Source organism: Lithobates pipiens, unplaced genomic scaffold (genome assembly GCF_037356315.1).
Source record: "Lithobates pipiens isolate NorthernLeopardFrog02 unplaced genomic scaffold, aLitPip1_a1.2 Scaffold_18, whole genome shotgun sequence".
Classification (NCBI taxonomy): Eukaryota; Metazoa; Chordata; class Amphibia; order Anura; family Ranidae; genus Lithobates; species Lithobates pipiens.
The window spans coordinates 20,383,139-20,527,317 of NW_027507758.1; the positions used below are offsets into that span (position 1 = coordinate 20,383,139).

The 144,179-nt window shown below is 45.1% G+C and overlaps 1 long non-coding RNA gene across 1 annotated transcript; it reads left to right on the forward strand.

The window, feature by feature from the left end:
* The first annotated feature begins 16,924 nt into the window (after positions 1-16,924).
* Positions 16,925-67,350, forward strand: LOC143990026 (uncharacterized). The gene is made up of 2 exons (XR_013277112.1): positions 16,925-17,007; positions 67,062-67,350. It is a non-coding gene; the product is annotated as an uncharacterized LOC143990026 (long non-coding RNA).
* The last annotated feature ends 76,829 nt before the right edge of the window (positions 67,351-144,179 follow it).

Sequence of the window (144,179 nt, forward strand, 5' to 3'; positions counted from 1 at the left end):
GGGGGCAGTCCCTCCCGCACCGCTGTTGGAGACCGCTGACCAACCGTGGGCTGGGATCGGGCCTACAGGAGGGGGGTCTGGGGGGCAGATGCAGTAGTTACTGGAAGGTCTGCCGGTTTTGGTGGGGCACTTCGGGGGAGGGCAGGGGCAATCCTCGGCAGAGGCGCAAGGGGTTACCAGTGGGGGGGCATCCGGGGTGGCTGGGGGGGCGCCACCCAGGGGGGAGGAGGTGGTTGCAGCCCAGGTGACTGTGCCGGCCACCACAGTGGTGGCAGGAGCAGAGAAGGGGACTCAAAGGGTCCACGGAGCCGTCTGCGAGGGCTGACATCGTGAGGATCGCAGATGCAGCGAAATGCGAGGTGTATGTACAGTGGTGTGAAAAAGTGTTTGCCCCCTTCCTCATTTCCTGTTCCTTTGCATGTTTGTCACACTTAAGTGTTTCGGAACATCAAACCAATTTAAACAATAGTCAAGGACAACACAAGTAAACACAAAATGCAATTTGTAAATGAAGGTGTTTATTATTAAAGGTGAAAAAAAAATCCAAACCATCATGGCCCTGTGTGAAAAAGTGATTGCCCCCCTTGTTAAAACATACTATAACTGTGGTTGTCCACACCTGAGTTCAATTTCTCTAGCCACACCCAGGCCTGATTATTGCCACACCTGTTCACAATCAAGGCATCACTTAAATAGGAGCTGCTTGACACAGTAAGGTCCACCAGAAGATCCTTAAAAGCTACATATCATGCCGAGACCCAAAGAAATTCAGGAACAATTGAGAAAGAGAAAGTAATTGAGATCTATCAGTCTGGAAAGGGTTATAAAGCCATTTCCAAAGCTTTGGGAATCCAGCGAACCACAGTGAGAGCCATTATCCACAAATGGCGAAGACATGGAACAGTGGTGAACCTTCCCAGGAGTGGCCGGCCGCCCAAAATTACCCCAAGAGCGCAGCGACGACTCATCCAAGAGGTCACAAAAGACCCCACAACAACGTCCAAGGAACTGCAGGCCTCACTTGCCTCAGTTAAGGTCAGCGTTCATGCCTCCACCATCAGGAAAAGACTGGGCAAAAATGGCCTGCATGGCAGAGTTCCAAGGAGAAAACCACTGCTGAGCAAAAAGAACATCAAAGCTCAATTTCTCCACAACACATCTTGATGATCCCCAAGACTTTTGGGACAACATTCTGTGGACCGATGAGACAAAAGTGGAACTCTTTGGAAGGTGTGTGTCCAAGTATATCTGGCGTAGAAGGAACACTGCATTTCATAAAAAGAACATTATACCAACAGTAAAATATGGTGGTGGTAGTGTGATGGTCTGGGGCTGTTTTGCTGCTTCAGGACCTGGAAGACTTGCCGTGATAAAAGGAACTATGAATTCTGCTGTCTACCAAGAGATCCTGAAGGAGAATGTCCGACCATCTGTTCGTGTACTCAAGCTGAAACGAACTTGGGTTCTGCAGCAGGACAATGATCCTAAACACACCAGCAAGTCCACCACCGAATGGCTGAAGCAAAACAAAATGAAGACTTTGGAGTGGCCTAGCCAAAGTCCTGACCTGAATCCTATTGAGATGTTGTGGTATGACCTTAAAAAGGCAGTTCATGCTCGAAAACCCTCTAATGTAACTGAATTAGGACAATTCTGCAAAGATGAGTGGGCCAAAATTCCTCCAGGACGCTGTAAAAGCCTCATTGCACGTTATCGCAAACGCTTGGTTGCAGTTGTTGCTGCTAAGGGTGGCCCAACCAGTTATTAGGTTTAGGGGGCAATCACTTTTTCACACAGGGCCATGATGGTTTGGATTTTTTTTCACCTTTAATAATAAACACCTTCATTTACAAATTGCATTTTGTGTTTACTTGTGTTGTCCTTGACTATTGTTTAAATTGGTTTGATGTTCCGAAACACTTAAGTGTGACAAACATGCAAAGGAACAGGAAATGAGGAAGGGGGCAAACACTTTTTCACACCACTGTATGCTTCGAGGGCCCGTTGGGAGCACACTTGAAGCAGGAGGTACGGAACAAAATTTGCAAAGGGGAATGCGTGGAGATTTTCTCCTTATTACCTCTGGAAAAGTTTAACTTAGATAGGGTCAAGCCGGACGACTCTAAAAAGGAGGACGAGGAAAAGAAGAGATACCGATTAATCCCGCTGACGTTTGCCAATTGGCTGCAAGTGTTCTCCATTATGGCTAGCGTCATAGGCGAAAAGAACCCCGAGCATTGCTCGTGTTGTTTTGTTATATGGATGCTATCGGGGAGGCGCATAGGGTTTATGAAGGCTCGGCTTGGCTGTGTTGCAACGAGCAGTTCCGCCAACGCAGGGCAGTTTCTTCGGTGGGACCATAAAGACATTAGGCTTTTTTGGGTTAAGCAGGCTTTAAAGGGGTGCCGGAAGGAACATAGGAGCAAGGATATGCGGCGGCCGGTGACGTTTTCGAATCTGTTGGCCATATGTGCTCAGCTGGAGTTGGTGTGCTCCTCAGACTATGAAGGTTTGCTGTTTTCGGCTGCGTTTTCACTGGACTTTTTTGGGGCGTTCTGCATTGGAGAACTTATTAGCCCTTCAAGGGGAGTGGTAGGTGGGATGTTGGTCCAGGATGTCCAGGTTTCTGAGGGAAAGGTGTCGTTGAAGTTGAGAAGGTCCAAAAGGATCAGAAGGGGCGAGGGGTGTTTGTGTGGTTGTACGCGTTGCCTGGCTGTGCAGTTTGTCCGGTACAGGCGGTTGTGGCTTTTCTGAGCGTTAGACCGGGTGGGGGTGGGCCTTTCCTAGGGCATGCAGATGGGTCCCATTTGTCCAAATTCCAATTTGTGGCGGTGTTACGGAAATGTTTGGGGAAGATAGGCTTGGATGGTTCCGCATACGCTTCACACTCCTTCCGCATTGGGGCGGCCACGGAGGCCGCCAGGTGCGGGTTGGATGAGGCAGCTGTGCGACAGATGGGGAGGTGGGAATCTAAGCGATTCCGCACCTATATTCGGCCTCATTTGGTTTTGGAATGATAAAAAAATAAAATGTGTTTCATACTGTGTAAAGGTTGGGGGGGTCGTTCTTGTTTGTTTTTTATGGGAATGGGGTCTGACGGGAATCACGTTGTTTTTCATTTCAGATGGAGGGCCTCCATGCCTCGTCTGGATTCTTGGGCACTTGTATGTGTGTTGGGGTGCCAGGAGAGGGGATGTGAGACCAGACGGGAGGCAGTTGGGGATCTCCAGGAGAGAGGCATACATAAGGTGGTTGGGGAGACCGGGAATGATGTGGGGCAGGGTGGTCCCGATGGAAAGGTACGCTGGGTTAGACAGACCACCAGACATGTTAGTCATCCACGCGGGTGGTAATGATTTGGGAGTGAGGACGGTCAGGGATCTGATCATGGACGTAAAGTCGGACTTGGTCTACTTGCGTTCGGCGTTCCCGAATACACTACTGCAGTGGTCTGATATGGTGGCGAGGATAGCATGGCGCATGGCCCGGTCCGTAGACAGGCTTAATAAAGCCAGGATATGGGTTAACAAGGTGGTGGGGAGGTTTTTGGCCCGGGAAGGGGGTATGGTTATTCGCCATAGGGAACTAGAGACGAACGTCGGTCTTTACTTAAGGAGGGATGGGGTTCACCTCACGGATGTGGGCATTGACCTATGGGCCCTGGGACTTCAGGAAGGGATTCAGGTGGCCCTGCGGGTGTGGAGGGGCCCTCAAGGTTGAGGTTTCATCCTTTCAGGCTGTGGCAGTGTTTATTTGTTGGTCAGTGATGGTAGCAGTAATGGATGTGGTAAAAGGGGTGGGGGGCTCATCGGTAGTATGGCCCCTCCGGTGTATTACATCAAAAGGTTGATGAATACTGGTTGGTTATACTGCGGGAAAGGGGGTTGTCTCCGAGCGGTACAGCTGGAGGCCTATGATGTTTGGTAAACGGTCCCGCAGTGTACTGGTGAGATATCCAGTGGAAAAAGGAGGTAGCTCCGTCACTGACCAATAAATTGGGTTGAAACATGTTGTTTCTCTGTTGTTGGTTATATATATTGAAGGTTATTTGGAGTTTTTACTTCAGTTTGTTTAATAAAGGCTGTTATGGCCATTATACTCCATAAGAACGGTGTGGTCTCTCATTTAAGGTAAAAGAAAGGGGGAAGGGAGTATAAAGGGGATGTAACAGGAAAGTGGGGATATCTGGGCTACACTGGTCAAGGGAAGACTGGGGAAATGTTTCCTGCAACAGACTGATGACATCATCGCTGCCTAAGCAAAGTCACTGAATTGAACATGAGGGTGGCTGTGGTCTGGTCACTGGAGGAGGGGGGACTTGGGAAATGCTTCTTCCTGCCTGCAGCAGACTAATGACATCATCTCAACCTGGGTAAAGTACAAGGGTGGCTTCATAATGATAAAAGGTTGAGCTTTTCTGATAAATGATACTATTTCTGTACATCGTGACATGTCAGAAAGGTATTCATGGAGACTTGTAAAGTCCACTTTTAGTATATAATATATAAAGTCCCTTCAGAGTTGATATTCTTTTTAAAATGAACCACTCAGGTAGATGGGATCGATCGAAACCTTCCTTATGCTGATTTCACAGCGACATCCTGCGTCCAGCTATCGTACGGCGGGCAGAATGAGGCTCCTTTCCAGTGATCACATGAACCCATCTCTCTTGGGCATTTGGCATTGAGAAAAAAAGGGTCATTCTAGTGAGAATCGTCCTTTGTCCCGGCTCCTCTTCCTGCTGCATTCATGTGCCTCTGGCAGCCCGGAGACAAGGGCCTGTGTTACCCTGCCAGACACACAATGCAAATCTTGTTGGTGCGTACGCGGATACAGACACGTAGCATCAATCTGAAACTTGAGTCCCGAGAGCCAGATTGCAGGAGAGCGCCGCAAAACGAGGGAGACTTAACCCGTTCATCGCTCGCCCATCTACACAATTCATCCAGGAGACCTCAAACGCTTTGCTTTTCATAATCAACTGACATATTAATACACCTTTTCGCCTTTCTTTCCTAATTCCCTAGAATACCTCGAGGGTGTCGGGACCTGAAAATTGTTATGTTATCTTCTGAGCAGGTGTTTGGTCTCAGATTATGAATACAAAATGAGAGAAGTCCGAGCAAGTTAAAGGGAATATGAAATTATAAAAATTTAGATCCACACCACCATCCCTGAAAGCCTGATCAATGTGGTAAACCGTATCAGTGACCTCTAATGCTAATTGAATCATTGGCAGCGTTCCATCTTCTCCTTTAGTTCATACTCCAATCGTTATCCAAAGTTTGTAGAATTCACCTCCTTAACATCTCTAAAATTTGCCCCTTTTTAACAAATGAAACCACCAAGCTCCTCATTCACTGCCTCGTTATCTCTCGCCTTGACCATTGCAACTCGCTTCTCATTGGCCTACCTCTCCATAGGCTGTTCCCTCTTCAGTCTATCATGAATGCTGCTGCCAGACTTATCCACCTTACCAATCGCTCAGTGTCTGCCAACCCTCTCCTCCAATCCCTACACTGGCTCCCAACCCCCCAGCAAATTAAATTCAAAAATACTAACCAACAACATACAAAGCCGTTCACAACTCTGCCCCCGAGCTACATCACCGATCTTGTCTCCAATTATCACCCAAATCGTCCTCTCCGCTCTTCTCAAGACCTCCTACTCTCAAGCTCTCTCGTCTCCTCCTCCCATGCTCGTCTCCAGGATTTCTCCAGAGCCTCTTCCATCCTCTGGAAATCGCTACCTGCACCGGTCCGGTTATCCCCTACTCTTGCTACCTTCAGGCGATCCCTGAAAACTCATCTTTTTAGGAAAGCCTATCCTACCACTTCCATCAGCTCATTCCCCACAGTTACAACCTTTTGTATCACTACCCCACCCTATTAGATTGTAAGCTCTTCTGAGCAGGGCCCTCTTAATCCTCTTGTATTTTATTGTATTGTAACTGTATTGTCTCTTTTTTATATTGTAAAGTGCTGTGTAAACTGTTGGCGCTATATAAATCCTGTATAATAATAATACTCCAGTCGGTATGTGAGTCCAGCAATAGACCGTAATGGGCAGCCTGGGCCCTTCTTGAAGGTGTGGTGGGCCCAGCCATAGAAGGTAAGGAAAGCCTGGGTCTAACATGGAAAAAGTGCCAGGGCCAGCCCTAGAGGGTAATGGGCTGCCTGGGCCTAACTTGCAAATGTGGTGGGCTCTGCAAAACAGAGTAAGGACACCTTGGGTCCAACTTGGAAAATGTGCCAGGGCCAGCCTTAGAGGTTATTTGGGCATCCTAGACCTAGCTTGGCATATGTGCTGAGCCCCGCCATTGAGTGTAATGGGAAGCCTGGACTTAAGGCTCCTTTCACACTGGGGTGGGAGCAGAATCGGCGGTAAAACGCACTATTTTTAACAACGCTTTACCGTCATTTTAGCGGCAGTATTCGGTCGCTAGCGGCCACGAAAGGGTTAAAACCACCACAAAGCTCTGCAGCAGCACTTTTCCATCAGTATAGCTGCGCTGCCCCATTGATTTCAATGGGCAGGAGTGGTGTACACACTGCTCCTTCACCGCTCCAAAGATGGTGCAGCGGCTGTTTCAAGTCGGTTTGCAGTCGCTATTTTTAGTAGACATGAGCAGACTGAAATATTTTGTTTCGGAATTTCGTTTTCTTCCGAAAAAAAAATGTATGGAACCGTGTGTCAGAGGGGGGCAGAGTCACCGGGTGGCCCCGCCCTCCATTATAAAAGAACTGTCAGAAGAAGAGAAGCGTCACACAACGGGAGCCTCCCATTGCGCGGAGCAGCCCGTGAACCAAGAAGAGACGCCGTGGAGGAAGATGCCGGAAGACAACACCGGATCAAGAAGAAGCAGATCGGAGGAAGAAGAAGATCGGAGGAAGAAGAAGATGGAGGAAGAAACTGAAGGATGAAGAAAAAAAGAAGGAAGGAATAAGATGAAAGAAGATTTTAATAAAGGAATTGTCAAAAACCGTCTCCTGTAATTTTTAACACTTTGTCCCTTTTTTGGTGAAATGGTAGGGGTACTCTTGTACCCCCTTACCATTTCACACGGGGGGCTGGTATCTGGGGGTCCCTTTGTTAAAGGGGGCTTCCAGATTACGATAAGCCCCCGCCCTGCAAACCCCCACAACCACCAGCCAGGGTTGTGGGGATGAGGCCCTTGTCCTCATCAACATGGGGACAAGGTGCTTTGAGGGGCTACCTCAAAGCACCCTCCCAATGTTGAGGGCATGTGGCCTGGTACGGTTCAGGAGGGGGGGCCGCTCTCTCGTACCTCTCTTTTCCTGCAGCCTGCCAGGTTGCGTGCTCGGATAAGGGTCTGGTATGGATTTTGAGGGGGACACCACGCCATTTTTTTTTTGCCGCGGGGTTCCCCTTAAAATCCATGCCAGACCTGAAGGGCCTGGTATGGATTTTGAGGGGGACCCCCACGCCGTTTTTTTTTATTATTTGGCACGGGGTTCCCCTTAAAATCTATGCCAGACCTGAAGGGCCTGGTATGTATTTTGAGGGGGACCCCCACGCCATTTTTTTTTATTATTTGGCATGGGGTTCCCCTTAAAATCTATGCCAGACCTGAAGGGCCTGGTGTGTATTTTGAGGGGGACCCCCACGCCATTTTTTTTATTATTTGGCACGGGGTTCCCCTTAAAATCTATGCCAGACCTGAAGGGCCTGGTATGGATTTTGAGGGGGACCCCCACGCCATTTTTTTTTATTATTTGGCACGGGGTTCCCCTTAAAATCTATGCCAGACCTGAAGAGCCTGGTATGTATTTTGAGGGGGACCCCCACGCCATTTTTTTTTTGCCGCGGGGTTCCCCTTAAAATCTTTGCCAGACCTGAAGGGCCTGGTATGTATTTTGAGGGGGGCCCCACGCCATTTTTTTTTTGCGTGGGGTTCCCCTTAATATCCATACCGAAGGGCCTGGTATGTTCTTGAAGGGGAACCCATGCTGTTTTTTCTTTTTTTTTTTTACATTAAAGTCGTGTTGTAAGTCGCGCTGTGATTCACACTCAAGTCGTGTCCAAGTTGCCTCCCAAGTCGTGCTGGAAGTCGTGTTGCCTCTGTGTGAATGAATGGACTGTTATGATACAAGTTCAATAAACACAGATTGTTATTGTTTCACGTCGAATCTCCTATCTGTATCGAACTGTGTCAAAACGAAAACAAAAATAAAGCATTTATGTTGGATCTTTCGTTTTTCGGACTCTGTGCTTTCGTTATCGTTTGTCAAAACGATAACGAAAATACCTGAAATTCGGACGAAAGCGAATGCACATGTCTAATTTTTAGCGCAATAGCACCTGCAAAATGACCCAATGTGAAAGGGGTAACTTGGGATATGTGTTGTTCCCAGCCATACAAAGTAAATGGCAGCCTGGGTCTAAGCCCTTGTACACACGGTCGGAGATTCCGACGGAATGTGTCCTATCGGACCGTTTTGTCGGATAATCCGACTGTGTGTGGTCTGCATTGGACTGTTTCCGTCGGAATATCCGTCGGACCCAATTTTCCAACTTGTTGGAAATATTTTCCGACAAACTGGTCCGATCGGACATACTCCGATCATGTGTAGAGAATTCCAATCGGACAAAGTGCTACGCATGCTCAGATCAAATTCCTACACCAAAGCTATTGGCTAATAGCCTGAACGTAGTCCCGTCGTAACGAAATAACGTCATCACGTTCTGATCGATCGGATTTTCCAACAACTTGGTCCGACCGTGTGTATGCAACAGTTTCGGACACAATCTGTCGGACAAAATCCAACGGATTTGGTTGGCAGAATGTCCGACCGTGTGTACAAGGGCTAACAAGGGGTATGTGTTGAGTCTAGACCTCAAAGAGTAATGACCAGCCTAGGCTTCAGCGAATGTGCTATTTACAGCCATTGAGCTTAATTTGCAGCCTGGCCCTAACGTCGGAATGTGGTGGGCCCAGCTGTAGAGTGTAATGAGCACCCTGGACCTAGCTTTGCAGATGTGTGGGGCCCAACCATTGAGCAAACAAGGCAGCCTGAACCTAACTTGGCTTATCTGCTGTTCCTAGCTATACAGAGTAATGGGTAGCCAGGATTTGTCAAGGTGTGTTCTGGGCCCAGCCCCACAGGTGGCCAGCCTAGTAGGGTTGTCACCTCACCCCTTTAAAACCAAACACATAATAAATACACGGGTTCTGTGGCTGATTAAGATGGTAAATAAATTCACTTGGTGCCTTATCTGCATTAAATTAGTCTCAGAACTTTTGTAATTCACATGTGTTTGGGTTTAAAGGGATGAGGTGGCAACCCTACAGCCTAGGCCTCAGCGTATGTGCTGTTCCCAGCCATTGAACATAATGGACAGCCAGGACCTATGCTGGACCTAACTTTGCAAATGTGTTTGACACAGCGATTTGTGTAATAGGCAGCCTGACCCTAACTTGGCGCATGTGCTGGGCCCAGCAACAGACCATAATATGCAGCCTGGACTCACCTTGGCATATGTGACATGTGCCAAGTGTAATGAGCAGCCTGGACCTAAATGCACATATGTGCTGGGCCCAGCAAAAAATTGTAATGGGCAGGTATATGTTGAGGTATGTGTTCCAACACATATGTCAAGTTAGGTCCAGCCTGCCCGTTGCACTCAATGGTTGGGTATGTAACATACTCCAAGTTGATTCTAATCTGCCCATTAAATTTAATTGCTTGGTCAGCACATTTGCCAAGTTATGTCCAGGTTGATCTATAATGCTTTATAACTGGGCCCAACACATACATCAGATTAAGTCCAATCTGCCCATTACATGTAATGGCCGAGAACACCACATTCGCTGAGGTCTAGGTTGGTAATTTTTTTGAAATAATGGGCCCAACACATGCACCCTGTTAGGTCCAGTTTGCCCATTATGGTTCACGGCCGGGCCCAGCACAAGTTAGGCCCAGGCTGCCCATTACAGTCAATAGCTGGGCCCAAAGCATGGCCAAGTTAGGTCCAGGCTGCTTATTATTTTCAATGGCTGGGCTTGGCACATACACTAAATTGCACCCAGAATGCCTATTACAATTTTTTGCATGGCCCAACAGATATGCCAATTTGGGTTCAGGCTGTTTATTTCACTTGCCATTTGTCACAAACAAAGGTCAGTCCATGCAGACCGTTATGGTCTGTTGCTTGGCTCAGCACATACACCAAGTTAAGTCTAGGTTGCACATTATACCTAATGGCTGGGTCAAAGACATTTGTAAAATTAGGTCCAAGTTGGACCCAAGACATATCTCAAACTTCGTCCAGACTGCCCATTAGACATGTGCAATTCGTTTTGGTCTGAATACAAATTCGGTCAAATCTTTGGTAATTCAGAGATTCGGATGCATCTGAATCTCTGAATAAAATGGTAACAAATTTAGTTGAAATCCACTAAAATTAATTTAGTTTTTTCGTTTTCTAACAAATTCCAACTTTTCAGAACAATTAGAATTCGGATTGGTCTAAAAATGACCAACGACTCTAATTCTGTGTGAAGAAATAGCTGGTTGTTAAGCAGCGGGCTGAGAAGCCGGCCACTCACGTCCTTAACCAAGAGTCATCATCTGTCAGCTGGCTTCCCCACTGATAGATGAATGTAAAAATAAAGAATGCAAGCAATAGAAACAGGTTAAAAAAAATGGCATAGGGTCTCTCCCCCCCCTCCCCAATCCATACAAGTCCCTTCGGATTTAGTATGGATTTTAAGGGGAACCCCCTAACATAAAAAAATAAAAAAAAGTTGTGCCCCCCCCAAAATCCATACCAGGCCCTTATCTGTACATGCAGCCTGGCAGGTCAGAAAAGGGGGATGACAGCCGAGCGCCCCCCCCACCCACCGAACCATAACAGACCACATGCTCTCAACATGGGGGGTGGGTGCTGTGGGGAAGGGGAAGCTCTGCTCCCCCACCCCTCTTCCTGACAACCCTGGGCTGTGGTAGTTGGGGTTTGTGGGTGGGGCGGCTTATCAGAATCTGGAAGCCCCCAGAAACCCCGACCCCTCCCATGTGAATGGGTATCTTGTACCCGTACCCATTCCCCCAAAAAAGTGTCAAAAAGTAAGAAAGACAGGAAGCAGTGTCAAGGGACACTATTTTTTTCTTCTTTTAAGATTACAATAAGCCCCCCACCCACAGACCCCGAAAACCACAGCCCAGGGTTGAAGAGGGCCTTGTTCCCATCAACATGGGGACAAGGTACTTTGGGGTGGGGGCTCAGTCATCAGTTTTCATGTTCACATGGTCTAGACTTAATTGACATGTAAGTACCGTATTAATCGACGTATAAAACGCGCTGACGTATAACACGCACCCCAAGTTTAGGAGGGAATTTTAAGGAAAAAAACTTTTAGGAGGAAAATTTAAGGAAAAAAAAACTTACATTTAAATGCCCATCAATGCAGCCTTATCAGTGTCATTTGCAGCCTTGTCATGCATCCTGTCCATCATTGCAGCCTTGTCATGCAGCCTGTCCATCATTGCAGCCTTGTTATGCAGCCTGTCCGTCATGCAGCCTTGTCATGCAGCCTGTCCATCATGCAGCCTTGTCATGCAGCCTGTCCATCATTGCAGCCTTGTCATGCAGCCTGTCCATCATTGCAGCCTTGTCATGCAGCCTGTCCATCATGCAGCCTTGTCATGCAGCCTGTCCGTCATGCAGCCTTGTCATGCAGCCTGTCCATCATTGCAGCCTTGTCATGCAGCCTGTCCATCATGCAGCCTTGTCATGCAGCCTTGTCATGAAGCCTGTCCATCATTGCAGCCTTGTCATGCAGCCTGTCCATTATTGCAGCCTTGTCATGCAGCCTGTCCATTATTGCAGCCTTGTAATGCAGCCTTGTGCATCATTGTCCCCTTGTCAGTGTTCATTTCAGATTTTAAAAATGGCGCAGCCGAGATGTCCTGTGTATCTCGGCGGCGCCCGGTAGTACTCGGCCACCTTTGGCCATTCTCGGCAGCTTTCTGCCGCCTTGGCCGTTCTTGTCAGCTTTCGCCCGCTCTCTGCCTTTCTCGCAGTTTTCGGCCGCCGAGAAGGGCCGAAGGTGGCCGAAAGCCGCCGAGAATGGCCGAAGGCTGGCCGAAAGCCGCCGAGAATGGCCGAAGGCGGCTGAAAGCTGCGAGAAGGCCCGAAGGCAGCTGAAAGCCGCCCAGGGCTCCAAAATCGCACAAAAATCGCAGAGGATCGCCGTATAACATGCACCCACGATTTTCCCCTGGTTTTAAGTTATACACCGATAAATACGGGTACTTAGTGGGATGAGTTCATTTCTCCCCTCTTACAGAATAAGACTCTGGATAAACAAGGGATTTGGTAGTAAATATGATATACAAAGAGCTACAATATATAGTCACCAGTAAGAAGACCTTCCTCCAGCGATTCTTTACTATGGACAATTGTCCATTACCTCAATATGTCATCTCAAAGTTGCTATGATTGTTTTTATGAATATCTGGTCAATAACATGTGATTGTTATGCTTATTTATTATGTATGTACTCATATTGCCATGTCATGTTTTTTAATGGATAAAACGTCTTGTACATTGACTCATCTTTTAGCCATACTAGATCTACCTCATTTAAAGCCCTAAACCCTCTTTTTCTCACCCACCCACTGCCCCAAAGCACCCACCCCCCCCCCTTCATGTTGAGGGCATGTGGCCTGGTATGGTTCAGGAAGGCCCCCCCCCTTTCCTGACCTGCCAGGCTGTATGCTCAGATAAGAGTCTATTATGGATTTTGGGGGGGGGACCCCACGCCGTTTAGTTTTTTTAATTTTGGCCTGGGGTTCCCCTTAAAAATCAATAACAGACCCAAAGGGCCTGGTCAAGGCTGTCTTTAAGGCAGGGCAAAAGGGGCAGCTTCCCTGAGCCCTGTCATTGTTGTGGGGCCCAAAGCAGCTGTCTCATACGTGCCAACTATCCCAGTTTAAATTCCCTTGTCCTTTGAAGTTTTAGTCCTGTGCTTTGTCCCGATATCTCAGTGTGAAGTGCTGGTACTAATGATGCCCAGCTCTGCCCTATTGTTGTGTACAGGTGACTCATCTGCAGACCTGTGTTTACATATAAATAACCGGCATTCATATGTAAATAGTGGCGGCATTCATAAGTAAATTGCTGAGGACGGCGGCATTGATATGTAAATAAAGGCGGCTTTCATATGTAGATCATGCCCCATGTAGTGAGGAGATGATGTGCTGTAACCTCTAGCAACCATTTAGTGAGCAGTAATACTGTACAGTAATCTCTAGCAACCAATTAACAGGCAGGAATCATTTTCTGTAACCTCTAGCAACTAATCAGTGAGCCGTAATGTGTGCTGTGACCTCTAGCAACCGGTCAGTAAGCAGTAATGTTATGCTGTAACGGTTGGCAACCAATCGCAATTGCTGCCTGATCTGATACAGTTAACAGAGTTTAAGTCTAGCTGCTATTTATTGTATGTCTCAGAGCAGGTGGAGAGTGAAATTGCATGGGGGGGAGGGGCCCAAGAAATTTTTTGCCCAGGGTCCAATCAATATTAAAGATGGGCCTGGTATGGACTTTTCTATTGCCGGTATTTTTTATCTTTATATTTATCTGTCAGTGGGGAAGCCCTCTGATGATGAGTCATGGTTGCTAAGGATGCGGACGGCCGGCTTCCAGGCCTGCTGCATAACAACCAGCTATTTCTTTACACAGAATTCGATTCGGTTGATAGTTTTTCCACTGATCAGAATTCTAATCGCTCTGAAAAGTTGGAATTATTTTGAAAATTAATAAAGGAAGCAAATTTTTATGAAAATTAAACTAAATTTAACAAAACCGAAACAAAATAAAACTAATTCTGAAAACAAAACTAAACGAATTCCATAACGAAACGAAATTAGTAACATAACGAATCGATCCAAAATTAAACAAAACAATTTTTTTCCATTCTGCACATGTCTACTGCCCATTACATGCTCATTGGCTGGGAACAGCACATTTGCTGAGGCCTAGGCTGTGGGGCCCAGCCATTAAGTGTGATGGAAAACCTGGACCTAACAAGGTGCAGGTGCCAGGCCCATGGGCAGCCTGAACCTAACTTGATGCATTTGTTAAGCCAATCCATTGAGTATAATGGGCACCCTGGACCTAACTTTGTGTACCTGCTGAGCCCAGCCATTGAGTGTAAGGTGCAGTCTGGACCCAACTTGGCCTATGTGCTTGGGTCAACAATAGAGCAACCTGGATCTAACTTGGCATGTGTGCTGTGCCCAGCCATAGGAAGTAACGACAGGCAGGGCTGGACTTACCATTGGGCTTTACTGGGCTCAAGTCCATGGGCCCCTGGCCAATAGGGGGCCCGCGGGCCCCTGTAGAGATACATAGCCGAGTGTACTCGGTTTTGGCTTCGCTCACAGTCACGCCAAGTCCTGCCCTATGATGGACATTACACAGGGACTGGGCGTGACTCTGAGCCGAGCCAAGTACACTCGGCTACTCTTGGCTCTGCTCGAGACTGCGAGAGGACTCGAGAGCCGCCGAGAGGAACCGAGAGCCGCCGAGATAAACAGGACTCTGGGGTAAGGCTGCAAATGACAAGGCTACACTGACAAGGCTGCAATGACACTGGACAAGGCTGCAGATGGATGGGCAAGGCTGCAGATGGACACTGATGAGGCTGCATTTATGGGCATTCCTTAAACTTCCCTCCTAAAAGTTTTTTTTCCTTAAAATTCACTCCTAAATTGGGGTGCGTGTTATACACTGATAAATACGGTAATGTATAGAAGGTAGGGCCCGAAAGTGACTCAAGCCCCGGGGCCCCCACCACCCTAAGTCCTGCCCTGACGACAGGCCTAGACCTAACTTGGTGTACTGTATTTGCTGCCCTGTGCCCAGCTATAGATAATAATAGACAGCCTGGACATAACTTGGTAAATGTGGCAGGTGGAGCCATGGAGTGTAATAAGCAGCCTGGACTGAACCTGGTGTATATGTTGGGCCAACACAAAGACCATATTGCACACCCTGGACCTAAATTGAAAAGTAGTATATAAACTGTGTTCATGTTATTTTGCATGTAATGGAGGACAGGACTGGGAACTGGGACTTTTTGTGCTTTGGGGGGCAAGGGGAAATTTATGGTTTACTTAAATTACTTATTAATTAATTAAAGTCCTAAAAACCACCAAAGACCACCATCCCATAGTTCCACCTTTCACGTTGACCCCTAAATGACTGAACCTGAGACAAAGTCGTGTGGTATCAGTGACAATGAGTTGGTGGGATTAATGGTCCCAGTGCTACTAGCTGGTTAAACTGGCGCACACGGGCTCTGGAGCTTCATGTAAACACTGGCGCTTTCACTTGTGGTCAGTGATATGTTTAGACACGCGTACACACCTAATTAAACACCCAGCAAAAATTAGCAGCTACTTCTGTGAACGGATCCCTTCAATGCGAAGAAATGTGACACTACTAAACTTCACCCGCAAAGCAAACACGTGTAGCTGGAAATAGCCACAGGATGTATTTTATAGAATTACTGGGTGCTCTGTCCTTTAAGAATTACCCTCCCCTTCCACAAAACGCAGGACTGGTGGAAAGTACTTACTTGGCTTAAGTATTGTGTGGTAAGGTCCAGAATTGGTGACCACCTCTCTAACCTTCATCAATTGTCTTCCAATAAATCAATCCATATTCTGTGCCCCCTCCTTCTCCCTGGTCATTATAATCAGGTCTGAAAGACAGTCTACGCAAATCCAAACAAGAAAAGCGTAATTGGAGAACAAATTAGACTGAGTCCATGGGTAGGGTGGTCAATTTCCCGGGAGTAACTTCGTCCAGGGGTCAAAACAGAAGTGTAAGTCAGGAGGTGGAAGGGCCATGTTTCCTACTAGCCACAGTGCACAGGGGGAAGAAATGATGACAACCAGTAAAATGAACATTTACAAGAACACCTTCACAGGCACAAAGACATACTACAAACAAATTGTGAGTACAACCTAATTTGTACAGTATTGGGAAGGAGTTCTCCTTTAAGCTCAGTATTTGTACCAATCTGCTACAATAAAGGAAATAATCAGACTTGGGGCCTGTGTTAATGGGTTTTTGCATAGCCATAGAAGCCTAAGGGAGTACCCAACCCACTTGAAGAGGTAAAAGGAGGGTGTCAATTGCACCTGTCAACTAATTCTGGTCTTAGAAGCATCTTAAACTGAGGCCCCCAACACAAGCCCAAGCCAACCAACACAAGCCCTTAAAATGGACTTGTCACAAACCTGGGCAAACTGAGAATGTGAAGAAATATTCATAATGGGAGGTTATTAAAAGCATAAAGAATGTAGGCAGGTGCCATCTATTTTCTCCATCAAAGGTGGTGCTCGAGAATCCTCTATGATTTCCTGGATCATTGGGGAAGTTATCTGATTGGATTCTGTTGCCTCATGTGACTCTGGCAGCCATATTGGGTCAGGCAGAGCTAATTTAAGGCCCTGGTTCCCAGGCTTAGCACAAAGTTTGCGTGTGGGTACAGTAGGGACAGGTCACCTGTCTGATAGGGGCAGTAATAGTGGAAGGAGAGGTTCCTGGTGAGTAGAGAAAGAGCAGGGACATGAAGTCCCTACTGGAAGCTTCCCCGTTTGGGCGCAGACTGGCCAGGATGCATTCTATCCTTCAAGACAGATGCTGTCTGAGCATCTGAGACCTGCCACCACCCTGTTCTCTACAACAGCCTGTGAGTTGTGTTGTTTTAACTTTAACAAAAATACAGTTCTGTTATTGCATCTGGTCTCCGAGTGTTTACTGCTGCCTTTACACACACATGAACTTTAATGACATCCCAGTCTTAGTCCGTAGAGTTCAATATTGAGTTGGCCCGCCCTTTGCAGCTATAACAGCTTCAACTCTTACTATGGGGCTTCCATTGTCAGCTGCCTCCTCTGCACCCACCTCAACAGAGAAGCTGCCACTGACAGATCAGCATGGGACCAGACCGGATCGGTTTCAGAAAAGGTATGTATAGCAATCTCTTCTTACCTGGGCTAGATAGGTTAGTCTTAGATTGTGGGTGCGAGTAGATTTAAAGATTTTAGTATTAGGGTGTACTTCTGCTTTAATTCAGTATGCATCAGAATCTCTAAGGAACATTTCCAGCATCTTGATGAACCCATAAATTAAAGAATTCCAAATCTTCTGAAGGAAAAATGGGGTCCAACCAGCCCAACTGCTGGGAAGTATTTTGTAATTGTAGCGGTACCCTCTTGAGAGCTGCTGAGTGTTGTGGTCCGTCCGTTACCCTGCCCAGCCAGGCACACAGTTCTCATTCACCCTCAGGCAGTAAACCAGTCTTTGAACCTTGTTTTGTATTTTTATTGAGGAGAATAAACTTGAATGGGGATTGGGATACTCATGAGATGCCCAAACTGATTGCAGAAAAATATATATGGGACCAACTATATACACCTCTGGTATATTCAACTCAAATCTTCAACTCCAGCACATCACTTGCTTGCAGAATATCTCTCCTCAACACCTCCAGCACATCACTTGCTTGCCAGACCAGCTAGCACTGATTTGTAGGCCTGGCACTGGCTCAGCCAGGCCTAGGGTGAATGCCCTTTGTTGGCAGGGACCATGGGCCCGTTTAGTGTATCAAAAAATGGTAGGTAGTCCCAGTGCTAGCTGTCCATGTGGCTACTGCTCCCAGTACCATCTCTTCAGGCCCTGCCAGCCTCCCTGGCTGCAGCTGCCTCTCTCCACTGTCCATGCCACCACAGTCCACTCCACTGGCTCTGCACCTATCCCAGACTGCAATCTCCCAGTCCCATCAGGCATGCCTCCCCAGTCCTTCCTGACTGTGTGTCACTCACCAGCCCTCTTGGCTACAACCTGTTGTTCCTCTCATGGAGAATTTGCCTGGCAGTGCTCTCCCGCTGTCCTCTCTTGCTCCCGTGCCACTTGTCCAGGACACCTCCATGTGTTGTGAGAAGGGTCCTGTCCGCACCCGGGCGAGCCCCAGGCCCAAGGTCACCCCCCCAAACTGGGGAGCTCCCTCAAAGGCCCCAACAGCCTAACACTCCATCTTCAGCTTCCTGGATTGGCAGGGGCAGGGTATTTAGGGAGGCCTGCCCCTGCCAATCCAGGTTTAGGATTGGTCAGGGCTCCCCAGAACCGCCCAAACAGACAGCTCCACCTCCCCTCTCCTCCTTCCCTTCCAGAAAACGCTAAAATATTCTGGAAAGAAGTGGGAGGTCTCGATGATGCTGCCTGTGAGTCAGCCAGCTTTGCTCTGAGTCACTGCCAACCCAGATCAAAACACACCCAGGCTGCCAGGCCTGGAAACTTAAACTCTCACAAAAACATGGACTATCCTTCTAGCACATTAGAGGCTGCTACATAAGCTTCTGGAACTCATCATGAAAAAATAAATTATGTAAAGATTAGTTTGCGCTACAATAAGTATTCCAGCTGCAAACACACCCAGTGTGTATAGTAATCAAAATATGTGTATGAATTAGTTCTGAGCTATGAACATGAATCAAATAATAGAGGGGGGCCCTGATGACGTCAATGAGACAAAACATGCAGGGCGGTGTTACACAGACAGAGGAGAGATACTGTGAGATTCTGTGTATTCTGTTATCCTTTCATTTCGTGCATTGTGTGAAACTGAAACCTGAGGGGAAGTGACTAAGAGGTAATTTCTGATGAACCTGTGGACACGTTTATCCATGTGAGTGCATGAGTGCACTATGAGATTGTTTTCTTCCTTTTGAGTGGAGCTTTACTGGTGTAATGCTGACTATCATATCCATTGAGGTATCCACCCGCAGCCATTGATCCAACATCTTTGGGTCAGCTATTATTGGGGACCATCAGTGAGGTGAGGTTACACCCTTGGGGGTCTCCTGGTGTTGGTATTACATGGACGATTTTGATATCACTTCTATAAGATCTTTTGGACTTTTTGGTTGTTTTTGTGAATTTTTATTTTTTTTGTGAAATTTTAAATCATTTTAAGTAAAAAGAGTAGTGGTGCACTGTACTGGGGTGGAATTTGCCTACCCCCACGGAAACAGTATGCTATATCCACAATTAGCAATCTTAAAACTAAAATAGGTATAAATATAGATATAAATATAGGTACAACATAAACTCAATTGCTCAAATAAAACATGTGTGTGAATCTGTGCGGCATACTACAATAGCAAGTAGTGATACTTTCAGTGTTCATAAAGTGGTAAAAAACATTAATACGCAATCTACGATAAAGAATATAAAATCTAAAATATAAAAAATATATATAAAATATAAATTAAGAGCAAAATTCCAAAGTGCAACGTGTTGCGATAAGTTAGAAATCGCATAAAGTGCAAGTGCTCTAATGAAATAAAAACAGGCAACCTTTCAAATATATGCAAATATATGATAACAAACAACACTAGTATAAAAGACAAATGTCCATTTAAAGTGCAAAGTGCTGCGATTATTCTCGAAATCGCACAGAGTACTAGTGCTTTAACGTAACAATTGTGATTAAATGTGGAAGAATTGCGATGGGGGGGGGGGGGGGGCAGTGGTGCTAGTGATGGGGAATGTATCCTTCGTGGTTCCGTATAATCTGGTGATGGGTGTCCCCTTACCTTACCGCTGTAAGGTAACAGCGTGTATAATGATCTTTGGGATCCTTGGTGGTGTTTCCCTTTAACATTCCATTGTGGTGTTCCCAGTTCCTGGCAGGTTATGTTGTCCCTTTAAGGGATTTCTTTGGGATTTTGCAGCAATAGGGTCCCTCAGCAGAATGGCATGTGTGTGGGTTCAAGAAGACATGGAGGAAGGATGCCCCATAGTGTAGCATGTTCAAACAATCAGTTTTTATTTAAAAAATGTAAATTATTTTAGGTTTATTCATATTTCATCTGGATTCACGTGCATGGTTTTGGTATTTTACTATCAAACATATTAGGATTAATTTTTTTATGCATGCATATTTGATTCAAGTTCATAGTGCAACACTAATTCATACACCTGTGGTACCCATTATCTAGGTAGGTGCTAGAGTTAGGGCTTCTATAGTGCAGGTACATTTGGGCAGGCCTAGCAAGAAGCTAGGCCTGTTTGTTTTGATCTGCGTGGGCTGGGAGTGGCTCAGTGTAGGCTGTTGACTCACAGTTGGCATCATCTTTTGGTTACCTCCCTCTGGCTTCTAGAGGGTTCTAGAAGAGAGGAGGGGAAGAAAGGTGGAGCTGTCTGGGGGTGTTCTGGGGAGCCTTGACCAATCCCTAACCTGTTTTGGCAGGGGGCTGGCCTCCTTAAATACCCAGGATCAGCCCAGCTGGGGAGGAGAGTTGGGGTGAAAGAACTGGGAGATGGAGTACTAGCTGTCAAGGCCTTGGTGGAAGCTCCTCAGTCTGGGGGGGGGGGGGGTGACCTTGGGGCCTGGAGCTCAGGAGTGGCAGGGACCCTCATACAAACCACGGGGGTGTTTTGACCAGGAGCAGGAGAGGATAGTGGAAGGTACTGCCAGGCAAAGTCTCCAGTAGGGATCCACCAGGTGTCGGTGAGTGGCGCACAGCCTGGAACGCTGGGGAGGCACACCAGAGCAGGATTGGGAGAGAGAAAGAAACAATCTGAGATGGGATGTAGAGCCAGCGAGGACTGTGGAGTCATGGGCAGTGGAGTTTGGGCAACTCCGGCCGGGAGGGCTGGCAGGGCCTGAAGAGGACTAGCTGGGAGCAAGGACCAGGACTGGGAACAGTGAGTAACACGCTTCTGAAACTCACTTTCCCCTGACTTCTACAGAAACACTTATAGATAGAACCCTGGAAGATCTGCATGAGAGATTTTCTCACTTCCCCAGACAATTATATAACTGGGCCACAACTGTCACCTCACTCCCCAGTGGACCTGTCAGCCCTGATGTCTGCCTTCTCTACTATGCTCTCAAAAGGCTTAGCTCAAACAGCAGCCCAGATTACCTCATCCGTACATGCTGACCAGCAACAGCTGGGAGCTAGGATTGAGGGAAAATAAATCAGACCAGGCAGCACGCAGGATTAACCAGAACACCGACAGGATCCAGGACCTCCAGGATCAGTTGGAGATGGCCCTATACAAAATAGATGACCTCGGGAATAGGTCAAGAAGGTATAATTTTAGAATTCGGGGGGTCCCAGAAACAGTTAAAGATGTTCCCACAGCAGTCAGGACAATGCTTAAGGACCTGTTGCTGGACATCCCAGAACACAGGATGGAACTGGACAGAGCACACAGGCCCTGCAACTGCCACGCAAAGACAGTCTGCTCAGAGACATAATTGTAAAGCCCCATTTTTACGTAGCAAAAGAGGGAGTTATAAAAAAGCCTCCAGGGCCGCAGAAAGGATCTTACTGCAGGGTCAACCAGTCCAGATCTTTGCTGATCTCTCACCGTATACAGTCCAGAAATGGCGCGCCCTGAAACCTCTGCTCTGGGCTCTTATGCAAAGAGATATCACGTACAGATGGACCTTCCCCCTGCGCCTGAATTTCTCTTATCAGAATAAACCCTATGGCCGCGTACACACGGGCGGACTGTTGGCTCAACTTTGTCCGCTGAACAGTGTTTCAGCGGACAGTCCGCTCGTGTGTGGGGCTTCAGCGGACAGTTTCAGCGGACAGTTTGACGAACAAAGTTTTTCGGAAATTCCGAAAAACTGTCCGCTGAAACTTGGTTTGAGCGAACAGTCCGCCCGTGTGTAGGCTACTTTCGAAATGAGCAAACTGTTCCCGCTCGGAGGGAAGTCTGCTCATTTCGAGCGCGTGTGCAGGTAGGCGGGGCCCGCGACGGAGACGTCGCGGGCTCCGCCGCCTGGAATGGACTTAAAGGGGAACCCCAACGCCGAAAAAAATCGGCGTGGGGGTCCCCCCAAAGTCCACAACAGACCCTTGTCCGAGCACGCTACCCGGCCGGCCAGGAAAGGGGGGCGAGCGAGCGCGCCCCCCCTCCTGAGCCGTACCAGGCCGCGTGCCCTCAACATGGGGGGTGTCTTGGGGAAGGGGGGCCGCGCGGCCCCCCCACCCCAAAGCACCTTGTCCCCATGTTGATGAGGACAAGGGCCTCTTCCCGACAACCCTGGCCGTTGGTTGTCGGGGTCTGCGGGCGGGGGGCTTATCGGAATCCGGGAGCCCCCTTTAATAAGGGGGCCCCCAGATACCGGCCCCCCACCCTATGTGAATGAGTATGGGGTACAAGCGGCCACTTATATAGTGACAATGGGGCGGTGTCACATGGTATATGTCACATGGGTTGGTCACATGGGTTGATGTCACATGGGGACTATGACATCGTAAGGGGGCGGGGTCACCATGTGACCAACCCATGTGACATATACCATGTGACACCGCCCCATTGTCACTATATAAGTGGCCGCTCAGCGCGGCTCTGGCATTCCGGCCGGAGAGAGCGACGTGTCAACATCTCCTGGAGAAGAACAAGAAGAAGAACAAGAACGGAAGGCGGCGGCGACAGCGGCGACAGAAGACCGGGCCACCGTCTGCAAAAGAGCTATAAGAAGGCGCGGTGGCCCGGCAGAAGAACCGAAGAGGGGGACAAGACCCCCGAAGTCGGGAGAAGAGGCCGGCGGCGGGGAGGAAGAAAGCCGGACTCCTCCGCTAGCAAAAGAGCTACAAGAAGATAGCGGAGGAGTCCGGCGAGAAGACCCCCGAAGACGGAAGACCCCCGGAGCTGTGCAATAAAGTATTTTATCTCGTGTGTTGTGTTTTTTTTTGGGTACTTTTATTTTACAGGTGAATGGGTAGGGGTACATTGTACCCCATACTCATTCACATAGGGTGGGGGGCCGGTATCTGGGGGCCCCCTTATTAAAGGGGGCTCCCGGATTCCGATAAGCCCCCCGCCCGCAGACCCCGACAACCAACGGCCAGGGTTGTCGGGAAGAGGCCCTTGTCCTCATCAACATGGGGACAAGGTGCTTTGGGGTGGGGGGGCCGCGCGGCCCCCCCTTCCCCAAGGCACCCCCCATGTTGAGGGCACGCGGCCTGGTACGGCTCAGGAGGGGGGGCGCGCTCGCTCGCCCCCCTTTCCTGGCCATCCGGGTAGCGTGCTCGGACAAGGGTCTGTTGTGGACTTTGGGGGGACCCCCACGCCGATTTTTTTCGGCGTTGGGGTTCCCCTTTAAGTCCATTCCAGGCGGCGGAGCCCGCGACGTTTCCGTCGCGGGCCCCGCCTACCTGCACACGCGCTCGAAATGAGCGGACTGTTGCCTCGTGTGTGGGCGAGTCCGCTCATTTCAAAAGTTGTGCGGACTTAGTACGACGAACAAAGTTTGCCGTATTTGTCCGCTCAAAAAGTGCCGTGTGTGGGCGTGTTCGTTCATTCAAAAGTTTGAGCGGACTGTTTGACGAACTTAGTTTCGGCAGACAGTCCCCGCGTGTGTACGCCGCCTATGGCTTCTCTATGTTTGGGGAAAGGGAACACCTGCTCCCTCACTTGGGGATCATCACACAACCTGCTGCCACCGGAGGCCCCCCATCCACGAAACGCCCCTCAACACCCAGTCCACTGCTCCCAGCCTGGAAAAAACTACAGCCAAAAAGGTTGAAAGAATCTGGCCCACAAAGATGAGAGTCCTCATCCTGTTAATGTCCTTATAGCCTGCTGACACCCCCAGATCGTATCCATGCATTCACTACCGGGACACCCCAGGTCCACAACACCCCCCTCTCTAAGGGAATTTTAACTTAACTTTGTGGCTTTTTCTTCCATAGCTCTATCTTCCCTGCGGACAAGATGGACAGGTCTATGTTGCCTACCTCCCCACCACACCTCTCCTCCCCTTATGGACTGGTTAAACGTAATTATCCCCTCTGAAGTCCTTATATTCTTTTAAAGGTTCATTGTACATTACTTCATCACTCCTGGATACCCTGTCCACTGGAGGCTCGGGTCCAGCCATAGATTGGGAGGGAGTTGGAGGGAGGAGGGAATAGAACTCATAACTCCATTTCATGGGGGTAGGGTACAATAAATTTTGTGAAAAACAGTGTAGCGCTTATTCGTTTTTACCACATTACAATGTGACCAATGTAATCAGTGCATACATTAGACTGTGCAAACAAATAAATACATTTAAACACTCTTTGCTATATATGATAATTAAAGCTAGAATGTCCAAACAAATATATGAAAAAATATATCAAAAATAGGAAAACAACGTGAAAACAAGTGAAAAGTTCTCCAAATTTTCCAAATTTTCTGTGTATGATACGATGAAGTGAAAACAGTCCTACACCTTCTCCAAGGAATGATCGCACAATCACCGCGTGAACCCTCCACCACATAAAATGGGGGCTTACCAGATTTAATGGATCCTACTCAAAATTATATTTGGAGGATCATATATGCTTGTAGATATACATAGGCTTTTTCGGTGTTGTCCTTTTCTGGAAGACTTTCAAGTGTGGCTATTTCCTCTACAGTATGTCTCCATCCACATAAATCATCATAGGTAATGGGATAGATATAAAAGAAGAAAGCAGGGACCACAATAGTGTAACTCCGTTTTTCGTTTCAAGTAATTTAATAAAAAATTATCAAACTCACGTGTACAAAGAACATAAGCGCTTTTTCAATAAAATCTCAGGCTGCAGTGAAGTCCCGACGCGTTTCGTCTTAAGCAGACATCATCTGGGGTACAACTTCAAGGCAGCCCTCCAGTTTATATAGCCAGACCCCCAATCAGGCCTAGATTTCGTCCATCAGTGTCACCACACATCACTTCCGGTATCCAATATGGCCGCCGGCGTGCGTTCCACGCCTCTTTTTAATAATGTGAAGGGTCTAGTCAGATAACTGGTACATCCCATACTCTTATATGTATTGGACGAATCACTTCCGTGTATCTCAACGACGAAAGCGAACGTCCTAACGTGCGCCATCAACGTCCAAATAGAACGCAGGCGTAAACACTGAAATGTTCAGCCGATCTTTTGACCTCAGCGGAAGTAAAATAAACATGACCCCCGCGTATCTCACGAACGGAAGTGGGCAGCCTGGAACGCACCATCTTAATCCAATGGAGTGCGGACGTATGTCAACATCCCGGCGCCATAACGTCACTTCCGTGTCCCCGTACTCAAAAAATAAATAGACGTGTAAAAAAACGCCATCTCTAGGGTGAAATGCAGATCGGTACAAGGTAGAACAAATCTCCTATATATATTAAATGAGGAAAATATAGAGTATATACTCTGAGCTGAGGGATATATCTAATAGAAAAAATTGATAAAAAATATATAAATAAAAAACATTAAATATTCGGACGCTGCATCCAATAGGAACACAGTGCCTATAATCGCATATTAGCTTTTCTAGCCATATTTCACAGGAATAGTAAATTAAGAAGGCAAATTTCGAAAATGTTTTTTCCAGTAATTTTACCCAAAGGAGTTAATCTACCTAGAGATATTAACTGAAAAATGAATAGGAAAATAAATATGACCGAATCTAATCGGATGGGCGATTATTACATCGTGACACCCTATATAGATAATGACCTACGCAACATCAATCCAAAAAGATTTTTAATCTAATTTAAAAATTGAAATTTTTTTTAAAAAAATATAAAACTTATAAAAATCAAATGTAGTCATAAGTTTTGAGATATATATAAAGAGACTTAACCAAAAAAATATATATATACTCAAGAATGGCGCTCTATTGATATTATGGCCCAATCGAAAAGAGACCGAAAGTCATATGTGTTGACATATTAGGTGGACCAAACCCAAATCGCCTTTAACCATCTACTAATACTCACAAAATACGTTTCCCCACATATTCCTACCATGTATAACCAAAAGAGAGGAAAAGAGGAGAATAAAATAAAATAAAGATATAGATGTAAGAGATAGACAGACCTCAACCATCATCAATAAATACATCCATATCACACACCACGCCCAAGCCAAACGGGGAGTGGGACCCAACGCCATGTGTCAACCGTCGTTGATGAATGCATTGATGTCCCACTCCACGTTTAGACCAAACGGGATGTAGGGGCGTATCCAGATTAGAGACCTATTGGATATACACCATCAAATCCTACTTCCCGTTTGGTCTAAACGTGGAGTGGGACATCAATGCATTCATCAACGACGGTTGACACATGGCGTTGGGTCCCACTCCCCGTTTGGCTTGGGCGTGGTGTGTGATATGGATGTATTTATTGATGATGGTTCGGTCTCTTTTCGATTGGGCCATAATATCAATAGAGCGCCATTCTTGAGTATATATATATTTTTTTGGTTAAGTCTCTTTATATATATCTCAAAACTTATGACTACATTTGATTTTTATAAGTTTTATATTTTTTTAAATTTTTTTTCAATTTTTAAATTAGATTAAAAATCTTTTTGGATTGATGTTGCGTAGGTCATTATCTATATAGGGTGTCACGATGTAATAATCTCCCATCCGATTAGATTCGGTCATATTTATTTTCCTATTCATTTTTCAGTTAATATCTCTAGGTAGATTATAATAACTCCTTTGGGTAAAATTACTGGAAAAAACATTTTCGAAATTTGCCTTCTTAATTTACTATTCCTGTGAAATATGGCTAGAAAAGCTAATATGCGATTATAGGCACTGTGTTCCTATTGGATGCAGCGTCCGAATATTTAATGTTTTTTATTTATATATTTTTTATCAATTTTTTCTATTAGATATATCCCTCAGCTCAGAGTATATACTCTATATTTTCCTCATTTAATATATATAGACATTAAGATTATGACCAAAGTCCTGGCTAACAGAATGTCTGAATTTATAGTAAAGTATATACATAAAGATCAGGCAGGCTTTATACCGGGGAGACAGGGCCGGACCAGGTCAGAAGAGCCATAAATGTGATATCACTACTGAACTCCAATTGGGATGGAGGGACCCCACAAGGTTTTCTGGCATCTATTGACCTACAGAAGGTCTTTGACACGGTGTCCTGGCCTTATCTCTTTAATATACTGAGAAGGTGGGGTTTTGGCCCCAACTTTTTGGGCCTCATACACTCTCTATATTCCTCCCCGAGCACACAAATTCGCCTCATGGGATACTACTCAGACGGGTTCAATATACATAAAGGCATTAGACAGGGCTGTCCTCTGTAACCACTCATATTCACGATCACCATTGAATCGCTAGATATAGCCATTAGATCCAACCCGAACATTAAAGGAGTTCTATGCGGCCCCCAGAAACATAAGTGTGCGCTGTTTGCGGACGACATGCTTCTCTTCGTCACGTCCCCCCTAATTTCTACCCCCAATTTATTACAAACGCTCAAGGACTTTGGTTACCTCTCGAGTCTCACAGTTAATCTATCCAAATCGATGGCTCTTAATATTTTTGTCCCGGACCACCGGATGGATCAACTTAAGACATTTCCCCTTTCCTTGGGCTAAGGACTCTATACCATACCTGGGAATCACACTCCCTGGTAGGGTGGAAAGACTCTTTGCTGCAAACTAGCCCCAGATGTTCAAAAAATTAGAGGGGGACCTCGGGGTCTGGTCTAAGTGTGGTCTATCCTGGCTGGGTAGGGTCAATGCGGTCAAGATGACACTGATGCCGCGTATATTATATCTCTTCCACTAACTCCCCATCCCCATACCAAAAACGAAACTGAACAAATTCCAATCACACATCATATGCTTTATCTGGGGGAAGCAAGAACACTGATTCTTAAAGGAAGTCCTTTTTCAGCTCAAAACGCAGGGGAGGACTGGGACTCCCAAATTTATGGTGGTACTATCAGGCGGCTCAACTAATCCAAATTTCTTCAGTATATTCAAAGGGGCCCAAGCTGAACTGGCTCTCTATGGAGAGACAGGCAGTCCCGCTCCACACGATTGATTACTTGATGTCGTGTCCCCGGAAACAGAGACCCCCTACACTGGCCCCGACCCTCTCACATTCGCTGGCGCTTTGCGACACAGTCCATTAGCAGAAATTGATGGTTTCCTCCATTAGACCATTATCCCATATTTTCCAGAATTTATACCAGGGTTGAACATAACAGCTTTCAAGTGGTAGTTGAATAAAGGCATGTTCAGAATAGGACACTTCTCAGCGTCGGGCCCACTCACGCCGACTGACTGTCCCAACAAACTTGAAATGCCAAATGCTGAGAAATTTCCATTTAGTCAAATTAGGACCTTTTTAAACACCCTATGGACAGACAAACTCATCCTCCCAAAAGCAACAGCTTACGAACAGTTGTGTGGTACCTTCATGGATCAGAGGGGTGGTATTTCGCTTATATACGCCTTATTGGCGAGTAAACATAGCTTGCCTCCCTATGCTCAAGCTTGGAAATTGGACCTGGACCCGTCATGGGATCCAGATAAATGGCACTGCTACTTACAAGGGTGTCCTCAATACAAGCCTAATATAGGCAAACGTTAAAATTTTCACTAGATGCTATTATGTTCCCTCCAGACTTGCTAGAATATGCCCAGACGCCTCCCCCCCCCCCCCTCTTCTTTCAGGATTGTAAGCAGGTGGGTACTATGCACCATACATGGTGGACCTGCCAGAGGCTTCTGGAATAGGTTCTTCCATCTGGTACGGAAAGTCACAGGAATTGGAATCCCACAAAACCCCACTATTGCATTACTGAACCACAGAATAGGCAGTGCCCCCAAACACACCAATAATTTAATTCTCTTTATGCTCTTGGGAGCAAAATTTACCGTAGCAAGGGCGTGGAAAACGAACAAGGTCTCGTTAATGGCCGCGAAGCGCAAAATTTCTTGGATTTTGACCCAAGAACAAATCACTGCAAAACTGTTAGCCCCTGTACACACGGTCGGAGATTTCGACAACCAAATCCGTCGGATTTTGTCCGTCAGATTTTGTCCGTCGGATCTTGTCCGAAACTGTTCCATACACACGGTCGGACTAAGTTGTCGAAAAATCCGATCTTTCAGAACGTGATGACGTAATTTCATTACGATGGGACTACATTCAGGCTAGTAGCCAATAGCTTTGATGTAGGAATTTGATCTGAGCATGCGTGGCACTTTGTCCGATCAAAATTCTCTACACATGATCGGAGTATGTCCGATCGGCCCAGTTGGTCGGAAAATATTTCCAACAAGTTGGAAAATTGGGTCCGATGGATATTCCGACGGAATCAGTCCGATGCATACCACACACAGTCGGATTATCCGATAACACGGTCCGATAGGACACATTCCGACGGATTCTCTGACCGTGTGTACAAGGCTTTAGACAGGGTGACCAGGTTTGAAGCAACTTGGGAGCCCTGAGCACGTTACATCAAGGTTCCCTTGTATTCGGGTCATTTGATTCCCCTCGAAGACTGACCCGGATAACTGGCTCCCTCCCCTGCTCTTCTCTCGTCATACCACAGATGTGCTCCCTCTTTCTTTTTTCTTCCTTTACTATTCTTCTCTTTTCTTACCATCTATCATGGCTTCAATGTAGCCTTACAGGGCCTATCCTGTGTTCCACAGCTTACCTACCCCCTGAACGGCTGAGTTTATTTAAGTTAAGATCACTTACGGTGTTCCTCCCTTTTTTTTTAGTTGCCTTTGCGTTCAACATGATCAAAATCATCTATTACTAACAACAACATTTGGAAAACTGTCGCAAGGCAGTTCCCACATTTACCTGACAAATGGAAATGGTTGGGAGAGGAGGGGGGGGGGGGGTGGAGGGTGGGACCGGAAATCTGGGATAGGCGGGGGGGGGGGGGGCACGTGCAGGCCACAGCGTGATCCCTTTGGGGTGGCTGGTATATGTCCCCTTGAGCCAAGCGGAACAAAAACCAATAATGATCCTCCGCCTGCCCAACCTTATAGCACTGTGACATGCAGAGAGTCTACTGTTGCCCTGAATGTCAGACTAGCGGTTTATATTAAGCCTTCAGGGGGCCGGGTACCACCGATGTATGTTATACATTCATTGTTACACATTTTTGTATTGGCCAAACCCTACCGAAGGGCTGTGTTGGCTCTCGAATGGGGATAATTGTTATAACACTGCTTTGCATTATTGAGAAAACTTTTCAATAAAAAAAAGAAAAATATTGAACGAGAAAGGTAATGCCAGGCCGGGCAGTGTGACATGTGGGACCATTACACTTAGCAGCCCCTATGGGGGGGGGGGTATCACTACACACGTATTACGGAAAAAAAATAAAAGATGACTGAGCCCATACCACCTTATTTTATAGACGTTGGCTGGTGATTTTTCTGTCCAGTGGAAGTTTGTCTTTAAGAACAGTGTGAAGTTGTGAACGGGCTGAGGATTCAGAACAAACCTCTTCAGATTTTTTGGAAGCCTTGTGCAATGTTTGCACTGCGTAAATAGGAACGGGAGACTAAAATAATCCCATTTCCTGCACAGAGGGGTATTTGCTGCAAACATACAGGAGATATTTCTGAGCAGAGCGAAAAAACAATTTGTCGTTGGAATTCACAGAAATAGACGAGGGTTTAATTAAAGAAACACAGGAAAAAGCGCATCGCCGCTGGACGCAGACGACGGCGCAGCTTGTAATCATGTCACATTCGCGCCTATGGATGTGTGACGTCCGAGATGGCGCTTCTAAATCGCAGGCCGGCGAAGTGCGAGATGAATTCCAGTGGGTAAAAATATGTGACTATAAACAGCCGCGGTCTACAGTGTTTACTGACTTTTACCACCACCACTGAAACCCAGAATTACATGTGGTTTGGCAGACGAGCGGGCACGGCGTGTAAAGGTCGGCCACTCGTTCCTATACGGGTCCCTGTATGGGTCGCGGCTTCCTCGTACGGCTATAGAAACTGCAGACAGAACTCTCCATGCAAACAAGAATCCGGTCAATGCCAAGATGACCAAATATTCTGTAATGTCGCCGCGCGCTTTCCAAAATGATGTCAGGAGAACGATCGAGCAGCTTTTATCGTTAGGGATGAGAGAAAGGCACCATGCGAGAAGGAATTCGCTGCAAATGGCTGTACCCAGGCTCACAGATAACAAGTGCTCTACAATCCCCCGACTTGCTCTATTTACAGTGCCTTGCAAAAGTATTCACCCCCCTTGGCTTTTTATACCTATTTTGTTACATTACAGCCTTTAGTTCAATGTTGTTTTAATCTGAATTACATGTGATGGATCAGAGCACAATAGTCTAAGTTGGTGAAGTAAAATTAGAAAAATATATACATAAAACAATTTTTCAGAAATAAAAACGTATAATTGGCATGTGCGTATGTATTCACCCCTTTTGTTATGAAGCCCATAAAAAGCTCTGGTGCAACCAATTACCTTCAGAAGTCACATAATTAGTGAAATGATGTCCACCTGTGTGCAATCTAAGTGTCACATGATCTGTCATTACATAGACACACCTTTCTGAAAGGCCCCAGAGGCTGCAACACCTAAGCAAGAGGCACCACTAACCAAACACTGCCATGAAGGCCAAGGAACTCTCCAAACAAGTAAGGGACAATGTTGTTGAGAAGTACAAGTCAGGGTTGGGTTATAAAAAAAACATCCAAATCTTTGATGACCCCTAGGAGCCCCATCAAATCTATCTATAACCAAATGGAAAGAACATGGCACAACAGCAAACCTGCCAAGAGACGGGCGCACACCAAAACTCACGGACTGGGCAAGGACGGCATTAATCAGAAAGGCGGCACAGAGACCTAAGGTAACCCTGGAGGAGCTGCAGAGTTCCACATCAGAGACTGGAGTATCTGTACATAGGACCACAATAAGCCGTACGCTCCATAGAGTTGGGCTTTATGGCAGAGTGGCCAGAAGAAAGCCATTACGTTCAGCAGAAAACATGCATGGCATGTTTTGAGTTTGCGAAAAGGCATGTGGGAGAATCCCAAAATGTATGGAGGAAGGTGATTTGGTCTGACGATACTAAAATGTAACTTTCTGGCCATCAAAGAAAACGCCATGTCTGGTGCAAACCCAACGAATCACATCACTCAAAGAACACCATCCCCACTGTGAAACATGGTGGTGGCAGCATCATGCTGTGGGGATGTTTTTCAGCAGTCAGGACTGGGAAACTGGTCAGAGTTGAGGGAAAGATGCATGGTGCTAAATACAAAGATAGTCTTGAACAAAACCTGTAGCACTGTCATTTGAGGCTAGGACGGAGGTCCACCTTCCAGCAAGACAATGAACCCAAACACACTGCTAAAGCAACACTTGAGTGGTTTAAGGGGAAACATGCAAATGTGTTGGAATGGCCTAGTCAAAGCCCAGACCTCAATCCAATAGAAAATCTGTGGTCAGACTTAAAGATTGCTGTTCAAAAGCGCAAACCATTCAACTTGAAGGAGCTGGAGCAGTTTTGCAAGGAGGAGGAATGGGCAAAAATCCCAGTGGTGAGATGTGGCAAGACTCAGAGACTTATCCAAAGTGACTTGGAGCTGTGATAGCCGCAAAAGGTGGCTCTACAAAGTATTGACTTTAGGGGGGTGAATAGTTATGCACATTGAATTTTTCTGTTATTTTGTCCTATTTGTTGTTCGCTTCACAATAAGAAAACAAAAAAAAATCTTCAAAGTTGTGGGCGTGTTCTGTAAATTAAATGTTGCAAATCCTCAAACAACCCATGTGAATTCCAGGTTGTGAGGCTACAAAACACGAAAAATGCCAAATGGGGGGGGGGGGGGGGGGGGGGTGGTGAATACTTTTGCAAGGCACTGTATATACATTGGTTGTTTTAATTGGAGCCTCACCATAACGCCCAGCATCCCAAGTCCCAGAAGAGGGCTATGTACCGTGTTAGGCAGGCAGAGCCACTTCATAATCACATCTATTCACTCTTTTAGATTAATCACTTAAGTTCCGGATAGATTTGCGCCCTTAACGAACAGGCCATTTTTTGCGATTTGGCACTATGTCGCTTTTACCCGACAATTGTGCGGTCGTGCTATGTTGTACCTAAACAAAATGTATGTCTTTTTTTCCCCACAAATAGAGCTTTCTTTTGGTGGTATTTGATCACCTCTGTGGTTTTTATTTTTTGCGCTATAAACAAAAAAAGAGCGACAATTTTGAAAAAAAAATTTTTTTTTTACTTTTTGCTATAATAAATGTCTAAAAATAAATGTAAAAAACTAATTTTTTCCTCAGTTTAGGCCAATATGTATTCTTCTACATATTTTTGGTAAATAAGCGTAATAAACGTATATTGATTGGTTTGCGCAAAAGTTATAGCGTCTACAAAACAGGGGATAGATTTATGACATTTTTATTATTTATTTATTACTAGAAATGGCGGCGATCTGCGATTTTTAGCGGGACTGCAACATTGCGGCGGACAGAGCGGACGCTTTGGACACTTTTTTGGGACCAGTGACATTTATACAGCGATCAGAGCTAAAAAATAGCCACTGATTACTGTATAAATGTCACTGTCAGGGAAGGGGTTAACAGTAGGGGTTTATCAAGGGGTTAAATGTTTCCTGGGAGGTGTTTCTAACTGTGGGGGGGGGGACTGACTGGAGGAGGAGAGAGATCGCTGTTCCTAATCACTTGGAACAGCAAATATCTCTCCTCTCCCTGACAGAATGGGGATCTGTCTGTTTACATTGACAGATCCCCGTTCTGGCTAATCTGAGGAGCGATTGCAGGTCGCCGGCAGACATCGTGGTCGCCGGCTATGCGCATCGGCTTCGCGCCCCCTAACGCTCTTAAAGCAGAGTTCCACCGACTCTTACATTTTTTTTTAAGTCAGCAGCTACAAATACTGCAGCTGCTGACTTTTAAAATTAGGACACTTACCTGTCCAGGGCGCCCGCGATGTCGGCACCTGAAGCCGATCTGTCCCTCGGCTCTCAGGTGGAGGCCCCGTCATCTTCGGTAAGGGAATCAAGAAGTGAAGCATTGCGGCGTCATAGTCTGGTTCCCTACTGCGCATGCGTGAGTCGCACTGCGTGATCCCTGCTGTCTTCTGGGACCTTCCATCCTCCCCCCCCCAGAAGACAGCAGGGGAGATGGAGGAGGCGCCGGATATGGTATAGATATCTGTGGATACTGCGGCGATCTTTCCCCAGAAGTGGAAGCAATTACCTGTATTATACAGGTATCTGCTCCCCCTTCCCCCCTAAAAGGTGCCAAATGTGACACCGGAGGGGGGGAGGGTTCCGAAAAGCGGACTTGGTGGGAACTCCGCTTTAAAGCAGCCAGCGTGCACCTACGGCGATTCGCGCAGCCGTGTCAACCTCCCGCTGTATAATGGCCGTGGCTGGTTGGCAAGCTGTTAAAGAGGAGTTACAGTCTGTAAAAAAAATCTATATATAGATTTTTTTTTTAAGTCAGCAGCTACAAATCTTACAGCTGCTGAATTTTAACCACTTGCCGACCGGCTCCCGCAGATATACTGCGGCAGAAATGTACGTACAGGCAGAATGACGTACCCGTTGCCCTTTAAGAGCCGGGAGCTTCGTGAGTGCGATCGTGGCTCCCGTGGGGCTCCCACGGTCTCGATGTCCGCGGGGATACCCACGATCGTCTCAGGGAGAGGGACATTACATTACATTAGCATTTCCCCGTTCTGCCTAGTGATTGGCAGAACTGACATTGATCACCGATCCCTGTGATCGGGAGCGGTGATCAGTGTCATGTCACGCACAGCCCCTCCCCCCACAGTTAGAATAACTCCCTAGGACACACTTAAGCCCTACAGCGCCACCTAGTGGTTAACCCTTTTGCTGCCAGTCACATTTACACAGTAATCAATGCATTTTTAATTGCACTGATTGCTATACGAATTTGAATGGTCCCAAAATCACGCCAAAAGTGTCCGATGTGGCCACCATAATGTCGCAGTCACGATAAAAATTGCTGATCGCCGCCATTACTAATAAAAAATAAATCTATTACTACAAATGGCATAAAACTATCCCCTATTTTGTAAACGCTATAACTTTTGCGCAAATTAATCATAAATAAACGCTTATTGTGATTTTCTTTTACTAAAAATATGTAGAATACTTATCGGCCTTAACTGAGGAAAAAAAAGTTTTTTTATATATATTTTTTTGGGGATATTTATTATAGCAAAAAGTAAAAAATAATGCGTTTTTTTCAAAATTGTCACTATTTTTTGTTTATAGCACAAAAAAATAAAACCGCAGAGGTGATCAAATACCACCAAAAGAAAGCTCTATTTGTGGGAAAGAAAGGACATCAATTTTATTTGGGAGCCACGTTGCACGACCGCGCAATTGTCAGTTAAAGCAACGCAGTGCCGAATCGCAAAAAGTTCTCTAGTCTTTGGCCAGCCAAATGGTCCGGGGCTTAAGTGGTTAATAAATGGACACTTACCTGTCCAAGGATCCAGCTCTGCCTTCACCTGGGCTACTTCTTCACCTCTCGGAGGTTAAATTTTTGTGTGAACCTCCACTTTAAGGTGGAAAATCTTCTGGTCTGTAAGTGGTTAAAGTAGCACAGTGCTGAATAGCAAAAATTGGTCTGGTCATGAAGGGGGTAAAACTTTCCGGTGCTGAAGTGGTTAAGTAGATGCAATGCAGCCTGCAGGGAGCACAAGAGCAGTTCATCCTCTTAGTAGGGCCTATTGCTCCCCAGTTCACTTGGATGGGCCACATTTTGTCACTACCAGATAGGGTTGCCACCTCATCCCTTTAAACCCGAACGCATATGAATTACAGAGGTTTGGAGGCTAATTTTATGCAGATAAGGCACAGAGCGAGTTTAATTACCACCTTAATCAGCCACAGAACCCGTGTAATTTATGTAGCACCGGCTCCTGAAGAGCACGCGCTATGTGTTTTTCTCTATTTAAAGTTTCTAGAACCGCAGTTTGGTTTTGGGTTTAATTATACCAAATTATGGTTTCAGTACCAGTCTAGCTGGATTGCACTGTGTTCTGCTTGGCTATGGGTGGCGCTGTGATCCCTGGCAAGTGTGAGAACGTGGTTCAGCTGGGCGCATTGAGTGTCAATTCTTTCTCGGAACCAGCCCAGTGGGAGTGTCATCTTGCTGTGCATTCTGGGAGAGGGTACTTAAGTGATTCGGGGGTTCCGGTCCAGAAGTGCTTTCTGTCTGTTGGGTCCTGGTCCTCCTGACCAGCCCCCATGGCTCTCATGGCCTGGGGTGCGGATCCATCCAATTCCAGTCTCAGGGCTGGCTAGCCCGAGGCAAAGTAACTGGAGGGAGGATTCGGATGTGGTCCGGTGCCGTCTCATCTGTGGAGAGGCCCAGCAACTGGAGAAGCAACCAGGGGAGGACTCTTTGGGAGAAGGCCATGCGGAAGACTGGCTTCTCGGAAAGAGCCTGGAGCTTAGTTGAAAGACCCCAAGCGAATCTACACTCATACGGTATCGCTGAACCGGCTGCAAGATACTGGTACCGTATGAGGGCTCCCTAAATTTGTCTACACCCTTCAGTTTATTCAAGTGTTCTACAACAAGTCTGTGGCAGAGACTTTACTTTGTCTGAGTATATAGTATCTATCTATCTATCTATCTATCTATCTATCTATCTATCTATCTATCTATCTATCTATCATCTATCTATCGTCCACATATGTATTATCTATCTATATATATATTATCTATATATCTAATATTCCTGGAACCGCAGTTTGGTTTTGGGTTCAATTACACTAAATTTTGGTCTCAGTACCAGTCTGGCTGGATTGCATTGTGTTCTGCTTGACCATAGGTGGCGCTGTCATCTCTGCCAAGTGCCAGAACGCAGTCCAGTTGGGTGCATTGAGTGCCAGTTCTCTCTTGGAACCAGCCCAGTGGGAGTGTCACTCTTGCTGTGCATTCTGGAAGGGGGTACTTAAGGTGCTGACATCACGTGTTTCGGGGTTCTGGTCCAGAAGTGCTTTCTGGCTGTTTGGTCCTGGTCCTCCTGACCAGCCCCCAGGGCTCTCATGGCCTGGGGTGTGGATCCACCCCACTCCAATTCTCGGGGCTGGCTGGCCCGAGGGCGAAGTAACTGAAGGAAGGATTCGGAGGTGGTCCGGTGCCGTCTCTGTTTGTGGAGAGGCCCAGCAACTGTAGAAGCATCCAGGGGAGGACTCTTCGGGAGAAGGCCACACAAAGGTTGGCTTCTCAGAAGAAGCCTGGAGGCTTAGTTGAAAGACCCCAAGCGAATCTGGTCTCGTATGGTATCGCCGTACCGGCTGCAAGATCCTGGTGCCGTACGAGGGTTCTCTAAGTTTTCTACATCTTTCAGTTATTCAAGTGTTCTACAACATGTCTGTGGCAGAGGCTTTGCTTTATTTGAGCACTCTATCGGCCGCTAGGCCAAGTGAGAGAAGGTCTATCTGATAGTAGCGAGAATCCAGTTGTAAATGGCTATTCTCTGGATTTCTATAGTGAGAGACTTCCTATTTGACTAAGTTCCATGACTAGTGTAGTCTGAATGTTCCCCTTATATTATACCTTACCCATACCTTCCCCTATTAGAAACGAGACCACACCATAGGTTGGAGTAAACTGGCCACAACAGTCTTTATTAAACATAACTCAAAATTCACTCCAATAACTTGCAAATATAAAAATATATATAAATATATATAAATATATAAATATAAATAGCTTTATTAACATTAAACCACATTAAATAACATTAACTGCCCATTCTGGTGATCTCTGACGGTGACCCCACTTAAGCCAATACCAAATCACTGCGGTACACCTGACCAACTTCCCAAAGGCCTCCACCTGTGACCGGTCGGAGACAACTTCCGCCAGTGAACATAACCGTATTCCCTCCAACGTTCAGGAATACCCAGAGGGGCCGATCGTTAGATGAGCCCCCCACACCCTCAGATCCCTTCTGAGTACCTGTCTACCGTCAGAAACCACCAGAAAACACACCGCCAACACAGGAAAACCTTCAGCTGCCGTGACAAACGACGAAACCTGAAAAAGAAGAAAAAAACAGCAACAAACGACACAACAAACAAACACATAACATTAGGGCGGGAGGGTGGGAAAAACTGCCTCCTCTGTGTCACGCTGGGATCCGAATGATCCTCTAAGCCACACCCCTCCCTTTTATATGACCCCTCCCCTACACTAAACTTTCTTCCTGCAAACCTTTCCTATCAGCTCCACCCACAAAGCTTAACCCTCTGTGTCCCTCATCCACACTGTCATGTCCAGCACTCCTTATCATTGCATTCCTAATCCGTGCTTCTCTAGAGTACCTGAACTTTGTACCAAAAACCCTCTTAGCCCTTGTACACACGGTCGGAGAATCCGTCGGAATGTGTCCTATCGGACCGTGTTGTCAGATAATCCGACTGTGTGTGGTCTGCACTGGACTGTTTCAGTCAGAATATCCGTCGGACCAAATTTTCCAACTTGCTGGAAATATTTTCCGACAAACTGGTCCGATAGGACATACTCCAATCATGTGTAGAGAATTCCGATCGGACAAAGTGCCACGCATGCTCAGATCAAATTCCTACATCAAAGCTATTGGCTACTAGCCTGAATGTAGTCCCATCGTAACGAAATAACGTCATCACGTTCTGAAAGATCTGATTTTTCGACAACTTTGTCCGACCGTGTGTATGCAAAAATCGTGTGGACAAAATCCGACGGATTTGGTTGTCGGAATCTCCGACCGTGTGTACAAGGGCTAATCCTCATTGAGAGACTGTGTTTTGTCCACTCTTCCTTGCAAAATAAAAATCCTTGAATTGGATTCAGTGTCTACAATCTTTTGGGCCACCAACCTCGGGAAACCCCTAGACCAGTGATGGCGAACCTTGGCACCCCAGATGTTTTGGAACTACATTTCCCATGATGCTCAACTGCACTATAGAGTGCATGAGCATCATGGGAAATGTAGTTCCAAAACATCTGGGGTGCAAAGGTTCACCATCACTGCCCTAGACATACACAAGGTCAAGAAGGTAACGGTAAGCCCAATAAAATCAGCCGCTCCTTCGGGGGTCAGTGTTACATTTATATGTGTTCGGGTTTAAATGGATGAGGTGGTGACCCTACTACCAGAACATGTGATGGCTGAACATGATGGTATAGGTCTCTCAACCAACGGAGTGACTGATCATGTCAGTTTGGGCAGTGCTGGCCCTTTAAGGACATCAAATATTGGATTTTTGTCTCAATACATTTTTTTTTTTTTTTGGTAATGCAATCTGCTGGGATTTTTCTTTCCATCATCCTGTGGTTTGCAGAGTCCTGCGGTCATCCCACTGACCTGTCCATAGTCTGGATCATTCTGAGCAAAATTAAGGCCTCTAATAATAAACAGAATGGGTTCTGGAGCCGCAGCGTGGGCGTACATCACCCCGAGTGTCCCAGCTGCTTGGGGTTTTGTTCAGATTATTTTTTGCTTCAATAAATATCTGTGGCTTCATCCTGCGAACAGCTTGTGTTGTGTTTATTTGGTGGCAGCTGCAGGGTGGAGTCCGGAGCTGGACGGATTTTACCTATGTAATATTTCCTAAGTGCCTCCGGTCCACACATGTGCATGGAGCAGAGAGGAGTGCTGTGACTTTTAGTTCTTCAAGAGGGAGCCAAAAGGGAACCTCAAACTGATAAACCTGTAGTGTTTGTAGCACTGACCCCCGAAGGAGCTACTGATGTTTGATTGGGCCTGCACTCTGCTATTACACCCCCATTAACTTGGCTCAATCCCCTTGACACAGCTGTGGTGCAGTGTTGGTGTGAAGCTAACAACAGAGGATGACCCCACAATGTAGCACTACAAAAATAGTGTACCTTTACCTGAGTATCTGTTGCTCCACCTGTAGGAAAAGGAACAACACTGCACACCAATTGTAATTAACCAGAACGTGTGTTTACTGAAATTGGTATAAAACAGCAATTACAACATGTACATTGTCACACAAACGTAATGCAACAATGCAGTAGATGTTCACCACAATTTTAACAGGGATTATTGGGTAACAATGCCTTAGCTCCGGGGCACCTTCCCACTTCCAGCACGCTGTATTAAACACAGTTACGCAAAACCATCAACACTATACAATACAATTGCTAGGGAGCTCCCCCTGCTTTATAATGCAGTCCCTTATTATAGCAATTGAATGAAAGGCCTTGCAATAAAAGATGTAGTCTTTGGTCTTCTGTCTTCTGCTAGCTATTGTGTTGAAGTAATTGTAATCCACGGGGTTTAATAAACAAGAATAGTGTAGAATGAATATTGAAACTGTTCTTGTGATGTAGCACACTTATAACTACCCCCAGTGTAGTTGTCTCCAAATCACACAGTGTCAGTTCTTAGTGGGATATAGGCTTGAGGCCTGCTTTAACTCAGTCTAATAGTGTGAAACCTCCTCCGTGGGACTACAGGTCCCAGCAACAATGCGGTGTGAGTCTAAGTGTGTAAAAGTGCGTTAAGAGTTATGGGCGGCAGCCCTCTCACCCAACCAGGCCTTAAAGAATAGGAAACCTCCACTATGATTGTCTCAGTCTACTTGCTGTGGCCACGCCGTCACGCTGTTCTGTTTTGCAAGGTCACCAGGAGCTCTCAGTTACCTCCGTCAGTGCTGTGGGACACACACACCCACAGCTCCCTGCAGGCAGGCCATGCGTCCAGAAGAGAAAGAAAATGGCCGCGTGTGTACTTTTACATCCTACCCACCATGCATTTCAGTGCTGAGTGTTCATGGGTAGGTCACTTGGCATTGTGCGTAGGTAGGTCATTGTATAATGTAAACAAACAATCACTTCCTGTAACATTCCTCCATGTTCTTGAAAGGGAAAATAAATGAAGTCCATTTCACGTTTAGGCCACTAGATGGTGCCAAATACCAATTTATAACACTGCCATAGCTTAACATTGCATAACGTTAACAGGCAAAAATACCAGTGCTACATATGATAGACCTCCCCAGAGTTCCCTGCACCCTTAAAATTATTTCTGGCCAGCAGGATTCCCCCCAAAACCAAAACCAGAATCTGAACTGTGAGGAGTCCCTTGGTTGTGCTCCTTCTTGTATTAGGCCATCAGCAGTGTTGGTCATCTTACTTTAAAAAAGTAATTAATTAAGTTACAAATTACTTCTCCCAAAAAGTAATTGCGTTAGTAACTCGGTTACTACATTGGAAAAGTAATTATTTACTCAGCAAAGTAACTGACTTTTTTTAAAATATTCTATAGACGGGACTAGCGAAGGAAGTGAATGTCGCCGCATCCATCGGCGAGATTGGCACCTCGTGAACCCCGTAGCCTGGTATGGATTTAAAGGGGAACCCCTACGCCAAAAAAACAGTGTGGGGGTCCCCCCAAAGTCCATAGCAGACCCTTATCCGAGCATGCAGCCTGGCCAGTCAGGAAAGGGGGTGGGTTCAAGCGAGCACCCCCCTCCTGAACCGTACCAGGCTATGTGCCCTCAACATGGGGGGGGTGTTTTGGGGAAGGGGGGCCCTGCGGCCCCCCCACCCCAAAGCACCTTGTCCCCATGTTGATGAGGACAAGGGCCTCTTCCCGACAACCCTGGCCATTGGTTGTCGGAGTCTGCGGGCGGGAGGCTTATCAGAATCCAGGAGCCCCCTTTAATAAGGGGCCCCCAGATTCCGGCCCCCTACCCTATGTGAATGAGTATGGGGTACGATGTACCCCTACCCATTCTCCTGGGGAAAAAAATGTTAACAAAAAAAACACAACACAGGTTTTTAAAGTACTTTATTAGACAGCTCCGGGGGTCTTCTTCCAACTTCTGGGGTCTTCTCGCCGGGCTCCTCTGCTATCTTCTGCTCTTTTACCGCTAGCTCTTTTACTAGCAGAGGAGCCCGGCTTTGTCCTTCGTTGCCGCCGTCGTCCGGTGGTCTTCTTCCGACTTCGAGGGGTCTCGTCCCGCTCTTCAATTCTTCTCCCGGGCCTCCGCTATCTTCTTACATCTCTTTTACTAGCATTGGCCCGGTCTTGACGCTTGTCGCCGGCGCCGCCTTCTTCTTCTTTTCGTCTACTTCTTCTTCCTTCCGATGTTGACATGACGCTCTCTCCAGCCGTAATGGCAGGGACACGTTGTGCGACGACTTATATAGGCATAAGGGCGGGGTCACCGGGTGATGTCACATGGTGACCCCGTCCCTTATGATGTCACAGTCCAAGGGGATGCTGGGCTTACCGTTACCTTCATGACCTCGTCTCCCTCTAGGGTTCCCCGTGGTAGATGGCCCAAAGAAATGTAGAAACTGACACTGAATCTTCTTTTGGGTTATTTATTTGAAGTAGAAACAGAATCTCTCAGTTTAGGGTAGAGGGTTAGGAGGAAGTTCAGGTACTATGGGACTGCCAAAAATGGAAAATCTTTTATAGAAGAAATCCAGAGAATAACCGTTTCACAGCTGGATTTTCACAACCCCCCCATAGACCTCCTCTCACTAGGCCTAGCAGCCGGTAGGGTGTTAAGTAAAGTAAAGTCTCTGCCACAGACTTGAGCGTAACTGAGGGACATAGACAAATTTATAGAGCTATATAGGGGGCTGGTCAGGAGGACCAGAACCAAACAGAGAGAAGAATCTTCTGGAACGGAACCCCGTAGCATGTCAGTACCCTCCCAGAATGCACAGCAGGAGAACACTCCCACTGGGCTGGTTCTGAGAAAAACGTGGTACTCAATACACCCAGCTAAACTGCGTTCTCACACTTGCCGGCTGTGACAGCGACACCTGCGGCCAAGGAGAACCTAGTGCAACCCAGCTGGACTGGTACTGAATTCATAATTTAGTAAAATTAGCCCTAAAACCCAACTGTGGTTTCAGGAATATTAACTTTCAAAAACATATAGTACATGCTTGTCAGGAGCCAGCGCTACATGTACAGTATATATATATATATATATATATATATATATATATATATATATATATATATTTCCTGGACCTCCCCATGTCAGCCTACTATGGGTCAGCTCCGCCCCCTCTGATCCCTCCAGGACCACCTTTTTCTTAGCCCATGTCTGCCCACACCAGTGTTCTTTTTTCGTCCTCTCTCCGGACGCCTTTTAAAGTTTATTTTTATTTATTTCTTTTATTTCTTTTTATTTTCTTTTTATTGTTTTTTTTCCTCCATCCACCATCCATCCTGTTCGGGTTCAGCCTCTCCCAGATCAGAAGATCCCCCCATTTTAGGCTGTAAATCTCCTGAGGAGTGTGGGTTCCCTTGGTGCTGGGATTGTATGGTACAGTATAAATGACTGTGTATTACTGGCAAAGGTCACTGGCAGTATAAATGCCTGTATATACCTTCATTAGGCAGGTGCTGGCCCTCTCTCCAGCTGATCAATCTGCTACTCTGCTCTGGTAAGCCTGATTTCCAGGACTCTCATTACTTATTGATGTGTTACTTGTCTGTCAGAGTGCTTTTATTATCCTGTGCCTTTATAGATCTGGGGAGTTTTGCCTGCCTGCCTAGCTGCCTTAGCACTGAAGATTCGGATGGAGAAGTTTATTTTATTTATTTATTTTTATTTATTTTTTAAAGAGAGCAAATCCTCTGTTTTACAGAGAGAAGGGCCCAGTGTGAGCTAAACGCCCGCAAAGAGGTTCCTAATCAGCATTCCAGAGTCGCATGCAGCTGGATAGACGCCTGTTGTCACAGCCTTCCAGATCTCCCCCGCCCTTATTTATAAAAAGGAATGATCAGAACTCATACCATCACTCAAAGAGTTAAGTGCCAACGATACATACCCCTTATTATGTCTCTCCTCCACTTACAGGAGGCCACTGCCGTAACCCAAAATCAACGTACAATATAAAATTACCTTTCAAACGGGGTCAAGAGTTAACCCCACCAAAAGGAAAAGGCAGCTACTATGGCTATAGGGGACAAATATAAGAGGATATCAGTTAATTGAAATTTTTATTAATCATCAAAAAAAGCCACAACGATATAAAAATCACATAGCCCTATGGCTAGAGTACATCCGACCCCTGCTGGGCATCAGATAGTGACACACCAAAAATCTAAAGAATACATTCCTGGTGCATCCTACAACCAATAACCAAGATACATTCAGACAACAAACTCACATAAAACACAGACAAAACGGACAAGGCGCCACTCATACCAATCACGCACTGAGTTCCTTGTGGGAGTAACCCCCCTTATTACAAAAAAGTTTTTCTTAAAAAGTAATAAAATAATTCATATTATAACAAAGAACTCAGTGCATGTATGGTCCCCAAGGATTGCAGGTATGTAAAAAAAGGGATCAAACTTATTTACAAGGTTGCCATATAATTTCGTATGAACTGGGAGGTCATTCTCCCAGCCTTTCTGGTGGATACAGCTGATGACGAGTGGAGTAGGTTAGACCTGATCTCTGCGGTTTCAACCTACCTGAAATGGACTAAAAGCAGATCAGCTGTAGTTTTTCCCAATGGGGCCTAAAAGGGTATGCAGGCAACATCCAGAGTTGTGTCTTCCTGATTTGTCAAAGACCATGCATATTGTATACAAAACTCTGTGCCTTCCTCCTCCTTCAGAGATCAAAGCACATTTGACGAGGGGTATGGCAGCATCCTGGGCAGCATACGCAAAGGTCGCCCCTGAGGTAGTTTGCAGAGCAGCAAGCTGGAATGCACCCAACACCTTTTATTAGGCATTACAGGGTTAATTTGGCTTGTCCTTTGGCTCTATGGTTATTACGGCTGCTGTTGCCCATTAAAAATGTGAGTGGCATTGCATTGAGGGTTTGGCTTATTTTTTGTCTTCCTTCCCTTTTTAATATTGCTTGGTACATCCCATAGTAGGCTGACATGGGGAGGTCCAGGAATAAGGAAAATTGTTATCCATACTTACCGTAATTTTCCTTTCCTGGATCCTCCCCATGTCAGCCGGAGGATTCCCACCCAGTTTATCCGTCGCGAGGTGGGTATTTTTTGAACACTGGTGTGGGCAGACAGCCACCCTTTATGGGCTAAGAAAAAGGTGGTCCTGGAGGGGTCAGAGGGGGGGGGGGGGGGAGCTGACCCATAGTAGGCTAACATGGGGAGGATCCAGGAAAGGAAAATTACGGTAAGTATGGATAACAATGTAAAAGCAATGGTCTTAGATCTCTTCACCTCCTGCCTAAACTTGCTTCTTCCTGTACAGACTTGATTCCTCCTGCACAAACTTGTAGTTGCTAATTGAAGTATGACACATCCTCTTCTATTGGGTAGTATGAACTCACTCTGAATAAGCCCTTCTACTGGCTCTGGTGACTCGCTGCTACTAGGCCTGAGGCCTGGAGAACCTCTCCCCAGAGCCCTAGTAGGTTAAAAGTCTATCTTCTAGGAAATAGACTACTGCTCCCAGCCAACCCCAACTTGCAAACCATGTACCCTCTGACCACACTGATTTGACACAGATCCCCACAGTCTCTTCTCTGATCCAGGACTCCTCACCATCCACCGTGTGCATGATAAAGACTCTGCTAATGACTGTGTAGAAGCAGAGTTCCCTCACAGATTCCCTAGCACCTCCTGCCATCCATTGTGGTAACACTCAATGACCTTTCGGCCCTGAGTCCTTGCTGGGGAACTTGTCTGGACCATGTGTTCCGACAGCTTCTCTTGCCCCTCTGCTCCAGGAGTTCCCTGCCACCGACCGTGTGGTGACAGAGACATTGCCAATGACCGTGTAGAGGCAATATTCCTTCACAGCCCTTCTCAGGCTTCTTCCTGTGATCGGTACACCCCCCCCCCCCCCAGATGGGGGTGTCCTGCTGCGGCTGTCTAGCACTCCATTCCTCACTTCACCCAGCTGACTACTCCTCCCCAGTGACATGTGACCCCCAGCTCTTATAGGAGGCCCGCCCCCTGCCAACACCACATAGGGATTGGTCAGGGCTCCCACATGTGCTGCCTGCCACTCCAGCTCTAGGCCCAGCCTCTCCTCCAGAACATTCTTCCTGGAAGCAGGGGAGGCGCCTCAGACCTAGAACACAGGTGATCACACCCACTGCTACTCTGACCACTCCCAGCCCCCCCCCAGATCAAAACAGACAGGCCTATCTTGCTGCATAAGCCTGCCTAAATTTGCCTGTGCTGAACAAACCCTAGTAATATAACCCAAGGCTGGTAGAGGTAGAGGGTGCTACACATAGTATAGAATGTATAAGGTGGGTTGTTAATGAAAAAAAAAAAAATGGTTTAAAAAATTTCGTAGAAAAGATATAATATACTTTAAATATATTAGAACAAAGCAGAATATTAGATATAATAAAAACAATATGCAAAAAAATATCCATATAAAACTGGAACTGCTACGGCTCTGATATGCTATTCATCCAATGCTAGAATTGTAATAAAGCAGATATCACAGCATAAAACGAAACAATATGCATAAAACTAATAAAACCATTTTAACACAGATCTGTTTAGTAATTCATGTCAGTGATTAAGTTTCTAATGTATGCTTTCATATAATTTATAAAATCGCATAACTGAGATGGTTTCACCCTGATATTTCATCTTTTTATATATAAAGATTAAATGAATATTTAATATAAATGGACCATTTGGCTCAAGTATGTTTTTACAATATTCATGTTTCCAACACTGTTGAAGCATAAAAGCATTCCCATTGTTATATGGACACCATATGTTATTGGAGGTAGGCCATAGCAGCTTTTTATTATGGACATTTTTTTTTATATAACCTATAATAATTTTTTTATTATGGACAATATTGATTTTTATTATATTTATTTTATTATACCTGATAATCCACTTTGTTTTATTACATTTCTATGACTGGATGTATGCCATAGCAGTTCTAGTTTTTTTATAGGAACGATGTTATTTTTTTGTATAATGTTTTTATTATACCTGGTAATCTGCTTTGTTTTAAAGTAGAACTATAGACATTTTTTTTTCATTTATAATAGGGTAAGGGAGGGTTATAACCCCTGTCAAATTTTTATTTTTTTATTTTGCTATCTGTGCCCCATTTGGGAGATTTCCCTTCACTTCCTGTCCCATAGCTAAAACTGTTAGCCCTTGTACACACGGTCGGAGATTCCGGCAACCAAATGCGTCAGAGTTATTTCGTAGGTCCGGAAGTGATGTTGCATACACACGGTCGGACTAAGTTGTTGGAAAATCCGATTGTACATAACGTGATGACGTTATTTTGTTACAATGGGATTACGTTCAGGCTAGTAGCCAATAGCTTTGGTCTAGGAATTTGATCTGAGCATGCGTGGCACTTTGTCCGTCGGAGTAGGCTACGCATGATCGGAGTATGTCCAATCGGAGCATTTTGTCGGAAAATATTTCCGGCAAGTTGGAAAAGTTGGTCCGTCGGATATTCAGACGGAAACAGTCCGCTGCAGACCCCACACAGTCGGAATATCCGACAAAACGCTCCGATAGGAAACATTCCGACGGAATCTCCGACCGTGTGTACAAGGGCTAAGTGGGAGGAAATCCCTGCAGATTAGGGGGAATCCCATAGGGCTCCCCAGGTCACCAGAACTAGTGTCTCCATTGGAAGATTTTCCCTCAATTAATTTTCTGGGGACAATCCAAAATGTGGAATTTTCTTTTGCTTTCAATGATAATGGTAAACATGACAAATAGAGAGGGAGAATCTACCTAACGGGGGACACAGACAGCAATAAAACCTGACAGGGGTTCTAATCCCTTGCCACTCTATCCAAAACAAAAATAAATATGTTGTCTTTGGTTATATTTTAATACATTTCTTTTCAATATTTTTTATGGCGTTTCCAACAAAATACAAGAAAGAATAAGTGCAAATGTAGAATTGGCCTGCAAGGCCTAGAATAACATTTGATCAAAAACAAAGTGTAAAAATGTGAACTTTAGGCTGCATTCGTGATTTATCTTTCTAGCACACAACACATTTAGGTTTTCCAGAGGATCTAAAAAACAATCCTAGACTTTCTCTATGTATTTACAAGGCGTTTGTGGGATGAAATGGGTATGATCAAGGTCCAACCACCCCAGCAAGGTACATCCATGCCACCCCAATAGGCTCACACTATGGACTAGGAGAACCTACCAGGAGTAGCTTGTAACCGACGTTGCACCACCTCCTTCATTCCTCATCCAGAATCCAGGGGCCGGTGCACTGGGGCCAGGATAATTACAAACAGATGACCGAGGAAAGAAGAAGCTACAACACAAATCCCCATCCAACAGGAACCATTGAATGTACAGTGGTGTGAAAAAGTGTTTGCCCCCTTCCTCATTTCCTGTTCCTTTGCCTGTTTGTCACACTTAAGTGTTTCGGAACATCAAACCAATTTAAACAATAGTCAAGGACAACACAAGTAAACACAAAATGCAATTTGTAAATGAAGGTGTTTATTATTTTTTTTTTTTTTTACTATTAATCTTTATTAAATTTTCACATTATACAGACCACATTTTAAAATTACATTGCCAGGATTCAAATACATCTTCCTTCCATTCCGGAGTCTGAGTTTTAAAGTTCTAGGAAGGGACGGGGGATATGAAAATACATCCATACATCACATATAATTAACAGACAAGAAAAAAAAACAATATCTAGACCATACCATAACCCCCCTTATCCTTCCTCAACTATTTTTGCACTTCCTACTTTTTTCCTACTAATATAACCCCTCCCCTCCCTCCCACCCTTTCTATCAACACCACCCCCCCCTCCCCTCCCCTCCTATATATATATTTGTGCTTTTATTCTACGGTGTATCATAAATGTATTATGATGATTCCCATACCTTTTAATGTACACTACCCTACTCCTTCCCATTACCCGTCCCCCCTCCCCCTCCCTTCTTCCCTTTCCTGTCATGGTTTAAACTGGGGTATGCATCTCTTCTATCCACTCTCGCCAGTTCCTATTAAACTCTTTTAGGTTATTTCGTTTTGCATATACTGCTCTCTCCTTACATAGATATTCATTTACCGCACTTATCCAATCCTCTACTGTGGGGGCTAGCTTTGATTGCCATCTCCTAGCTATCATCCTTCTGGCTTGAAATAAACATCTTAGGATTACTGTTGTTACTCCTTTTCTCTCTACTTCCTCCTTTCTATAACCTAAGATACACACTATGGGATTTAATTCTATTGCCGTCCCAAAGGCCCTACTTATTATCTTTACCACTCCTTCCCAGTATCTAAATAATTTGGGACATTTCCAGAGCATGTGCATTAAATTCCCTGACCCCCCACACCTGGGGCAACAGTCATCTGTTCTCTTACCAAATTTGAATAATTTCTGGGGAGTATAGTATGCTCTATTAATTAGCATCAAGTGGGAAATCCTCTGAGGAGGAGAGACCGAGACCTTTGGGCATGCCGCTAGGATATTTTTCCATTGTACTCGAGTTATATTACCTAAGTCTTGCTCCCATTTCTCCTTCTCGACCCTCCCTTTCCTCTCACTGTTAATCTGTTCACCCAACTGGGCATAGAATTTAGATATTAATCCTTTTGTTGGTCCTGCTTGTGCTACTGGGTATAACAAGGGCAGTTCTTCCCATGTTAATAACAAGTTTCCAAACTGGGTCTTTAAAGCATGTCTCACTTGTATATAGGCATAAAATGAGTTTTGTGATATCTTAAATTCTTTTTGCAGCTGATCGAAAGATTTAATACCCCTGCCGCCATATAAATGGCTAATCCTTACAATGCCACATTTTTCCCATTCTACAATTTTTCCAACCCGCCATATTTCCTGTAGCTTCTTATTGTTCCAGAGAGGCGTATACTTTGTTATTTCACTATATCCCATTTTTTTTTTAACTATATCCCATAGTTTTAACATCATTTTTACTGTAGGGCATCTACACTGGAATGAGTCCGCTTCCAAGGTCTCAATCAGCGTGCTATGTGGGGAGCCTGTTAATACTAATCTCCCATTTGGGGTTCCTCCGTTCATCTCATCAATCCCCCCTAGCTGTTGTAATTGGGACGCCCAAAAATAGCACTCCGGATAAGGGACCGCGAATCCTCCTTCCTCTCCCGGTAGCTGGAGCATCCGCAATCTCAATCTGGCCTGCCCTCCCCTCCATATTAACTCCCTAAACAACATCTCGATTTTATTAAACCAACTTTTGTTAATCCATATTGGGGCATTATGTAATATATACAAAAGTTGGGGCATCCATATCATTTTTATCAGATTGCATCTGCCAGCCACCGAGAGAGGCATTCGTTTCCATATAGCAATTTTTTGTTTAAACTTAGTCAATAATGGGACTAAGTTATGACTTATATATTGCTTAGGATCCCTTGATAAGGTAACTCCCAAATATTTCAACTTATCCACTATTGGCATTTGGGGGGTTCCCAGGGCCGTTTGCTGACCGATTGGGTCCAAAGGAAGACATTCCGATTTTTCCCAATTTATCTCCAGCCCTGTGAAGCCTCCAAACCTTTGCACCAGTCCCACTGCCCTTGGTAATGAGTACCTCACATCCCCCAAAAACAATAGGATATCGTCTGCATAAAGTGAGATTTTTTCCTCTCCAGTTTTTCTTACGAAACCGACTATCTCCCGGTTTGCTCTAATTGCACATGCCAAGGGCTCTATGGCCAATGCAAAGAGCAGGGGTAATAATGGGCACCCCTGCCTCGTCCCTCTCCCCAGCTCTATTTTCCCGGATAACTCATTATTAATTTTTAGTCTTGCACTAGGTTTGTCATATAGCATCCTAATCCATCCTATGAAGGAAGGACCCAGGCCAAATTTCTCCAAAACTTTCCATATATATCCCCATTCTATGCTATCAAATGCTTTCCTTACATCCAATGCCACTACTGCACCCGGAGTATCGTTATCCATTGGGACCTGCAAATTCAAAAAGGCTCTTCTAATATTTATACTCGTTGATCTGTTGGCTATAAACCCTGTTTGGTCCATATGGACTAATCTTGCTATAACTCGATTAAGCCTAATCGCTAATACCTTGGCCAGTATCTTTGTATCGGTACACAGGAGAGAAATTGGCCTATACGCTGCAACATCTAAGGCGTCCTTCCCTTCTTTGTACAACAGGGTTATAACCGCCTCCATCATTGATGGAGGCAGTTTACCCTCCCCATCTGCTCCTCTTAACATCTCCAGGAGTTCAGGAATCAGTATCTCGCCAAAATTTTTATAGACTTCAATCGGTAGTCCATCCGGACCAGGCGATTTCTGGTTTGGCATACTCGCAACTGCTTCCTGAAGTTCTTTCAAAGTTATTGGGGCTTCCAGTTCCTCTCTTTCTTCTTGTTTCAAACATGGTACCTCTAATTGACCTAAAAATGTTTCCATTTGCTCATCCATCCCCACTTTCTGTGCAGTATATAGGTTTTTATAATATCCTTCAAATGCTTGGCATATACTCCCAGTTTCTGTTGTGACCTTTCCCTCAACTATCCTAATCGCCGAAATTGAGGAAGGACCCGAGTTATTCTTCACCAGTTGTGCCAACATTTTTCCCACGCTTTCCCCTTCAACAAAGGAGGCTTGGCGTTGGAACATATGTTGAATCTCTGCTTTCTTCAGAGTTAATAGCCTAAGTTCTTCTTGTTTATCTAGCCAGATTTTTTCTTTGCCCTGAGTGGGATCGCTAATAAAATCTCTTTCAGCCTCTATCACTTCTCTCCCTATTTGTACCTCCTGTTCCCTAGACTTTCTATTTATTTTTGCTATTGATTGGATCAAAAGACCCCTCAGGAAAGCTTTCAGAGTGTCCCACAGGATCCCTGATGTTACTGTACCCCGATTAGTTTTTAGAAATTCTTTTAATTCCCACTGAATTCTCTCAGGGCGTTCTTCTGTCTCTTTTTTAATCAGTTCTAACCATAGCGGGTTCACTTTCCACAACCTCTGTACCTTACGTTCTCTCATTTTTAATACTGCTGTCACTGGGGAATGATCTGAAATCCCCCTGGGCTGATATTCAATCTTTTCCACCATTTGTAAGGCCAGGTCATTCCCCAGTATCATATCAATCCTGGATAACGTAGTATGCGTGGCCGAGTAACAACTATACTGCCGGGCTCCCGGGTTCCCAGTTCTCCATAAATCCCGTAGCCCTACTTCTTCCAGATACTGTCCCAACCTCCCCTGCCAAGCTGGTTCCGCCAGTGTTTTTTCTGGGAATCTATCGACTTTAATATCCAATACCGTGTTGAAATCCCCTACTATTATTGTAGGAACACCATCTATCCCTACTAAAAATTCCTGTAATTTAAAAAGCACTTCCATTTTAAATGGTGGAGGGATGTAGATATTTGCCAGCATACATTCTCTATTTTCAATTAGGCAATGTAAGAAAATGTATCTGCCCTTTTCATCCAGGCTGACCCGTTTACATACAAAATTCACCCCCGTTTTTACCAAGACACTCACCCCTCTACTATATGTCGAATAAACAGAATGATATTGAAATTGATATTTTCTACTCTGCAACCGGTATATTGTATCTCTATTTAAATGGGTCTCCTGCAGGCAAAGCAGCTCTACTCCACATCCCTCCAACAAGGATAGCACAGCTTTTTGTTTCAGCTGCGTCCCCAGTCCCCTCACATTCCAGGAGCCTATCTTAATTTTACCGTCCTGCATAGCCATAAACAAATAAAGAGGAGAGAGGAAAAAAAAGAAAAACCTAAGGCAGGAAAGAGAGAGAGCGAGATAACCAGTCTACTGAGGACACTATTGAGAACCATTTTTCTCCCAGTACCCACCAACTCCCCCCTAACTTCTTTTATTACCTTATACCACGCTCCCCAAATATTACTCCCTTGTGTAATAACAAATCTATTAGGCATCACCATTAACTCATATAGTATGTGTCTTTGGATATAAATTATACTATATAATTGTTTATTACCATTTTCCCCCTTGTGACCCATATATTTTCCTTGTTTTTTACCACCCCAAGTTTTACCACCCCCCAGTTTGTGTGCTTTTGTGATTTGAGTTATTTCCTGTACTCCATTTATTAGTGCATACATGTTTTTTTTCCCCTTCAGCCTCCCCCCTATTTTCCCTACTACACCCATTCCCTCTCCCCCCTTTCTACCTCCCTCCCCCCCTTCCCCCACCTTCCTAGGTGTTACCCTAGGGGCTATTAGTGACCTTATACCACTCTCTTCACAACCTATTTGCCACCCACACCTAGTACACTCGCCGTGTGTTACCTCCCTCCCGGCCCCCCTCCCATACAGACACAAACAACACAAACAAACAAACAACAAAAAAAAAAAAAAAAAAAAAAAAAAAAAGACCCACACATACTTCATCCCCCCTTCTCTTTCTATCTTCCTATCCCACTCAGTACTAGAAACCCCAACGACTACAACTTTTCTTTATTTTCTTCTATCCATTTTTCCACTTCCATTGGGGAACAGAAAACCTGAGTATGCCCTAGTGCATTAATCCGTAGCTTTGCAGGATAAAGAAGAGCATACGGCACCCTGAGCTTCTGTAACCTGCGTTTCACCTGGAGGAACTCTACCCTTTTTCTCTGAAGTTCTGGGGAAAAATCAGAATATAATGAAATTCTAACACCCTTATACAGTACATTCCCCATTTCCCTTGCCTTCCGTAATAACACCACTTTATCTTTATAATTAAGTAATTTCATTAATAATGGCCTGGGACGGCCCCCCTCCAATGGTGCTCTAAAGGGTACCCTATGCGCCCTCTCTATTGAGAACGCTGTTGAAAAAGCATCCCTCCCAAACAGTTCAACCAGAAGATGCTCCATAAATTCAGCAGGGTTTACACCCTCACTTTTTTCCGGAAGCCCCACTACTCGCACATTGTCCCTCCGGAGCCTATTTTCCATTTCGTCCATTCTTGTTCTATATCCGCTGAACTGCTCCTTCAGGTTTTCTACTTCTTTAATTAGGAAGGTTGTATCATCTTCTAATCTACTAGTCCTTATCTCAAGTTCTGTCGTCCTTTCCACCACTTTCTGTAGGTCCTGCCTTACCACCAGTAAATCCTCCTTCACTCCCTTCATTTGGTTACAGAGTTCTTTCAGTGAGATGTTGCATGCATTTACGGCCAATAGCACGTCCTTTATAGTTGGCTCTTTTTCTAACGGGGGAGAGTCGCCTGCTGTCGTTTCTATATACTGTTCCCCTGCGTCCGCATTTTTATTTACTGAGGATTTTGCCACTGCTCCAACCTGTGTGTTAATATTAATGTTTGACTGTCCCATACTTTTCCTTTCGGTCATTACACCTTGCTGCCCCTTTGACTGTCCTTTTTTTGGAGGGGTCTGAGATGACTGTACCGGGTTATGAGCATACTGTTCTAACTTAGCTGCTGTGGCGGACTGTTGCGAGCTTTTTTCCCCCCTTTCTTTTGCAGAGCGCAGATGTTGCATCTTACTTTCCCTTTCTCACCTCTTACTTCAGAACAGTCAGAACAGAACAGTCCTGGTTATAGCGTGTTTTAAGAGGATTTTGACCCGACCGCACACCACACAATAATCACTGAATGCAGTAGTAGCCGTGTTCCAATGTTCATTTCAAGTATCACAGACACTTCCTATCACTTCCTATCACATTAACTCAGGTACCGTTTAGCCTGTTAATAATTAGCACAAACACCATCCCTCAGTTGAAAAATTAATGATGCACTGAGCTAGCCTTATAGTCAATCCACAGGCCACAGATTCAGATATTCCTGGAAACTGCTTACAAAAATGTTCGGGTTTTTTTTTTTTCTTTTCCAGGAGGTATTCCTTTACGTATATTACCCAGGCTAATAGATTAGTCTAGCAGACACATACACAAGGCGAAGGGATCCGGGCATCCAGACATCCAGAGGAGACAAACTGACAGGAGAATGTAAATGTTTCTTACCCCCTTCGGTGCCCTCCTGATTAAGTATTACCAGTCCACAGGCATCACAGGCATCATTGTGTCCCAGCTTTCTCCACCAGATCACCACCTACAATGTCCCTCAGACTGCCGGTTTCTTCCTCCCCTCAATCCCGCCGCTTACCTCCTTCCTCCTGTTGCGGCTTGCCGGGGAGCGGGGGAACCTTCGGTGGTTTGATGTAAGCGGTGTCTTCTCGGTAGATGGTTCGGCGTTGGTCGGAGGTACTCGTGAGCTCGTACTTCACTTCGGCCGTCGGGACACGGAACCCGGAAGTCAGCGGGGATCCCCGAGAGCTTGGCACGATAAGGTAGTGTCACGCCGTCGCTCCTCCTCCCGTCCAGTGTCCAGCTATGCTGCTCAACTCCAGCCCTCCTTGCACTGCACCCGGCCGTAACTTTAAGCGCTCCACGCTTTCGCCATGGGGGCTTGGGAGGGAGATACACACGGCGTCTTCCTCACACACTCACTCACTCCGCTCCACCCATCCGGCCACGCCCCCAAGGTGTTTATTATTAAAGGTGAAAAAAAATCCAAACCATCATGGCCCTGTGTGAAAAAGTGATTGCACCCTAAACCTAATAACTGGTTGGGCCACCCTTAGCAGCAACAACTGCAACAAAGCGTTTGCGATAACGTGCAATGAGGCTTTTACAGCGTCCTGGAGGAATTTTGGCCCACTCATCTTTGCAGAATTGTCCTAATTCAGTTACATTAGAGGGTTTTTGAGCATGAACGGCCTTTTTAAGGTCATACCACAACATCTCAATAGGATTCAGGTCAGGACTTTGGCTAGGCCACTCCAAAGTCTTCATTTTGTTTTTCTTCAGCCATTCGGTGGTGGACTTGCTGGTGTGTTTAGGATCATTGTCCTGCTGCAGAACCCAAGTTCGTTTCAGCTTGAGTACACGAACAGATGGTCGGACATTCTCCTTCAGGATCTCTTGGTAGACAGCAGAATTCATAGTTCCTTTTATCACGGCAAGTCTTCCAGGTCCTGAAGCAGCAAAACAGCCCCAGACCATCACACTACCACCACCATATTTTACTGTTGGTATAATGTTCTTTTTATGAAATGCAGTGTTCCTTCTACGCCAGATATACTTGGACACACACCTTCCAAAGAGTTCCACTTTTGTCTCATCGGTCCACAGAATGTTGTCCCAAAAGTCTTGGGGATCATCAAGATGTGTTGTGGAGAATTTGAGACGAGCTTTGATGTTCTTTTTGCTCAGCAGTGGTTTTCTCCTTGGAACTCTGCCATGCAGGCCATTTTTGCCCAGTCTTTTCCTGATGGTGGAGGCATGAACGCTGACCTTAACTGAGGCAAGTGAGGCCTGCAGTTCCTTGGACGTTGTTGTGGGGTCTTTTGTGACCTCTTGGATGAGTCGTCGCTGCGCTCTTGGGGTAATTTTGGGCGGCCGGCCACTCCTGGGAAGGTTCACCACTGTTCCATGTCTTCGCCATTTGTGGATAATGGCTCTCACTGTGGTTCGCTGGATTCCCAAAGCTTTGGAAATGGCTTTATAACCCTTTCCAGACTGATAGATCTCAATTACTTTCTTTGTCAATTGTTCCTGAATTTCTTTGGGTCTCGGCATGATGTGTAGCTTTTAAGGATCTTCTGGTGGACCTTACTGTGTCAAGCAGCTCCTATTTAAGTGATGCCTTGATTGTGAACAGGTGTGGCAATAATCAGGCCTGGGTGTGGCTAGAGAAATTGAACTCAGGTGTGGACAACCACAGTTATAGTATGTTTTAACAAGGGGGGCAATCACTTTTTCACACAGGGCCATGATGGTTTGGATTTTTTTTCACCTTTAATAATAAACACCTTCATTTACAAATTGCATTTTGTGTTTACTTGTGTTGTCCTTGACTATTGTTTAAATTGGTTTGATGTTCCGAAACACTTAAGTGTGACAAACATGCAAAGGAACAGGAAATGAGGAAGGGGGCAAACACTTTTTCGCACCACTGTATGTCCAAAGAAAATTCAATTCGAATCCAATATGTCACCAACTGGTCGCTATATAGCCCTGAGGGATAAGTATAAAAAAAAACAAAAAAAAAAACAAAATGAGAATGTTATGAGAAGAAGAAAAGAGAGGAAAGAGACAATGGAAAGACCTCCAAAGAGGAAAGTGGAGAGGGCATTACTTCCTGGAGAATCCATCTAGGGGGATGTACGACCCGGGAATAGAGAAACCTTATTATACAGTGCCCAAGGTTCCCAAACTTCTTCAAACCGCTGAACTTTATCTAGAAGCCTAGCTACAATTTGTCTCTAGCACATGATCCAGGAGATTTCAGCTTTGTTGCTAGAATTGAGAACGTGGTTTTAGCTTCCAGAAACATAAAAAAAAAGATCAGGATCTGCGTATGTTTTGGGGTTTTGTTTACCCTGGGGCTCAAGAGGGCCAATGAGGGGTCTACAGGCACTGACATGCCCATTACTTTCCGTAATATTTGAAAGAACTTATTCCAATAACTTCTAATATGGGGGCATGTCCACCAAATATGGTACATAGAACCCACATTATTTCACCCTCCTTAGCACAGGGGGGAACCATCCGGGTAGATCCTGGCCAATCTGACAGGTACCATCTAGTGAAGATTTTGATACTTGCTTCAATTAGAGAGATATTCATGATACCTTTATAGGAACGTCAGAATGATTGGAACCACTTTTCGGGATCTAGATGGATTTCCAAATCAGACTCCCAGGCTCGGGCGTACGAGGGAATATCCACGTTGTCTGCCAGAGAGGAATATATGATGGAGATGCCTCCCCTCTGATGCATAATGTTGGAGCATCATTGTTCATAGATTGTAGGTTTTGGGGGTTCAGGTTTGTCTGACTAACTTGCGTGTAAGAAATGTGTAATGTGGCAGAGCCTAAATTTCTCAGTGTTCGGCATTTCCAGTTTACTAATACAGTATCTCAAAGAGATAGCACCAACTGAGGTAAAAAAAAGTGGCCTATTCTGAATAGTCCCTTATTCAGCCACCAACGAATTGCAAGGATATTCCTATGGGGGGGGGGGGGGGGGGGTAAAAGTCAGGTTGTGAAATATATGGGAATGGGGCCTTATATTAGATATCATGAAGCCTGTTTATGAAGTGCATCACATAGCACTAGAGAGTGGGAAAGAGTAGGTGACAAAACAGTGAGTCTCTTTTTAGGGGGCCTCAACAAGAGATAATTAATCGTGTGGCAGGGGACTGCCTGTCTTTCTATAGAGACCCAATCAGGTTTGGGGCCCCTGGAATATACTATAGAGAATTGGGCCAGTGGCGCTGGCTGGTAATGCCACCACAAGTTGGGGAGTCCCATACCACCCTGATTTTTCAGGCAAAATAAAACTTCTTTAGCACACCGATGACCCTCCCCTCCCCCCAGACAAAGTTGATGATTTCATATTGAACTTTGGAGAGAGGTAATTTCTTGATAGGTATGGGGAGGGAGCGAAATAGGTATAATAAACATGGTAGTAATGTCATCTTAATAACATTAATCCTACCCAACCAGGATAAACCACATTTTAAGTCCTCTTCTAATTTTCAAAACAAGGGAGGGTAATTGGCTGTGTACAGTTTGCCTATACTGTTAGAAAATTTGATTCCTAAATATGGAATTATATCAGTTGCCAAGGAAAATGGAAAAAGTTGTTTTAGCTTATCCACTAATCTAGGGGGAACTGATACTTTTAAAGCAACTGATTTGGACACATTGACTTTAAGGCATGAGATGGAACCAAAATCTTGAAGTAGCTGAAATATATTGGGGGTTGATATCAGTGGTGAGGTCATGAAAAGCAGCATGTCGCCTTGCGAACAGCGCACATTTATTCTCCTTAGGACCACAAAATACTCCTTTAATGTCGGGGTGAGATCTAATGGCTATAGCTAGGGTTTCAATATCGATTGCAAATATTATGGGGGATAGGGAGCAACCTTGCCTAGTCCCTTTTTTTTTATGTGAAAAGCGTAGTGGGCCATCAAGCGAATTTGAGCACTAGGATTAGTGTACAGAGAATGAATAATTCTTAAGAATTTAGGACCAAAACCCCACCTTTCTAGCATTTCCAAAAGGTATGACCAGGAAACGGAGTCTAAAGCCGCGTACACACGGGGCGGACTGTCTGGCCAACTAAGTCCGTCAGACAATCCGACAGACAGTCCGTCCTACTTTCGAATGAACGGACTTGACCACACACGATGAACAGACAGTCCGCTGAAAGCTTGCGCGATGACGTGTACAGCACGTACGACGGGACTAGAAATACGACGTCCAATACACTGCAATGCAACCTTTCGCCGTGTAAATCCTTTCTGAGCATGCGCCATACTTAGTCCGTCGAACTAGCCTACTCACGAGCGGACTGTCCGCTGAAACCAAAGTTGGACGGACTGTATTACGGAAATTACGAAAGACTTAGTCCGCCAGACTGTCCGCTGAAAAAGTCCGCTGAAGCCCACACACGAGCGGACTGTCCGCTGAAATGTGTTTCAGCGGACTAAGTTGGACAGACAGTCCGCCCGTGTGTACGCGGCCTAAGGCTTTCTGTAGAATTGATAACAGAAAGCCTTCTTGCGGGGCCCCTCCATCCCAATGGGATTGCAGTAGAGAAATTACATAAATGGCTCTCCTAATTTGGTCTGGACCCTGTCTCCCAAGGATAAAACCCAACTGGTCTTTGAGGATATATCCTGGAATAAAGCTTGATAGTCCCATTGCAAGAATTTTCGTCACAATCTTGAGATCATTGTTAATAAGGGAAATTGGACGATAGTTACTGACATCACTCACATCTTTCCCCGGTTTGAGGATGATCGAGACAAAGACTGAGTTTAAATCATTCCCCAGGGGAGCGTCATCCTGGAGGAAATTAAAGAACCGCGCCGGGTCCAAGAAAATAGAGGGAAAACCACATATGCATAGACGTGGACGAAACAGCAAATTACTAAAATCTATGTATCTACATACATTTTAGTAATCTGCTGTTTTGTCCACGTCTATGTGATTTTCCCTCTATTTTCTTGGACCCGGCATTTTATTGCCCGCCCCAGTGTTTCCCTGGTATCGGCCCAGTTAACAACTACTCCCCTTTGTTTTCTTTGCAGGGGTCTCTCAGGGGAGGTTTATACAGGATTTCTTTTGCCTTGGGCAACAATAAGAGACTAAGCAACCCGAATTACAAACGACACGTTACTGATTTACTATTTCCCCTTTTCACCTTGGGAAGCCTTGGATACTGGCAAGACACGCAGTCCATCCAATATTGTTCGTTGCTTTTAATTCAAATTGTGAGATACATTCAATTGTTACTATACTTGGTCATGTAAGTACAAATTGAAATTTATCTTTTTTGACCCTCTGTGTTCCATCATTTGCGTGTTTTAATACTTTGTTATCTGCTCTTTAATAGAATTATATCCTATGTCATACTTATACCCCTGAAGAAGGAGACTATTTTCAGCTCCGAAACGCGTAGGGTGATCGCTTGTATAGTTGATTTTGTATAGTAATGCGTTTTGCTACTGTTACAAACTCTTAAGATATGTATCAATTCTATATTTTTATCTGATTTTATACTTATTCAATAAAGAAAGTTAATTGTTTTCGATTTGTAATTTTTGATTGTACGTGCAAGTAAAGTCCACCACTAGGGGTCTTTTTGATGTAGTTTCATTATCGGATGTGGCACAACTACCATACACAGTCTTGCCGAATTACATTGTTCTTTAGAAATTTCTTATACATACCAAAAAACCATCAAACCCTGGGGAGGAGGCTGGTTTCAGTGACTTAAGTGGAAGTAAGCCCTCCTAGAATTTTCAGCCAAGGAAGTTGCCATCTTGGCCTCTGCTTAATCTTCAACTGCCACGATGCTGCACATGTGTACAGTTATGACACCAACCATTGGCTGATTTGACCGTTTGGTTGAGAGCGCACAACCAATGTAACAGTTGGCATTTCCAGCATGCCAGGAATGTCACTGGTTTTAAAACTATTAAATCGATGGGTTTACTTCCACTTTAATGACCTCCAGGACCTCCTCTGATGAGAAGGGTTTGTCAAGAAATTCTTTCTGCTTATGTGATAATTTTGGGAGGGGGATGTCTCGGAGGAAAGTCTCCAATTTACTAGGATTGGGGGACGGGCAGTCATTATATAACCTTGAGTAGAACTCTTGGAAAGTTTCCATGATCCGAATGAGTCAGATCACCTGTTGCGGTGCGGATTTTGGGGAAGGAAAGGGTATATGGTTTGGGACTAAGTTTTGCTGCTACCGGTAATTTAGAGCCAATCTTATCTTTTTGTGAGTAGAATTTTGCGCCTGTCCATCTTTATTGTTTTTTTTCCTCTGCTGTGGTCAGGGCTAGATTAAGTTGTACTCGAGCCGCATCTAGCCGGGACAGACTGAAAGGAGTAGGGTTGCTTTTGTGGCGTTTGCTTACCAAGAGGAATTCCTCTGTCAGCTTCTGAATTTCAGCACCGCGCTCGCGTTTCAACTGTGAGGAAATCTGGATGATTTTCCCTCTCATCACTGCCTCATGAGCTGCCCACAGTGTCCCTGGTGAAACGGTATTATTGTCATTCTCTGTGAAATACTCTCTCAGGGCTTTTTCTAAAATTGTACAATGAACAGAGTTGCTCAGGAGGGCCTCATTAAGATGCCATTTAAATGGACCCTTTACCCCTAAGGGGCGTCAGAGAATTATTTGAGAGTGATCTGATAGGGAGGTGTCTCGTATTTTGGAGGTGGTCGCCAATGGAATAGCTGCAGATTGTAGAAAGATGTGGTCTCTCCTGGTGGTATGGGTGCAATGTGGAACAGAGAAATGTTTATAATCTTTAACATGTGGATTCATTTCCCTCCATATATCTACCAAGCCAACTGAGTTCTTCAGCATCGCTATTTTTAAGCTCTGTCTGGGGGGCGTTTGAATTTTGGGGTCGCCCTATTTGACTTGTCTAAGGAGGGGTCGAATGGTAAGTTTGAATCTCTTCCTAGGATTACAGGGCCTTTAAAATAAGGCTTCAAAGTGCGTGTCATGGATTCAAAAAACCTTCCTTGACCCTTATTAGGTGTATAGAATGATAAAATGTGTAGGTCACCTCAATCTATCGTGCCAACAACCAGAAAATAATGACCTTTGGGATCTCTAAGAACCTCTGAGGGGAATAAATTAAAGGGGAGGGCCACCCTGAAAAACAAAAAAATGTTAAAAATTACAAAAAATCTAAAAAAAAAAAAAATGAAAAAACATTTTTTTTTTTACTTACCAGAAATGCCTGTTGCTAGGCACTTTCTCCTAATCTTCCTCTTCCTCCTCCGCGGAGATCTTCTGTCTTCTGTATTCGTCGCGGCGTCTTCTGGGTAATGAGTCGCGCTGTGTTCTGGGAACTGTGTGTTCCAGAACACAGCGCGTCCCATTCAGAAAGCGCTGCGGGACTCGCGCATGCGCAGTAGCTGCGGGACTCGCGCATGCGCAGTAGGAAACGGGCAGTGAAGCCATAAGGCTCCGCTGCCTGTTTCCCTTACAAGGGATGGCGGCGCCGGGACCCGAGAGCCGAGGGACGGGTCGGCCTCGGGCGGCCGACATCGCGGGCGCCCTGGACAGGTGAGTGTGTTTATTAAGTCAGCAGCTGCAGTGTTTGCAGCTGCTGACTTTTTTTTTTTTATTTTTTTTTTTTTTTATAACTGGCCCTCCACTTTAAGTTGTTTGGAGAAACAGATTGCTTCTCATTTTGTTTTATTCTCCGCAATTGCTAGGAAGAATTGTGGGTAGCGCTTAAGGATGAATGAGGGACTATATGAAACAGGGAAGTGCGTCTCTTATAAGAGAATTACATCTGTCTTTAAGGTGTGTAGCGCCCTAGGGTTTAGTCAGGGTGCTCCTCGCTAAGTTCCTTGTCAGGAGTAGCTACTGTAGTTAATTGCTAGGGATCCTTTGATTTCTCCTTAAATTTGGCCTGGTTGTACTTTTCTCTTCTACCACTAGGTAGCCGGGCACTTGGAGGTATTAGATTGAGAAGGACAACTCAAGGTCAGGTTATGGGTATATGGGGTATTTTTTTGAATCCCTTGGCCTGCTGGGAGAGCCTATATATTTGGGGGAGGTCAGGTGATTCAGGTTCTTGTGTGCCACCCATACTGCCATCTGGGTGGACGTGTGTCGTAAGCCCCAGGCTGCAAGGTCGTAGGTTGGGTCTATCCTGGTGGCATCAGGCTGCCAGGCTGTGTGAGGGTCTTTCCAGAGGTAGGAGGGCAGCGCAGGGTAGGGACTGCGGCATGCGGTCCGGCCGGGGGTGACAGTTCTGCCAGCCGGAGAGCCTGTCCTGGTCGGAGGTGGAGGGGAAGCTGTTGCCACAAAAGGGACCAATCGCCTTTACCAGGAACCACAGTGAGTAACTGAAGCAAGTACCGAAGCGGTATTCTTACCGAACGGCATGGTGGAGAATCGGGAAACCTCAGGCGGTGATCAAGTCAGGGACCCAACCAGTGGAGGTGATGCTTGAAGAGCAGTCTTGTGTGCCAAGCTAGGGACCAAGCCGGTCAGCAGGGGTGAAGCTTGAAGGTATCCGAAGTGTCAAGCAAAGGACCCAACTGGGAAGCGTGGGTGACGCTTGAGGCAGATACCACCGCAAAAGTTTTGAGGAGCTTCAGGGATTCAGAGTAGCAAATCCAGGGCTCGAGTGCTGCGGGAACGCATGGGAACGGCGTTCCCGTACTATTTCCACAGCGGGAACGCCGTTCCCATTAGCTGTCTGAGGGCTGAGGCTATGCAGCGCGTAGTCCGCGCCTCTCCTCAGCCGCCGAGTGACTGGTTGCTAGGCAGGAGCCGCTCCGCATCTAGCAACCGGTCACATGACTTCGGCCGTGCACGTGGGCACGCACTGGCATGAGTCAGTGTGACACACGCTGCGCGCCTGCTTGGTTCCGGAGTTCCGGACTGTCCCCCCCGCTCCCCTCTACCCAGTGCCTCCTGGGGCCACAGCCGCTGCACGTTTCCAGTTTACTTCTCCGGCTCCCCCGAGAACAGAAGGGAAGAGAATACCAGGAGGTCAGTCACTGGTGTGTAAGTTGCATTCTGCAATACCCTGCCAATACTCATCAATACTCTGCAATACCCTGCCAATGCTCATCAATACTCTGCAATACCCTATCAGTATCAATACTCTGCAATACCCTGCCAATACTCTGCAATACCCTATCAATACTCTGCAATACCCTATCAATACTCTGCAATACCCTATCAGTATCAATACTCTGCAATACCCTGCCAATACTCTGCAATACCCTGCCAATACTCTGCAATACCCTATCAATACTCTGCAATACCCTATCAATACTCTGCAATACCCCGCCAATACTCTGCAATACATACCCTGCCAATACTCTGCAATACCCTGCCAATACTCTGCAATACCCTGCCAATACTCTGCAGTACCCTATCAATACACTGCAATACTCTGCCAATACTCTGCAATACCCTGCCAATACTCTGCAATACCCTGCCAATACATACCCTGCCAATACTCTGCAATACCCTGCCAATACTCTGCAATACCCTGCCAATACTCTGCAATACCCTGCCAATACATACCCTGCCAATACTCTGCAATACCCTGCCAATACTCTTCAATACTCTGCCAATACTCTTCAATACTCTGCCAATACTCTGCAATACCCTGCCAATACTCTGCAATACCCTGCCAATACTCTGCAATACCCCATCAATACTCTGCAATACCCTGCCAATACTCTGCAATACCCTATCAATACTCTGCAATACCCTGCCAATACTCTGCAATACCCTATCAATACTCTGCAATACCCTGCCAATACTCTGCAATACCCTGCCAATACTCTGCAATACCCTGTCAATACTCTGCAATACCCTGCCAATACTCTGCACTACCCTATCAATACTCTGCAATACCCCGCCAATGCTCTGCAATACATACCCTGCCAATACTCTGCAATACCCTGCCAATACTCTGCAATACCCTATCAATACTCTGCAATACCCTGCCAATACTCTGCAATACATACCCTATCAATACTCTGCAATACCCTGCCAATACTCTGCAATAAATACCCTATCAATACTCTGCAATACCCTGCCAATACTCTGCAATACATACCCTGCCAATACTCTGCAATACCCTGCCAATACTCTGCAATACCCTATCAATACTCTGCAATACCCTGCCAATACATACCCTGCCAATACTCTGCAATACCCTGCCAATACTCTTCAATACCCTGCCAATACTCTTCAATACTCTGCCAATACTCTGCAATACCCTGCCAATACTCTGCAATACCCTGCCAATACTCTGCAATACCCTGCCAATACTCTGCAATACCCTATCAATACTCTGCAATACCCTGCCAATACTCTGCAATACCCTGCCAATACTCTGCAATACCCTATCAATACTCTGCAATACCCTGCCAATACTCTGCAATACATACCCTATCAATACTCTGCAATACCCTGCCAATACTCTGCAATACATACCCTATCAATACTCTGCAATACCCTTTCAATACTCTGCAATACCCTGCCAATACTCTGCAATACATACCCTGCCAATACTCTGCAATACCCTGCCAATACTCTGCAATACCCTATCAATACTCTGCAATATCCTGCCAATACATACCCTGCCAATACTCTGCAATACCCTGCCAATAGTCTGCAATACCCTGCCAATACTCTGCAATACCCTATCAATACTCTACAATACATACCCTATCAATACTCTGCAATACCCTGCCAATACATACCCTGCCAATACTCTGCAATACCCTATCAATACTCTGCAATACCCTGCCAATACATACCCTGCCAATACTCTGCAATACCCTGCCAATACTCTGCAATACCCTGCCAATAGTCTGCAATACCCTGCCAATACTCTGCAATACCCTATCAATACTCTACAATACATACCCTATCAATACTCTGCAATACCCTGCCAATACTCTGCAATACATACCCTGCCAATACTCTGCAATACCCTATCAATACTCTGCAATACCCTGCCAATACATACCCTGCCAATACTCTACAATACTCTGCCAATACTCTACAATACATACCCTGTCAATACTCTGCAATAACCTATCAATACACTGCAATACTGTGCCAATACTCTGCAATACCCTGCCAATACTCTGCAATACCCTATCAATACTCTGCAATACCCTGCCAATACATACCCTGCCAATACTCTGCAATACCCTGCCAATACTCTGCAATACTCTGCAATACCCTGCCAATACTCTGCAATACTCTGCCAATACTCTTCAATACATACCCTGCCAACACTCTGCAATACCCTATCAATACTCTGCAAAACCCTGCCAATACTCTTCAATACTCTGCCAATACTTATTCCTGTTTGTGGGATATTTTCTAATGGGCTGTGTAACAGAATGTGGAACAGGGTGTATTTGTGGTAGAAATTCCCTGCGAGGGAAAGATCATCACCCATTGTGTTGAATGTTTTGTTTGCCGTGTTATTTTGTTTTTGTAAACTGGCACTTTACAATAAATGTTGTACTGTATTTTCTGTGAAGTATATATGCATATGAGCGTACCTTTTTGTTTATTTTTTTTTATTTTTTGGTGGGGGAATGGATCTTGGGTGGGAGTTCCCACACTTTTTTTCCCAGGACTTGACCCCTGAGCAAATCAGAAGGTCCAGTGAGAGACCAGGAGCTCAAGAGGGCTGAAGAACTACAAGGAGAAGTTGTAGTACAGATGAGAGAACTGTTACTTTGAGTTAGGAACTGTTTAAGCACTGTTACCATAGGAGACAGCAATCCTGCATGTGCAGAAGTGGCACCTTGCTGGGGCCTTTCCCTGTATGGCTGTCCTTCTGCTTAAGTCTCGGAGTCTGCCAATTGAAATTGCAACTGCTTAAGGGTGTCCTGGCCCTAACCCTCTTTTCCTCTTAGCCCAGTCTCTGCAAATGTGATAGGAGTAGGGCCTCAACGGCCACCCCCACGCTGCCCCTGACCACCAGCGAGTGACCCCATGAAGAAAAAAATAACATGGGGTCACGTGCCATAGGCAAGCGATGAGAAAGAAGCCATGAGGGCCCAACAAAAAAAAATGTTAGGTATGTATCTGTCAGGGCTGGGTTCAGCTGTCGGCTAATTGCCAGCTCCCATCTCTCTCCACAGTTACCCAGCTGTTGATGATCCTGCTCGTCAGTCCTGCCTACTTAAGCCGTCCAGTCCAGAGGAGTTCTGCCTTCACCTTGGTCACATCACAAGAAACTATCTCCTGCGTTCCTGTTTAAAGACTGGCTTTGCTGACATCCCTTCAGGCTACAGATCCTGCTTGCTGTTCCACTACTTTGATCCCTGACTCCTGGCTTGGCTGATGATCCATTCTGGTTACTGAACTTTGGCTATGTGTTGACTAGGTTTGTTCTTTTTATGTTTATTAAACAAGTGTGAATAAAATGTACTTCTGTCTCAGTCTGATTTCATGGTTTCTGAAAACATCCCAGAGTCTGAAGTACCTCATTCCCTAGAAGAAGACCCCAGGCAACACCATTATGACACATTTTAGTTCTTATAAGGCTATATAGTCAAGTGAAAATTTGCTGAATGGTAGAGAGAGGTCCAGTTCTTGTCGATTAACTAGGGGAATTACAAGTTAAAGGCACAGTTAATCAATGAGAAATGGTGGACCCATGTAAATTCCTATTCCCAGGAGGTGTCCCCATTGGAATTTGGGAGACCAATTGAAAGATAACAAAAGGACTAACTGATGTAAGGCAAGAAAAGGGCACGTATCCCTAAAGTCCAGATCCATAGAGAGCTGAGGAGGCTAACAGTGTCCTCAATCCAGGTGTCTGCATCACGGAGGATGAGAGTACCTTGACTTCTTTGATTGTTGTTCCTGATAGACAGGGGGCTAGGTGGGATGAACACATGGGAACAGGTAAGCAGACAAACTATTGCATAACCATGACAATCACCTCTTCTTCTACAGCGTAAAAATGGGGTTTGACTATAATGTCGCGAGTTAGGTCATCCATGCGTATTGGTTGCAGGGCTCTGTGTGCCAAAAAAAATTGTCTTTTATTTAAGGATAGCAATCACCTGATGCCTTTTATTAACACATAGTTTTTTTGGATCCTTTTTAAATCATAATGATAACAGAAATCACCCAAATGGCCCTGATCAAAAGTTGACATACCCTGGAATGTTTGGCCTTGGTACAGACAAAGAAGGTGGCACACACAGGCTAAAATGGCAATTAAAGGTTAATTTCCCACATTTGTGGCTTTTTATCATCGGACTTTTTACGTTGAAAATTCTGACGGACCTAGAAATAGAACATGTTCTAAATATTTCTGATGGAACCAATTCCTATTGGGAAAACCGCTCGTCTGTATGCTGTTCCGACGTACCAAAAACGACGCATGCTCTGAAGCAAGTACGAGACGGTAGCTTTTGGCTACTGGCTATTGAACTTCCTTTTTCTAGTCCCATCGTACATGTTGTACGTCACTGTGTTCTTGAAGGTCGGACTTTGGTGTGATTGTGTGTACGCAAGACGGTTTAAGCGGAATTCCGTCTGAACTCCGTGGGAAGAACCTTCAGTGTTTATCCCGATGGGAAAACCGGTCGTGTGTACAGGGCATAAGACTTACACCCGGCATACAGGACAAGAGAAGTGGTACTGTGTAGCAGGCCCGGACTGGGACAAAAAATAGGCCCGGGCATTTTACATTGAGCAGCCAACTTTTCCAGAAGGACTGGGTGGGGGGGGGGGGGGGGGTTGGTCGTCAGTAGACATTCGTGGGGTGGCTGGTATCGTTCCTCCACCTGTAATGTGCAGGAACACTGTGATATAAAGGGGACTGCACTGTAAAGGGGCATTGCAATGATTACTGTGCAGTCCCCTTTTATATTACGATGTCCCAATACTATTGTGGCTATACAATGCTTGTACTTTCTGTCTCCTATTGTGCCCACACTGCCCAGTGACACTGACCTTTCTCTCTGGTGGTGCTGGACAGCATGACACTCTCTCTCTGGTGGTGCTGGAGAGCATGGCTCTCTCTGGTGGTGTGGGTACAGCGTGGCTCTCTCTCTGGTGGTGTGGGTACAGCATGGCTCTCTCTGGTGGTGTGGGTACAGCATGGCTCTCTCTGGTGGTGTGGGTACAGCGTGGCTCTCACTGGTTGTGCCGGTACAGCGTGGCTCTTACTGGTGGTGCCGGTAAAGCTTGGCTCTTACTGGTGGTGCCGGTACAGTGTGGCTCTCACTGGTGGTGCCGGTACAGCGTGGCTGTCTCTGGTGGTGCCGGTACAGCGTGGCTCTCTCTGGTGGTGCGGATACAGTGTGGGTCTTTCTGGTGGTGCAGGTATAGCGTGGCTCTCTCTCTGGTGGTGCAGGTACAGCGTGGCTCTCTCTGGTGGTGTGGGTAGAGCGTGGCTCTCTTTCTGGTGGTGCGGGTACAGTGTGGCTCTCTCTGGTGGTGCAGGTACAGCATGGCTCTCTTTCTGGTGCTGCAGGTACAGTGTGGCTCTTACTGGTGGTGCCGGTAAAGCGTGGCTCTTACTGGTGGTGCCGGTACAGCGTGGCTCTCACTGGTGGTGCCGGTACAGCGTGGCTCTCTCTGGTGGTGCCGGTACAGCGTGGCTCTCTCTGGTGGTGCCGGTACAGCGTGGCTCTCTCTGGTGGTGCGGATACAGCGTGGCTCTCTCTGGTGGTGCGGATACAGCGTGTCTCTCTCTCTGGTGGTGCAGGTACAGCGTGGCTCTCTCTGATGGTGCAGGTACAGTGTGGGTCTTTCTGGTGGTGCAGGTATAGCGTGGCTCTCTCTCTGGTGGTGCAGGTACAGCGTGGCTCTCTCTCTGGTGGTGCGGGTAGAGTGCGGCTCTCTCTCTGGTGGTGCGGGTACAGTGTGCCTCTCTCTGGTGGTGCAGGTACAGCATGGCTCTCTTTCTGGTGCTGCAGGTACAGTGTGGCTCTCTCTCTGGTAATGCGGATACAGCGTGGCCCTCTCTCTGGTGGTGCGGGTACAGTGTGGCTCTCTCTGGTGGTGCGGGTACAGCGTGGCTGTCTCTGGTGGTGCGGGTACAGCGTGACTCTCTATGGTGGTGCGGGTACAGTGTGGCTCTCTATGGTGGTGCGGGTACAGTGTGGCTCTCTATGGTGGTGCGGGTACAGTGTGGCTCTCTCTGGTGGTGCGGGTACAGTGTGGCTCTCTCTGGTGGTGCGGGTACAGCATGGCTCTCTCTCTCTGGAAGTGTGGGTACAGCATGGTGGTGGCGCTCTCTCTCTGGTGGTGTGGATACAGCATGGCTCTCTCTCTGGCTTCCCCCGGCACAGTCCTCTCCTGTTCCTTTAGTAGTCCACTCAGCTTCTTCCTGGGTTCCAGGCTCTCTTTCCCCCAGCAGAGTGCATGCTGGGGGCTGAAGTCTGCTGCCTGTGGATAACAATGAGGCTTACCTCCTTCAGTACTGCATGTCCCATGATGCATGGCTAACCTCTTCTGATTGGCCCTCCACTGTGGCCAATGGGTACAGAAACAAATCAGCAACGAGCAGCCAAATGAGATTAGAGCTGTGCTCTGTTGACAGGAGAAGGGGGGGGCGAGCAGGGGGGATACGCTGACATCACACAGCTCGCCTCCCCCTTGTCACATATAGACACACGGAGAGGCAGAGCGGCCGCTCTGCATCTCCGTCCTTTCTCCTCTCCTGGCATCCTGGTTGCCAGGTGCCCGTCGGCTGCCCGGCGCATGCGTGAAGCGGCGGCCTGGGTTGCCATGGATGGGCTTAGTAGGCGGAGAATGCCTCCTCCTCCCACCACCTGCGGCCGGTCCTGCATGTCCCTGCATGCAGCGCAGAACATTAGCGGCCGGCCCTGCCTTTCGGAACCCACGTCGGCGGCCAGCCCTGCATGTCACAGACAGACAGGCGGCCCGGAGACCCACGGCCCACCGGGCAAACGCCGGTCTGCCCTATGGCCAGTCCGGGCCTGCTGTGTAGAGTCCATACATACAGAATAAGAATGGATACTGAGAATACTGAGAATTACACCCAGCATACAGGACAAGAGAAGTGCTACTAAGCATCATTCATACATCCATCCAGTGGTGGACCGTCCATACAGGGTGCAGGGGCACCGCCCCTCTAATCCATACGCCATGCCCCTAATCTACATGCAGGGCATTGGGCGCGTGGCTTTCAATGGTTTTTTTTTAGCACATGATTAGAGCCTGAGGCTTCAAAAAAGGGTGAGCTTGGGGTGCAGAGCACTGGTTTGCCACCCCTCCCCCCAAAAAAATTGAGCACCAGCCGCCACTGCATCCATCCATCCATCATAAAAACATGCGAGAATTACACCCAGCATACATAACAAGAAAAATAATAATGTGAATCCATCAGATTCAGAATATTGTATTACTCCCAGAGGGAAGTGTTCCCATCCAACCATATTTCTATATGTCCATCCATTCATTCATCAATCCATCCACTTGTTTGCCCGTCCATCCATCCATGCATAACACATCCAACCATCTGTCTAGAAGGATAGTGATCATATAAAGACATTAATTATCACATATTTGGCTCCATTTGAAATCATAATGATAATATGTCACCCAAATGTCCCTGATGGAAAGTTTCCATACCCTGGAATGTTTGGCCTTGGTACAGACACAGAAGGTGGCCCACACAGGTTAAAATTGCAATTAAAGGTTAATTTCCCACATCTAACTTTTTATGTTGCAATTAATGTCTGTGTATAAATATTCAATGCGTTTGTTAGCTCTCACGTGGATGCAATGAGCAGGATAAATACTGAGCCATGGAGAGCAGAAAAGAACAGTCAAAAGATATAAAAGGATATTCACACCAGTACTGTTCAATCATTTATTAAGAAGTGAAAATTTGTGGATCTGTTGATACCAAGCCACGGTCAGGTAGACCAATAAGGATTGCAGCCACAACTGCCAGAAGAAGGCGAAATACAGGTCTCTCTGGAAACAGATGGCCTGGTTGTTTCGAAGAACACAATACGACAATACTTGAACAAACACGATTTGCATGGTCAAGTTGCTAGAAATAAGCCATTACTGCGCCAATGTCACAAAAAAAGCTAGGTTACAATATGCCCGACAACACCTTGGCACGCCTCACAGATTCTGGCACACTGTCATCTGGAGTGACAAGACCAAAATTGAACTTTATGGTCACAATCGTAAGTGCTATGGTTGGACAGGGGACAACCCGCGGAGCCAGTTACTAAGTTCACTGGAGAAAGTGCAAACATATTCCAAGACGTCAATGAGAGGGGTCAACACCAAGACCTATAGCAGGGATATGCCATTAGCGGACCTCCAGCTGTTGCAGAACTACAACTCCCATGAGGCATAGCAAGACTCTGACAGCCACAAGCATGACACCCAGACGAAGAGGCATGATGGGACTTGTAGTTTTGCAACAGCTGGAGGTCGGCTAATTGCATATCCCTGACCTATAGCGTCAAGAATACCATCCCCACTTTGAAGCATCGTGGTGACTCACTGATGTTTTTCAGGGGGATAGCTCTAAAGGCATGGGGAATCTTGTGAAAATTTATGGCAACATGATTGCGGCGTGTTACCAAAAATACTGGCAGACAATTTGCATTCTTCTGCATGTAAGCTGTGCATGGGACACTCTTGGACATTCTAGCATGACAACGACCCTAAGGACAAGGTCAAGTTGATCCTCCATTGGTTACAGCAGAAAAAGGTGAAGGTTCTGGAGTGGCCATCACAGTCCCCTGACTTTAATATCGTTGAACCACTCTGGGGAGATCTCAAATTCATGAAAGACGACCAAAGACTTTACATGACCTGGAAGGATTCTGCCAAGACGAATGGGCAGCTATACCAGCTGCAAGAATTCGGGGCCTCATAGGCAACTATTACAATAAACGACAAGCTGTCATTGATGCCAAAGGGGGCAATACATGGTATTAAGAACTAAGGGAATGCAGACTTTTGAACAGGGGGGATTTCATTGGTTCACTTGCTGCCATGTTTTTGTTTTATGATCGCACCATTCTGTTATCACCTAGTTACAGAATATGATTCCCATTAGAAATAAAAGAAATGTATTTTGCTGCTCACTCATGTTTTCTTTAAAAATGGTCCATACTGTATATTATTAATTCTCCAAGGGGAGGCAAACTTTTGAGCACAACTGTAATAATAAAATTCTCTGACTTGTTTTCTTGGGTCATAGAGGACAGACGGACATTGCGGTGAGTCATCTTGTAGTAAGTGTGGTGGTTGATGATGTCACACATTGCTGGTGATGGAGAAGGTTTTCCTGTGAAAGTCATTGACGTCTTGGAATATGTTTGCACTTTCTCCAGTGAACTCAATAACTGGCTCCGCGGGTCTGGGTCATGGTGATGTCACCAAACTTCCTGACTAGTGTGTCAACATGATGGAGGAGCGCATGTGTTATCATCGGCTGAATCACAATTTTATGATTACAGATGGACTCATTGTTATTGTGAGTGGGGCAATACCTTCCAACCCAATGTCTAAGAGGGTAAAAATAAACTTTCTCCCAAGTTTGTTATTGAATCATCTTTCCTGAACTGACCATTCTATTCCCTGGAAGATGATTTCTCCTCCAGATGTAGAACAGGAGGAAGAATGAGGTTTGAAGCATCTATGGAAATAACGAATTGCAGATTCTGAGCTCCAGAAGTGACATATGATAGAGATAGGATGCAAAATTCAGGCAGGTTGGTAGCCATTCCCCCCCCCCCCCATAGATTTTTCTCGGCCCAGGAGAGACGCGTGTAATTTAGATTGGAGGGGGCACTGAATTCTAATGCCCTCCAATTATTCTGGCGTTGGGCACAGATTGGACATAGTAGAGTGGTAGGCGCCCTTATTAGCGCCCATTGTGTTTTGTAGTGGGGTTTGGACTTGGCAAGATGCTAAGAGCTTGATTAAGATGCAGGCTTACTTATCAATCCTTGGCAAAGTCCTTGGGGTGTGTAAAGAGCTCCCATGGATTGAGAATGTGTAGGTGTAGGGCTAAAGCCACCCTTGGGTGCATAGACATCCTAGAGAGTGAAGTCATTAGCATGGCAAGGTTGGGCTCAGTCATGGCTATTTATTTATTACAGGTACTTATATATCGTAGCCTTTAACCACTTCAATACCGGACACTTTCATCCCCTTCCTGCCCAGGCCAATTTTTAGCTTTTAGCGCTGTCACATTTGAATGTAATTGCTCGGTCATGCAACACTGTACCCAGAAGCGTAGCTTGAAGCTTGTGGGCCCTGATGCAAAAGTTGACCTACAGTGGTGTGAAAAAGTGTTTGCCCCCTTCCTCATTTCCTGTTCCTTTGCATGTTTGTCACACTTAAGTGTTTCGGAACATCAAACCAATTTAAACAATAGTCAAGGACAACTAGACATGTGCAGAGTAAAATATTTCGTTTCGGAATTTCGTTTTCGTCTGAAAACTTAATTTATTTAGTTACTCCCGAAATTCGTTTTTATTTATTTCGTTTTTCGTTCAAAAATTGCATTCGTCCGAAAATCCACATGAATTACGGTCGAATCTGTCTTGGAAGGCTTATGGTGTCTGTCGAATGTATAAAGAAGATTCGACGGAGCTAACTATATAGCATACTTTAGAACCCTATTAAAGTCTATGGGACTCCAACGTTCAAAATCTAAAGTGCTAATTTTAAAGGCTAATTTGCAAGTTACTGTCCTAAAAAGTGTTTGGGGACCCGGGTCCTGCCCCAGGGGACATGTATCAATGCAAAAAAAAGTTTTAAAAACGGCCGTTTTTTCGGGAGCAGTGATTTTAATAATGATTAAAGTGAAACAATAAAAGTGTAATATTCCTTTAAATTTCGTAGGGGGGGGTGTCTATAGTATGCCTGTGAAGGGGCGCATGTTTCCCGTGCTTAGAATTGTCCCTGCACAAAGTGTCATTTATGCAGGAAAAAAAGTCCTTTAAAATCACTCGCAGCTATAATGAATTGTCGGCTCCCGTAATACAGAGAACACTCATTGAAAGTCATTGATAAAAAAATAAATAAATAAATAAATAAAAAAAAAAAAGCGTGGGGGTCCCCCAAATTCAATTACCAGGCCCTTCAGGTCTGGTATGGATATTAAGGAGAACCCTGCCTCAAATTTAAGAAAAAATTTGACGTGGGGTTCCCCCTAAATATCCATAACCAGACCCTTCAGGTCTGGTATGGATATTAAGGGGAACCCCGCGTCAAATTAAAAAAAAAATTGACGTGGGGTTCCCCCTAAAAATCCATACCAGACCCTTTATCCGAGCACGCAACCTGGCAGGCCGCAGGAAAAGAGGGGGGGACGAGAGAGCGGCCCCCCCTCCCTCCTGAACCGTACCAGGCCACATGCCCTCAACATTGTCCGTGACCCCTCAAAGCACCTTGTCCCCATGTTGATGAGGACAAGGGCCTCATCCCCACAACCCTGGCCGGTGGTTGTGGAGGTCTGCGGGCGGGGGGCTTATCAGAATCTGGAAGCCCCCTTTAACAAGGGGACCCCCAGATCCCGGCCCCCCCCCTGTTTGAAATGGTAAGGGGGTACAAAAGTACCCCTACCATTTCACAAAGAAAGTGTAAAAAATGTTTAAATAAAACAAACACACTTTTTAAAAATTCCTTTATTAAAAATAAAAAAAAGATTCCAGCGGCGGTAATCCACTCTTGCTATCCAGCGACGGACGGTCAGCTCTCCATCGATGTCTAATGTCATCCAGCGCAGCGCAGCATCCTTCTTCTGTCTCCTCCACGGAGACACTGGAGGCATTCCGGCGCTGACGTTTCTTATATACGGAGGGCGGGGCCACCCGTCACCTGACCCCGCCCCCCTCTGACGCAAGGGGAAACCCGGGGTTCCCTGTGACGTATGGGTGACCCCGCCCCCCTCTGATGTAACGGAAACCTGCCTGTGTTACATCAGAGGGGTGCGGGTCACCCCTACGTCACAGGGAACCCCGGGTTTCCCCTTGCGTCAGAGGGGGGCGGGGTCAGGTGACGGGTGGCCCCGCCCACCCTATATAAGAAACGTCAAGCCGCCGGAATGTCTGTAGTGTCTCCTCCACGGAGACAGAAGAAGGATGCTGCGCTGCGCTGGATGACATTAGACATCGATGGAGAGCTGACCGTCCGTCGCTGGATAGCAAGAGTGGATTACCGCCGCTGGAATCTTTTTTTTATTTTTAATAAAGGAATTTTTCAAAAGTGTGTTTGTTTTATTTAACCATTTTTTACACTTTCTTTGTGAAATGGTAGGGGTACTTTTGTACCCCCTTACCATTTCAAACAGGGGGGGGGCCGGGATCTGGGGGTCCCCTTGTTAAAGGGGGCTTCCAGATTCTGATAAGCCCCCCGCCCGCAGACCTCCACAACCACCGGCCAGGGTTGTGGGGATGAGGCCCTTGTCCTCATCAACATGGGGACAAGGTGCTTTGAGGGGTCACAGACCCCCAAAGCATCCTCCCAATGTTGAGGGCATGTGGCCTGGTACGGTTCAGGAGGGAGGGGGGGCCGCTCTCTCGTCCCCCCCTCTTTTCCTGCGGCCTGCCAGGTTGCGTGCTCGGATAAAGGGTCTGGTATGGATTTTTAGGGGGAACCCCATGTCAAATTTTTTTTAAAATTTGATGCGGGGTTCCCCTTAATATCCATACCAGACCTGAAGGGTCTGGTTATGGATATTTAGGGGGAACCCCACGTCAAATTTTTTCTTAAATTTGAGGCAGGGTTCCCCTTAATATCCATACCAGACCTGAAGGGCCTGGAAATTGAATTTGGGGGACCCCCACGCTTTTTTATTTATTTATTTATTTATTTTTTTATCAATGACTTTCAATGAGTGTTCTCTGTATTACGGGAGCCGACAATTCATTATAGCTGCGAGTGATTTTAAAGGACTTTTTTTCCTGCATAAATGACACTTTGTGCAGGGACAATTCTAAGCACGGGAAACATGCACCCCTTCACAGGCATACTATAGACAACCCCCCCCTACGAAATTTAAAGGAATATTACACTTTTATTGTTTCACTTTAATCATTATTAAAATCACTGCTCCCGAAAAAACGGCCGTTTTTAAAACTTTTTTTTGCATTGATACATGTCCCCTGGGGCAGGACCCGGGTCCCCAAACACTTTTTAGGACAGTAACTTGCAGAATCTTTTCTCTCTGTCAAATCTTTTTTCTCTGTCGAATATTTTCTCTATATAATCTTGGACTAATAGAGAGGTAAGGTTAAGCACATTCGACCACAGGTTCTATAGACAGATTGTTATCGTCAGAGTCATGTCGAATCTCCTATTCTATATCGAACTGTTGTAACAATGAAAACGAAAATAAAGCATTTATTTATGTCGGATCTTTCGTTTTTCGGATTTTGTGCTTTCGTTATCGTTTGTCAAAACGAAAACGAAAATAGCTGAAATTCGGACGAAAATGCATTCGGACGAAAACGAATGCACATGTCTAAGGACAACACAAGTAAACACAAAATGCAATTTGTAAATGAAGGTGTTTATTATTAAAGGTGAAAAAAAATCCAAACCATCATGGCCCTGTGTGAAAAAGTGATTGCCCCCTTGTTAAAACATACTATAACTGTGGTTGTTCACACCTGAGTTCAATTTCTCTAGCCACACCCAGGCCTGATTATTGCCACACCTGTTCACAATCAAGGCATCACTTAAATAGGAGCTGCTTGACACAGTAAGGTCCACCAGAAGATCCTTAAAAGCTACACATCATGCCGAGACCCAAAGAAATTCAGGAACAATTGAGAAAGAAAGTAATTGAGATCTATCAGTCTGGAAAGGGTTATAAAGCCATTTCCAAAGCTTTGGGCATCCAGCGAACCACAGTGAGAGCCATTATCCACAAATGGCGAAGACATGGAACAGTGGTGAACCTTCCCAGGAGTGGCCGGCCGCCCAAAATTACCCCAAGAGCGCAGCGACGACTCATCCAAGAGGTCACAAAAGACCCCACAACAACGTCCAAGGAACTGCAGGCCTCACTTGCCTCAGTTAAGGTCAGCGTTCATGCCTCCACCATCAGGAAAAGACTGGGCAAAAATGGCCTGCATGGCAGAGTTCCAAGGAGAAAACCACTGCTGAGCAAAAAGAACATCAAAGCTCGTCTCAATTTCTCCACAACACATCTTGATGATCCCCAAGACTTTTGGGACAACATTCTGTGGACCGATGAGACAAAAGTGGAACTCTTTGGAAGGTGTGTGTCCAAGTATATCTGGCGTAGAAGGAACACTGCATTTCATAAAAAGAACATTATACCAACAGTAAAATATGGTGGTGGTAGTGTGATGGTCTGGGGCTGTTTTGCTGCTTCAGGACCTGGAAGACTTGCCGTGATAAAAGGAACTATGAATTCTGCTGTCTACCAAGAGATCCTGAAGGAGAATGTCCGACCATCTGTTCGTGTACTCAAGCTGAAACGAACTTGGGTTCTGCAGCAGGACAATGATCCTAAACACACCAGCAAGTCCACCACCGAATGGCTGAAGAAAAACAAAAAGAAGACTTTGGAGTGGCCTAACCAAAGTCCTGACCTGAATCCTATTGAGATGTTGTGGTATGACCTTAAAAAGGCCGTTCATGCTCAAAAACCCTCTAATGTAACTGAATTAGGACAATTCTGCAAAGATGAGTGGGCCAAAATTCCTCCAGGACGCTGTAAAAGCCTCATTGCACGTTATCGCAAATGCTTGGTTGCAGTTGTTGCTGCTAAGGGTGGCCCAACCAGTTATTAGGTTTAGGGGGCAATCACTTTTTCACACAGGGCCATGATGGTTTGGATTTTTTTTCACCTTTAATAATAAACACCTTCATTTACAAATTGCATTTTGTGTTTACTTGTGTTGTCCTTGACTATTGTTTAAATTGGTTTGATGTTCCGAAACACTTAAGTGTGACAAACATGCAAAGGAACAGGAAATGAGGAAGGGGGCAAACACTTTTTCACACCACTGTAGGCCCCCCCCTCACTTCCACCGTGCGTGCAGATACACCTACCACATACCAAGATACAGTGGCTTAAGAGGTTTGAGTTCCCAGAGTTACTCCTTACATCAGAGGACAGGAATCACCGCTGGAGAATTAGAGGACATAGACTCCCTGACAGGTCACTTGGCAGAGCTCCTTCCCCATCCCAACACTGTATACATTCCCCCCCCCACACACACTACACAGAGCTGAAATCACATTCCTTTACACACAGTCTATCAGCCTTCACAGGGTGTATCTGGCTTTTATGTTGCCCTTCTGACCTGTGAAATTCTCTGGTCGGAACCGCAGTATGGTTGCAGTAGGCAGATACACCCTGTGCAGATCATGGCTGACTGGCTGTGTTGTAAAGGAATGTGATTTCAGCCCTGCGGAGGAGGAGCAGTATAGAAAGCTGTAATAGAAAAGGAGCTCAGTGGCCAGGCATAGCATCCAGGGTGGAGGGTGATCAGGGGGCTTTGGGGAGGGGTGTTGGTTGCAACTTATATCTAGGGGGGCAAAAGCCATGTGACACAAAATCTGGATCCTGCAGCCCCTCAGGGGCCCGTCAGAAGGTGTTAAGGGATTTGGTTTAGCAATTTCTGAAGGTTTCTCTTTCAGTGTTGGCAAGTGTTGGGGGAAGGTCACTTCCCGGAGAAGGCCACTTCCCGGAGGTGCGTGTCTTTTACCCAGTTGTCAGGGAAGTGGGATAAGTAGACATCCCCTCACCAGTGACATTGGTCGCATCGTAGCTACAGGACGGCACTCTCCTCCTCTTAACTCGCTGAGCTCGGTTACCATTCCATGTTGCCAGACACTTCCACATCCTGGGCTGTTCTCACCCCGTTCTCCTCTCCATTGAGCAAATGGCTCACAGGTTCTTCCCAGCCAATGAGAACAGAGGGGTTTGGACTATGGAAGGCAAAGTGGAAACCCATACCTCCCAACTTTTAGAGATGGGAATGAGGGACACCTATCAGCAAAAGTATGCAGGCATAGGACACACCCCTTGCCACGCCCCCTTTAAGGAGAATTGTACAAAAAATAAAAGATTGTTTTTTTTTAACCACTACTCTTCCTTTATATTGGCTTTTTGAATTTACAAATGCGGCAATTTAAAAATCAGATGAAAGGTTTAGCACAGGAAAACACTTTCCAGTACTAAACAAATTTTTTATACATCTATATAGATCAGACCAAAATGAAGGACAAATGAGGAGGAATGAGGGACAGAGGGACATTGTTCCAAATCAGGGACAGTCCCTCGAAATCAGGGACAATTGAGAGCTATGGAAGCCCTGTACTAGAGCATGGCTGTGGGGCCCTAGGGAAGATCAGAGCTGGACTTTGTTGAGGATATGATAATATGACAGGGAGGCTGCAGGGGCCCCCTGGAGCTAGGGGGTGGGATTTGCAATTGTGACCCCTGCAACCCCTTATGCTATGCCCATGACTGTACCCATATGATATTTTTTATCATTTTTTTTTTCACACAAATAGAGCTTTCTTTTAGTAGTATTTCATCACTACTGGGGTTGTTTATTTTTTGCTAAATAAACAAAAAAAAGACAGAAAATTTTGATATTTTTTTCTAGGTCTGTTATATACCGTATTTATCGGCGAATAACACGCACTTTTTTGCCCTTAAAAGCAGGGGAAAATCATGGGTGCGTGTTATACGCCGATCCCCCGAAATTCTGAGCCTCTGGGCGGCTTTCAGCCACCTTCGGCTCTTCAAGACGACTTTCGGCCACCTTCGGCTCTTCTCGGTAGCTTTTGGCCGCCTTCGGCCGTTCTCGGAAGCTTTCGGCCTCCTTCGGCTCTTCTCGGCAGCTTTCCGCCGCCTTCGGCCATTCTCAGAAGCTTTCGGCCGCCTTCGGCTCTTCTCGGCGGCCGAAAGCTGCCGAGAATGGCCCGAAGGCGGCCGAAAGCTGCCGAGAAGAGCCGAAGGCGGCCGGAGGCCCTCCGAGAACTACCGCACGCCGCTGAGATACACATCCGGCTCTGTATCTCAGCGGCGGCATTTTTAAAAAATAAAATAGACACGGCTGCAATGGGGGACAAGACTGCACTGGTGGACAAGGCTGCATAAGGCTGCAATGGTGGACAAGGCTGTAAAGTTTCATTACCTTGTTACGCAGGACTTTTGGCTGTTCTTTTCTACCTCCTCATGGCTCAGTGTCTAGCCTGCTTAGGGCATCCATGTGAGAGCTAACGAACTCATTGACTATTTATACACAGACATTAATTGCAACATGAAAAGTCAGATGTGGGAAATTACCCTTTAATTGCCATTTTAACCTGTGTGTTCCACCTTCTGTGTCTGTACCAAGGCCAAACATTCCAGGGTATGGAAACTTCCCATCAGGGATACTTGGGTGACTTCTGTTATCATTATGATTTCAAATAAAGCCAAACAAATATGTGATAATAAATGTCTTTATATGATCACAAGTCCCATCATGCTCTGCCTCTGGGTGTCATGCTTGTGGCTGTCAGAGTCTTGCTATGCCTCATGGGACTTGTAGTTCTGAAACAGCTGGAGGTCCGCTAATTGCATATCCCTGTTCTAGACAGATGGTTGGATGTGTCATGCATGGATGGATGGATGGGCGAACAAGTGGATGGACCAATGGATGGATGGACATACATAAATATGGTTGGATGGGAACACTTCCCTCTGGGAGTAATACAATATTCTGAATCTGATGGATGTACCCTATTATTTTTCTTGTTATGTATGCTGGGTGTAATTCTCGCATGTTTTTTATGATGGATGGATGTAGTGGCGGCTGGTGCTCAATTTTTTTGGGGGGAGGGGTGGCAAACCAGTGCTCTGCGCCCCAAGCTCACCCTTTTTTGAAGCCCATCAAAGCCTCAGGCTCTAATCATGTGCTAAAAAAAAACACGCGCCCGGTGCCCTGCATGTAGATTAGGGGCATGGCGCATGGATTAGGGGGGTGGACCCTGTATTGACGGACCACCACTGGATTGATGTATGAACGATGCTTAGTAGCACTTCTCTTGTCCTATATGCTGGGTGTAATTCTCAGTATTCTCAGTATCTGTTCTTATTCTGTATATATGGACTCTGCACAGTACCACTTCTCTTGTCCTGTATGTCGGGTGTAATTCTCAGTATCTGTTCTTATTCTGTATGTATGGACTCTGCACAGTACCACTTCTCTTGTCCTGTATGTCGGGTGTAATTCTCGGTATCTGTTCTTATTCTGTATGTATGGACTCTGCACAGTACCACTTCTCTTGTCCTGTATGTCGGGTGTAATTCTCAGTATCTGTTCTTGTTCTGTATGTATGGACTCTGCACAGTATCACTTCTCTTGTCCTGTATGTCGGGTGTAATTCTCAGTATCTGTTCTTGTTCTGTATGTATGGACTCTGCACAGTACCACTTCTCTTGTCCTGTATGTCGGGTGTAATTCTCAGTATCTGTTCTTGTTCTGTATGTATGGACTCTGCACAGTACCACTTCTCTTGTCCTGTATGTCGGGTGTAATTCTCAGTATCTGTTCTTATTCTGTATATATGGACTCTGCACAGTACCACTTCTCTTGTCCTGTATGTCGGGTGTAATTCTCGGTATCTGTTCTTATTCTGTATGTATGGACTCTGCACAGTACCACTTCTCTTGTCCTGTATGTCGGGTGTAATTCTCAGTATCTGTTCTTGTTCTGTATGTATGGACTCTGCACAGTATCACTTCTCTTGTCCTGTATGTCGGGTGTAATTCTCAGTATCTGTTCTTGTTCTGTATGTATGGACTCTGCACAGTACCACTTCTCTTGTCCTGTATGCTTAGTGAAATTCTTATGCCCTGTACACACGACAGGTTTTGCCATCGGAATAAACTCTGAAGGATTTTCTACTGGAGTTCCGACGGAATTCCACTGAAACCGTCTTGCGTACACACAATCACACCAAAGTCCGACCGTCAAGAACGCGGTGACGTACAACACGTAAAAAAAGAAAAAGGAAGTTCAATAGCCAGTAGCCAATAGCTTCCGTCTCGTACTTGCTTTAGAGCATGCGTTGTTTTTGGTCCGTCGGGACAGCATACAGTCGAGCGGTTTTCCCGATAGGAATTGGTTCCATCGGAAAAATTTAGAACATGTTCTATTTCTAGGTCCGTCAGAATTTTTGATGTAAAAAGTCAGATGAGGCATATATGATGAAAAGCCCCCTCTGACTTTTTCTGTCGGACATTCCGCTTGTATGTACGTGGCATCGGAATCTGTTCTTATTCTGTATGTACGGACTCTGCACAGTACCACTTCTCTTGTCCTGTATGCCGGGTGTAATTCTCAGTATCTGTTCTTATTCTGTATGTATGGATTCTGCACAGTACCACTTCTCTTGTCCTGTATGTCGGGTGTAATTCTCGGTATCTGTTCTTATTCTGTATGTATGGACTCTGCACAGTACCACTTCTCTTGTCCTGTATGTCGGGTGTAATTCTCGGTATCTGTTCTTATTCTGTATGTATGGACTCTGCACAGTACCACTTCTCTTGTCCTGTATGTCGGGTGTAATTCTCGGTATCTGTTCTTATTCTGTATGTATGGACTCTGCACAGTACCACTTCTCTTGTCCTGTATGCCGGGTGTAATTCTCAGTATCTGTTCTTATTCTGTATGTATGGACTCTGCACAGTACCACTTCTCTTGTCCTGTATGTCGGGTGTAATTCTCGGTATCTGTTCTTATTCTGTATGTATGGACTCTGCACAGTACCACTTCTCTTGTCCTGTATGTCGGGTGTAATTCTCGGTATCTGTTCTTATTCTGTATGTATGGACTCTGCACAGTACCACTTCTCTTGTCCTGTATGTTGGGTGTAATTCTCGGTATCTGTTCTTATTCTGTATGTATGGACTCTGCACAGTAGCACTTCTCTTGTCCTGTATGTCGGGTGTAATTCTCGGTATCTGTTCTTGTTCTGTATGTATGGACTCTGCACAGTACCACTTCTCTTGTCCTGTATGCCGGGTGTAATTCTCAGTATCTGTTCTTATTCTGTATGTATGGGCTCTGCACAGTACCACTTCTCTTGTGTGTGTGAGCGTGCCCCCCTTGGATAGGTGGCACTACCTGTTGAGTTCAATGGGAGTGCACTGCGACCACGAGCCAAACACTAGGCTGCAGATTAAAAAAACAAAAAAAACAAAATGGACATTCAGTAGGCAGAAGGATCACCTGTTGATTGCCTGCCAACTGCTGCTACACCACCTTCTGAAACTGAAATTTTGCCCAGAGTTTCACTTTAACACTTAATGAATATGTTGCTTTACAAACATCTCAGCATACTGGGACAGTGACCATTCCATGGGGGGGCCCCTCGCTCAGGGCCCCTGGCTGTAGGTCTCTACATTCACACAGCAGATGCAGACCCCCCAGAAAACTCTGTAGCAATGCTGCCATTTACACGACTTTTCCATATGATTATTTTCCATGAGGAATAGATGAGACGGTGAGAGAGACCCGCAGTCACTTCCAGTACGGGAACCTCGGGCCGGCTGACTCAATCCCTATCATAAATGTCTATAAATCTGCCTGCCCTCCACTTTATACAAAGAAAATGTTATTTCCAGAATATTTCATCAACTGCCTGAAAATCTTATTCCTCCTCATACTGGGAGACGACAGCTCATAGACTGGGAATACTGGGGGGAGGTGGTGTCATTGAGTACACAGTGTTAGGGTCTTACATTCCTCCTTTACACATGTGTGCGCGTCTCATGTATGCGTTCGCTTCTGCGTGCAAACACGGAGGGATAGGGGGCGCTCAAATATTTTTTGGGATTTTTTTTGTTTATTTATTTTAAACTGTCCCTTTAATTTTTTTTATCACATTTATCCCTATTACAAAGAATATAATCATCCCTTCTTGAAATAACGATGACAGGTCCTCTTTATGGAGAGATCTGGGTCAAAAAAAAAATCTCAAATTTCTCCTTTACCTTTAGAAGAAAAGATCCCCAAAAATCTTTTTTTTTTTTTTTTTTTTAATCAAATCCTTTTTATTATTTTATATGAAAACAACATTAACACAATACAGACAAAACCACAAAAATAGAGATCACATCAAACCAAAACCCCCCAGAGAAAAAAATAATAATATACAAGCCCCAGACCACCACCCTTCAACAAACCCCCCCCCCCCCAAAAAAAAATCTTTTGCTTTAAAAAACAAAATTGTTTATCTCCACCCTAGACTGGAAGTGACGTCATGGCACCGCTCCAGTCCTCCAAGGCTATAGAGGCGATTATAGACGATCTGGTCTCTGTTCGCCTCTGTGACCAGCCGGCCGCACCGTCGGATCGTTTCTCAGATGCGCCGGTAAAAAAAGGTAAGCCAGAGATACACAGGCAAGCGGCTGGAGGGAGGTGGGGGGGGGGGACATCCCCTCTCGCTACTTCTGAAAGCGATCCCGTGGCTATTAAGCCGCTCTGACTGCTTCCGTGAGAAAGCCAGCCGCCAGCTAAAAGAAAGAAAACAAGGTTATGCCAAATAGCTTCACCCATAACCTCGGTAAACCACTTGCAAACCGCTATGTATATAAAGTGGGGAAAATAAATATTTGATCCCCTGCAGATTTTGTAAGTTTGCCCCCTTACAATGAAATGAGGGGTTTATAATTTGTATCATAGGTGTATTTTAACCACTTAATCCGAACAGTGATGACTTGATGCTGTGCGGTGACACGTTCGCTGTAGTGACAAGGCATTATAATTTTGGATGGGTCCTTTATTACCCCTACCCCTGCCTATAAGAAACTGATGGGATCACCTGCCTACCTTTATGGCCATTTCTATTATGAAACTTTTTTGAAGCTTAACCCTTGTTTTTTGAGGCTATATTATTATATACTTCTACGCTGAGAGTCCTGTGCAACTGCCCAGGCTGCGTGGCACTTATTGTGCATTATTAGCCTCCTACTATCATGAAAATTGCTGCTCCTGAGGAAGCGCGATTCATGCGCAACATGTCGAGTCTCTGAATTGAAATTTCTGATATACCCGGATGTAGACTCGGACACACAACTCATCTGATACCCATATCAGGCAGTGCTCTAGGGACCGCTCCTGACTTATGATTATGAATATGGTTACTATGTGATGTCAATGTCTATATGTACAGGGTATACTATTGTACAGGGTATACTATGTACAGGGTATACTATGTACAGGGTATACTATGTACAAGGTATACTATTGTACAAGGTATACTATTGTACAGGGTATACTATTGTACAGGGTATACTATGTACAAGGTATACTATTGTACAGGGTATACTATTGTACAGGGTATACTATTGTACAGGGTATACTATGTACAGGGTATACTATTGTACAGGGTATACTATGTACAGGGTATACTATGTACAGGGTATACTATTGTACAGGGTATACTATGTACAGGGTATACTATTGTACAGGGTATACTATGTACAAGGTATACTATTGTACAAGGTATACTATTGTACAGGGTATACTATGTACAAGGTATACTATTGTACAGGGTATACTATTGTACAGGGTATACTATGTACAGGGTATACTATGTACAGGGTATACTATTAAACTAACTGTATCTTATATGTTATTATAATAACTTTTCTTTTTTATACCTATTTTTAATAAAATATGAAAAACATATTTTTAGGTCTTTTTATTTGGGTGCCTATAAAGTCCATCTCTTCCATGTCATTTTTCAATTAAGTCAATTTCGGGACGATGGCACCCCACTACTGGTACTTTCATAGTGTCACCCTATGTTAAAGTACCCTTTTAAGAATTAAACTATATTTATGACCCTAAGAACACCTTCCCTACAGTCAAACACAGAGGTGGAAACAAGATGCTTTGGGGCTCTCTCTGCTAAAGGTACAGGCCGACTTTGCTGCATTGAGGGTCCAATGGACGGGGCCACGTATTGTAAAATCTTGGTTGAGAACCTCCTTCCCTCAGCCAGAACATTGAAGATTAGTCATGAATGGGTCTTCCAGCATGACAATGACCCAAAACATACTGCCAAATAGAGCTGCACAATTAATCATCAAGAATCGTTATTGCGATCTTGACTAAAGTGTTTCACAATTCTTTCTATGCAGAGAATGCTCTCTGCTCTTCTGAAGCCACAGACCTCAAAAGAAAGGAAGAAAAAAACCAGGCAGTCTGCCAAGAATCAAAATATTCTTTATCAGTTGAACTTAAAGTGGAGGGCCACCCTGAAAAAAGAAAATACATAAAAAATTTGAAATAAATCATTAAAAAAAAAATGAAAAAAACATTTTTTTTACTTGTTTACTTTGTTTACTTTGCCTGTTGCTAGGCACATCATCCTAATCTGCCTCTTCCTCCCCTGCAGAGATCTTCTTTCTTCTCTCCTCCGTGTAGCGTCTTCTGGGTAATGGGTCGCGAACTGTGTGTCCCAGAACACAGCGCGTCCCATTCACAAAGCTCTGCACGACTCGCGCATGCGCATTAGGAAACGGGCAGTGAAGCCGCAAGGCCCCACTACCTGTTTCCCTTACCCAAAATGGTGGCGCCGGGACCCGAGACCGAGGGACAGGCCAGCCTCGGGTGGCCGACATCGCAGGCGCCCTGGAGAGGTAAGTCTACTTATTAAAAGTCAGCAGCTACAGTGTTTGCAGCTGCTGACTTTTTTAAAAAAAAATCAAAACCGGCCCTCCTCTTTAAGTATAAACATTGTAACAATTAGTCAATGAAATAGACTTCTGTGTGTAAATGAGGAAAGTTTAATCACTTAAACATTAAACCTTTTTCTGACATTTGTTGGTTTCAAGTTAAAATCATTTTTTGCTAGAAAAATTTTCTTTTTTAGATTTTTTTTTTATTTATTTTTTTAGTAGATACCCTAGAGAATAAAATGGTGGCTGTTGCAATATTTTATGTCACACTGTATTTGCGCAGCGCTTCTTTCAAATGCAATTATTTTTTTTTTTTTTTTTAAATGACTTAAAAAAAAAAATAACGAGTAAAGTTAGCCCATTTTTTTTGTACAATGTGAAAGACTTTACGTCGCGAGAATCGTGATCTTTTTATTCTAAGCAAAAAAAACGTGATTCTCATTTTGGCCAGAATCGTGCGGCTCTAGTGCCAAGGCGACAAAGGAGTAGCTCAAGAAGAAGCACACTAAGGTCATGGAGTGGCCTAGCCAGTCTCCAGACCTTAATCCTACAGAAAATTTATGGAGGAGGGAGCTAAAACTTTGAGTTGCCAAACAACAGCCAAAAAACCTTAAAGCGGTAGTAAACCCGCAATTTTTTTTTTTTTTTTAAACCTGCAAAGCAAAAGGCATAATGAGCTAGTATGCACCGCATACTAGCTCATTATGAAATACTTACCTTAGAACGAGGCTCCGACATCTGGCCCGATCCACGCCGAGGGAGCTGACATGCTCCCTCGGCGTTTCTTCCAGGTATCGCGGCTCCGGCGCTGTGAGTGGCCGGAGCCGCGATATCGTCACTCCCGCGCATGCGCGCGGGAGATTTCAGTCCGGCCGGACGGCCACTGCCGGATTTTCAGGCCGAGAATCCCCTTGTGCGCATGCGCCGCTGCAGTCAGCGGCGCATACCGAGGGGAATATCTCCTAAACCGTACAGGTTTAGGAGATATTTTTTTTACCTACAGATAAGCCTTATTATAGCCTTTCCTGTAGGTAAAAGTTAAAAATTCGAGTATACAACCACTTTAAGGATTTAGAGAAGATCTGTAAAGAAGAGCGGACCAAAACCCCTCCTGAGATGTGTGCAAACCTGGTCACCAACTACAAGAAACGTCTTTCCTCTGAGCTCGCCAACAAGGGTTTCTCCACCAACTACTAATGCCGCGTACACACGAGCGAATTGTCCGGCGTACTTAGTCCGCCGAAACGCATTTCAGCGGACAATTCGATCGTGTGTGGACTTCAGCGGACTTTTCCAGCGTAAAGTCCGGCGGACTTAGAAAGTAGTTTTGCACTCCAATCTTTCCGCCGGACTTGGGTTTCAGCGGACAATACGTTTGTGAGTATGCTAGTCCGGCGGACTAAGAATGACGTATGCTCAGAAACAAGTATGAAAAAGGAAGCTTTTGGCTACTGGCTATTGAACTTCCTTTTTCTAGTCCCGTCGTACGCGCTGTACGTCATCGCGCTAGCGAACGCTGGACTTTCTGTGTGTCTGTGTGTGGCCAAGTCCATTCGGTAGAAAGTCCGCCGGACTATCCGCCGGATTGTTTGCTGGACTAAGTACGCCGGACAATTCGCTCCTGTGTACGTGGCATAAGTCATGTTCGGCTTGGGGATCAAATACTTATTTTACTCACTGAACTACAACTCAATTTAAAACATTTGTATCGTGTTTTTTTCTGGATTTTTGGTCGATATTCTGTCTCTATCATCCAAAATACCCCTATGATAAAAATGATAGATCCTTCATTTCTTTGTAAGTGGGCAAACCTACAAAATCTGCAGGGGATCAAATAATTGTTTTTCCCAGTGTATATGTGGAATAGTGACACTGTACTGCTCTAGGGAGGCGGACATTCACTTCACATTCACCTGATAGGAAAGTGAAAGAACGAAGGGCGGTGCAGAGTATTTCAGGAGAGGACGAATTAGAGGAATACAGATACATGTAATGGAGATGTTTCATTTCTCTGCTTTCTCTATCTGAGGTTTTGAGGTTCCTCTCATACACATTCCTCCAGTGAGTATTAAATCCTCTGCAAGCCTCTCCCCCCCCCCCCTCTACGCAATAATACCCCCCCATCTCAAGTCGCATGGCCTCTACTTCCATTAGACGGGTCACACCTCCTAATCCCTCAGAGCCTTGGTGAGTTCTTGTGTGGCCTCTCGCCGGATATGCTGCCAGCTGCCTGACTCCATTGTTGACGGTTCTAAGGCTCCCTCATAAATATTGGCTCTTACACCTCCTGTACGTTCACGTATGACCCTCTCCACACTCAGAACGCAGAATAATTTCCTCTTAACGACCCCCCTCGCTCTCACACGAGTCGTCATCAGCCTCTTGGACGCTGCGGTCACTCACACATCTGCATTCGTTTATGGGCCGGGGGGGGGGGAGGGGGGTGAGCAGAACAGACAGCGATTCTCCTCGCCGCAGAGACGATCGCGGCACGTATGCACGCGGCACCTGCGCTCCAGAGCACGCTTCTCGCAGCATGCGAGCGCCTAATACTCCGATGAATAAACAGCCACGAACAGTTCAGCTCGCTTTCCTTTCTAATGTAAATTATATTCCATAGAAATCAAGATTCCCCCCCCCCCCCCATATCCGCAGCGCTCGCCGCGAGGGGTCGGGGCTCGGGGTCGTCAGGTGGAAGATGTTACAGACTCCGCAGACCAGGTGTACATTGGAATACGCTGAATAGCCCCCATTTATCCTTCAGAAACGGGCCAGTTCTAGAATTTTGTAAAAATATGTAACTATCGCTTTCTGCCCGGAGACTATATAGTTGTGCTCAAAAGTTTGCATACCCTGGCAGAAATTGTGAAATTTTGCCATTAATATTGAAAAAAAATGACTGATCATGCCAAAAAAAAACTGTCTTTTATTTAAAGTGGAGGGCCACCCTGAAAAAAAAAACACATTAAAAATTAGAAAAAAATCTTAAAAAAAAAATGAAAAAAATGTTTTTTTTTTTACTTACCAGAAATGCCTGCTGCTAGGCACATCATCATAATCTGCCTCTTCCTCCTCTGCGGAGATCTTCCTTCTTCTCTCCTCGTCGCGTTGTCTTCTGGGTAATGGGTCGCGCTGTGTTCTGGGAACTGTGTGTCCCAGAACACAGCGCGTCCCATTCACAAAGCGCTGCGCGACTCGCGCATGCGCAGTAGGAAACGGGCGGTGAAGCCGCAAGGCTCCACTGCCTGTTTCCCTTAGAAAGAATGGCGGCGCCGGGACCCGAGAGCCGAGGGATGGGTCGGCCTCGGGCAGCCGACATCGCGGGCGCCCTGGACAGGTAAGTCGGCTTTTTAAGTCAGCAGCTGCAGTGTTTGCAGCTACTGACTTTAAATTTTTTTTTTTAACCGGCCCTCCTCTTTAACCACTTCAGCCGCAGAAGGATTTACCGCCTTCCTGACCAGAGCGTTTTTTGCGATTCGGCACTGCATCGCTTTAACTGACAATCGCGCGGTCGTGTGACGTGCCACCCAAACAAAATTGACGTCCTTTTTTTTTCCCCCACAAATAGAGCTTTCTTTTGGTGGTATTTGACCACCTCCGCGGTTTTTATTTTTTGTGCTATAAACAAAAAAAGAGCAACAATTTTGAAAAAAAAAACGCATTTTGTTTACTTTTTGCTATAATAAATATCCCCCAAAAATATATAAAAAAACGTTTTTTTTCCTCAGTTTAGGCCGATACGTATTCTTCTACATATTTTTGGTAAAAATAAAAAATAAATCGCAATAAGCGTTTATTGATTGGTTTGCGCAAAAGTCATAGCATCTACAAAATAGGGGATAGTTTTATGGCATTTTTATTAATCTTTTTTTTTTATTGGTAATGGCCAGCGATCAGCGTTTTTTATCGTGACTGCGACATTATGGCGGACACATCGGAACACTTTTGGCGATAATTTTGGGACCATTCACATTTATACAGCGATCAGTTGCGATTAAAAATGCACTGATTACTGTGTAAATGTGACTGGCAGTGAAGGGGTTAACACTAGTTGGCGCTGTAGGGGTTAAGTGTGTCCTAAGGAGTGATTCTAACTGTAGGGGGGAGGGGCTACGCGTGACACATCACTGATCTCTGATTCTATCACTAGGACAGAACGGGGAGATGCTGGTTTACATCAGCATTTCCCCGTTCTTCCTCTCAGTGAGATGACTGCGGGTATCGATTCATGTGATTGCTATCCTTAAATAAAAGACAGTTTTTTGGCATGATCAGTCATATTTTCAATATTAATGCCAAAGTTTCTGCCAGGGTATGCAAACTTTTAAGCACGACTGTATATACATTCAGTGTATGACCTTAGTTTCAAGCGGTTATACCAGGATCGTGGCTGAAACTGGTATTGTTTTTTTTTCCATCTGGCGATTGACTTTCTAGTAAAAGTGATCAACAGGCTTTATAACCATCTGATCTTTTTTTACAGCTCTCGGAAGGGGGCCCGCTGCCGCTGTTCTACCGGGGTACTCAGGAGCGCTGTAAGCGGTTGGGTTGGCTACACATAAAGGAGATGGAGGAACAGTCGTTCCCGATCTCCTCTGTGACTAAGGAAACCAGAAGCGATGAGGATTTAATCACTTCCGGTTTCAGTGCTGTGCTGCCATAGCTGGTACAGCCAAGGAAGCATTTGATCAAACACAGGAGTCTAATAGGCCCCCGATGTCTCAATAAAGAGTACATGTCACCTGCCCAAAGCTATCACAAGGGGCTTTTCCACCCCTTGTAATAGCAAAAAATTTAAATGTAAAAAAAAAAGCTTTGGACAAGCAAAAGTTACTCTTTATTGAAACATCAGGGGTTTATTAGACCCCTGATGTCCTCCCTGCCCTTCAAAGCGTCTGATCAGAAATCAGGGGCCGAATGGATCCCTGATGTCTCCATAAAGAGTATCTGTCACCTGTCCAAAGCTATCAGAAGGGGCTTATTCACCCCCTTGTGATAGCAATGAAGTTAAATGAATAAAAGTGTAAAAAAATATATATAAAATAAATAAAAAAAATTAAAAAAAAAATTGAAAAACACCCTCTTTCCCCCATACTCGCATGCAAACGCACACGTAGGTCAGGCATGGATATGTACACAGTGATTGCACCAAATATGTAAGGTATCACCATGAACATCAAAGTGAGAACAAAAATTATAGAACCATAATTCATGAGTAACTGATAACCTGTAAAGACATTTAAAGCATCACCTATGAACGATTTTAGGTATTGGCATGCAAAATTTTATATCTTGACATGTTTGATATCTATTTACTCGAGGTGACATCATCATCTTTTATATTGTAACAAGCAATTAGGTATTATATTGAGTCTGTGGGCACTAAAATTCATTTTGTTCTTAAAAATGTACATTTGATGAATGGCTTCGCAAATATCACGCCACATAAAAAAAAATTGCAATAGTCATTATTTTATTCTCCAGGGCCTCCACTTTTAGAAAATATATAATGTTTGGAAAATGCAGATTTTAACGTGTATATGAAAATTTTGTTAAATAGCCCTGGTAGACAAGAGGTTAACCACTTGCTTACTGGGCATTTGAACCCCCCTCAGTCCCAGACCAATTTTCAGCTTTCAGCGCTGATGCACTTTGAGTGACAATTACGCGGTCATACAACACTGTACCCAAATGAAATTTTTATCATTTTTTTCCCACAAATAGAGATTTCTTTTGGTGGTATTTAATTACAGCTGGGGGTTTTATTTTTTGCTAAACAAACCAAAAAAGATGCAAAAAAAAAAATCATGTTTAATAGTTTGTTATAAAATTTTGCAAACAGGTCATTTTTCTCCTTCATTGAAGTGCGCTGATGAGGCGGCACTGATGGGCTGCACTGGTGGGCACTGATAGGCTGCACTGGTGGGCACTGATAGGCTGCATTGGTGGGCACTGATAGGCTGCACTGGTGGGCACTGATAGGCATAGTTAAGGTGGCACTAATAGGCACAGATAAGGCGGCACCGATGAGCACAGATAAGGCGGCACTGATGGGCAAAGACGGGCACAGATAAGATGGCACGGATGGGTGGCACAGATGGGTGGCACGGATGGGTGGCACTAAGGGGCACTGATAGGTACCACTGATAGATGGGACTGATAGGTAGCACTGATAGGTGGCTCTGATAGGTGGCACTGCTGGGCACTGATGGGCGGCACTGCTGGGCACTGCTGGGCACTGATGGGCGGCACTGCTGGGCACGGATATGTGGCACTGGGGTGCAGCACCTTTGTTGAGGCAGACTGTGGGCACTGCTGGGTGGCACTGTGGGCACTGCTGGGTGGCACTGCTGGGTGGCACTGTGGGCACTGCTGGGTGGCACTGTGGGCACTGCTGGGTGGCACTCTGGGCACTGCTGGGTGGCACTGACAGGGGGGACACATTTTTTATTCAGGCATGCAAAGCAGGGGGCAGGTGGGCACTGGCAGGGGGCAGGTGGGCACTGGCAGGGCTGGCCGTGATCGGGACTGATGTCCCGATCACGGCCGCCGGTGATCGGCTTTTTTTTTTCTCCTCGCGCTGTCAGCGCGAGGAGGAATAATAGCCGATTACCGGCTCCGTTATATCACATGATCAGCTTGCACGGATCGGTGATCAGGCGAGTCTCGTAGACTCGCCAATCACAGAGCGCACCGCGAGTCATGATGACATGTATCAATAGACGTAGTCCCAGAAAAGGAGATCCAAGCTGTAGCCGTCATTCGGCTATAGCGCGGATCTCAAGTGGTTAAATATAGCTACTATAAGCACCTAAAGTCTATGCTTATATTAGTTTTCTGTTTTCTCATGCACAGCAGAACTTAATTATGGGCAGAAATAATATATCGCATTATGACCACTTAATGGTGCCCGAGGAGCATACATCTTTGTAACAAGAGATACAATAGTAAAAATTTCAGAGAACGCTAGTGGGAATTAGAAAATAAATATAACCATTGTGTATATTTATTTGCTAGTTCCTTCTAGCGATCTCTACAATTTGTACATCTTTTGTTACAAAGACGTGTGTATTATTTTGGGCAGAAATAATACACCTATCCCCTGGACCCTCATGATTACTGTGACCACCTTCCTGCTCTATCCTAAACTCCCTAATTTATATCTTCAACCTCTCCCTCTCCTCCGGCACCTTTCCTTCCATGCTCAAACATGCACTGGTTACCCCCATACTCATAAAACCCTCACTAGCCCAGGCATGTACTGGCCATAGGGACTATAGGGAGTTTCCCGGTGGGCCGATGGCTCAGTGGGCCAGTTTCAGTGACAGCCAGTGGCATCGCTGGGGGGGACTTTTGGGGCTATAGCCCGAATCTGGGGCCCATAGCCCCAAGTCAGTCCAGGAGTCCCCAACCACAGGGTCCCGGCCCACTACCTGCCCTCTTTCTGGTGACCCTGATGTAAGGAGGGGCTCTCTGTGGTCCTGGATGTAAGGGGGGGCTCTTTGGGGACCCGGATGTAAGGGGGGGGCTCTGTGGGGAACCGGATGTAAGGGGTTGGCTCTCTAGGGACCCTGATGTAAGGCGGATGATCTCTGGGGACTCTGATGTAAGAGGGGCTCTCTGGGGACCCTGATGTAAGGGGAAGGCTATATGGGGACCCTGATGTAAGTGGGGGCTTTTTTGCGCAATTGCGTACAGTTTATATACTGTTTTTTGCGTGTTTGCAAAATTAAAGTGGGTCAGTCTGGATGAAGTCCAGGGCCAAATTTTTGTCCCAGTCCAGCCCTGCACTAGCCCCCAACTGTTTGAATAACTTAAGACCCATCTCCCTGCTCCCATTTGCCTCCAAGCTCATCGAACGCCTTCTCCATGACCGAATGAGTCGCTACCTCACGGACAACAACCTTCTCGACCCCCTTCTCGATCGGAAATTTGGCCAGCAAAAGACCGATGTGAGCTTCTGTGTGTACGCTCCATCGGACTTTTGCTGGCCGAATTCCCACCAGCAAAAGATTGAGAGCAGGTTCTCAATTTTACGGTCGGAATTCCGATGCGCAAAATTCCTACGCATGCTCAGAAACAATTTGACGCATGCTTGGAAGCATTGAACTTAATTTTCTAGACTCGTCGTAGTGTTGTATGTCACCGCGTTCTTGGCGGTCGAAAGTTCAGCGAACTGTGTGTGATCGTGTGTATGCAAGCCAAGCTTGAATGGAATTCCGTCAGAAAAACCATCCAAGAGCCGTCGGAAAAATCTTGGATGGTTTTTACAATGGAAAATCCGCTCGTGTGTATGCGGCATTATGCCCTGTACATGCCATGGGATTTTTTCTGACGGATGTTGGCTCAAACTTGTCTTGCATACACACGTTCGCACAAAGTTGGTCGGAAATCGCGAACGTCAAGAACGCGGTGACGTACAACACATACAACGCGCCGAGAAAAATGAAGTTCAATAGCCAGTGTGGCTTGTCTGCTTGATTCTGAGCATTGCGTGGAACTTTGTACGTCGGAATTGTGCACACACAATCGGAATTTCCGACAACGGATTTTGTTGCCGGAAAATTTGAGAACCAGATCTTAAATTTTGTGTGACAGAAATTCCTATGGAAAATGTGTGGTGGAGCCTACACACGGTCAGAATTTCTGACAACAATGTCCTATCCCACATTTTCCATCAGAAAGTCCTATCGTGTGTAAGGGGCATTAGACCTCTCTGCTGCCTTCGACACAGCTGACCCCCTGCTCCTCTTCAGCAAACTCCACTCCCTTGGCCTCCGTGATTCTGCTTTATCCTGGTTCTCCTCCTACCTATCTCAGCACACTTTCGGTGTCACTTACAACTCCATCTCCTCCGCTCCCCTTCCTCTTTCTGTTGGGGTACCCCAAGGTTCCGTCCTTGGGGCCCCTCCTATTCTCACTCTATACCTCTTCCCTGGGCCAGCTGATGGGCCAACCTCCCATGGCTTCCAAACCCATCTCTACGCCAACGACACCCAGATCTATCTCTCCACTCCTCAACTCGCCCCCTCCATCTCCTCATGGATCTCAAACTTACTGAATGACATATCGGTATGGATGTCCCACCACTTTTTCAAACTCAATCTTTCTAAGCCCCTGTACACACGGTCGGAGATTTCCACAACCAAATCTGTCAGATTTTGCCCGTCGGATCTTGTCCGAAACTGTTGCATACACACGGTCGGACAAAGTTGGCGAAAAATCCGATCTTTCAGAACGTGATGACGTAATTTCATTACGATGGGACTACATTCAGGCTAGTAGCCAATAGCTTTGATGTAGGAATTTGATCTGAGCATGCGTGGCACTTGGTCCAATCAAAATTCTCTACACATGATCGGAGTATGTCCGATTGGCCCAGTTGGTCGGGAAATATTTCCAACATGTTGGAAAATTGGGTCCGACGGAATCAGTCCGATGCATACCACACACACAGTCGGATTATCCGACGACACGGTCCGATAGGACACATTCCGACGGATTCTCCGACCGTGTGTACAAGGGCTAAGACTGGGCTTGTTATATTTTCTCCTTCCCAGTTGTCCCCCCACCCATGACTTTAACATTAAGATCAGCACAACCATTGGTCCCTCCACACATGCCAGGGTCCTGGGTGTAATCCTTGACTCTGACCCCTCCTTCAGACCCCATATCCAATCACTGGCTAAATCCTGCCGCCTTCACCTCCGCAACATCTCCAGAATTCCACCCTTCCTGACTAATGACACCACAAAGCAACTTATTCACTCCTTGATCATTTCCCGCCTTGAATACGGCAACTCTCTCCTTAATGGCCGACCATTAAGCAGGCTCCTCCCCCCTTCAGTCTATTATGAATGCTGCTGCTAGACTAATACACCTCACTAATCGTTCCATGACTGCCGCCCCTCTCTGCCAATCCCTTCACTGGCTTCCCCTCCCCCACAGTATAAAATTCAAAATGCTAACCACAACATACAAGTCCATCCACAACCTCGCCCCCATCTACATCACCAACCTCATCTGCAGATATCGCCCAAATCATCCCCTCCACTCCTCCCGGGACCTCCTGCTTTCTAGCTCCCTTGTTACCTCCTTTCATGCTCACCTGCAAGACTTCTCCAGAGCCTCTCCCATCCTCTGGAACTCCCTGCCCTGGTATATACGATCGGTCCCTGACCTGTCCACATTTAGGAGATCCCTGAAAACTCATTTATTCAAGGAAGCCGATCCCACACCCACCTAACAACTGTCCCTGAGCCACCCCCCCATCAAATCATTCCCCACATCTATTATCTTTTGCACCCCTACCCCCTCCCTTTAGAATGTAAGCTCTACGAGCCGGGCCTTCCTGTCCCTTCTATATTGAACTGTACTGTAATTGTGCTGTCCTCCCTCTACATTGTAAAGCTCTGCTTAAACTGTTGGCGCTATATAAATCGTGTATTATAATAATAATAATATACCGCACTAGGGCCACTAGATGGCACCAAGGAGCATAGGTCTTTGTAATAAGAGATACAATGTAACAATTCTAGAGAACACTAGTGGGAATAGGTAAATAAATGTAACCATTGTTTACATTTATTTATTAATTCTGTCTAGTGTTCTATAGAATTGTTACATTTTGTCTCTTGTTACAAAGATGATATTATTATGTATGGGCAGAAATAACAAACTGCATTATGGCAAATAGATGGTGCAGAGGAGCATACAGCTTTGTAACAAGAGATACAATAGTAACAATTTCAGAGAATGCTAGTGGGAATTAGAAAATGAATGTATCTATTGTGTATATTTATTTGCTAATTCCCTCTAGCGTTCTCTATAATTTCTACATTGTATCTTTTTTTACAAAGACGTGTGTATTATTATGGGCAGAAATAATATACTGCATTAGGGCCACTAGATGGCACCAAGGAGCAGTGCCAGGACAAGGTTATCAGCTGTGATGATGTGCGAGCTTCAGGGATCTGCTCGGGGGCACACAACCCCCACCTCCTCACAGATCTCTCCTTACTGCTCCCAGCACTGGGCTTACAAGAGCAGTGATGCTGCTGTCACTAATCCTGTTAGCCTTGTAACAGAAGGAACTCAGCACAGGGTAGACGCCCTGGGCAGATGCCCCTCCTGCTCACCCTAAATCCCAGCCCTGCCAAGGAGCAAATATCTTTGTGACAAGAGATACAATGTAACAATTGTAGAGAACGCTAGAGGGAATAGGCACATAAATGTAACCATTGTTTACATTTATTTGTTAATCCTCTCTAGTGTTCTCTAGAATTGTTACATTGTATCTCTTGTTACAAAGACGTGTGTATTTCTTCTAAGCTCCTCGGCTCCATCTAGTGCCTGAGTTCTGCTGTGCATAGGATGCTGCTGATCTTCTGCAGCCTCTTTGCAGCCACTGTCTACGTGCACTCTGGCCATGGCTGCATGGCATTTTTCGAGGTGGGTTTCTTGATGGTGACAACAATGGGCCATGCTTGTGTAGTGCGTGCTGACATAGCTATCAGAAAGCCTCCGTGGGAAGCCCATGTGACAGGGTGACAATGCAAAATTAGGGAACAGAGTGATCCAATCACTTGAAGTAAATGAACAAGGACCTTCATGGCAGGATCACCAGGGATTATTTAAATGAAAGCTGCAGATTTTTTAAACAAGATGAACTCATTAAAGCTTACAGGGCCCTGAAAAAGTATTCATACCCCTTGAAATTTTCCACATTTTCTCATGTTACAACCAAAAATATAAATGTATTTTATTGGGATTTTATGTGATAGACCAACACAAAGTGGCACATAATTGTGAAGTGGAAGGAAAATGATAAATGGTTTTCAACATTGTTTACAAATAAATATCTGAAAAGTGTGGGGGGTACATTTGTATTCAGCCCCCTTTACTCTGATACCCCCAACTAAAATCTAGTGGAACCAATTGCCTTCAGAAGTCACCTAATTAGTAAATAGATCCCACCTGTGTGTAATTTAATTTGAGAATAAACAAAGCTGTTCTGTGAAGCCCTCATAGGTTTGTTAGTTTAGTGAACAAACAGCATCATGAAGGCCACGGAACGCACCAGACAGGTCAGGGATAAAGTTGTGGAGAAGTATAAAGCAGGGTTAGGCTATAAAGAAAAATCTCCCAAGCTTTGAACATCTCACGGAGCTCTGTTCAATCCATCATTGGAAAATGGAAAGAGTATGGGCCCAACTGCAAACCTACCAAGACATGGCCGTTCACCTAAACTGACCAGCCGGGCAAGGAGAGCATTCATCAGAGAAGAGCCAAGAGGCCCATGGTAACTCTGGAGGAGCTGCAGAGATCCACAGCTCAGGTGGGAGAATCTGTCCACAGGACAACTATTAGTCGTCTCTCCACAAATCTGCCCTTTATGGAAGAGTGACAAGAAGAAAGACATTGGTGGAAGAAAGTCATAAGAAGTCCTGTTTGTAGTTTGTGAGAAGCCATGTGGGGGACACAGCAAACATGTGGAAGAAGGTGATCTGGTCCGATGAGACCAAAAACGAAAATTTTGGCCTAAATGACATGGTTATTCTTTTTCTGCTCATGCTCACAGAGGCTCACTCTTATTTTTGTCATTCTTTTTTTCTTTTTTGATCTCTGATCTGCTCTTTCCGCCTCACGCATTATTTCCCTTTACATTCATTTGTTCAACTTGGTGTTGGGCTCTAGCAACTTCCCACAATATAGAGTATTTACAGTATACCTAATATATATTTTTGGATATGAAGTCCACTCACACCACTATCTGGATCTTTGTCCTTGGCTTTCGTAGGGATGATGTTTATGCCCCCGGTCCCTCTTCTGCGGGTCCCTTCCACAGCTCCCGGCACACACAATTTAGGCCAGCCTCTGACTCCTTGTCCCCCATTTTCCAGACTTATTACGATGTAAGTACTCATAGGGATGAGTAAAGTTGGCCATACACCTATAGATTATCTGCAGATTTTCTATGGTTAGATGGAAAAAGTACAACAGATTTCTCCATGTTCGCTAAACTGTGTGGATGGAGGAATCTCCCACTTTTTCCATCTAAATCTGCAGATAATCTATAGGTATATGGCCAATTTAACTCTCTCCCTTTCTTTTTGTACATAGCCTCCCCATTGAGGAGTACAACATTGGATCATACTGGTCTACTCATGTTTTGTTTTTTTATAGATTTACATGCACCTGCCCCTGAAGAGTGGTATTATCCATGAAACGCGTCGGGTTAAGTTGGATGCACTTATTCTCATTCAGACGCCCCTACTCAATATATTATCTTGAGTTCTCCATCTACCATGTAATTTTTTTTTAAGTGTTTTTACTACATCCAGGATTCTTTCCATACCACGCAGTGGTTGGCTGGTTGCTACTAGTGTCTGTTTCTATATATGATCTTTGGTGTGGTGTGTGGTTGACAATTTTGTTCAGTGTTTATTTTGTCAGTAAATTTCGATTACATTTTAGTCTTGGTCTTTTGATCAAAATGGCATTTTAGTTTTAGTCCCATTTTAGTCTTTTGCAATTGTTTTAGTCATATTTAGTCGACTAAATTATTTAAAATGGTTGTAAACCCTTACAAACCACTTTGACCTACAGGTAAGCCTAGATTAAGGCTTACCTGTAGGTCCAAGAAATATCTATACGGTTTAGGAGATATTTACCTGAAGACAGCCACTGCCAGCAGAGAGACTTCCCCACCAACAGAATACAATGATCAACGTAGCCGGTTACTGGTCAGGCGAAAAAAAAAAACCACAGCCTGATTGAACAGAAGTTGTTTGAGAGAGAGAGGATATATATAAATGATCAGGACATAAACAATTAAGATATGAATGATCAGGATATAAATGTTCAGGAAATAAATGATCAGGATATAAATGATTAAGATACGAATGATCAGGATATAAATGATCAGGATATAAATTATTAAGATGTGAATGATTAGGAAATAAATGATTAGGAAATAAATGATCAGGATATAAATGTTCAGGATATAAATGTTCAGGAAATAAAAGATCAGGATATAAATTATCACAATGTAAATGATCAGGAAATAAAGGATCAGGATATAGATGATCAGGAAGCAACTGATCAATATATAAAGGATCGGGAAATAAATGATCAAGATATACATAATCAGGAAACAAATGATCAATATATAACTGATCAGGATATAAATGGTCACAAATTAAATGATCAGGAAATAAATGATCAGGATACAAATGATCAGGCGATAAATGATCAGGACATAAATGATCAGAATATAGATGATCAAGAAGTAAATGATCAAGATATAAATGATCAGGAAATAGAAGGTCAAGATAAACATAATCAGGAAACAAATTATCAATATATAAATGATCAGGATATAAATGATGAAGATAAAAACGATCAGGCGATAAATGATCAGAATATAGATGATCAGGAAATACAAGATCAAGATAAACATGATCAGGAAACACATTATTAATGTATAAATGATCAGAGTATAAATAATCAGGACATAAATGATCAGAATATAGTTGATCAGGAAGTAAATGATCAGGAAACAATTAATCAATATATAAATGATCAGGAAATAAATGATCAAGATATACATAATCAGGAAACAAATGATCAAAATACAAATGATTAGGTGATAAATGATCAGGATTAGAGATGGCCTTACGGTTCGCCCGGTGGTCGGTTCGCAGCGAATTTTGCTCCTTCGCGATTCGCCAAACCGGCGGACTTCTGGCGCTGTTCGCGGCAGCCATATTTGTTTACATTGTGAAGAACTTTGACCCATGACACATCCCATCATGGGGTACAGGACAGCCAATTGAGACATTTCAGCACATGGACAATTGGACATTCCCCCTAACTTATAAATAGACCTGATCTGGCGGCCATTTTACATTCTATCTTTTGTCAGTGTAGGGAGAGGTTGCTGTGTGGAGCAGGGACAGACTGTAGTGACACAAATCGCTAGCTATTAGGTCCACAAAAGTCCTTTTAAGGACTGGTATAGGTGTACAGTGTAGGGTTCTGGTGCACTGCTGCTGATTGCTGTGCTGCTGATTGCTGAGTGAGTGCACTGCTGACCGATTCTGCAGCAGTCTTTTGTTAGTGTAGGGACAAGACGCTGTTTGGAGCAGGGACAGTCAGTTTAATCACTAGCTATTACTATTAGGTCCACAAAGGTCCTTTTAAGGACTGGTATAGGTGTACAGTATATAGGGTTGTACACGTATAATATACTTTCTTTCAAATATACTAAGTATATTATGGTGCACTGCTGACTGCTTTACTGCTGATTGCTGCCCGATTCTGCAGCTGTCTTTTATCAGTGTAGGGACTGAGGGACAGTTTGGTGTTCTGAGTAGGGACAGTCTGCAAATCACTAGCTACTAGGTCCACAAAGGTCCTTTTATAGGTGTACAGTATATAGGGTTGTACACGTATAATATACTTTCTTTTAAATATACTAAGTATATTATGGTGCACTGCTGACTTCTGTGCTGCTTATTGCTGCCCGATTCTGCAGCTGTCTTTTATCAGTGTAGGGACTGAGGGACAGTTTGGTGCTCTGAGCAGGGACAGTCTGCAAATCACTAGCTACTAGCTAGCTACTATTAGGTCCACAAAGGTCCTTTTAAGGACTGGTATAGGTGTACTATTTGGTGTGCAATATATAGTGGTGTAATACCCATATAAAATACTAGCACATATAGAAAGCATAGTATAGTGCATTTCCACTGTGCAGCATTGTGACTGCTGAGTGGTTCTGCAGCGACACTACAGAGAGTGACAAACGCAATTAAAAAAAAGTATTATAACTGGTTTGATAGACCAGTGACCCCCAAAAACGACAGATTGAAGCAGGGTGTTATATACCGTCTTCCACATACATACTGCACTTCTCTAGAGACTTTTGTCACAGGGTCATTTAAAAAATGACAGGCAGAGGAAGAGGCAGGCCCTTCCAAAGGGATGGTAGGGGTAGGGCAGGAGCAACAGGCTTGAGCCAAAGTGGCAAATTGCAGAAGATCCGTGCGATTATGTCAAAAGATGCACCAGACTTGGTTGAGTGGCTCACTCAGCCTTACTCTTCTGCACCCTCCTCACCCTCTCGATCTTCACCCTCTTCTTCACTCTCTGCTGTGTGAACCCCCAAAGACACTACCACCAACACCACCACCACCATATACCCTCCGCTTGAGTCACAGGAATTATCTTCTGATCCATTACAAGACATTGCCGATGCGCAGACATTCTTGGCATTGGATCAGGAAGAGGAGGTAGCAACAACCGCCACTCAGCAGTCTGATGACAGTACCCAGATCAGCCCAAGGAGGAGGTTGGTCCCTGCTGTTGCTGCCTACTCTAAGATCTCTAATTATAGCGGTGGGGAAGGTGACGTCGATGATGACGTGTCTAGTGATGTCACGTGGGTGCCCACAAGAGAGGAAGAGGAGGGGCATTCAGAGGGAGATATGGACCAGCAGATAGGGAGGAGAAGCAGCAGAACTTAGTTTGCACAGGAGGGACAAAGCAGACTGCAAATGTATCAGGAGCGAGGCATCAACCATGTACGGTCACATCTGGCGCTCCCAGGACGCCGGCACATGGCTCCGCAGTGTGGGCTTTTTTTAACGTGTCCGCTGCTGACAATAGTGTTGCCATCTGCAGCCTTTGCAGTCAACGCATTAGTCGCGGTAAGCCCAAACCTCGCCTAGGGATGACGGCCTTAAGAAGGCACATAAGCAGCCATCACCGAGCCGAGTGGGAGCAACGGAACCCACAAAGCCACATTCCAGGCTCTCACCGTCCAGCCTCGTCTTCTACTTCTCCTTCTCCTCTCTCCTCACAATTGTCCTCCACTCCACCTTCCATCATGCCGTCCTCACGTTTTTCTGCAAAAAGGCAGGCTTCCGTGGGCCAAATGTTTGAGTGTAAAAAAATGATGATGCCGGATAACCCTCTTGCCCAACGGTTGACGGCTGGCTTGTCAGAACTGATAGCCCGCCAACTACTGCCATATAAACTGGTGGACTCGGAGGCCTTTCAAAAATTTGTGGCCATTGGAACACCACAATGGAAGGTCCCAGGAAGGAAGTATTTCTCACAGAAGGGCATCCCAGAGCTATATGGCCATGTTCAGCGGCAAGTGAATGTATCTCTGGCACAAAGTGTTGGTGCCAAGATACATCTGACCACAGACACGTGGTCTAGCAAACACGGGCAGGGAAGGTATATAACTTTTACTGCCCACTGGGTGAACCTTCTGACGGCCGTCAAGCATGTAACCCGTGGCACCCGTGAAGATTTGGTTTTACCACCACGGATTGCATGCAGGCCTGACTCTTCTTCTCCTCCTCCTACTCCATCCTCCTCCCTCTCCTCCTCGGCTGACTCCTCCTTTTCCGCTGCTAGCGTATCTTCCACTGCGCCGCCCAAGCTCCCTAGAACCTATTCGGCATGCCAGGTGAGACGTTGCCATGCTGTGCTGCGTCTGTTGTGATTGGAAGCCAAGAGCCACACTGGCCCTGCACTCCTTTCAGCTTTGCGTTCACAGGCAGATCAGTGCCTAACACCGCTCAATTTGACAGTTGGTAAAGTGGTGTGTGACAATGGTGCCAATCTGCTTAGCGCATTGAAACAGGGCAAAATTACGCACATGCCATGCATGGCACACGTCTTAAACTTGGTCGTGCAGCAATTCATTGTCAAATACCCTGGGGTCCAGGACATCTTGCGGCAGGCAAGGAAAATCTCGGCCCATTTCAGAAGATTTTACATGGCCATGGCTCGCCTTGCTGACATTCATCGGCGACACAATCTGCCGGTCATGCGTTTTATTTGCGATTGCCCGACGTGATGGAACTCAACCTTCTATATACTTGATAGGCTGCTCCAGCAGAAACATGCAGTTAACAACTACCTGTACGAACTCTGCGGCAGAACAGGTTCTGGGGAGCTTGGTTTTTTTTCACTGCTCCAGTGGCTGCTCATGCGCAATGCATGCAGACTTCTGAGGCCATTTGATGAGATCACCAAACTGGTCAGTCGCAGCCATGGTGCCATCAGTGACATTGTACCTTATGCCTTTTTTATGGAGCGTGCATTGCGTTGTGTCATTGATCAAGCCGTGGAGGAGCAGGAGCAGGAAGATGAGGAAGTCGCAATGCTGGATGAATTCTCAGGGGGGCTACTCTATCTGAGACAAGTCAACAACAGGAGTCTGAAGAGGAATCAGAGGAGGATGGTGCCGGGGCGGATGAGGAGGAGCAAGAAGAGCATGCTTTAAACCTTTCTGCGATCCCTGTTGTTGTGTGTGGATGGGGAGAAAGAGGAGGACGACATTATCCTGGATGATGAGCAGGAGCCAGGCCACCACACCGCTTCCAGTTTAGTGCAAATGGGGGCCTTCATGCTCCAGTGTTTTAACAGGGACCCCCGTATAAAAAGCATAAGGGTCAAGGACCAGTACTGGGTGGCAACGTACTTAGACCCCCGGTACAAACACAAAATGGCAGAAATGTTACCACCATCACAGAGGGCTGTCAGAATGCAGCACTTCCAGGCCTTGCTTCGACAACTGCTGCATTCTGCTTTTGCGTGCGCTGGCAGAGGAGCAATTCCCACTCCCAGAGAAGGAGTTGCGGGTACCAATCCTACAGCGCCTGCAAGAAGAGGGCGGTTTGAAGATGTGTTGGTGACTTCTAATATGAGGTCATTCTTTCAGCCGACCCATCGACAGGTCTCATCCGGATCCAGCATCAGGGAACGCCTAGACCGACAGGTGTCCGACTACATCGGGTTAACGGCTGATGTGGATGCTCTGAGGAGTAATGAACCCCTGGACTACTGGGTGGGCAGGCTTGACCTCTGGCCAGAGCTTGCCCAATTTGCAATGGAACTGTTGGCTTGCCCCTCGTCCAGTGTCCTGTCTGAAAGGATGTTCAGCGCAGCAGGGGGATCGTGACCGATAAGCGCACTCGCCTAGCTCACGACAGTGTTGACTACCTCACATTTATAAAAAATGAATGAGGCATGGATCTCGGAGGAATTCAACACATGTGACCAGTAGACCATGTATATGCATAACTCTATAAACAATGTATTTAATCGAGCACACAGATCTTTTTTCTACCTTTGGCTCACTTCCTTGTACAAAAAAAGCACACCGTACTATATGCGGATAAACCTCCTGTTTGAAGAGGTTGAGAGGTGTCATATTTTTGGGTCCCGCAGCGAGTTGCTGGTATCAGTGCTGCTGCCAGTGCTCTCTATCTTGGTGCTGGTGTCAGTGCTCTCTCTATCTCGGTGCTGGTGTCAGTGTTCTCTATCTCGGTGCTGGTGTCAGTGCTCTCTCTCTATCTCGGTGCTGGTGTCAGTGCCCTCTATCTCGTTGCTGGTGTCAGTGCTCTCTCTCTATCTCGGTGCTGGTGTCAGTGCTCTCTATCATGGTGCTGGTGTGGTGCCAGTGCCCTCTATCTCGGTGCTGGTGTGGTCTCAGTGCCCTCTATCACTGTGCTGGTGTCGGTGCTCTCTAGCACGGTGCTGGTGTGGTGTCAGTGCTCTCTATCTCGGTGCTGGTGTGGTCTCAGTGCTCTCTATCTCAGTGCTGGTGTGGCCTCAGTGCTCTCTATATCAGTGCTGGTGGTGTGGTCTCAGTGCCCTCTATCTCGGTGCTTGTGTGGTTTCAGTGTTCTCTATCACGGTGCTGGTGTGGTGTCAGTGCCCTCTACCTTGGAGCTGGTGTGGTGGCAGTGCTCTCTATCACGGTGCTGGTGTCAGTGCTCTCTATCACGGTGCTGGTGTCAGTGCTCTCTATCACGGTGCTGGTGTGGTCTCAGTGCCCTCTATCTCAGTCCTGGTGTGGTGACAGTGCTCTGTATCTCGGTGCTGGTGTGGTCTCAGTGCTCTCTATCATGGTGCTGGTGTCAGTGCTCTCTATCACGGTGCTAGGGTGGTCTCAGTGCTCTCTATCTCGGTGCTGGTGTGGTCTCAGTGCTCTCTATCACGGGGCTGGTGTCAGTGCTCTCTATCACGGTGGTGGTGTGGTGTCAGTGCCCTCTATCTCGGTGCTGGTGTGGTCTCAGTGCTCTCTATCACAGTGCTGGTGTGGTGTCAGTGCTCTCTATCTCGGTGCTGGTGTGGTCTCAGTGCTCTCTATCTTGGTGCTGGTGGTGTGGCCTCAGTGCCCTCTATCTCGGTGCTGGTGTGGTGTCAGTGCTCTCTATCTCGGTGCTGGTGTGGTCTCAGTGCTCTCTATCATGGTGCTGGTGTCAGTGCTCTCTATGACGGTGCTGGTGTGGTCTCAGTGCCCTCTATCTCGGTCCTGGTGTGGTGTCAGTGCTCTCTATCTCAGTGCTGGTGTGGTGTAAGTGCTCTCTATCTCGGTGCGGGTGGGGTGTCAGTGCTCTCTATCACGGTGCTGGTGTCAGTGCTCTCTCTCTATCTCTGTGCTGGTGTCAGTGGCAGTGCTCTCTCTCTATATCTCAGTGCTGGTGTGGTGTCAGTGGTCTATATCTCAGTGCTGGTGTGGTGTCAGTGCTCTCTATCTCGGTGCTGGTGTCAGTGCTCTCTATCTCGGTGCTGGTGTCAGTGCTCCCTATCACGGTGCTGGTGTCAGTGCTCTCTATCTCGGTGCTGGTGTCAGTGCTCAGTCTCTATCGCGGTGCTGGTGTCAGTGTTCTATCTCAGTGCTGGTGTCAGTGAGGGAGATAGCAGTGGAGAACCCAATCAGCAGGCAGTGCCAGGACCATGGCTGAGGATCAGCACTGGACTGGCACCTCCGGACCACCGCAGTGGAGCCCTGCATAGGTGGGGGTAAGGGCCGGGCAGAGGGAGGGGCTCAAGCACAGGTTGGCACACTGGGACACTGGCAGATCATCTGCTGCACCCCCTTCATAGCCTGGCCTGACCTTGCCTCTACTCCATGTGTTCCTGAATTGTCAACATTTCACAGATAAAAAAAGAATGCTTGTCGTTGTCGAACCCAGATTCACTTAATACTTTTGTTATGTCAGTGTCCATGTTGTGGCTGAAAATATGACCTGGAGGTTTTTAAGGTTCGCCTGCCATTAAAGTCAATGGGGTCCACCGCGAACTTTGCGCTTAGCGAACTTTTGGCCGCGTTCGCGATTCGCGTTCGCGAAACGTCCCGCCGGAAGTTCGTCCATCACTATTCAGGATATATATGATCAGGATCTAAATGATCAGGAATTAAATGATCAGAACATAAATGATCAGAACATAAATGATCAGGACATAAATGATCAGGATATAAATGATCAGGGCATAAATGATCAGGAATTAAATGATCAGGAATTAAATGATCAGGAATTAAATGATCAGGACATAAATGATCAGGACATAAATGATCAGGACATAAATGATCAGAAATTAAATAATCAGGATATAAATGATCAGGACATAAATGATCAGGAATTAAATGATCAGGACATAAATGATCAGGAATTAAATGATCAGGAATTAAATGATCAGGACATAAATAATCAGGAATTAAATGATCAGGACATAAATGATCAGGAATTAAATGATCAGGAATTAAATGATCAGAACATAAATGATCAGGACATAAATGATCAGGAATTAAATGATCAGGGAATAAACAGAAATCTGATAGTGAAAGTGATGATGTTTATAGTTAGTAGGTGATTTGTGCATATTACAGTATAAATACGGACGGTCACCAGGGAGGGCACACATGACGGCTCTCTGCTGCGGATTAGTTTGTCTATCAGCGGATGTCATAGGGGACAGGTGACAGGTGTGACCAGAGACACAACATCAGCCGTCACCCTCTGCCGTCAGCTGAGCCACATGTCCTGCCAGACCCAGAATATACATCAGCTGCTACACACAACGCACGTCTGTACCACCCGCAGGACAATGAGTCTCCACCCAGAGACAGGTCCTCTTCACTCCTGACACCTGACTACTGATCACTCTCTATACAAAGTTTGGGGTCACCTTGAGTGTAGCGATCCCTCCCAGGCCCCAGAACACACAGACCGAGCTAGGAAGGATGCAGGGAAGGGCAGATAGATGATAAAACAGACTGCAAGCCAGAAAATATTTCGTTTATACGTGGAGTCACAGAACGATGTGTAATCATCCATTAATTGGACCTGTTAGTAACTTTATAATAAATTCCAGTATTGTTCTTTTCAGACTTTTACCATTAAGCACTGTGACCAGTGACTTTGCCTAGGCTGAAATAATGTCATCAGTCTGCTGCAGGCAGGAGGAAGCATTTCCTCAGTCTCCTCTCCCTCGGTGATCAGGCTGCAACATTGTAACTTTCTATCCAGTCACCAGTCAGGGTGAGAGGCTGCGGCAGGGGCTGATCTGTGTCAGACATTTATGACATGGCCCCCTTTATGTCAGGTGGAGCCAGTATTTAAAATGGGCCATGTGCTGCTAGATGAGGCTCCTGATCTTGCTTCACTGTTACTGGCTGCCCAATGCTGACGTCATCGAGGGCTGCGCCTACCAGCTCCTGATTGTCAGCGGTTAGCCCAGTTGCGGCCCGTCTATAGATTGAGGCACGGGCGCCACCCCCTCCCCCCCACCCATGTGTCTGGCCCCCTGATCTACATATCAGGGCGCCGTACTTTGGATTCCAATGGGGGAAGGGTGGGGGGGGGGGTTTGAAGCACTTGATTAGAGCCAGAGGCTCTAATATGCTTCAAAATAGGGTGGCCTCGGGGGGCGTCTGAAGCCCACCCAGTCGTGTGACACTAGCGAATGAATAATCTCTACTTGCACACTAAATTTCCTCCCTGCCAATCAGAAAGCGGATCTGAAGCCCGTTTCCCAACTGGCCAAAAAGTCAGGCAATCCTATTGGACGCCAAGCGCCAGGAGGAGCAGAGGGGAGACACACGGCGGAAGCTGCTGCAGGAGAGGACACCAGGAGCCTCTTTCCCTGAGCCCTCCATGCTTAAGGAGACCGGACCAGGGGGACCGTGCTGGAAGATGGCCGCACTCTGAATCAGCTCCGCTCCTCGGCTGCCCAGCGTACTCCCTAAGGACCCGACCGCGGCTCTCACCGCCTACGTCTAGCTCTCACCACACCCCCAGGCCTCACCACATGTCGCGGCATCGAGACACCTGCCCACCTTGGGCTGGAGGACACCGGAGCCCGCCACCATGATTGGGTAAGGACAACAGCTAGCGGGGTTAGTGCCGCGCCACCGGCCGCCCAAGGTGGGGTTGTGCTAGTGCCGTTCCTGCGTCAGCTGGGGGGGGGAGTAAAAAAATAACTTAAAGTTAATATTGCTTCTATTGATGTTAATATAATTATTGTAAATACATTTTATTATCATTTTCAGGATTACTATTAGTAACAGTAATAGTCAAATAGTATGATTAGTAGTAGTAGTATAATTATTAGTAGAAACTGTTTTATTATTATATTTAGTATTATTCATAATAACAATAATAGTAAACAATAATGTATGATTATTATTATTGATAGTGATATAGAAATAATAATTGTAAATACATTTTATTATTATTTTTAGCATTAATATTGGTAGTAGTAATGGTAGAATGGGGGTAGATTTACTAAAACTGATGCATGCAGAAACTGGTGCAGCTGTGCATAGTAGCCAATCAGCTTCTAACTTCAGCTTGTTCAATTAAGCTTTGGCAATAAAACCTGGATACTGATTGGTTTCTATGCAGAAGTGAGCCTGATTTTGCACGCTCCAGCTTTAGTAAATAAACCCCATAGTATGATTATTATTAAAAGTAGTAGTGATATCATTATTAGTAGAATTATTATTATTATTATTATTATCAGAATAACAACAATAGTAATAATAAATCATGTCAAATTATTTTTATATTATTGATATAATAATAGTAAATACATTTTCTTATTATTTTCAGCATTAATATTAGCAGTAGTAATAGTAGAATATTATTGTTATTATTATTATTAGTAGTAGTAGTATTATCATTAGTAACACTGTTAGTAGAATTATTATCATCATCATCATTATTAATATTATGCATTTTAATATGAATATTAAAAAATGTATTTAAAATTGTTGCTATTAATATTTATATAATAATAACAATATGAAAATAATAAAATGTATTTACAATTATAATTATAAATGTTAGTAGTAATAACAGTAAAAATAGTAGCAGTAGTATCATACTAGTAGACTTATTATCATTATTATATTAATATTGATATTAATATAATAATAATATTGTGAATTCCTTTTTCTTATTATTTTCTGAATTAATATTAGCAGTAGTTACATAGTTAGTAAGGTTGAATAAAGACACCAGTCCATCCAGTTCAACCTGAGTGAGTGTGGGTGAGTGTCTACAATTATCCCTATACATTGTGTCTCATTAAGATGCTCCTCTATTATATTATTATTTATTTAAGGTACCCATATAGCTCTGTGAATTTACGCAGTGCTCCACACATACATCGCACACTCACATTGGTCCCTACCCTCAAGAAGCCCACAATCTAAGGTCCCCAACTCACATTCATATACTATGGCCAATTTTGGACAGAAGCCAATTAGCCTACCTCAGTGATGGCGAACCTTGGCACTCCAGATGTTTTGGAACTTCATTTCCCATGATGCTCAACTACACTGCAGAGTGCATGAGTATCATGGGAAATGTAGTTCAAAAACATCTGGAGTGCCAAGGTTCGCCGTCACTGGCCCACCTGCATGTCTTTGGAGTGTGGGAGGAAACCGGAGTACCCGGAGGAAACCCACGCAGGCACAGGGAGAACATGAAAACTCCAGGCAGGTATGGTGTAGGTGTAATGGTTGGGACTTGAACCATCGAGTAGTAGTAGTAGTAGTAGTAGTATCACTGTTAGTAGAATTGTTATTATTATCATTATTATTATAATATAATAATATGAAAATAATAACAAAATGTATTTACAATTATAATTATTAATAGTTGTAGTAATAGTAAAGTAGTAGCAGTAGTAGTATCATTAGTAGTATCATATTAGTAGAATTATTATCATTATTATATTAATATTAATATAATAATAATTGTAAATACATTTTCCTATTATTTTAAGCATTAATATTAGCAGTAGTAATAGTAGAATATTTTTGTTATTATTAGTAGTAGTAGTAGCAGTATCACTGTTAGTAGAATTATTATTATTATTATGCTTATTAATAACAATATTAATAATATTAATAATAAAAATGTATTTAAACTAATTATTGCTATTATTATTTAAATAATAATAATAAATAATAATAATATAATATGAAAATAATAATAAAATGTTTTTACAAATATAATTATTAATATTAGTAGTAGTAATAGTAAAATAGTAGTAGTAGTATCATATTAGTAGAATCATTATCATTATTATATTATTATTGATATTAATAATAATTGTAAGTACATTTTATTATTATTTTATGCATTAATATTAGCAGTAGTAATAGTAGAATATTTTTGTTATTATTAGTAGTAGTAGTAGCAGTATCACTGTTAGTAGAATTATTATTATTATTATGCTTATTAATAACAATATTAATAATATTAATAATAAAAATTTATTTAAACTCATTATTGCTATTATTATTTAAATAATAATAATAAATAATAATAATATAATATGAAAATAATAATAAAATGTTTTTACAAATATAATTATTAATATTAGTAGTAGTAATAGTAAAATAGTAGTAGTAGTATCATATTAGTAGAATCATTATCATTATTATATTATTATTGATATTAATAATAATTGTAAGTACATTTTATTATTTTCAGCAATAATATTTAGCAGTAATGATAGAATAGTTTTATTTTTATTATTTTAAGTAGTAGTAGTACCAATGCAAGTAGAATTATTATTAATTCATATTATATCCCATCATGCGGAGGGTGTGTATTACAGTCTTGCAGCATTTGTTTGCCATCAGAACTTGGCAGGGGCGAGGAGAAGACTTTGGCCTTTCGGAGAAGTGATGAGTAACTTTCTAATTTGAGCGGTGAATAGTCTCCACAATGTGCGGATGATGCCATGTATGAACAGAGGACGCGGCGGGCTTGCCCTCATCACACCGCGGCCTATTGACAAAGGTCACGGCTGGACTTTTCACAATTGGGCCGCCCTTCTAGAAATGGAATTTCCATCTATTTATAAAGGTGCTCCGAGATCTTCTCCACTTGTTTTCGCCGTCTGTCATTGTAAAACAATATTCCACAAATCTCCACTCCACAGACGATGTCCATTCATTATAAAGCAGCCTGCCTTCTTCTTCGATAAAAATGCGTCAGCTTTTTTTTTACCGAAACATGGCATGGGGCATGATTTTTATTGGTCGGGAGCTGGAGAGGGAGCAGGTGTAAAACTCCCCCTTCATCGGGGTTTGACAGCTGACAAATGTTTGGAGATAATACTGCACAGGTAATTGCAAAAAAAAAAAAACTAAGATTAAGCCCTTCATGCCTAAAGGGGTAAAACAAATATTAATGCCTAAGCACAATTTTGCAATTTTGATGTGTTAGTAAAAGCGTACATATCATCATAATTACTTTTGCACATCCAGGTGCATTATACCGTGTTTTTTTCAGGACAAATTGGGCTTTCATTTGGTGGTGGATTTTTATTTTATTTTTTTTTCATCTTTAATCACAGCAGTTAAATCATCGATCACAAATTATACCAAAATAATACTGAATTATAAAATTATAAAATGTTAAAACTAAAATTATGAAACTAAATTTAGTATTATTTGATATAATTTGTGGTTGATGGTTTAACCGCTGTGAATATGAACGAAATTTTATGCAAACACATGAGGTGTTCTTTTTTTTCTTTCTTCTGGTCACTGAGTGCAGGTGCTTAATAGGTATTCAAATAGTAATGGATATCTCCCGATTTATTTATTTTTTATTATTATTTATTATTTTTTATTGTTATTATTATTATTTATTATTATCAAAAAAAAACTGGTCTAAACCACGAAAAAAAAAAAAAACGTTTTTTTTATTTAGCTGTATATTTCTTGTTGCTACCATAACCTTCCACCAAAGAACTCAAAATAAATTCTCCTGCTCCTGACGATCACAGCAATATCGCATATGTCTATGTTAGTTGTTGTTTGTACCCGTAGTAAAGCCCAAGAAACACTAGTGTGCATTTTGCTTTTTTTTTTTTTTGTCCTACCTGAAACACACTAATACTATTTTTTTTTTTTTAATCCTGCCCAACATATACTGAACCCTTACCTTTGCCCCTGAACTTAACCTTTGACCCTGACCTTGACCAAAAACACCAACCCTGGCATTGACCTCAATCAAACTTTGATCTAGCTATTTTTTATTTTATTTTTTATTATTATTTATTTAAACACAGTTGTTGTTTTTTTCTCTCTTTGCAAGGAGAGAGAGAGAGAGAGAGAGAGAGAGAGAGAGAGAGAGAGAGAGAGAGAGAGAGAGAGAGAGAGAGAGAGAGAGAGAGAGAGAGAGAGAGAGAGAGATACAATGTATCTTTCCTCTCCTTTCATAAAGAGAGGGAAACACAGGGTCGGGCTTCACAGTTACTGATCACTATAATAGCCAATCAGAGGCTATAACAGCGATCAAGTGACCCGGAACTGGGCGTTCCGGGTCCCGATTGTTAGTATGGGACCCGGTGGCTCTCGGTGAGATCGGTGGCACGCTCCCAGCACAAACACAGATACGCATTATTATTGCGGCCCCAGGGCAAAAAGCCCAGTGCAGTGAGGCCACATTTATGTGCTATGTTGGTGTTAAGGAAACAGTTTGGCTGCTAGACATGTGCAATTCATTTAGTTCCAATTTTTTTTTATAACGAATTTAGACAAATTGGGTTAATTCGGAAATATCAGAATTTTGGAATTTCCAAATTTTTCTGAATATTCAGAAGTTCGAAAATTAGAAAATTCGAAATGTAAAAATCCGAAAAAAAAAAATAAGAATGAAAATCCGAAAATTCAAAAGAATGAAAATACGAAAATAAGAATGAGAATCCAAAGATTCAAAAACCTGAAAATTCAAAAATCTGAAATAATAACTAACTAATATTAACTTACTAATAATTTAATAGCTAGTAATAGTTATTAGAATTTCCTTTCAAATTCTGGATGTTCGTGATTGTAACGAATACGAATTTATCCGAAGTTACAAATTATCCGTAAAAACAAATGGCATATCTAATCGAATGGAACGTACCAAATTATTAATAATAAATAACAATAATAATAATAAAAACATATTATTATTTATTATTATTTCATTCCATTCCATTTGTTTAGATGCGGCATTCATTATTTTGGATAATTTGTAACTTCAGATAAATTTGTACTCATTACGTTCACTAACAGCCAAATTTGAAAGGAAATTCCAATACCTATAATTTAATAGTCAGTTATTATTAGTTAGTTATTATTTAGAATTTTTGGATTTTCGTTCTTTTGAATTTTCGGATTTTCCTTTCCTATTTTCGGATTTCTGAACTTTCGTATTTTAGAATTTTCGTATTTTAGAATTTTCGCATTTTTGAATTTTCAGATTTTTGAATTTACAGATTTCTGAATTTCCAAATTCCAAATTTTCAAATTTCTGAAAAAAACAAAAAAGCGTATGATTTTTTGGCAACGCACATGTCTATTGGCTGCCAGGATTCAGGACTGATGAAGTGGGAGTTTTGAGCTTCTGAAACGCGTTGGTGAGATCTTGCTTTGGATTGATCTCCTATTATGAGTGAATAATACTTTAACTGGACTTTTTCTAAACTTGTGGTGCTCTCATCCTTTCTCATATTCCGCAGACATTACGGGTCCGTTCACACAGGGGCAACACGACTTTCAACACGACTTTTGGAGGCAACTTGGACACGACCTGAACACGACTTACAACACGACTTTAAGTCGCCCCAGGCCAGGCGACTTTTGCCGCGGCCAATCAGAGAATGAGCTCTCAAGAGGGAACTCCACGCCAAATTATGAAAAAAATTTGGCATGGGTTCCCCCTCCGAGAGCATACCAGGCCCTTAGGTCTGGTATGGATTCCAAGGGGAACTCCCTACGCCGAAAAAACGGCGTGGGGGTCCCCCCCAGATTCATACCAGACCCTTATCCGAGCACGCTACCCGGCCGGCCAGGAAAGGGGGTGGGGACGAGCGTGCGCCCCCCCCTACTGAGCCGTACCAGGCCGCGTGCCCTCAACATGGGGGGGTGCCTTGGGGAAGGGGGGGCGCGCGGCCCCCCCACCCCAAAGCACCTTGTCCCCATGTTGATGAGGACAAGGGCCTCTTCCCGACAACCCTGGCCGTTGGTTGTCGGGGTCTGCGGGCGAGGGGCTTATCGGAATCCGGGAGCCCCCTTCGACTTCGGGGGTCTTGTCCCCCTCTTCGGTTCTTCTGCCGGGCCACCGCGCCTTCTTATAGCTCTTTTACAGGCGGTGGCCGGGTCTTCTGTCGCCGCCGTCGCCGCCGCCTTCCGTTCTTCTTCTTCTTCTTCTTCTCCAGGAGATGTTGCCTCGACGCTCTCTCCGGCCGGAATGCCAGGGACGCGCTCCGCTGCCACTTATATAGGGACAATGGGGCGGTGTCACATGGCTTTATGTCACATGGGTTGGTCACATGGGTTGATGTCACATGGGGACTATGACATCGTAAGGGGGCGGGGTCACCATGTGACCAACCCATGTGACATAAAGCCATGTGACACCGCCCCATTGTCCCTATATAAGTGGCAGCGGAGCGCGTCCCTGGCATTCCGGCCGGAGAGAGCGTCGAGGCAACATCTCCTGGAGAAGAAGAAGAAGAAGAAGAACGGATGGCGGCGGCGACGGCGACAGCGGCGACAGAAGACCGGGCCACCGCCTGTAAAAGAGCTATAAGAAGGCGCGGTGGCCCGGCAGAAGAACCGAAGAGGGGGACAAGACCCCCGAAGTCGGGAGAAGAGGCCGGCGGCGAGGAAGAAAGCCGGACTCCTCCGCTAGCAAAAGAGCTACAAGAAGATAGCGGAGGAGTCCGGCGAGAAGACCCCCGAAGACGGAAGACCCCCGGAGCTGTGCAATAAAATATTTTAACCCTGTGTTGTGTTTTTTTTTGGTACTTTTATTTTACAGGTGAATGGGTAGGGGTACATTGTACCCCATACTCATTCACATAGGGTGGGGGGCCGGTATCCGGGGGCCCCCTTATTAAAGGGGGCTCCCGGATTCCGATAAGCCCCCCGCCCGCAGACCCCGACAACCAACGGCCAGGGTTGTCGGGAAGAGGCCCTTGTCCTCATCAACATGGGGACAAGGTGCTTTGGGGTGGGGGGGCCGCGCGGCCCCCCCTTCCCCAAGGCACACCCCCCATGTTGAGGGCACGCGGCCTGGTACGGCTCAGGAGGGGGGGGGGCGCATGCTCGTCCCCACCCCCTTTCCTGGCCGGCCGGGTAGCGTGCTCGGATAAGGGTCTGGTATGAATCTGGGGGGGACCCCCACGCCGTTTTTTCGGCGTAGGGAGTTCCCCTTGGAATTCATACCAGACCTAAGGGCCTGGTATGCTCTCGGAGGGGGAACCCACGCCAATTTTTTTTCATAAATTTGGCGTGGAGTGCCCTCTTGAGAGCTGATAATTCTGTCAGAGTCGCCTCCGTATAAACGGAGATCCGACTTGGAGGTGACCTCCATTGAAATCAATGGGTACCGGTTGCCTACAAGTCGGATTCAAGTAGTACAGGAACCTTTTCTGAAGTCGGAGCGACTTCAGTAGTGTGCATTAAGACGGCTCTCATTCACTTACATTGCTTTTTAAATGTTGTCCGACCTGAGGCGACTAGGGGCGACCTGAAGTCGGATCGGAGTTGCCCCTGTGTGAACGGACCCTACCTGTTTATGGCAGAGTGACTGGCAGGGATAAGGAGAACAGGCATCCAGCGGCATGGGGTCACCACGTCTGTGTAGCTGCACTTAGGAAACCGAAAGCAGATTGTGTATAATAAAGTAAGTTTATTATATACTGCAATAAAACCCATCCAAACACCAACTAACACAATACACAGCAAACGTGAAGATATAAGTGAACACTAAACCAAGCGATAAAATACCTATCTGGCAACCCAACTAAGGCTGGCCATACATTATATTTTTTTTGTACAATTTTTGTTTAGATTTACCAAAACCATATAACATTTGAGCAAGCCTAAACACGTTCCTTTTAAATGCAATCAGACAGACCCTTGCACTACTTAGTTAAAGGTAAATCTAAAGTAAATTGAATAAGAACATTGTATAATGTGTGGCCAGTCTAAGCCCTTGTACACACGGTCGGACATTCTGACAACCAAATCCGTTGGATTTTGTCAGACGGATTTTGTCCGAAACTGTTGCATACACACGGTCGGACAAAGTTGTCGGACAATCCGATCCTTCAGAACGTGATGCCGTTATTTCGTTACGGCGGGACTACGTTCAGGCTAGTAGCCAATAGCTTTGGTCTAGGAATTTGATCTGAGCATGCGTGGCACTTTGTCCGATTGGAATTCTCTACACACGATCGGACAAAGCCGTGCCCTGCTCTAAAACTTTGTTGGTCGGATATTCCGATGGAGCCCACACATGGTCGGATTATCCGACAACACGGTCCGATCGGACATTTTCCGTCGGAATGTCCGACCGTGTGTACAAGGGCTAAGAGACAGAAAACGAACTATAAATCAATGTATACAACAAAAGGGCGGCACGGATCAACAGGATAAAACTGGAGTTGCAAGGAATAGTCAGGAAGGGGAACCAGGACTGGGATCAGAAAACAGGCAGCAGACTACTGGATACAGGTAGAGGGCAGGAGCAGGAGCAGGCAGGAATAAGGCTCAGGATAACTAAGCAAGCGGTATCTGGCTAGCAGGCAAAACATTGAAACAAGAAGTGATAGTAGAGAAGATACTAAATACCCTCCCAGCAGCCAGCATCAGGTGGAGTCTAATTGCTGGGAGACACCTGCTGGTGGACACTGGAACTACAGCCTTTCATTCTGGGAAATACAGTGCCACCAGCAGGTGATCCAGGTCCTTCGAGTAACTTTACCTCCTGATAGCCCCCCAGAAAACTAACACAATACACAGCAAATGTGAAGATATAAGTAAACAATAAACTAAGAGACAAAGTACCTACCTAGAAACCTAACTAAGGCTGGCCATACGTTATATATTTTTTTGTACAATTTTTCTTTAGATTTACGAAGACTATATAACATTTGAGCAAGCCTAAACACTTTCAATATAAATACAATCGGCCAGACCCTTGCACTACTTAGTCGAATGTGAATCTAAAGGAAATTGAATAAGAAAAAATGTATAATGTATGGCCAGTCTAAGAGACGGAAAACTAACTATAAATCAATATATAAAATAAAAGGGGAGCACGGATCAACAGGGTAAAACTGGCGGTGCGAGGAATAGTCAGGAAGGGGAACCAGGACTGGAATCAGAAAACAGGCAGCAGGCTACTGGATACAGGTACAGGGCAGGAGCAGGAGCAGGCAGGAATAAGGCGCAGGATAACTAAGCAAGCGGTATCTGGCTAGAAGGCAAAACATTGAAACCCTCCCAGCAGCCAGCAGCAGGTGGAGTCTACTTGCTGGGAGACACCCGCTGGTGGACACTGGAACTACAACCTTTCATTCTGGGAACCACAGTGCCACCAGCAGGTGATTCAGGTCCTTAGAGTGACTTTACCTCCTGATAGTCCCCCAGAAATGTATAATCCTCCATCCACACTCCCTAACCACCTTCCCCACTGTAATGCAACAAGACTTCTGGGTGTAGGGGAACAACCAATCACCTGGCCCAAAACATTGTTACTTCAGGTTGGCAGTAACACAACCAACCCAGGTAAGTTACCAAACCACCCAACCCTTGCTCCCCTGCAGAGGGGAGCAAGTAGCAGTGAGTATACCATGCTGGGGGGGGGGGCGTTTGAAGGAACTGTAACTTTTCTATAAAACACAGAACAATGCTCGCTAATCCTGCCAGAAATCCAGTGCCCTTGTGACTTATTGTGTACTAAACTGAAATCTCAAACAATGTATTCACCCTTCCCTCTGTGATGGATGAGAACTATAAATTAGTTCTTGGTTATCTGCTGCTATTCCTAATTAAAAGGTATAAATGTGCATGCACATTAGAAGTAAACACTCTCTGAGATATGTTCAGCTCAGGCTACTTCTAAATACTGATTTATTCATGGGCGGTGTTAATATTTTATACAGAAATATACGTCATTACTATGTCAGTCTAATTGGTACATCTTATTGGTTACAATACAAAAAAATGAAGAAACTTGATGCTTGAAGCTTGGTTGAAGCTGGTTCTGTTATCTCGAATGCATTCTTCTGCACGCGTGGGATGTAGGGTGTAGACGCCATCTTGGCTCCGCAGAACAGGGTCAATCTGTATACTTCATAATAAGTAAGGAGCATAGGAACATGTATACACATAAGCAAATAGACATTTTCTGATTATCATTATGTACATTGGATTCCTCAACACCTCTTTTCTTCTTCAGACTACAGAACACCACCTCCATTAGGGAGATGAGGAGCCCTGGAAGTGCTCTGTCCTATAGTCCTGGCCTCCAAATGTCCGATACAAATCAGCCCCTCGTCTAGTATATCATCACAGCGCTCAAACAACCACCTCTCCCCAGCTGCCACTTAAATAATTGAATATATCTCTCAATATATTCAATTAAATAATTGAATATATCTCTCAATATATATATCAGCCCCTGCTTCTGTCTCTCACCTTGTGAGTTACGTGGTACAGTCTGATCATTGGGGGAGAGGAGACTGAAGAAAGGCTTCCTCCTGCCTGCAGCAGACTGATTACATCATCTCAGCCTAAAGCCCTTTCAGATATACTGACAGGTCCTCTTTAATGCTTTCGTCATCAGCTACAGCAATTGGAGGGAGGTGGTTGAAGGTGATCTAATCTGAACTGGTGTCTATCCATAGGCGTGTGCAGGGGGTGTGCCGGGTGTGCCTGAGCACACCCTAATCACCAAAGCCCCCCAACAGGGCTCCTAAAAAAAAAATTTTTAAATAACAAATAAATAAAAGATCATCCACCGCTCTACTAACACCATCCATGTTTTAATACATTTGGGGTGCACACCCTAATAATGCAATATACTGCACACACCTATGTGTCGATCTAATAGAACGTGACCACTGTAAAGGACATCTACGTGGTCATATCGGTATTGTCAGGGGCTTCCGGAGGATAAAGCTGCTGAACTGCAATGGCTGCCACCCCCATATCCTCTCCCATAATCCTCTGTAGCCATCTAACAACCCTGCAAGAGGAGAGAACCTCAACCGTTTCTTGGTTCATCTCAGGATCATTCAGCGATGGAGCAGAGAGGAGGATGATGGGACAATGGTGCCCTCTAGTGACAGGTGAGCTGCCAGTCTGCCCCGCTGGTTACCTGTCTGCATCCAGAATACAGCAGATAAAGGCGGCTATCAGCGATGTACAACACGGTTTATTACAGAGTAAGATAGGAGCCATCACTGCACAGAGGTGAGCGGAGTTCTTCCTCTGATCTTTCACTCTCATTTCCAAAGAGTAAACAAAGAAGAAAATTGCAAAAAAAAAACGATGTGATAATAAAACGATTCCCGGGAGCGATGACCTGGCCCTGAAGAGATCGATTTCTTTCTTTATTCCATTTATTAACAATATACAGAATTTGACCTACTAAAAGGTTTTTTAAAACGAATTGTTGAGCATGCTACACAAAAACATCATATATACAACCTCTGTGTTATATATATATATATATATATATATATATATATATATATATATGAAATATCCACAAAATGTGTGTAGTACACCCCATTCCTCTGTCCTGCTGCAGACCCTCCACCAAAACCTGGCTTCAGGTCCCAAATGTTAAAATGACAGCCAGTAGTGGCTGTGTAACTACAGTAGATGTAGAAGTTACTGGTGTAAAACAACAGGACCATCTATAACAATGAGATAGGGAGGTACAAAGTAACATTGTTTATAAACATTGCTCAGACAGGAGATATGAAGATACAAAGTAACATTGTTTATAAACATTGCTTAGACAGGAGATAGGGAGATAAACATTGATCAGATGTGAGATAGAGAGATACAATGTAATGTTGTTTATAAACATTGATCAGACAGGAGATAAGGAGATACAAAGTAACATGGTTTATAAACATTGCAGTGTGCGGTGTATGGTCTGAGCACTGACAGGCTGACCTCCCGCCCCTTCAACCTCGGCAGCAATGCTGGCAGCACTCATAAGTCTATTTCCCAAAGACAACCTCTGGATATGACGCTGAGCATGTGCACTCAACTTCTTTGGTCCGTCATGGCGAGGCCTGTTCTGAGTGGAGCTGGGTGCTGTTAAACCGCTGTATGGTCTCAGTTTTGCTGCAGCTCAGTTTCAGGGTCTTGGAAAACTTCTCATAGCCTTCTTTTTTTTTTTTTTTCGGATCCTCAGAGAGTTCTTTGCCATGAGGTGCCATGTTGAACTTCCAGTGACCAGTATGAGAGAGTGAGAGCGATAACACCAAATTTAACACACCTGCTTCCCATTCACACCTGAGACCTTGTAACGCTAACGAGTCACATGACACCGGGGAGGGAAAATGACTAATTGGGCCCAATTTGGACATTTTTACTTAGGGGTGTACTCACTTTTGTTGCCAGCGGTTTAGACATTAATGGCTGTGTGTTGAGTGATTTTGAGGGGACGGCAAATGTACACTGTTATACAAGCTGTACACTCACTACTTTACATTGTAGACAAGTGTCATTTCTTCAGTGTTGTCACATGAAAAGATAGAAGAAAATATTTACAAAAAATGTGAGAGGTGTACTCACTTTTGTGAAATACTATATATATATATATATATATATATATATATATATATATATATATATATACACATATATATATATACATACATACATACATACATATACAGTGGTGTGAAAAAGTGTTTGCCCCCTTCCTCATTTCCTGTTCCTTTGCATGTTTGTCACACTTAAGTGTTTCGGAACATCAAACCAATTTAAACAATAGTCAAGGACAACACAAGTAAACACAAAATGCAATTTGTAAATGAAGGTGTTTATTATTAAAGGTGAAAAAAAATCCAAACCATCATGGCCCTGTGTGAAAAAGTGATTGCCCCCCTTGTTAAAACATACTATAACTGTGGTTGTCCACACCTGAGTTCAATTTCTCTAGCCACACCCAGGCCTGATTATTGCCACACCTGTTCACAATCAAGGCATCACTTAAATAGGAGCTGCTTGACACAGTAAGGTCCACCAGAAGATCCTTAAAAGCTACACATCATGCCGAGACCCAAAGAAATTCAGGAACAATTGAGAAAGAAAGTAATTGAGATCTATCAGTCTGGAAAGGGTTATAAAGCCATTTCCAAAGCTTTGGGAATCCAGCGAACCACAGTGAGAGCCATTATCCACAAATGGCGAAGACATGGAACAGTGGTGAACCTTCCCAGGAGTGGCCGGCCGCCCAAAATTACCCCAAGAGCTCAGCGACGACTCATCCAAGAGGTCACAAAAGACCCCACAACAACGTCCAAGGAACTGCAGGCCTCACTTGCCTCAGTTAAGGTCAGCGTTCATGCCTCCACCATCAGGAAAAGACTGGGCAAAAATGGCCTGCATGGCAGAGTTCCAAGGAGAAAACCACTGCTGAGCAAAAAGAACATCAAAGCTCGTCTCAATTTCTCCACAACACATCTTGATTAGGGATGAGCCGAACACCCCCCGGTTCGGTTCGCACCAGAACTTGCGAACGACCCCCGCGTTCGGTACGAACGTTAGAACCCCATTGAAGTCTATGGGACTCGAACGTTCGAATTGGAAAGTGCTAATTTTAACGGCTAATATGCAAGATAGTGTCCTAAAAAGGGTTTGGCGACCTGCCTCCTGCCTCAGGGGACATGGGTCACTGCAAAAAAAAGTTTTAAAAACTACCGTTTTGGTGGGAGTACTGATTTTAATGACGATTAAAGTGAAAAAAAAAAAGTGAAATATTCCTTTAAATATGGTGCCTGGGGGGTGTCTGTAGTATGCCTGTGAAGTACCACGTGTTTCCCGTGTTTAGAACAGTCCCTGCACAAAATGACATTAAACGGAAATAACACCATTTAAAACTGCTTGCGGTTTTAATGTTATATCTGGTTCCTGCAATATGGTTGAAAATCATTCAGAAAAATGGCATGGGTAGCCCTCCCTGCCCATTACCAGCCTATTTGGGTCTTGTACGCATATTAAGGGGAACCCTGTACCCATATTAAAAAAAGGAAATGCGTGTGGCCCCCAGGCCCTATATACTCAGAACAGCAGTATACAGGCGGTGCAAACAAGACTGGGACTGTGTAGGTTTGTTGTGTTAAGTTGAATCTGTTTGTAATTTTCAACTGGTACATTTTTAAAGTGTAGCTCCAGTCAAAAAAAATATTTTTAAGCTTTTTGGAAAACATAGGGAAGGGTTATCACCCCTGTATAATTTGTTTTGTCGTCCATCTTTTTTCATCTCACTTGCTGTTGTCTCCTTCCGTTTGCAAGTAGGAGATGTTTGTAAGTTGGATGTTTGAAAGTAGGGGCCTGCCCTATATGCTCTGCAGAAATGGCGGAACAAGGTGTTGGTTTTGCAACAACATTGTAAGCCCTCAAAGTGACTCTTGGTGGGCGCTGGAGCGCCCTGCTGTGAACGATTATATCAAGAATTGTAATTACATGCCATTGTTGAACAGTGGTAGAAAAATTGACCTTTGGTGGTTGTGGTGCTGGTGCCACAACACTATAAGTCCTCACAGTTACTCTGGGTGGGCACAGGAAGGGGCCCTCCTGTGAAATATTATATCAAGAATTGTAATTACATGTCCCTGTTAAACAGGGGCAGAAAAATTGGGCCTTAGGCACTGGTGCCATCACACTGCAACCTCTGCCATACACTCTAGTTTTTTTGCAGGAATTAGCCCTGCTGCAAAGCATTGCATCAAAAATTTTACTTAAACGCCCCTGTTAAACAGGGGCAGAAAAATTGGGCCTTAGGCACTGGTGCCATCACACTGCAACCTCTGCCATACACTCTAGTTTTTTTGCAGGAATTAGCCCTGCTGCAAAGCATTGCATCAAAAATTGTACTTAAACGCCCCTGTTAAACAGGGGCAGAAAAATTGGGCCTTAGGCACTGGTGCCATCACACTGCAACCTCTGCCATACACTCTAGTTTTTTTGCAGGAATTAGCCCTGCTGCAAAGCATTGCATCAAAAATTGTACTTAAACGCCCCTGTTAAACAGGGGCAGAAAAATTGGGCCTTAGGCACTGGTGCCATCACACTGCAACCTCTGCCATACACTCTAGTTTTTTTGCAGGAATTAGCCCTGCTGCAAAGCATTGCATCAAAAATTGTACTTAAACGCCCCTGTTAAACAGGGGCAGAAAAATTGGGCCTTAGGCACTGGTGCCATCACACTGCAACCTCTGCCATACACTATAGTTTTATTGCAGGAATTAGCCCTGCTGCAAAGCATTGCATCAAAAATTGTACTTAAACGCCCCTGTTAAACAGGGGCAGAAAAATTGGGCCTTAGGCACTGGTGCCATCACACTGCAACCTCTGCCATACACTCTAGTTTTTTTGCAGGAATTAGCCCTGCTGCAAAGCATTGCATCAAAAATTTTACTTAAACGCCCCTGTTAAACAGGGGCAGAAAAATTGGGCCTTAGGCACTGGTGCCATCACACTGCAACCTCTGCCATACACTCTAGTTTTTTTGCAGGAATTAGCCCTGCTGCAAAGCATTGCATCAAAAATTGTACTTAAACGCCCCTGTTAAACAGGGGCAGAAAAATTGGGCCTTAGGCACTGGTGCCATCACACTGCAACCTCTGCCATACACTCTAGTTTTTTTGCAGGAATTAGCCCTGCTGCAAAGCATTGCATCAAAAATTTTACTTAAACGCCCCTGTTAAACAGGGGCAGAAAAATTGGGCCTTAGGCACTGGTGCCATCACACTGCAACCTCTGCCATACACTCTAGTTTTTTTGCAGGAATTAGCCCTGCTGCAAAGCATTGCATCAAAAATTGTACTTAAACGCCCCTGTTAAACAGGGGCAGAAAAATTGGGCTGCTGGCATCACCCAGAACCAAAAATGTTCTTCCAACATATCAGCGGAGGAGGAAGAGGATAGACAATCAACATAACAGGACAGTCACTCAGCATCAGCATAGGCAGTCTTGAAGGGATGTGGTATTTCAAAAAAAATTATTCGGTTACATCAGCTTCAGGTGCTTGGTAGCTGTGGGTGATCCAAGACTGATTCATCTTGATGAAGGTCAGTCGATCAACTGATTCGGTGGACAGGCGCACCCTGTGATCGGTAACAAAGCCACCAGCAGCACTGAAGGTGCGTTCCGAAAGAACGCTGGATGCAGGACAGGCCAGTAGCTCAATTGCATACTGTGCAAGCTCTGGCCAGTGATCCATCCTCAAGACCCAGTAAGCCAGAGGATTTTCAGTGGGAAAGGTGTCCAAGTCTGACCTTGCCCCTAGGTATTCCTGCACCATGTAAATTAGACGCTGGCGATGGGTGCTGGAACCAATCATACCTTGGGGCTGCGGACTAAAAAATTGTCTGAAAGCATCAGTCAGACGGCCACCTTCTCCACCGCTCCTTCTGACTGATGCCTCAGCAACACGTTGTCCAGGACCAGGAGTTTGTGACCTCCCAGTCTCTGGGAACGCGTTGCACAGAGCTTTCTGCAAGGCCTCCCGGAGATGTCTCATCCTCTGCTCCCTCTGCGATGGCAAGATAAGGTCGGCAACCTTACCCTTGTACCGTGGATCAAGGAGAGTGGCCAGCCAGTAATGGTCCCTCTCCTTGATCCGAAGAATACGAGGATCCTTCCGCAGGCTTTGCAGGATCAGGGAGGCCATGCAGCGTAGGTTAGCTGAGGCATTCGGTCCGGAGTCCTCTGGGTCACTAAGGACAACATGATCCGCAGCTACCTCCTCCCAGCCACGTACAAGTCCACGTGTTTCTTGGGACTGTAAATCATCCCTATAAGACTGCTGCTGCTGTTGCTGAGTGCCAGCCTCCACCTCCATGCTGACACAATCATCCTCCTCCTCCTCTTCCTCCTCCTCACCCTCTTCCTGTGTGATGGGTGGCACAGCAGGAACACTGTCTGGATAAAGGGGGCCTTGAGAGGCAAGGAAGTCCTCCTCTTCCTGCCTCTGTTCTGCCTCAAGTGCCCTGTCCATTATTCCACGCAGCGTATGCTCCAAGAGGTGGACAAGAGGTATAGTGTCACTGATGCATGCACTGTCAATGCTCACCATCCTTGTGGCCTCCTCAAACGGTGACAGGACAGTGCATGCATCCCTGATCATGCCCCACTGGCGTGGTGAGAAAAAACCAAGCTCTCCTGACCCTGTCCTGGTGCCGTAGTCGCACAGGTACTCATTGATGGCCCTCTGCTGCGTGTGCAGCCGCTGCAGCATGGCCAATGTTGAGTTCCATCTGGTGGGCATGTCACATATAAGGCGGTTCTTGGGCAGGTTCAACTCCTTTTGGAGCTCAGCCAGCCGAGCACAGGCATTAAATGATCGGCGGAAATGCACACAGACTCTCCTGGCCTGTTTCAGGACATCCTGTAAGCCGGGGTACCTGCCCAAGAACCGCTGCACCACCAGATTAAGGACATGAGCTACACAGGGCACATGGGTCAGTTGTCCCTGTCGGAGGGCGGAGAGGAGGTTGGTGCCATTGTCGCAAACCACCATTCCTGGCTTAAGCTGGCGTGGCGTCAACCACCTCTCGGCCTGCCCCTGCAGAGCTGACAAAACATCCGCCCCAGTGTGGCTCCTGTCCTCCAAACAAACCAGCGCAAGCACGGCATGGCATCGTTTTGCCTGCGTACTTGCGTAGCCCCTGCAACGCCTACGGAGCACCGCTGGTTCTGAGGACAGAGCACTGGAAGAGGCCATGCAGGAAGAAGAAGAGGAGGGGGTGGAGGAGAGAGGTGTGTCACAACCAATAGTAGCATTTTGGAGGCGTGGTGGCGGAACAACCTCCAATACTACTGCACCTTGTCCTGCATCCTTCCCAGCAGCCAGAAGAGTGACCCAATGGGCCGTGAAAGACAGGTAACGTCCCTGTCCATGCCTGCTGGACCATGAGTCAGCGGTAATATGCACCTTACCGCTGACCGCCCTGTCCAGCGAGGCAAGGACATTGCCTTCCACATGCCGGTAGAGAGCCGGAATTGCCTTCCGTGAGAAAAAGTGGCGTTTGGGGACCTGCCACTGAGGAACCGCACATTGTACAAACTCACGGAAGGGGGCCGAGTCTACCAACTGAAAAGGCAGCAGTTGAAGTGCTAGCAATTTAGCCAAGCTAGCATTCAACCGCTGGGCATGTGGATGGCTGGGAGTAAATTTCTTCCGCCGGTCCAGCAGCTGGGGCAGGGACATTTGTCTGCTATAATTGGACGTGGATGTACCACTAGCAGAGTTCCCGGAAGCACTTGGCTGTGACACACCTAATTCTACACCTTCATTCCTCTCAGAGCAGGTTTCAGAGAGGACTGAAGGTCTAGTGGGGTTGGAGATGCCAGCTGATGAGGAGCAAGGAGAGGTCCGCTTTGTTCTTTGGTGTGGGTCTTTGAGGTATGCTTGCCAACGAGCTGCATGGCAGGTCAACATATGTCTGGTCAAGCATGTGGTGCCCAAGCGGCTGATGTTTTGGCCACGTGAGATACGCTTGAGACATATGTTGCAAATAGCAGCGGTGCGATCTGATGCACTCGTCTCAAAAAAGGCCCACACCAAAGAACTTTTAGAATAACGCGCAGAGGAAGCGCTCTGCGCAGAGGAAGCACTCTGCGCAGGCGGAGCTCTGCGGTGTGATTCAGTCGGTGTGCTGCCCCTAAGCTGGCCCCCGGAGGGCATCCTGCCTCGTTGGACATGTGCTTCCTCCTCCTCCTCCTCCTCCTCCTCCTCCTCCCTCCTTCCAGGCACCCACGTGGAGTCAGTGCCCTCATCATCCCCTCCCTCTTCATCGCTGTAGCAAACCTGGCAGTATGCTGCAGCTTGTGGAACATGACTGCCAGATTGCTGTCCTTCTTGAGCATCCCCTCTCTCTGTGCTCACGCTACTGCCTTCCTCTAGCTGAGTGTCATCATCAGAGCCCACCAAACACTGGGCATCCTCCTGGAGCATGTACCCAACACTGTGCTCAAAGAGTTCAGGAGACTCCTCAGGAGGACGTGGTGGGTCTAGGGAAGGAGTCACTGATGATGACATTGAGAGGAGGGACGACGATGTGTTGGCAGCTGCTTTTCTACTACCCTGAGACTGGGTGAGAGAGGATGAGGAGGATGAAGAGGGCTTGGTCATCCACTCTACCAAGTCGTTGGCATGTTGCGGTTCAACATGTCCAGCTGCAGAAAAGAAGGACAAGCATGTCCCATGGCCACGTGCTGATGACAATGCACCGCTTCCCCGACCAGCACTGTTGTCTCTAGACACAGAGCCTGCTTGCCCTCTTTTATCGGCTCGCGCCTGTCTGCCTCTCCTTGCTGGCCTTCCAGACATGGTAATGGCCTGAAGGGAGTTGGGTAAAACAGTAGTTGGGTAGTTTATATTGTGCTGGAGGCACACAACACCCACTAACTCCTGCAGATGCCTTTTTTATAGAACAGCAGAGTTAAAGGGGTATATACAGATGTATACTGTGCTGTGCTGGAGGCACACACAACTTCCAATAACTCCAGCAAATGACAATCGGGCTCAAATAGAGAACAGCTTTGTAGGTGTATATAGTGGTATGTACTGGGTACAGAGCACGCAGACAGCACGCACTAACACTACTGACTGCAAGCTCTATTATTAAAGCTAGATCACTAGCTATATAGGTGAGGTGAATATAGTGGTGTATACTGCGGTCAGGGCACAGACAGTAACCACTACACAAGAGCAAAATAGTAAATCAGCCAAAAACGATTGGTGTGTAACTGTGTTGAAGGTACACAGAACACCCACTGCTTCAGATGCTAACAAACACTACACGAGGCCGCCTGAAAGGCAGCTTTATATAGTGTGGGGCGTGCACTACACAGTCTGAGCTATGATTGGCCACAGGCAACCATTGCTCTCCTCGCTACTGGCGCTGCGATTGGCCAAGCATGCGGGGTCACAGTGCATGCTTGGCCAATCGTGAGACAGCAATGCATTGCGCCATCGCAGTGCATTGTGGGCCACACGAATTTTGCCGCGAACGGCCCAAACGTTCGGAATTCGGCGAACGCACGAACGACCGATGTTCGAGTCGAACATGCGTTCGACTCGAACACGAAGCTCATCCCTAATCTTGATGATCCCCAAGACTTTTGGGACAACATTCTGTGGACCGATGAGACAAAAGTGGAACTCTTTGGAAGGTGTGTGTCCAAGTATATCTGGCGTAGAAGGAACACTGCATTTCATAAAAAGAACATTATACCAACAGTAAAATATGGTGGTGGTAGTGTGATGGTCTGGGGCTGTTTTGCTGCTTCAGGACCTGGAAGACTTGCCGTGATAAAAGGAACTATGAATTCTGCTGTCTACCAAGAGATCCTGAAGGAGAATGTCCGACCATCTGTTCGTGTACTCAAGCTGAAACGAACTTGGGTTCTGCAGCAGGACAATGATCCTAAACACACCAGCAAGTCCACCACCGAATGGCTGAAGAAAAACAAAATGAAGACTTTGGAGTGGCCTAGCCAAAGTCCTGACCTGAATCCTATTGAGATGTTGTGGTATGACCTTAAAAAGGCCGTTCATGCTCGAAAACCCTCTAATGTAACTGAATTAGGACAATTCTGCAAAGATGAGTGGGCCAAAATTCCTCCAGGACGCTGTAAAAGCCTCATTGCACGTTATCGCAAACGCTTGGTTGCAGTTGTTGCTGCTAAGGGTAGCCCAACCAGTTATTAGGTTTAGGGGGCAATCACTTTTTCACACAGGGCCATGATGGTTTGGATTTTTTTTCACCTTTAATAATAAACACCTTCATTTACAAATTGCATTTTGTGTTTACTTGTGTTGTCCTTGACTATTGTTTAAATTGGTTTGATGTTCCGAAACACTTAAGTGTGACAAACATGCAAAGGAACAGGAAATGAGGAGGGGGGCAAACACTTTTTCACACCACTGTATATATATATATATATATATATACACACACAAGTAAACTATTTCAGCTCTCAGATAAGCTCATTGTTAACAGAGTTCAATAGCAAAACCTGGACTGGTTAGAGATGTGTCTCCTCCCTTAACTCAATCTGAAGTTTCAATCAGATGAACCCAACCTCAAGGTGGGCAGGTAGTGCTGTGCTGCTGGCCCCCTTAGATATTGAATACTGACTTGGCCATTCACTGATACTGTATATATATATATATATATATATATATATATATATATAGTAATAAGCATAATAAACATAAATAAAACAACAGTTTAAAATAAAACTGACCCAGGTCCATTATAGCCTCCCTTTAGTTTTCCTCTAAGATGATAATAAAATCACCGACCTCTTAGTGATGGGAACTATGCGGCAGGAATGTCTCTGCGTATTCTGGATGCGAGAATAGACTGTGCTATAAAGGGGCTCCAGATGGACGGAGCTAAATAAAGGAACAGTGGCAAGTAACAGGGCTATCTTCTGCCTCTACGTAGTCGGCGGATTGGTGGATCGCTCTCGCAGGACACAAGTGTGAAAGTTGGCAGGGGGCCCTGTAAATGTTACAGACAGAGCCTGACTTGGAGGTGCTGTGCCCTTTCCTAGGTGCTTGGCACTCCTATGATTAATCAGCAGGATGGCAATCTGATCCCGCGACTTCAGATTGCCCTCACCCTACAGAAGGCTCCACACATGTCCTTGAAGATTCTTCGCTGGCTGGACCCAATGACCACACCAAGATGGCCGAAATGCATTTATGGGTGGGCTGACTCCTGATCATTAAGGATCTCCTAATCCAAATACATTGCACAGATTACTTATAACATACATATCACTATACATATATACTGTATATATATATATATATATATATATATATATATATATATATATATATATATATATATATATATATATACCTCTAACAAATCCTGTAGTGCTGTACAGAGAACACTGAGACGGTCACATAAAATCTCTACACCAGAGGAGCTTACACTCTAATGCCACTCCCCCCCCCCCCAGTAACACACTATTATATACATCTATTTAGCTCTGGAATATTATGTAGTGCTGTACAAAGAACACAGAGCGAGTCTCATCAGCCTCCGAACCAGAAGAGCTTACACTCTAAAGTTCTGCCGCTATTATAATTCATAATAATACATTTATATAGCTCTGAGATATATAACAGTGCTGTACAGAGAACACTGAGACAGTCACATTGTTCCCTGAACCAAAGGAGCTTACAGTCCCACAACAATTACACATTGTTATTATATAGTTATATATAGCTCTTACAGATTCCATAGTGCTGTACAGAGAACATGGAGCCAGTCCCATCAGCCTCTGAACCAGAGGAGCTTACACTCTAATGTTCCACCATTAGTATTATACATTTATATAGCTCTGACATAATCCACAGTGCTGTACAGAGAACACTGAACGAGTCCCATCAGTCTCTGTACCAGAGGAGCTTACACTCGAATGTTCCTCCACTATTATTTTACATCTATATAGCTCTGACATATTCTGTGGCGCTGTACAGAGAACACTGAACGAATCCCATCAGTCTCTGTACCAGAGGAGCTTACACTCTAATAAGCCACCACACTTACATACTATTATTATTATTATACATTTATATATGTCTGATATTTTCCATAGTGCTGTACAGAGAACAAGGAACCAGTCCTGCCAGCTTCTGAACCAGAGGAGCTTACACTCTAATGTTCCACCACTAATATTATATATTTATATAGCTCTGACATAATCCACAGTGCTGTACAGGGAAGACTGAACGAGTCCCATCAGTCTCTGTACCAGAGGAGCTTACACTCTAATGTTCCACCACTGTTATACATTTATATAGCTCTGACACTGTACAACATTGCAGTGCTGTACAGAGAACACTGATGCAGTCATATCAGTCTCTGTACCAGAGGAGCTTACACTCTAAAGTCCCCCCACATTCACACACTGACATGCTCTGTAGTGCTGTACAAAGAATACAGAGTGCCATCAGCCTCTGAACTAGAGGAGCTTACACTCTAATGTTCGTACACTAATATTATTATACATTTATATAGCTCTGACATATTCCACAGTGCTGTACAGAGATCACTGAGCCAGTCACATCAGTCTCTGTACCAGAGGAGCTTACACTCTAATTCCACCCACCTCCACTGTTGTTATACATTTATATAATTCTGATATATACCACAGTGCTGTACAGAGAACACTGAGCCATTTACTGTACATCAATCTGTACCAGAGGAGCTTACACTTTAATACCCCCCTTTCTCGACTGTTGTTATAAATATATAGCTCTGACATATTCCATGGTGTTGTACAGAGAACACAGAGACAGTCATATCAGTGACTGCACCAGAGGAGCTTACACTCTAATGTCTAATTGTGTTTTGCATAATTTAGTAGTTTACTGATAATAAAATTATGTTTATTTGCATATAATTCTATTTATGTTATTCTATTTATACATTCTCTTTTTTGTTACTTGCTGATGTAAGCTTGTTTGTTTTTGTTATATATATATATATATATATATATATATATATATATATATATATATATATATATATATATATATGTGTTTGTGTATGTATATATTTTTTATTATTATTTATTTCCTTTTGTTTATATGTAATATATTATTTTAACCACTTCCCGCCCGCGCTATACCCGAAAGACGGCTACAGCGCGGACGCTAACTGTCGGGAGGGCGTCCCTGGACGTCCTCCTATTTACTTCCCCTCTGCGTGCGAGCGCGCATCGGGGAAGTTCTGTGCTGGCCGTGTCCCCCCAATCACAGCGGCCGTTTACAGCGCGATCGGCGTGTCCAATGAGAGATGATCTCATATGTAAACATATGAGATCATCTCTCAGCACCGCTCTCCCTCCTCACACAGACAGCGTGTGAGAAGGGAGAGATGAACGGCTGCAGTGGCCGTAAGTAAAAAAAAAAAAAAGTGCCATCCTCCCCCAGTGCCATCCTCCCCCAGTGCCATCCGCCCCAGTGCCATCCTTGCCCAGTGCCATCCTCCCCAGTGCCATCCTCCCCCAGTGCCACCTGCCCCCAGTGCCACCTGTTAGTGCTATCTGTCCCCAGTGCCATTTGTCCCCAGTGCCATTTGTCCCCACTGCCATCTGTCATCAGTGCCACGTATAAGTGCCATCTGTCATCAGTGTCACGTGTCATCAGTGCCACATAGTGCCATCTGTCATCAGTGCCACATATTAGTGCCATCTGTCATCAGTGCCATTTGTCATCAGTGCCACCTGTCAGTGTCACGTGCCATCTGTTGTCAGTGTCATGTGTCATCAATGCCACTTATCAGTGCCATCTGTCATCAGTGTCACGTGTCATCGGTGCCACGTATTAGTGCCATCTGTCATCGGTGCCACGTATTGGTGCCACGTATTAGTGCCATCTGTCATCAGTGCCACATATTAGTGCCACGTGTCATCAGTGCCACGTATAAGTGCCATCTGTCATCGGTGCCACATATTAGTGCCATCTTTCATCAGTGCCACGTGTCATCAGTGCCACGTATCAGCGCCATCTATCATCAGTGCCACGTCAGTGTCACGTGTCATTGTCCTGGTGCTCCAGGGCATTCAAAAGTGTAATAAGTAGTCAACAAGTTAGATGTGTAATTTATGCTCCTAGAACACGTGACGGCGCTCCCTGCATGTTGGGCCTCTCTATGTGGCCAGGCTGTGAAAAACATGTGGTATTGTAATACTCAGGAAAAGTAGCAGAATTTTTTGGGGGGTGTCATTTGTGGTATACACATGCCATGTGAGAGAAATAACCTATCACAATGACAATTTTGCGGAAAAAAAAAATCTTAATTTTGCAAAGAATTGTGGGAAAAAATGTCAACATCAAAAAGCTCACTATGCCTCTTACTAAATACCTTGGAATGTCTACTTTCCTGACTTGTTCGGGTCACAAGAAGCGAGATAGGCCACCAGTACATCAGATGTGATCAATTTTGTATGATTCGCACCACAGCTTGTAGACTCTCTAACTTTCACAAAGACCAAATAATATCCACTAATTTGGGTTATTTTTACCAAACATATGTAGCAGTATAAATTGTGGCCAAAATGTATGAAGAAAAATTTATAATTTGCATAATTTTGTCACAGAAACAAAGAAATATGCGTCTTTTTTCATTTATAGCGCAGTGTTGCACAGAGAACACTAAGCCAGTCACATCAGTCCCTGTACCAGAGGAGCTTACACTCTAATGCCTCCCCCCCCCCTCCAATGTTGTTATACACTTATATAGCTCTGACATATTCCATAGCGCTGTACAGAGAACAATAAGCCATAGGAGCTTACACTCTAATGTCCACTATTATTAAACATTTCTATAGCTCCGACATATTCTGTGGTTCTGTACAGAGAACACTGAGTCCTATCAGCCTCTGAACCACAGGAGCTTACACTCTAATGTTCCTCCACTATTGTCATACATTTATTTAGTTCTGACATAAACTGCAGTGCTGTACAGAGAACACTGAGCCAATCACATCAGTCTCTGCACCAGAGGAGCTTCTCCACCAGGTTGTGCTGTTCTGCAGGGTGCTGTTGGCTCACTCCCCTGTGATCTCAGCTGAGAGAAGCAGCAAGCCTGGGGCCTCTCATGCAGGCTTTTCCCAGGCAAGCATGGACCATATTGGGGAAGATGAAGGTGGAGGCTCTCCAGAGGCACTGATGCCTACTCCAAGTGCTCAAGCTGCAATTGATCCTGGGCCTGTTGCTATTCAAGAGGAGTCCTTACCAGTTTTCCAGGATAAAGTGGTGAACGGACTTTGCTGCATTGCTAAGGAGGAACAGAAACTTTCTGTCATGAAAGAATATCTCCGGAAAACGAAATCCCTGCATAGTAAGTCAAAAAACAGTAAGAGGGAAGTCTCCAAGCTGAAGTCTCTGAAAAAGCAAGAGCTGTTGGTCACCTCTCTGAAGGAGAGCAGCAATGTGTTCAGAGAAAAGGGTGAGAATAAGGAGAGATGCCAACAGATGAAGGAGAGTGCCTGTGCCAGTAGCAGCCAGAGGGTGGATGCCACAGCAATAGGGACAGTATGGATGGGGGATAAGGAAGTGGCTTCACATGGTGGCCCCAGTACTACTCCTGTCTCAAGATCTGTTGTACCTGAGTCAGTATCTGCCCCCTCCCTCCCCAGCGGCCTGGGTAATTTCAGGAGCAGGTTGAGAAAAATGGTGGATTGCTGCAGGCCATTACAGAGATGAGAGTAGCACTGACTCATCAGATGAAGATCATGGGAATGCAGGAAAAGATGGCATGTATCCAGACAGAGAAGTTTCTGCTGGCTGTGAGGAGTCCCGCATGGACACCCTCAGTGCAGAGCAGAAAGGTCGCATGAACATTGAAACAGCTGGTGTTTTTTCTGAACAGAAGACTTTACCTGATGATGGGACTGCTGGGAACTGTGGTATTTCTGGGGCTATGGTGAAGGTGACTGTTGTGCTGGAGGGGAGGAGGGAGTCATTTGTAATTTATCAAACCAGATTTCAGAGGTTCCTATGCAGCCAGTTAATGTGTCATCTGTCCCGGGGTTATGCTAAGGCTGTGTCGGGACAAAGTCATGCTGCTGGTGGTGGAAGGGAGCCATTTGTGCGACTTTCACCTTTGCCACCTTCCATTAAATGCAGGAATGTGGTACAGCTCAGGTGGGAAGGAAGAGTTATTCCACATATCAGCTATGGGATTTAAGGCGGAGGATATTTATGCTCTTATCAGTCCGGCTGGTTCCTGTGAATATGATTTATCATTTGTGTGTCCAGAATCGCTGGATGTGTTTTGGGAGCGGTATGAGCATTTATATGGGGGCCAGCTGGACTGGAAGGGTCTTGTCCCTAAGGTTGTCTCAAGAGAGCCCTTGATAAAAAAAAATTGACTATTCTGACAAGGAATGAGTCTATACCCCCCAAAGGATTTATGGGTCTGGTTGACATTATGTCCCCTAAAAAAAGATTGTGGGTGATAGAGGAATCTGGACGGGTGGGTGGTCAGTGTCAATGAGGTGGAGTGTGGGTGGGAATGTGGTCCAGCATATGCCCTCCTCTGCCCTTATTGGTAGAGATAGAATTACCGTCTTCAACCCTTGTCAACCTAAGCTGTGCCATAAATGTGGAGTCAAGGGACATTTCTCATCTAAATGTCCAGAACAGAAGTTCTCTTTGTGTGCCAGGAACTGGGGCATCTGGCAATGGACTGTAACATACTTAAATGTAACCTATGTGATAAGGTTGGTCACCCTTATAGCGGGTGCCCTGAGGCTTTGCACAATAAGCCAGCGTTGGTGGAGGAATTTTTCCGTCTGGATAGAGTCTGGGTTGGTGGAGGTTGTACCACGGGATCCTAGTGTCTCTGTCCCATCAGAATCTGTGAGGCCCTCTGTGGTGCAAGTGTCCCCCCAGTCTGTGGTTCCCCAATCAGTGTCAAAAAGTGTGGTTGTCAAGAATGTGTCTACACCTATTGTTTCTCCTAGTTTAGTGAAGGCAGTGGAGGGTGCCGGACCAGAATGTATGGTGGTGCCAACCCCTCCTCCTCGGCATGGCAGAAGTGCGGCTGGAGGTCGGCAGATGCCGAGGGGTGGAGTGAGGGATGGATTGCATGATGGTGGAGGGGCAGGTGGGAAGGGAATGAGGGTGGCTGGTGCAGAATGCAAGGTGAATGATGTGGATGGAGGGGTTAATGGGGGTGTTTTGGAATTGCATCCTGATGGCGATTAAAAAGGTTTCTTAGCATGGATTGTGTTTGAGTTGAGGTTCAGGGTTTGTAGTCTCTTTTTGTTGTCATTTTAGTTGTTTTTGTTTAGTTGTTGTTTATTTTTGTGTAAATATGTTTTTATTAATGAGCTGTATGTTTTTTTTAATAAAAAAACATTTACACTCTAATGTCCCCCCACAGCCTATCTAGAAGTGATCTGCAGTGTGGCTTTCAAACTCCACCCGTAACTGGACATGACCATATGAAGCGTTGTCTTACAGTGGCCATACCCATAAACTATTTTATATACGGTCAAATTTTCGATCAATTTACTTTCAGATCAGAAATACGATTAGAAGATCGAAAAAGACTGTTTGCTGCACCACACACTTAAAGAGGGAGTCCACTGGAAAAAATAAATTATTAAAAGCCAGCAGCTACAAATACTACAGCTGCTGACTTTTAATAAATGGATACTCACTTGTCCCGGGGTCCAGCGATGTCGGCAGCCCAAGCTGATCGATCGCTCGGCTCTCGGCTGCTGCTGCCGCTATTCTCGGTGAGGGAATCAGGAAGTGAAGCGTTGCGGCTTCACTTCCCGGTTCCCTACTGCGCATGCGCGAGTCGCGCAGCGCAATGGGAATGGTCCGCGCTGTCTCTGGGACCCGTGTGTGTCCCAGCAGACAGCGCGGCGGGACAGGAAGAAGCATAGACTCCCGGGGGAGTCTATGCCCGGAAGTGGGTGCAAATACCTGTCTTAGACAGGTATCTGCACCCCCCTCCCCCCTGAAAGGTGCCAACTGTGACACCGGAGGGGGGGGGGGGATTCCGATGAGTGGAAGTTCCACTATAGGGTGGGACTCCGCTTTAATGATCATATCGATCGATCTTAAATTTCCTACAATTGGATCTTTCTTCAAGACCGATCAGAATAACTTCAAATAAGTCAATCGGTTTTCCTCAAAATCTATAGATAGTACATGTATCTTTTCGATAATTCGTAGACATGATCGTATTATCCAACTCTCTGAAGAATCGTTCGATCCAATCCTGACGGTCATCATTATGGACATCTGATCCTCCATGAGATCTTTGTTATTTCCTGTGTTGGATACAAATGGTTACATATGACAATAACACTTCTAAATCGATACATTGTTCCAAATCTCCGACCACCACCAGAGAATGGACTCTTTATTATATCGGTCATTTCATACAATTTGATAAGCGATTGGCGCCGGTGGCCCTCTTGCCCTGAATCTCCTGACCCTCCAGCTCTTCTCCGGCTCTCTCTCCGGGAAATCCTCTTTCCGGGGTTATTTGAGGGCGCAGCGTGTGTTTTGTTTGTCTTGGTTGGGTTGCGTGCACCTTCTTCTCCGGATGCCCCACGCAGAGGATTTCATTAATCTGGGAGAATGCTGAACATAAAACCATTAGTCTGTTTACATCTCCCTTACAGCAAACAACCGCTCCTTCTAATGGGGCTAATCCGGGACCACACACGTGGCGCGGTGCCCCCCTCGCTCCAATACGCAGGTGATGTGTCTGGGTACCGAGTCGCCTGGATGGTTACACAACACCTTCCTATTCATGGCGGAGAGCATCATTATGTGCAACCCAGGCAGGCTTCCAGGACGGATTATGGGAGACAATGTAACCATTTCCTCTATAGGGCTGCGCCGTTCCTGCGTCTGTTTTACGGGTCAGGAACTGCCCGGCGACGTCTGTCTAAATACAGGAGGCATGTGTGTCCTTACTCTAATCTGAGGGTTCTATGTGTAAATAAAAATGTTGTGTGGATGCAAACATACTTAAAAAAAAATAATAATAATGGCCACTAGATGGAGCTGAGGAGCCTTCTCATTTCCTATGCTACTCAGCACTATCTAGTGGCCATAATGCGGACTTACCCCCATTCACAACTTTTTTCTTATTTTTTTTCCTCAAAGAATAGCATCTGCAAGGGATTACAGCCTAAGTATATTCCATTTTCCCCCTATTCGCACAGAACGAATTTACATGCAGTTTCAATGGGTGAACAGCTATAAGAAACACATCCCTTAACCACTTCAGTACCGGGCACTTCTACACCTTCCTGCCCAGACCAATTTTCAGCACCTTCACAATTTGAATAACAATTGCGCGGTCATGCTACACTATACCCAAACTAAATTTTTATCATTTTGTTCCCACAATTAGAGCTTTCTTTTGGTGGTATTTGATCACCTCTGCGGTTTTTTTATTTTCTGCTAAACAAATGTAAAAAAGACAGAAAATTTTGGGAAAAAAAATGTTTTTTTTGTTTCTGTTACAAAACATTGTAAATAACGAAGTTTTCTTCTACACTGATGGGGCTGCACTGACGGGCACCGATAAGGCTTCACAGATGGGCACAGATGAGGTGGTATTGATAAGGTGGCCCTGATGGTCACTGATGATGGGCACTAATATTCAGCACTGATGGGGCACTGATAGGCGGCACTAATAGGTGCCACTGATATGCAGCACTGATGAGTACACATAGGCGGCACTGATGGGCACTGAAAGGTGGCATGGATGGGCACTGAAAGGTGGCACAGATGGGCACTGATGGACAGCACAGATGGGCACTGATGGGCAGCACAGATGGGCACTGATAGGCGGCACAGATGGGCACTGATGGACAGCACAGATGGGCACTGATGGGCAGCACAGATGGGCACTGATAGGTGGCACGAATGGGCATGGATGGGCACTGATAGGTGGCACTGATGTACACTAATGGATGGTACTGATGGGCATCACTGATTGGCAGGCATCCATTGTGGGCACTGATTGGCATCCATTGTGGGCACTGATTGTTATCCCTTGTGGCCATGGGTGGCATACCTGGTGGTGACTAGTGGTGGCCATGCCTGGTGGTCCTGGTGGCATCCCTGGTGGTCCAGTGTGGTCATCTTCGGGGGGGACTCTTTACCTAGATCGGAGTTGCGGTATGTCAGACTGACAATACTGCAACAATGATTACCGTGATGCGCACCCCCAGGGGCGCACATCAGCTTGATATCCTGGCAACGTCTTATGTCGTCTGGTCAGGATATTGCAACCACTTTGCCAACATCATATTACTATATGGCGGGCAGCAAGTGGTTAAAGTTTAGCTGTACCCAAAAAAAATTAAAAACATCTAATAAAGTATCCAATGCAAATACATACATGTGCATCACTGACCTTTTGTAAAAGCTAATTGCTTCATCAAATAAATACCGTGTGATCCTGCCAAGTCCTCAGCCTGCATCTGTTTTACAGGTCAGGAACTGTCTGGTGACTTCTATATAATGTGTATTTGTACTCAAATATGAGGGTTCTACTATGAAAAAGTTGTTGTGTGGATGCCTTCAGGCATTTGCAAAGGCCCAATTGAATGCTCACCATACTGCTTGTAATATGATTTCCTCCTATGCTCATCGGCTCCCTCTAGTGTTCATAATGGGGTATTTTTCTGAAATACTGTAATAAAGAACATTATGGCCACAAGATGGAGCAGACCATCATAGGAAATAATTATATTACAAGAATATCTTAATAAAAAAATAAATCATTATGACCACTATCTGGGGCTGATAATCATAGGAAATAATCATATTACAAGCATACCCCAATAACAGAAAAATAAATACATTATGGGCTCTAGATGTAGCTGACAATCATAGAAGATAATCATATTACAAACATATCTCAATTAAAAAAAAAATACATTAGGGCCACTAGATGGAACTGATGATCATAGGAGATAATCGTATTAAAAAAACATACCCCAATTTATAAAAAATAAAAAATTGAAATGTGCCCACTGGATGGAGCTCACGATCTTTGCAGATAATCATATTACAACCACATCTCAATGAAAAAAAAAAATGTATTATGGCCATTAGATGGAGCTGGCATTCATAGGAGATAATCAAATCACAAGCATGCCTCAATAAAAAAAAATACATTGTGGCCATTAGATGGAGCCGGCGATTATAGGAGATACTCATATTACAAGCATACCTCGATATAAAAAAATAAAATAAAATGACAGTCGCTAGATGGAGCTGATTATGATAGGAAATAATTGTATTACAAACATAACTCAATAAAAAAAAAAAAAAATATATATATATATATATATATATATATATATATATATATATATATATATATATATGGCCACTAGATGGAGCTGACAATCATAGGGGATAATCACATTTCAAACATATGTCAGTAAAAAAAATACATTCTGGCCACTAGATGGAGCTGGCAATTATAGGAAATAATCATATTACAAACATGCGTCAATAAAAGAAAAAAAAATACTATGGCCACTAGATGGAGCTAATGATCATAGGATATATTCATATGCGGATGTCTTTAGCATTCACATGGGCACAATGAATTATCGCCATGTTGTTTGTAATATAATGATCTCTTTTGAGCTTCAGCTCCATCTGGTGGTCAAATGTGGAACTTTTTGAAAAAATAAAAACATTATGGCCACTAGATGGAGTTGACCATCATAGGAGATAATCATGCTGCAAAGATACCTCAATTTAAAAAAAAAGTGCATTATGGCCACTAGAGGGAGCTAAAAATCATTGGAAATTTGTGGAGCAGCAATTTTTACTATACATGTCGAGTTTGGCAGGCAGAAGCGCTGCCTGTCAGTCTTACCCATTGAAGTTGATAGAACCATGCCAAATGTGGCTATTGTGGTTGCAATGTGGTAGTGCAATGTAAAATCCCAAATGGAATAAAAAAAAAAAAATCCTCCTGGGGATTTAAAAACAGGCCTGCATGGGGCGGCAGAAATGTCACCTGAATGCCTAATTGTTTTCAAAGTGGCAGAAGAGCCCACCACCCATGTGAATGACCCCCCTAATAATTTCCTCCAAATGTAGGGCCACCTATTGAAAGACAATTATTGACACCAAGGAGGGTCATCAGCGGTTATCAGTGTCACCTGTAGGAGGAAAGGCTGTGGACTGGGCACGATCACCACATATTTATTTGATGATGCAATTAGCTTTAGAAAAGGTCAGTGATGCACTTGTATGGATTTCTGTTGTAAGAGTTATTAGATGTTTTTTTCATTTATGGTTACAGTAATACTTTAAGAAATGTATTTCATATAGCTGTTCATCCAAAACTGCATGTAAGTTATTCGGTGCTAATAGGGGAAAATCAAATGTACTTAGTTTGTAATCTCTGCAAATTAGATGTTGTTCATTGGAAGAAAAAAAAAAGTAGTGAATGGGGAACATACCACATTACGGCCACTAGATGGTGCTGAGTATTATAGGAAAGGATTATGCTCCTCGGCTCCATCTAGTGGCCATAAGGTGGTATTTCCCCCATTCCCATTTTTTTTTTTTTTTCAATGAATAACATTTGAGACTAAAGAACAGTGATGGCGAACCTTGGCACCCCAGATGTTTTGGAACTACATTTCCC